At 39.5% G+C, this 144179-nt stretch overlaps 3 protein-coding genes across 7 annotated transcripts; 1 reads left to right on the plus strand and 2 right to left on the minus strand.

Moving 5' to 3' along the window:
* The first annotated feature begins 12602 nt into the window (after positions 1-12602).
* LOC128786870 (uncharacterized) lies at positions 12603-19726 on the plus strand. The gene is made up of 5 exons (XM_053940568.1): positions 12603-12764; positions 12863-12898; positions 14258-14377; positions 15002-15115; positions 19448-19726. Exons 1-5 carry the CDS (start codon positions 12603-12605, stop codon positions 19724-19726), a joined length of 711 nt encoding a protein of 236 aa, XP_053796543.1.
* A 2805-nt stretch (positions 19727-22531) lies between these two features.
* Positions 22532-31347, minus strand: ADAD1 (adenosine deaminase domain containing 1). 4 transcript variants are annotated; one of them, XM_053941923.1, is made up of 12 exons: positions 31190-31347; positions 30261-30458; positions 29215-29388; positions 28637-28804; positions 28043-28105; positions 27409-27528; positions 27162-27285; positions 26851-27021; positions 25859-26085; positions 25129-25366; positions 24599-24731; positions 22532-24445 (listed from the first exon to the last, which is right to left on the minus strand). In XM_053941923.1, exons 2-12 carry the CDS (start codon positions 30445-30447, stop codon positions 24332-24334), a joined length of 1719 nt encoding a protein of 572 aa, XP_053797898.1. In that variant the 5' UTR covers positions 30448-30458; positions 31190-31347; the 3' UTR covers positions 22532-24331. The 4 variants fall into 4 exon arrangements, with proteins under 4 accessions (XP_053797898.1, XP_053797897.1, XP_053797899.1 ...); XM_053941922.1 differs by having other exon boundaries at positions 30791-31347; XM_053941924.1 differs by lacking the exon at positions 29215-29388 and having other exon boundaries at positions 30791-31347.
* Positions 31348-31417: 70 nt separating this feature from the next.
* BLTP1 (bridge-like lipid transfer protein family member 1) lies at positions 31418-118890 on the minus strand. Of its 2 annotated transcripts, XM_053941920.1 has the most exons (87): positions 118819-118890; positions 111127-111256; positions 108269-108385; positions 106794-106872; positions 106097-106161; positions 102826-103012; positions 101649-101730; positions 100753-100946; positions 98109-98188; positions 97566-97716; positions 95831-95987; positions 94972-95050; positions 94599-94690; positions 93615-93732; positions 92691-92846; positions 92186-92283; positions 91087-91265; positions 90820-90926; positions 88568-88776; positions 85996-86223; positions 85276-85413; positions 84855-85031; positions 83070-83198; positions 82776-82895; positions 80906-81183; positions 80543-80793; positions 79842-80100; positions 78601-79444; positions 77730-77800; positions 77070-77243; positions 76665-76785; positions 75623-75769; positions 75250-75377; positions 74935-75137; positions 73358-73555; positions 72517-72728; positions 72127-72278; positions 71183-71333; positions 70214-70366; positions 68738-68978; positions 67956-68104; positions 67306-67525; positions 66498-66656; positions 65318-65493; positions 65051-65226; positions 63723-64429; positions 62010-62237; positions 61550-61643; positions 60511-60561; positions 57489-57695; positions 57139-57377; positions 56272-56516; positions 55655-55760; positions 53588-53685; positions 53311-53496; positions 52447-52615; positions 51741-51952; positions 50909-51107; positions 50220-50279; positions 49162-49388; positions 48512-48712; positions 48176-48306; positions 47190-47313; positions 46925-47034; positions 46168-46258; positions 45583-45645; positions 43764-44008; positions 42988-43203; positions 42661-42841; positions 41594-41786; positions 39541-39702; positions 39299-39438; positions 38927-39128; positions 38550-38753; positions 38256-38435; positions 37685-37822; positions 36949-37209; positions 36391-36541; positions 35954-36111; positions 35641-35833; positions 35227-35444; positions 34785-35036; positions 34047-34250; positions 33637-33831; positions 33074-33208; positions 32461-32626; positions 31418-32112 (listed from the first exon to the last, which is right to left on the minus strand). In XM_053941920.1, exons 2-87 carry the CDS (start codon positions 111221-111223, stop codon positions 31896-31898), a joined length of 15261 nt encoding a protein of 5086 aa, XP_053797895.1. In that variant the 5' UTR covers positions 111224-111256; positions 118819-118890; the 3' UTR covers positions 31418-31895. The 2 variants fall into 2 exon arrangements, with proteins under 2 accessions (XP_053797895.1, XP_053797896.1); XM_053941921.1 differs by lacking the exons at positions 45583-45645; positions 48512-48712 and having other exon boundaries at positions 36949-37206.
* Positions 118891-144179: the final 25289 nt, after the last annotated feature.

Below are 144179 nucleotides of genomic sequence, written 5' to 3' on the forward strand. Positions count from 1 at the left end.
CAGTGAAAGCAGAGGGATGTGACCTCAGAGAGAACACAGACTACACCTTGTACCTGATGCATGGCCACAGGCAGTGGTCAGAGGAGGAGGCACCAGCAGATGGGACCTTACAACAGGTCCTGTGTCACCTCCTGGGGTTTCCTGAGAACCACGCACCAGCCCAGCCCCAGCAGAAATGGCTGCCTCTGTACAGCGCTCTGCATGCTGCTCACAGCACTCAGTGTCCCTGAGAGTCAGGAGCAGATAATTTCAGTTTCCATCATTATCAATTTCCAAAGTACCAATCCACCTAATTAAAAAAAACCTTTTATTAAAAAAAAAAAAAAAATAACAGGGAAAGCTTACAAACAGCAAAGCTCTTTACAAGAAAACCTTCAGAGAATATGACTAATGCACCTGTACTTTTTAAATATAATAAAACATTGAGTCAAGGCCAACTCATACTCTTACTCTGATTTTTTTCTTTTGTTGTTTTGTCCTTAAAACCTTTCAATTATTTTCTGTATGGAAAAAAACATAAACTTAGTTTCTGAACACAAGTAAAAGTCCTTTCACTTCTACTTAGAATTCAGGATTCTCACAAGTGCTGCAGTGCAAGAGGCCCCACACAATCCTTTTATCTACAGTAGCAAAGGAAATGCTTTTCACTTTCAGGGCACTGCACAGTAGGTCTGGAGTTTTCCCAAATACAATGAACTTGCTGTTCGTTGGTTTGGTTTGGTTTTTTCCCGTCTCTGCTTCTACTGATTTGCAGAAAATGTCAAGGCACACACAGATTTAAAATTAATACTTGGATCTTTGTGTCCAAATTCTACATGTGGAAACCTACTGCTAATTGTCCAATTAAAATATATGCAGGAGTTGGGTATTATGACAGAACACAAAGAGTAAGTAAGTCCATACACAGCACAAACTTCAGATAATATCAGTATTGGAGTTGTCAAAGAGTGAACACAACTCCTTTTTTAACATTGGCTAAGCTACATGGCTACAAGACTGGCTGATATTCCTCCTATCAGCTGTTTGGCCAACACACAAAAAACTATTATTATTTCTTTTCACTTACATAATTTCCAGTTCAAATATTAAATTAGGTGGCTTAAATAATTCTAAGTTTCCCATAAATAAATTAATAAACCTTGGGGACAAAATTAGTGAGAAAATGAACACGTGTACATCTGTAGAGTTATTAATGATGCTTCTGCTAATATTTCTGCTGAATATTTGTGCTTCCTGTTTAACATCAGAAATTCCTCTCCCACAGATCTTGGTTTCACTCTCTGTTTTCTCCTTGGGCATTTAAGTGGAACCTTTTGACATTTTTGCTTAGCCATATATAGCTATGAGTTCTGGAGGCAGTAATGAGTACTGTTCTATGAGATAGAACATAAAATACTCAATGTCTCAGAAAATATTCCCCCAGTTTTTCTGAACGTAGAATCTAAATGTACAGATTTTCATAGATACCAGACAAAGAACCACTTGTAAAATTTTATATGGAGTTATAAAATAGGAGTTAATCAGAATAAAGTAATAAAATTACTTTTGGAATGGAGAGATGCTCTGGAGTGTGTTTTTTCAGAACTGCACATCATAATTCCTACTATTATTAAGCCAAAGTGCATTATTCTATCACAAATTCCATTGGGAGGAAAAATGAGCCAAAATCAGGAGACAGACATATAAGGTAAGTGTTCCATAGCTGTATATCAAAATGAAGAAATTCATCAATGCAAATCAGTTCTTGGTTTCTGTGAGATCAGGATTAACAGTGGATTATTCAAAAGGAGGCACCAAGTTCCTGCAAAACACAGCAGTGAATTTTCACTGTCATTTACTCATGAAGATTAAAGCAGAGTCAGCACCTTCCCCAGGCATGGGGGAGGCAGTGTCATAGCCAGAATGACAACATGGGAGCCTCTGAACCACAGCCCTGCTGAAGGTCACACTTTACCACTTACCTTGTAGGTAATCCTACAAAAACCCATCAGGACTGGGCAGAAAGGAAGAAATTAATATACAGTCATCTAGGAGAACAGGAAGAATTAAGATTCTATACCCAGCTAAAAAAACAGGAGAGGGAAAACCCTGAATTACCACAAGCAAGGATCTACTATGTAGCATAGGGGGAAGCCCCTACATTCTACCTATGAATCACATTCATTTAATAATGAAATTATAACCCAAACCACAAGAGGTATTCTGTATCCTAACCGTTTTTTTTGGTTTTTTTTGGGGTTTTTTTTTGTGGTTTTGTTTGTTTGTTTGTTTTGTTTTTGTTTTTTGGGGTTTTTTGTTTGTGTTTTGTTTTGTTTTGTTTTTTTTTTTTGGTTGGTTGGGTTTTTTTTGTTTTTTTTGTTAAAAACATAGGAAATGGGGTCAGAATTGCTATTGTTTCTCATGCTGTAAGAGAAATCTGTCTCAATCACAGAGGCTTTGCACATTAAGATTGTGAGCTACTGGGAGATCCATTTTGGAAGATAACATTTGCAATAATAAGTATTTGAAATTAAGCAAAATTTTAGATAGGTATTTAAGTCAAGGAACATGGAGTCACAGAGTATTTCGGGTTGGAAGGCACCTTAAAGATCATCTAGTTTCAACCCCCTTGCCATGGGTAGGCACACCTTCCACCCGACCAGGTTGCTCAAAGGATAATAAATGTGGAAAAAACCAAACAAAAACCCCCCAAAAATTTCCCTTGTACTAGAGCTACCTTCATTACACACCACCCATATGCATATCCACTTCCTAAAGAGCCTCCTGAAACAATAGACATTGAAGAGCATGAGATAAGCCATGATCTCTTATTTCATAGACAAATGCACTCAATTTTAAGTGCTGAAAGATTCAAGATGAGAAACTCCAGCTGACATCCAAATTTCTACTATGTGCCATTTCTACACTCCTCTACCCTGTGCTTTATCAGCTAGAATTTCTCTTCCATTAATCTAGCAACATAGCCCAAGGCTAGGTTTAAAGAGGGGAAAGGCAGGGAATTCTTCCTAAATTTTTAAGCCTCAATCAGTGTTTTCTAAGAAGTGACATTTTTGGTTTGGGAATAAATGCAAACAAACAAACAATCAATCTACCACAAACTTTGTACTGATATCACAACATGCCTCAGGAAAATCTATCTCTTACTACTCTGTTTTCCACAGCAGCTGAGTCCTTTTCCACATAAATCCAAATCAATCAAAATAAAACTCAGTGGCTCATTTTCACACATCCTAAATAAATAGAAAATGGAGTCTTGGATTTAAAAAGTCAGAAAATCCTCTTGCCATGCTTAGGTGCTGGCATCTAAGAAGTGACATCTTCCCAAAAACTCCTTCCTTATATCCATTAGATATTCTTCTTGCCTCTACTTTGTTCCACGAAACAGTTGGTCAGTTAATTCAGCAGTAAATGTTCTCATTTTCTTAAACCCTTAGTATTTTTAAGAGATTTTGATGTCTAATATTGTCAGTTGATATCATCTTCCCTTTACAAAGGATATTATAATGACTTGCCTCTGTCATCAGGGGAAGTAATTTTCAGCCATGAAGTGTTTTACCGACTAAAAATTCCAAAACAAAAACATCTCACCAGAAAAGGAAAGAAGATCACAAAAAATACATATAACTCTATCAATAAGCTTCAATTTTCAGATGTTCATGCTAACAATGGCTAATTCTTATACTCCATAAGCAATTACTCGATCTTGACAGGATCGGAAAGAACCATCAACATTAAATCACTTTAAAACAGCAAGATTCAAAATTTGATGGTAACTCCATATCAGAATGTGAAAAAAAGAAGTAAAAATCATATTACATCAAAACAATCAGAAAATCCTTTGAATAGGTGGTGTTTCACAGCAATAATATTTAATTTCCTTCTGGAAGTATCAAGAGCTTTGTCTGGAGCACTCAAAAGCTGATCAAAGCCTCCTATTTTGCATGGAAAGCTAATTACCAGAAAAGGCTTCTGGAAAGCAGGGATTAGTGACAAAAGCCTGGCACTTTATTTCAATATCTGGCTCAAATCTTTACACCTCAATTTAGAAACAAATGGCTTCCGTCAGATTGGTCATTAAAGGCCAAAAAAAGAAGTTTTTTGCAATAAGAAGTAACTATATAAACCTAGCACAAATATAAAAGCAGTTTTCTAGAATCAAAATAATAACAAAATTCCTTGTTCACTTCTCTTTCTGTAACATAAATCTGAAAAAAATATACTGCAAAGTCCTTTTATCATTATTGTGATAATGATAAAAGGAAAGTAGCAGTTTCATACATTGAGCATCTAAGGTGTAAGAAATCCTCTATTTCCCTACAGGAAATCCTCAAGCATCCAAGATATTTATTTGTATTTGAGGAGACTGAGGGGATACCTCCTGGAGGTCTTCAGCATCCTCACAAGGTGCTGATCCCTTCCTTCTCATGACAGGACTTGAAGTAATGGCATGAAGTCCACAAGAATTGCCTAACCAGGGAGGGTTAGGTTGGATATCAGGAAAAGTTTCTTCCTGCAGAGGGCATCTGGGCACTGGAACAGACTCCCTAGGGAAGTGGTCACAGTACCAAACCTCAGAGAGCTCAAGTGTTTGGACAATGCTCTCAGGTACACAGCGTGACTCTTGGGAATGTCCTGTGCAGGGCCAGGAGTTAGAATTGATCCTGATGGGTCCCTTTCAACTGAGGATATTCCATGATTCTGTGATATTTATGGGCTACATCCTGCAGCAGATTGAAATCCTTCACTTTTCCATGGTCCACAGGTGGAAGGTACATTTAGTTATCTGTTTTCATATGGGTTTTTTTTTTGGTCCATCCCATCCTCCTCTCCCACCTTTGTCTCTCCCCTTCCAGAAAGCAACACCTTAGCATTTGGATATGAATGTCACTCTGTGGCCAGCACCATAAATAGATGATTACAGTAGAATAAACCACAGTAATTTTCATACTTGGTTCCACAATTAGTGTTTTCTGTGGTTAAAAAGGGAACTTCTCACCCTTCACACATTTGCTGGTTCCCCACTCTACCTCCTGGAAGCCAGCCTTTCTCACATGCTGTACTTCTGATACACCAAATCCAAAAGAAGGTTTTCTTAAAAATTTTGAAATCGAATAGGCACAAAATGATACATTCAGGGACTTCTTGGCTCCTGTTCACTGATATAAAACCCTTTGTATTACTAAAAGTTTTAAAACGGGATCTGGACAGTGTGAGGGGACCAAATGCTTACTCTCTCATGCATTTCATTATGGAATATATGACTGAAGTTGCTGTGATGCACTTGCCACCAATAAATCACTGTCAATCTTTCCTTCAGCAAGATATGGAAAATGAAAAGTACAGTAATTTGAATAGCGGTGGGCAAATTTCTCCATCGCTTTTGCTTCCATTGCCAAATTTGTAATGAAGAAAGTCCAGAGACCAAGTGAGAACCCAGCACCAAAACTTCAACCTCGCTTTCCACAGTCGGTTCTATTGACCTTCAAATCTGGCTATTGAAGCAGAAAATCATCCAGTACACATTGTAATTGTGTCATTTAAATATTTTACTCTGTGGTTTAATAGATTTCTATTCTATTAAGATTGCAGAAACCAAGGAGAAGTATAAACTCTAATCAGATCAGTGTGGTCCCTTATGAAACCTCTAACTACATGATCAAAGTTTCTATTTCCTGCACTTTTTAATACTAGTGAGCAAAAGTAAATGGTAATAGACGTGATGAGGTCACAAACCAAATGTTTTTATGGTATTTGGATACTTCAGCCCACTTTTCTCAGAGTACATTCCATTGCTTCAGAAGAGCAAGTGTGAAAATCAGTCATATTCTTTCTGCTTCTGTGCTGTTCAGTCTTGCCTTGTTGTAAACAGCCTTCAGAGCTGCAGAAATGTAGAAGCATCTTTCCCAAACTCCAGGAAATCTTGATGTGCAAGACTTAACACCTTAATCCTACTGAACACAAGTCTTCTAGGAATTATTATTACCCGTAATTGCTCAGCGGTGTGCTCAATGTAACGTGACAGCAGCTTGCATCCTTCTGTATTTACACAGTGAACAGAGAGGATTTGGATTTCACTGGTCATGGCTGGGCATTATTATCATGTGAATGACAATAACAGGGCATGCATTTAGACAGAAAACATGTTCTAGGTCTGAAGTGTTTCACAACTCTTGCAATTCTGCCACCCAAGAAGTCTCCAACGGTTTGGAACTTAATACTCTGTTTCATAACTGGCTGAGTATTGCAGAAACTTACCCACCCCATTCCAACACAACCTTGAAAAAACTTGCTTCTACCAAGATCCATGGATTTTCCAGAGCCCTTAATGACACTCTTTAGGCACCAAAGGGAAGAACCACACACACTGTCATGTCTGATTTCTCCACTGAGGCTGAGAGCTGGGCGGGAGCTGACAGAGGTGCTACCCCAATCGTCCAGATCAGAGGCAAGGTAGAACACCCAATCTCCTCTGCAGCCCACGCAAGTGCATTTCCTTTCTGAGAAAACCAAGCTGCAGGAGGGAGGGTGACGCACACATGGGGCTCACTCGGCTACAGGGTCATGATGTGGCTGGGGCAGACGTGCAGCTCTAGGGGCAGGCATTTCTAAAATCACCACAGGATTTGAATTATGAAATATACTTGTACCACACTGGATTAATTTCATTATGTCTCACACACATTACTGAGACCTTGGGCAGGGTATAAATTTGGCTCTGATCCCTGTACTGATGTTCCTGTGCCAAATAAACTGAACATAATTTTTCTATACATGAAACACGTGTGTTGAGTGGTTTTGAATGAACTAAAGATAGTGAACTGCTGTGCCTAATAGGAACAGATGTAAACTCCTTAAAACTGTCATTTTTTAGCAGTAACAAGGCATTACAGACATGTAAGAAATTCAGCTTGTCTACTTCAGCATTTGCATTAGGACCCAAGATGGCTCTGCTCCATCTATGTCAATAAAATTATTTTCATCATGAGTAAAAGTTGAAGAATCAGGAACACTCCTTAGCTCTGAATCCCACTGAGGGATTTTCCTAGCGAAATATATTTTTTCTCCAGTTTTACATTCAAATTCACCTCATGCCAGGTCACTAGTATGGAAATTTACCCTTGTAATCATGGATAAATTTGCATTTGTATTCATTATTTCTGCGGGGTACCCCTAAAAAAACTTGCTCAAAAATAAAGCAAATGGCAACTTCTAATTGTTTTTGGTGAAGAAAGGAAAGGGATGCAGTCCCTTCATTTCCAAAGAACAGCAGAGCTTCACAGAGCTCAAGCAAGGGCAACAAACACAATCAAATTTCTGCTGTTTTGTTCAGCAAACAAGTAGGACAGTAAAGAAAGGCTAGAAAAGAGGCAATTCTTGTGGACAAAGTTCGACCTAATTTTAAGTGTCACAGCACAGGCAGACAGGAAGACTCACCACCTCTTCCAGTACCAGGATCAAAAGGTAAAACCAGCAAATAAACCTAGCAGGACCCAGGATCAAAACATGCAGAGCCACAGTAGGCTGATGTGTGGAACCTGCCAAGCATTTGTTCTCTCTCTGGATCCTAAGAGTGGTTCAAGGAAGTACAAGAGTATCATACTGGCCTTGGGCACAGCATTGGGAAAAACAAATCAGTGTGGGCAAGCCCCTGTTGTTCCTCAGTAAATTCCACACAACCAATCTGAAGCAAGTAGGAAAAGCCAGCAAAGGGAAAATAGAATCAAGGAAGGGAACTTTGAGAGAATGGGAACAACATTGTAACAACGCCTGCGCACAGCTGGGAGCCAGCCAGCACTGAGGGGGTACCCGAACACCTTCTGTCTCTACCTAGTGACAAATCTAGGCCATCTGCTTAGCATGTGCACTATCACAGCACTCAGCAAGGCAAGACACGGTTCTTTGTGGGCTGTAAGCATCCTGTATGGTTATAACCTGACACTGGCCTTTTGACCCAGTAGGGCAATTTCAACTTGCATTTTATCATACATTTTTTAAATCCAGACCCTGAGAACAGTTTGGCAACAACCTGCCTTGTCAGCGTATGTACCAGGCTCTTTCCCACTGTAGAACAATAATATTGAGAATCAGAAATCTTTTGCCTTTGGGCTTTTGCTTCACTTCTCATTCCAAAATGAAAACAAGCATTGTTCTAATTTGAGCTACCCAGAGTAACTGATAGACCTCAGTTTCCTTCCAGCCACAACAAAGCACTTTTTCCGATTGACCAAGATGCTCTGATTTGAATTCCTCTTTGCAGGACACCTCCATTTGGCTTTCCCTAACAGATTTGTGCCTCATCAGCAGTGCATTAGTATTGGTTTCTACAACTGTGCACCTAAAGAGAAGTGTGAACCAAAACTAGCAGAGGTTAACACTTCTATTATTTTGTGGGTATACCAACAACACTTTTAGCAGGTTTGGTGCACACTGTACTAAGAGGAAGTTGGTAACTAAAGTTTTGGCAACACTTCACTATGGAGATAACCTTACAAAGTCCATTTGAATGTAAAAGGAAAACATGAGTAAACAGGACTAATCATCCTTGTAAATATATGCTGGACCTCCTGAAGATAGACTATTCCTAGACAAAAAGAAGCTGTTCAAGTTCACCCAGAAATCTTGCAACAATTAAAGTATTTCCTATGTAAACACAGCACACTATCTTAACGTGCAACATCCAGCTTTAATCCTTACCCTTTATTGATCAAGCTTCCCAAATTCGCATTCAGCCATAACTCTCACAGTAATTCATCTTCTCATTCAGACTTGCAATCACACCAAATTTTACCAGAAAACAAGAACACCAACTCCGAAGTTCATAACCTTTGTAAAATTACTTCCTGAAAAGTAGACTACAGTGACAGGAAACACCAAGGGCTCCCCATACCTTAACTAAATCCACACCTATTCAACAATCACTGACAAGATTTTTAGAAAGATTAAACTTGTGTGTCACACAGCTCCTAAGGAGAGATTAAAGTTACTTTGCCTAAGGACAGGCTCTTTTATAACTAGAACATTTTTTATTTTTGAAGTATTCCCTCTTAATGTTGGTCCTTTCAATGGAAGATTACATCAAACGTTGGTTTTGTGAAGAGATTCCCAATTGTCAACTATTTCCAGGTCATTTTAGTCAAGCCTCCAAAACCAAAAGTTAAAAAAAAAAAAAAAAAATCCCCACTGTCATCCTTGAAGGAAAAAAATCACTCTACTCAATTACTCACAATCTACTCAAACAATTACTCACTTTGGGGCTGGGTTTTTTTGGCACTTTCTCCTGAAACAATGTCCCCAATCAAGTACAATATTCAACTAGCTAATTCTGTTATTCACTCATACATTTAAATACTAATACATTAGGGAATCCACTGCATTTATCTGGAAACTATTCTACTTGTAGGATCTAGCAAAAAGATGAGAAAAACAGAGAAAAGGCTGAAGAAGAAAAGTGGTAAATGTCTCCTTTTGATGGCATAAAATCCAATCAAAAACAACTGCCACTCAATCCTTTATTCAAATCTTCAACGTGTTTCCACAAGTCTCCCTTCTGAGCAGAATAAGAATATTAAAGGTTTATTTTCTATAGGTTATTGCAAGCAGAAGTCAACCTCTGTTCCCCTAAAATTCTCTGAAATACAATTAGAAAGTGTTAAATCAACAGACCATGATCAAAAATTGGTTATCACTTTCATCAGACGTATGAACTCTGCTGTGATTCCTGTGACTCTACTGGCAGTAATCTTGTACTATAATAGGAGTCTGAAAAAAACCCACATACAAACTAAAGTACCAACCAAGACATTCACTTCAGCTGAATACTACTTTGTTCTGGGGATGGAGAAAGGAGGCAAGCACCTTGGATCAACAAGATGCCAAATGCCTCACCGAAACCACAACCTACCCTCAAAATTCACAGTCAGCAGGTTTTCAAGGGCAGAAAATGAAAAATGAAAAAAAACAAAACAAAAGAAACAAAGATGGAAGTTTTCAGATTAGAAAGACAAATAAGTCTAAAACAAGAGGAGTCAGACCCTATGTAAAAACTTTTCCAGACTTTGAAGTTGCACAGATTAGGGTTTAGTCAGTGTGTGTCATTTACTAAAAGAGAAAACTAGTCCTTATTCTTTAAATTAGGCACAAGTACTACCAAAAGTATAAACAATCCAATAAAACAAGAATCTTCTCTCTTTCCAATTCTCTGACCCACAAATACAGTTTCCCTTTAAAATATGTGGTTTACTGCTAATTAATCTTCCTTGAAAATTTAGGCAACGCTTTTACAGTGTTTCTTAAAGCTTTTCAGGCAGGGTGCATTTTCTTAGAGCATTGTTTTAGTGTAATTAAATTTGGAGAAAAAAATGAGATATAAATCAACTTACCTTTCATAATAGTGCATTAAAACCAAATAGAAACCCCGCTGTATTATATGGTCACTGGTACCTGGCCCCAACACTTTTTAAAGGCAGGATTTTTCCAGTTCAGCATTTGTAGCACTACTTTATCCTCTGTGATTCCAGGACAATTTAAATTAGTAACTTCATTTCCTGTTAAAATGCTATCAACTCTGGTGAAGCTGGGAGGATTAAATCAATGAATAAAACCCCAAGTAATTTTTTGCCCAGTAATAAATATGAGCACAGACTGAGCATGATAACTGAAATCCGACCAGCACAGCAAAGTTATGTGTTAACATTAACTGAGGGTTTGCTGTTTCTCAGCTCATCAATACATTCCAAGAAATCTCTTCCTCACTTGGTACATCTAATAAAAATGGTCAAAACAAGATCTGTTGTCTTCTTCTGTTGGACCACAAATCCTGCAGCACAATAGTAAGCAGAAATTAATCACCTAAACTCCTGTGCTCAATTTATTAAATGCCGCATATTAGGATTCCATCCTCCTGCCTGAATATGCAAGCCTCTTTGGTCTTTGAAAAAAAATGAACAGATAAAGAGCTGATTCCAATTACATCTAGACTACAACCAGAGTAGTCTATTTTGTACTGACCTGGCTGCAAACTTGCTGAAAAGTTCTGACAGAATGCTCAGGCTTTCTTTTTTTCTAAGATCTCCAAGACCTGAAAAAGAAAACAGTAGGAAGCTGGAGAAAAGTTGACATCCCAGTGCTCAGCAGCTCACCACATTACAAATTGGTTACTATCAAGAATAAATACAAGATACAAATATAAGGTCACAGAAGAAGTTTGAAACTGCACAAATATTACAATATTGCAAGCTTCATTAGCTACTAGGACTTGTTTATGACCATAGACATGAAATGTGCTTATTTCAAAACCAGGAAATTAAGATTTCTCTGGAGCTGGGATTGCACTGCTAATTAGCACTGAGTTAAGGGACAGACACTAATAATAAGAATGATACTAATGGCTGCCAAGCCAAAGTGTATTCTAACCAGCTTCCAGCAGCTCCACATCCCCTCTGACTGCAGTATCAGAACATGTAATGTGGGTTTCCATAATGCAATGGCAGGTGAAATAGTTACCCACCCAGTCCTGCACATCCTAAATGCTACAAAACTTTAAACAGCAGCAGTGTGCAAACGAGAATTTATTCCACACAGCTTCAGCAGCTGAACTCAGTGAGCAAGAACTGTGTTTCACGTAATGTCAGAACCTGCTGGGCAGCAGGGGGAGTATTTGGCTCAGAACTACACTCAAAATTAAGGAAACCATCAATTTTAAACACTTCACATCCCAAAGAAATCAGCCAACAGGCACATGAAGCAGAAAAGGAAAACAATTTAGCAATACTATCTATGCCAGAGTTCAGTGTCAAATGACTGCCTATTATCAGCTTCAATGCTGTAATATGCACCACAAGATGCAGCGGGTTAGGTATCAGCAATAAAATCTGTAAACATTTTACAATGGTGCATTTTCATTCTAAGCTGCAGAAAAGTGAAAGTTGCACACCATGAAATAAGAGTAGTGTTAAGATAAACAGCAATAGAAGGAATAGTTTCTCATCCCCAAACAATGAATTCTGCTGGATTTTTTTCATAAATGTTTCAAATTTGATGCTATAAAGATTGAGTTAGGCACCTAAGCTTACACTGCCTTTGCAAAAGATGACAGGTAAAAAAACCACCTTCAGACAGGAAACCAACTTTCTTCCTGTTGTTTAATCAACAATTACTAAAATGAAAAGGCTTCTTTCTTCTTCACTAAGTAATGATTAAAAGATACACCTTTAGGACAACATTTTGTATGGCAGGAGTATATTCTGTGGCCTATTCTATGGGGGAGTAGGAAAGCACAGGGAAAAAGTGTTTCATGCAGGAAGCACGAAGAGAGGCTGCCAAAAATGAGTGTGGGCTTCTCTTACAGCAGTGAAATGTAGGTAAAATCCCTCCCGCTTGATAAAAACTCCAAAGTGTCATCAGGGGAGGAAAAACAAAAGTAATGATTCTTGCCATACAGGTAGAACATATGAAAAAATGTGTAATAAAACTTCTTCTTTGTGACGCCCCCATCTTTTTCCCCCCCAGAAAGAAGAGTATAAATACACTGAACAGCCTAATGACAACTTATCAGCTCTCACCATCCATCCCAACTCTAATATTGGCATTCAGATAACACTGACATGATGTGCAAAGTCCTCATCTTTGGCTGTATTGCAGCAGTAATTCTCATGACTGCAGCTTATGGAGCACCTCTTAAGAAGACTAAATTATCACCCACTCAAAAAGAGGCACATCTTCAAGCTTCAATAATTGATTTAGCACTCCTGAAAGACATCGACAATGTAAGTGGTGATTTTCTTCTACCTGAAGATTCATTTGTGTTTGGTTTCTTCTATGTAATTTTTTCAGAAAAATTAACTTTCCCCCTCCTTCTCTACAGAATTTTCTTGACTTTTACACACCGAATGACAAACAGGTGAGTTTGAGTTTTCTGTTCAGTTTTAATTCAATTTAGGGAGTGCAATTTATTGAAAAAACTTCTGCTTTTGCTTTTTATTCTCAAGCATTAAAAGGCTGACATGCAACATTATCTCATTGTCTCTGTGCAGTAAGTAACACAAAAAAAAAACCCTTCACGCTCCTCCTGCTTAAAACATGCTTGAATTGTGGTTCATGAACAATTTAAAGATGGTATATGAGTTGCAGGAGGCAATACTGTTAACTTTTAACACAGGAAAAATTCTAAGAATGAAACCACTTAGATATAGATTAAAGCAGTATCCATGTGAAATCACACACATTTTATCTAAAGTGAGGCAGAACCACTGGTTGGTTCTGTTTAAGATGCATCCCATCAATGATGAAACTTGGTTATGCTGTATTTAATTCTCTTCATGAATACAACTTAACCAAACCCTTCTGGATACATAAGCTGTACATCAGGTTGTACGGCATTGAGTTAATACCTGAGGCTTATTCCCACAAGAATACCATCACTGTGGTCACCTCTCTCTGAAGCTCAGCACATCAGCATGCAATGAGTATTCCAAAATACCGCTCTACCGTAGACAGGCTGCTGATCCGTACTACCTTTCATTCAGCATGCAAACAGCCCAATAAACAAGAACATGAATTATTTAGTACTGGGAAGTAGTTGAAACCTTTATACAAGTTATCTGTTAGCTGCTTTGAACCTCTGGTACGTTTCTAATTCAGAAGGCTTCTCACTTAACAACACTTTTGTTTCAGTATAGATTTAAAGTCAGATTCTGCAACCACTTCCTTATCTGTGTCCTTTTTCTCATGTGCTGACAGCATTAAGACCTGGCTATCTCAGAGCTCTAAGTCTTAAATGCAAATGTTTGGGGTTGATCAGTAAGGTATTGTCAGTGAGTGCCTGAAATAGCTTGCAAAAGTGTGTAAAGTTATTTACCTTATTCAAAAGCCAGCTCTGATGCAGACATTAGATAGAACAACCAAAGCGCATCAACTGAAGATGCCTCCAGGAGAGGCCACATGTTTGCTAACCCATGATTCTCAGACAGCAACCAGGAGTAAGGCTCCCTTCAGGAGTAAATATTGCAGCTTTGTGTCCCCAAGAGACTGCAACACTTCAAGTGTCTTGTAAAGGTTATTCACTTTTCAAAACCTACAGAATTAAGGCCTCATATAACATCCCCCACTATAACTTTGAGGGCAAGAAAATGAACTGTAATACACTGCAGAAAACAAACAGTTCCTGAGATGAGGGTAAAAAAACCCAGGGAACTGAGATTTTGAAAATTGGAAAAAGGAAAACAAGTCATACGTATAACAATTTTGCTGACTGTTCTAGGAATGCAACCGCACAACTCTAGCATGCTTCCTGAAAGAACTGAAGGTCTTGAAACAAGATGTGGAAGAGGAGGACAAGCAACTTGTAATAAATATCGAGAAGAATCTTGAGGATTTTATGGTAGGCAATCTTTTACAAGTGCTACCAAAAAAAAAAAAAAAAAAGGAAATAAATAAGTGTTTCACCGTTAATGAAAAACCATGCTAGAATCAGCATGTTCATGCATTAAGATGTGTTATCAACTCATGAAATACAGGGTTTTGTACAAAAATATGCTAAGATTAACTATGTGAAAACATCTATTTGCATGGTAATCTAATACAGTAAAATAGATTTGAGACCTACTGGTCATACAAGCCAACATTTAACAAAATATGACATTTTCCTTGCTGAATCATGGAAAGCATCTTGTGCTGACAAAAGCTTGCTTTTAGGAGCATAACAAATATTTACATATCAATGGCTTTGAAAACTGTGCCAGTTTTCAAAAAGGTTTATGACTGGAGGGCCCAGGGATGAATGTAGTACACCCTGACATACTACTAAAGTCCATAGCCTAGAGATCCTTGTAGCATTTTATGAGTACTCCTCACGCTGCAAATATTAAGTTTCTTTTTTTTAAGTTTCTTTTTCTATTAAGTATCTTTTTTGTTAAAGGAAAATCTTTACACAGGATGATGTATCATTGTTAAACCCAGCTAGCAAGAAAGTTATCACCAATCAATGAAATTCTCTGTATTGCAGGACCCTGATTTCTCAAACCCAACATGCAGGAAGTGTGAAGCCAATGAGAAGAAAAAGTTTCCTGAATTTCACCAAGAAATGACCAGATTCCTGCAATCAATGCAGAAAGAAATTGTATAACCATTTTTATTTTTACTGCTACATTATTTATTGAAATATTTAATTCTGAATAATTTATATATTTTGCCATGTGGCATACTACTAGCTTGTTGTCCATTTTGGGACCACTAAATGTACTTAATGTGAGTGCTAAGAAAATCTGTTCTAAGATCACACTTGATCCTTTCTGTAAGCCCTAGGGGCTCAATGTTGTTTGGAAAACTTATTCATTGTCACTTTGTCAACAATCTGAGACAACTATTTATTGAAAAAGCTATTAGAAGTTATTGTGGATTATATTTAATAAATATCATGGACATAAAAAAATAATGTCTAGAGTCTTCTTTGTTATGATTACTTTCCTTTCTATGCGTGACTTAATACTCAATTTTTTAAAAAACACACAAAAGACGCCAATGAAGCATTCAGCAGTATGCAAGTGTGCAGGTACCAGACTCAAAGCAAGACACCTGCAGAAAACCTTTTTTAAGCAATATACAATGCCAGTGAATATACAATGCCAATGAAGCATTCAGCAGTATGCAAGTGTGCAGGTACCAGACTCAAAGCAAGACACCTGCAGAAAACCTTTTTTAAGCAATATACAATGCCAGTTTATGCTGCCATACAGCATAAGGTATAGAGTACCAAATTTCTTCTCAAAAAAGAAACCTTTGTTTTTCCTTGAGCTGTACTACTTGGCTACACAAGCTTCCTCTGGGACACATTTTTCTCATTGCTGTAATAATAATATATAGTTCTCAAAATTCTTCAGGGAAGCGCTATGAAAATAGTAACACACCAGAAATAACAACTGTGCCGGTAACTGAGGCCCCAGAACAACAAAACTGACATGAAATTGAAGATGAATGTATAAATCCATGTGAACACACTGCATCGTCAGAAATCTTTTTGTGGAACCTCAGAAATGTCCTTACTTGCAATGCAGATGGACTCAGTAATGTGACAAAGAAACAATGTAAGAGCATTTTTTACTACACAAAAGCCCCAAGACAATACTAACAAGGCAGGCTATAATTTATGAAAATGAGCCTACTATCGTTTAGGCTTTGATGTGCTTTCCTGGTGGGTGTGGTATGGAGTACTTAATCTTACACTTAAAACCAGACTAACAATGGAAAAAACAGCAGTTTCCTTGCATGCTGCAAAGAGAAAATGGGTGTTAATGACAGCTTTCTGCCAAAACTGGGAAAATACAGCACTGCCGTCTGTTTCTCTACTCATCATCTCTTCCCACGGTGAAGGAGTGCTCTGTCCCCACCCACAAGGACTCAGGAAAGTAAATACTGTCAGTCACCTCCGCCACAAACAGATAAGCCCCACCCTCTCCTCAAATCAGATGACAGTAATAACAAAAATACTTGAACACAGTAGGACACAGAAGACAAGAAAACAGGCAAGAAACTTCTACATAAGAATTCCTTCTACCTTGGCAATCTTTGCAGAAAAATCCTCTTTACATAGATTCCTTCTTACTCGAAAAATTCTGAAATGCAGCATGTAGAAAGAAACAGCATCATACACAATATATGGCTTTGCAAACAAACCTCTTCCAGTATCAGCTCAGACATTTGTCTGTGGGCAGTGTTGTGGCAGTGCTGCCCCAGCTCTCAGCAACCAGAGAGAGGGCAAAGGAGCAGTTTTCATTAAACTCAATTCTCTTAATAAATAAGGCTTTATTGTTTCCTTAAGCACAAGAGCCCTCAGCTTCAGCAGTTTGGTAAAACCTACCCTGGAGTCAGTCTGTGCAGCTGGACTTCCCACGTGGAATAACCAAAACACTTCCTAAATTCCGAAACAGTAAGCATTAGGTAAGGCACGAACAGTCAAATAGTTCAGAAAGCAGGAAAGTATCGTAAAGAGATACTCACCCATGCATTCATAAGGAAAGGCAGAAGCTGGAGCTCACTAACAATTTCACAAACACAAACAGTGTGAAACTACATACACTTTTTTTGGCTTTTGGTCTGCACAAACTGCTTTGGAGTTGGGGTATTCTGAGAGAGCTGCAGGTTTACAGTCATGGGAAGAGGCGGCTTTGCCTGTCCTGGCTCTAGTTTTGGGGATCACATCACTTTTGCACAGTAGCCACAATCTCCTGTGGATTTTCAAAAAATGTTCAGGCTGCCTTGCTCCCCATGTAGCACCTCCAGCAAGAAGTTCAAGACACTTTTTCAAAGAAATACTTGTATAAAGACTGCTGACACAAAGAGCTAGCTGAGGTGTGGGGAAGGTGCTTGTGCCATATATGGTTATGTCTGTCAAATCTACATCTAATTATAGGTAGGTCCACATTCTTAAACAATATCTACAAGATCAGCTTCTGTATTTGCCTAAGCTTTAAAAGATATCTTTAGAGAACAAGGATGTTGTTAAAAGCATCTGAAAATGCATAACAAGGTGAAATTTACTAGACTTATCTTCCTCCTGTAAGTTGTAAAAAAACCACAGAACCCCTAAAAAGAGTTATCAAAATTGATTTCCTGAGCTGCCTTCTCCTGCTTGATTGCACAGTTCCAGCATCAAATTATGTTTGACATGTGCCACAAAATGCATGTGACACTATAGGGGTGTGTGCATATGTGGCATATGACATTTATGTGACATGCATCTGAATGTATGAAGTCTGAGATGTGGTGTGACACAACACAATGCATGACATTATCAAGCAGAGGCAAAACCATCTGTGGGATTGTTTTTGCCCCAAAGCCCAGGGGCACATAGCAGCTAATACAGAGAGATGGGGAAATACAATTTGTACCTGAAGGGGATTTGATTTCTGGGTGAGGAGAGTCTGTAATGTTGAATTGTCTAATACTGTATGTATTCTGTGTCCATCTAGAATAGACAGAACCCACAGTGATGGACTAAATTAACTCAACCGACATCTTGGAGAGAGAGCCATTCACTATGGAAATGAGACCTGTGTTCATATGTAAGAAGGATGAATAATACTCTGGTTCCAGGCAGGACAGGGTTAAGTTTCTGCAGTATCCAGGAAAGAGCACAGACAAGACACAGAGGTCACTCTGTATCACCTCACCTCATTACTAGGGATGAAGGAAAGGGATCCTTCCTCTGCCAGGGAGGATTTCCTTCTGGTTCAGAAAATGGTGGAGGGAGCTGTCCATAATTGTCTATTATTGGGGCTTTTCCCCCCCCATGTGCACCATCACTGTTTCCAGTAAATTCTTCTTAACTCCACAGCCTTTCCCTTTCTGCCTCCAATTCTCCACTCCAGGTCACTGCAGAAGGCAGGTGAAGGGAGAAACAGGGAAGTAGAGAGAGCAGCATGTGGTTTGGAGAGTCCCAGTGGGGCATGGAATTGAGAAGTACCATTCCTAAAATACACTGTGTGTCACTCCAACTATGTGAGTCAGGTAGAGCTCCAGGAAGTGGAAAGAACACTCCCACACACCACCCCGCCCCATATCCATGTGTATATCCATTCTTCCCCCTGGACCTCAGTTCTTCTCAAGCATGGAGGGGAGAGGCTGAGCTCAGCCACAGGCTGCTGGTGGTGCTCACCTGCCTCCGTCTGCTCTGTGCTACATCTGCATGATGCACACCTGCTCCATGTGCCTGGACCTGTTGGGAATACAGCTCCAGCCTCAGCACTGGAACTGCAGCACTCTTACCTCTCTCAAGTTTGTAGGATCACTCATGCTGTAATTACTGAAGTAGCCAAGGAAAAACCTGGACGCAACGTCTCCACGCTTCCATTTACTAGCTTACTGCATGCTGCATATGCTGCTACTAAATCAAAGAACAATCCAGGTAAAAAACTGGACCTATGCTGCTGCCATCAAGTTATTGCTCAAGGACACAGTGATCATGTCCAGCCAAACACATCCTTTTCACTAACAAACATCTCTCTTCCTAAGGCAGCACCTAAGTTCCAAGGAAATTTCAGTTTGTTGTTCAATTAATGAAATGTCTGAAGTACACAAAAAAAGCTCAGTACTTGTACATATTTAAGGCTTCTGGGTCAACTACAGGAAACACCTTGGTGCTGATATGTGGATATTCTCAGCACAGTCAGAGAGAAAGAGAAAGGTTTTCTAACCAGGCAAGAGCCTGGGAAACAGTTGGGAAAGAATGTAAATAATTCTCTAATCTATCTTGGTATTCACATTGTTTATAGATATGCTCTGCCACTGTGCATCATTCACTGCACACCAATGGTGTGACATGTTTTTACTCTAAGACCAATGAAATTAATCTTCTCGATGTTCTCTATATATAGAGCGGTATATTTGAAATAAATCAGAGCTCATTTTCTTTGCCTTCTGATCTGGAGTTCTCTGTTCCCGTCCTGCTCGACAGCGACATCTGGTGACCCCTCGTGAAATTGCAGCGTCGGCCGAAGCCCCGAACCACAGCGTCTTGCGGAGGGGCTTTGCTGCTCAGCTCCACGCCAGTAGCCTGGAGGCTCTGGCCGGACACCTTTGGCCTCCTGAGAGAGGTAACGCTGAAACCGTGGGCCTTCCGGAGAAGGCTTGGTCCTGTCTGGACCGCGGGTCGGCTCTTAGAAGCCGAGAACTGAGTGGGACGGTTTTCCCTGAACTAGTGGACTGTCTGTCTCTTGAAGTGGACGTCTGCTAAGGGAGGGTTTCCTAACAATGGGGAACCAGCCATCTACGGCTGAACGGGTGGTCTTGGCCGCTTGGCAAGGCTGCGCCCCACAATTGGGTATCCAGGTCTCGGATGATGACTTCATCAGGCTCCTGAGTTGGGCTCGGGACCATGGATTCCCTGCAGACCTTAGTTTCGCCTTTGATCGTAAGGTCTGGAATGAGTTGGGCCGGTGCCTCCTGAAGCAAGTGAGGAAGAGGGACGGCACCGCATCTGCTCTGTTTGCAGTCTGGGGATGCATCTATACGGCCTTGCCTCGTAAGACCCCGAGGAGCAGTGACTCCGAATGGGAGTTGTCGGGAAATGAGGATGCCGCTTCGGTATGCAGCGGTGTCTCGGGAATCAGTGGGCGACAGGCGGGCGGGGCGGTGCCCAGGCCCGCCACGGCGCAGAGTGGGTCTGCGAGAGACGCTGGGACGCCCCGCGGACTTTACATGTCGCCGGGAACTCCTGCTAAGCCCGAGTATTCCCGTCCCTGTGACTATGTTCAGCCGAGATATTCTTTGCCGACAGATCGGCCACTGATTGCGCGGCACACCGTGCCACCACAGTCCGCGGCTCCGCAGCCCCCCCGTTTCCAGAGCGCATTCGCAGGGGGGCCGGCGCCGCCCGCAGTCCACGACGCGGTGGGGGCTGGAGCCCCCCCGACTCCTTCGCTGATGGAGCCTGCGCAGATGTACCGGTCCCACCCTCTAGTACTGCCGGGACCGGCAATGGAGCCTCTGATCCATCCCCTGGCACGCCCCCCGCCGCACGCGGGGGCCTCGGCTTTGCCAGCGGGACAGGAGCAATTGCCTCCCGGTCCGCCTCCCTGCGCACCGAGCGGACCGACAGATTTGATATCCTTTGAGATACCAGCGCCGGCCATGGCGCCACACCTGCCGGCAGCGGGGTTCGACGCCCCGCCTGCCGCTCCACCCACCGCTCCGCCTGGAGCGAGCCCGCCGCGACTGCCAGCGCCACTCTTGAGAGAGCCGACGCCGCGGCCCCCCACCCCGGGACCGACATCGTCGCCGACCCCGGGACCGCCAGCGCCGAAAGACGCTGCCGAAGCCGCGCCGCCCGCTCCGCTTGGACTGCCGGCGTGCCACGCCGCGGGGGAAACTGCATCCCCCGCGCCGCTCGCTGCAGGCGGGGAGCGTCCGCAAGGCACAGCGGCTCCCATCGCCGCGCTGCCTGAAGCCGACTCAGCAGCGACTTCGCTCTGTGATTCACCGCCGCCGGCAGAAGCAGGCAGCCTTGTGCTGGACAACACATCCAGTCTGTTTGTTTCAGAGCCTGCATCCAGCCCACCACTCCCTCCGCTTCCCCCAGACTGCCCCGAGCTCTGTCCCACTGAGGCAGAGGCAGCGGGAGCGAACACCGGCTTGGTCCGCAGCAGCGCCACTGCTGCTGCTACCGTGGCTGGGGATGGGGGTGGAGCCGTGATTCAGTCCATTGTATCCCGCGGCAGGACGGACACACTGAGAGCGAGGAGCAACCCCTTGTACTGGGCAGGCATGAGTGGTGCCAAGATCCCCAAAACCAGGGTGGAATTTTATATTCCCGGGAAAACCTCCCCTGTCCGCGCCCCACGCGTCCTGCTCCTGTTCGCAGAGCGAGCGAAGCGGGGTCCCGAGAAGCTGTGGCTTCGTCCATGGCCAGGTGGGGTGGGGGGAGGGCGAAAAGCCGGAGAAATCGCCGGGATTCTTGCAGCCTGGTGGAGGCGTGCACCGAAATATAAAGTTAGAATAGGTCGTCCATCTGTGGGTGGCCATGGAGTGTCCCAGGGACCCCAGATTCAGGGTCCCCAAGTGATACCTATGAGAAGCGGCGGGGAGGGACCGAGCCGCGTGGATTTTGGCTCGGCAGAGAGCCTGGGCTCTCCGCCCCCCCGGCCAGGTTTGGGACGCTTGGCCCGGCCCCCTGGACCGGGTCCTCCGCCTCGCCGAGCACCGCAGGGTCCTAGAGCCCGCAGGTGCTGCTGGTTTTTCCAAAAAAAAAAAAAAAAAAAAAAAAAAAAACAAAAAACGGAAAGAGCTAATAGCTCAAAGTACTGGAAAGCCACAAAAGCCTCGGCCCAAGTGATTGAATTAAAGGCTGTGGCCATGGCATTTCAGAGATTTCATGGCATTTCATATGTCAGTCAAGTGGTTCATTGAGGACATGACTGCATGGGCCAAAAGCCTTGCATGATTCTTCTATCAAGTGCACATACCTTGCAAAACCAATTTGATGAATGCCAACCAAGGCTTGACCTGCTGCACCTTACTGGCTGGGATAAATCTCAGAGGCCTAAGGGCATTGCAGCTGTGGCAAACAGATGTTACTCATCTTGCCAAATTCCGAATTTGGCTGATTTGGGTATGTGCACATTTGTTAATACCTTCTTTTCTGTCATGTGGGCATCTGCTCACACTGGGAAATGGATTTTGACAAGTTGGACTGCCAGTCCTTTGGCAGACTGACAAAGAGTTGTTACTATCTTAGAGGTGGGTAACTGATTTCTTGAAATTTATACTAAGAGTTTGGAATCTCTTTGACTGTTCTGAGTCAATATCCAAATTGAGGTTTTGATTGATTGGAGTTGATAAGGCTCTTGAGCTGTGTTTGTTCTCTTTCCTGCAAGGGCCCTGCAGGAGAGCACAAACACTGCCTTTTCTTTTTCTTTCTTTAAACAAAAAGGGGGAAATGTGGATATTCTCAGCTCAGTCAGAGAGAAAGAGAAAGGTTTTCTAACCAGGCAAGAGCCTGGGAAACAGTTGGGAAAGAATGTAAATAATTCTCTGATCTATCTTGGTATTCACATTGTTTATAGATATGCTCTGCCACTGTGCATCATTCACTGCACACCAATGGTGTGACATGTTTTTAAGACCAATGAAATTAATCTTCTCGATGTTCTCTATATATAGAGCGGTATATTTGAAATAAATCAGAGCTCATTTTCTTTGCCTTCTGATCTGGAGTTCTCTGTTCCCGTCCTGCTTGACAGCGACACTGATACCTCAGCAGAAGACTAAGTCCATACAAAAAACAATCCAGAAGTGCATAGAATGCAAACACACGTGTGGTATGCTATGTGTACGTCAGATTTGTATGTCACTTCCCAGCACCTGTATGTATGAAGGTATAGCTAATGCACTGTCAAGGACATTTATTGAACTTTTAACACCCCTACAAAAAAGCAACACCGTCCTCTAGCCTGGAATATGACGGCCATTCCCAAGCATTCTTAGGAAACATTACATCAAACAAGTAGTTCCACCATATGCCACAAGTAACAGAAAACAAGAGAGCACATTAGGCAAAAAAGGTCAATGATCAAGTAGTAACAAGTCAGTGAGTTTCAACAACTTGTGGATCAGCATAAGATCATTCCGACAGAAGATTCTATATATGATATTAGCTGGAAGAACAGATTAAGGAAAGAAACAAACACCAGGAGGAGGAACTTCTTTGAGAATCCTCTAACACTAAGAAAGTGAAACATGACTAAAGCACTACGCACACTATTCCTGATGTATGAGAATACTGCGTAATTCCCCACTTGCATGATTTACAGAAATCACAAACATAATTCAAGTGTATTGTCTAGCTTGAACACACCAGTGCTCACAACACCACACCAACTCCAAACATGGCACTTAACAACACCTTCCCAAAGCTACCATGTTCTTACCAGGACTTAAAATGAAGTCAATTCCCTTGTGACAGGCACCATTTTCCAGGTTACTGCGCATGCAGACAATTTCACTAGGACTTGTCAGTGCAGTGATGAAATCATCTTCAGTGCCGGAGTCCAACTCATCCGTAAGCATTAACATAGATGGGGTTTGAGGCAAACCACAAAAGCTGAAAAAACCTTGTTTTTGGAGACTTTTATACTACCTTGCATTATTTTCTTTCTTACAGCTTTGACACCTGCATGATGCTTTAAACCCACTACCAGAACCAGTAATTGTAACAAGACAGTTGAGTAACAGCTGGTCAGTACAGGTTTCATATTTAGAAGTACAAAAATTATTTTAACTCTTCTAGCAGAAACAATATAAGCTATAAACTACTTGGCAGATCCACACTAAACCAAACTCTTAACAAAGGATGAATGCCTACAAATGAAGCACAGACTGTTCATTTTTTTTCCTGAAAGATGCTTACATTAATATGCTTTTTAAAGAAATCCAGCTTTTACTGATTTTTTTCTTTTCTGTGTGCAAAGTTATGAGAAAGGGAGGAAAAAGAAGAAATCAATATAAAGAAATCCTGAAACTATCAGGAAAACAATATGTTAATTCCACAGGGTGGGGATTTGTAGGAGTCAGGGTCAGTGAGCTGAAATGAGGTAGCACTGGGGGGCAAAGCAGAAGAAAGATTTACAAAGCTGTAGGTTACTCCCACCTATGAGAAAACATCGATTTTGGGAAAAGACTGAACTATTACAGATGGTTTAATAACTGCATTTAAACTGACAAGAAGCAGTTCTGGAATTGTTTTCTTCCTGTAACAACAAACTTGAAGTTGAACATTTTACTACTCAGAACTCTATTTACTGAAACAGATCATTCAACAGACTTAACATTTAATCCACCTCCATCAATCACTGAACTGTTCAATATGTGGAGATTTCACAATCCATGATCCATAACTGTGTTGCTCTAAGTAGCTCTGCAGCAAGCTTTTAGCTTCTTGGTACAACTGAGATTTAACCTAAAAGAAGAGAAAAGAACAACCCTGAAAAAATCTCAAGGATTACAGTTACAGAGATCCATGTTCTTTACCACCAACATGTAATAAGCATGTACTAAGCATGTAATAAACACAAACATTGCAAAAATGATACCTCTCCTTGTGTCAGCTCACCTTTGCCTCATGGTATGTTGCAAACTGTAGCAGGTCACCCCGTCCTGCTTCCCTGGCGAGCATCCTGAAGCGGCTGAACATGGCAGCCTTGCACAGGCGGCTGGCCAGGCAGGTGCCACTGCGGAACGGGGAGCTGTGGGCAGAGCGGGGAAACAGGGATAGAACTCAGGAACAAACGCACTACAAGAAGATTCTCTGATCCTTACAGGGTTTTCCCCTCCTAACACTTTGTGAATACCATCACACTGGAATCCATCTCAATTAGAATCTTAATTAGTTTTCTGCATTGTGAAAGCTAAAACATTTTTGCTACTACAGGCAATGGACTACAGATTTCTTCACTGAGAGAACTGCTTTGTTTGGTATCTTGGTATATCACTGTGAACTTAAAAGATCTCTAAAACTTCACCTAATCACAGGATGCTTTCAGCTAACACGGGAGAGAATTTCTCTCATAGCTTAAAAAAATGAATACTCCAATAAACCAGCACAAACCCATTATATCCAACAAAATTAATTTAAATGCTGACCTTTCAGTGGTTTTCCCACTTAATCCATCCACAACCTCCAGAGATGCATCTGACAATGTCCAATTCAAACTAAGTGACCACTGGTTCAAATATGTTTGGATTGGTAGTGCAGCTTTCACCAAGTAAATATGAGATCTATTGACCAGGTAATGCACGGGAAGCTTTGAAATAAGTTCATCATCAAGACGCTGCTTTATGGTTATGTCCAGTCCTTTTGTATCCTTACAAATTCCATTTCCTAGTAAACAGGACAAGATCAGCCACATGCAAGTACATCAAATTAAATCGTTAAAAATGCAGATTTTTCTGCATTCTTAATCTATTACAGTCATTTTTTCCCATAAAATTCATGTTTGTAAAGATCAGTTCCAATATTCAATTCACAGAATAAAAATCATTTCCCAGTTTCTCCTCCAGAGGCACCATTATTTTCATTGGATGCTTTCTTTTTTTTTTGAAGCACTATTTTTCACCAACTCTATGTTCCCTGCTAAAATAGAACTTCAACCATTCAGACTAGAAAATATGTTAAGGAGTTTGCCCACATTACCTCATTCCAACAGCATTTCTGACTGCCCACTAAATAAATACATTTTGGTCCACTGCATCTCAAGGAACAATTCTGTAATTCTTCAAAGAATTTGTGGTTTAGTTCATGCTTTATAAAACACAGTCAAACTGGAATACAAAAACACACAAACCCCCCACCTGCAAGTTGCACTGAACATACCCACAAGAATGTTGCTGATGTACACGGGTTCAATGAAGTGGCTCAGCAAGGCTCCTTGAAGACCAACCACCTCCCACTTGGTCAGTTTGTCACCAGATGACATGCTGCTCACTCTGACAGTCTTGGGGGGACAGCAAACAGCCAGGTAAATCCTGCCTTCTAGAGCAACATGCAGACTCAGTTCTTCACTGGCTTCGTAAGCGGATATAGACTGGGGACCGAGATGCCTAAGGCAGGGCAAGAGAATGCATTTCAGTGAGAAAGCACTCTGATCAGAGATTACAGTAAGTGGTATCTAATGCTGTTTCTCAGAAAAATAAAATCAGTAGATCTAGGCCTTGTATTATCTTTAATGTGTGTGATTCTTAGAAATGCCAGATCGAGTTGCTCAAGTGCCTAGAATACTGAAATCAGTATTTAAATAGGAAACAGCCACCAGCTGTGCATGCATTAAGAAAATCAGCTGCAAACAAGCTGTCACATTTTGTCTACTCACACTCTTAACAGAAGTTACTTGTGAAAAAACAGCTGCAAGGTTCTTGAAATTGCCTTTAAAATGTAACTCACGCTGTGATTCAAAATATTTAAATAAGAAGATACAACACCTGAAGGAGACAAACCAGTGGCTGTTCTGAAGCAAAACAGCTTTTTCCCTTGGTTACAAAGGGGTAAGACATCAAAGCAGAGCCTGTTGTTTCAATTCAACCCTTTTTGTACTCCAGTCTTGTAGTGCATACGATGGCATTAAGTCATTGCATCCACTTGCTCAGTAGTTAAAATCATTATCTAATAGTATTTCAACAGTATCTTAAGAAAGGGGTAAACAGTTCTGTAATAAACAAAAGCTCATCCTATAACCCATGTAGAAGATTTTTGTATCATCATATTGAGCTGTATCGCATATTTATCACTACTACTCTGTACTATAATGTTTCCTAAACAAAATAAAAATTAATCTTCCACTTTATCTCAGGAAATGCCACAGTACTTACACCTCTGATTTTAACTGAGCAGTTCCTTTTGGAAGCTGGTTCATGTAGAGAGAGAGTGTTATATTTTGCTTTAAGGTAAGCAGCTTCGAGCCTGGTGCTGTGCAAAATATGGATCTCTCTGCCTTGGCTGGATTTTTGTTATAGAACAGCAAAAGATGCCTGTACAAATATCTAAAAGAAAAATAAATTACATATTTTACACTATATATGTTTATAGTATTGGGTTTTTTTTAACATAACTACAGAATCCAAGTGCAGAAGTGAAACTGACACAAACTGGCCACAAGGGAAGGATTTGCAGACATTCTCACCTGAGCAGGGAACGCCTGGCAGTGACAACAGCATGGCTGTCATGCAAGAGCCTCCCACAGGACTCGAAGCGCCGGCTGTAGTTGCATTCTCCTGTCCCCAGAGCTACCACCTCATGCTGCCCACCTAAAACCAGAGATGGTGGTGGGTTCACCTGACCTGGCTGCCCACCAAGCTGCTCCCAAGTGCTCAGTGCTCTGTGGGAACAGGTTTCCCACTCCCCAAAGCTCACAATCAAACCAAACTTGCCCTTTTCAATGATGAAGGCAGCCAGGGAACTGCCACAGCTTTGGTACTCGGGGTGTTGGGTAGTAAGGCGGTTAAATACTTCCTCAAGCATTTGTGAGAGTTTTTGATAGATACGTTCTCCTAATTGAAACAACAGAATCCATCAAGACACAAATTTGCAGGTAGCAGAAAAAACAGACATGAGAAACTTGCCAAATTATAACCCCGAACACATGGTATAAGCACGACCACACGTATTTTCAGGATTCTGATGATCCTCGGGATTTAGAAAAGCTCAAGACCATCCAAACACTTGATGCTTTTATCATCCATTATAGTAACAACAGATACAGCCCAAATACGATCACCTACTGCACACTAGCTCAAGTAAGGACAGAGAATACTGTTTCTATTTCTATCACCTGGACTGGTGATAGAAATTCAAGCAAATTTACTCAATTCAAGCAATTTACTCAAGTTGTGTCCTTTTGTAGAACAGTCCTAGTAATATTAGTCCTTACAGCCTTCAAATATGTTTAAAACAATATTATCAACCGAGAGATCACTTACCGTACTAAAAGATGAAGAAATTTTAAAAAGAAACTATCTGCTGAGCAATTTGAATCAACAGAGGAAAACCAAGACTATTCCTTACCAGTCCTTGAAACACAAGCAGAGTTTCCTGGAGGTCGAGGCTCATCAGGAGCACAGGGAAAATCTAAGAATTTAAGAACATTTTCAAGTGGGATGGACATGCCTAATTTCTAAACATGAATCTTGCACTACTTGCAGCAAGTCAAGCTTCCTAATTCTCTATTAACTTCCTCATCTGATTCTGAAGTCCTTGTAAGCTTAGAATGATTCAGACAGCAAAACACAAAAGAAGATAAAATATTATGGCAACTGAACTCTGTTGAAAGCAGTATCTCAGTGGGGAAGTCTTTTAACATAAAAATTCAAACCCACTTAAGATGCACTTCATGTTGCTGCACCTAGTGAGGAGCAAAGCAAGCGCAGCAGCAATGAATTCATTCCTTCAGTATTCCTGGCATCAGTTGATGCAACTCTTAATACATAAATGAGAAAAATAAAGAAGAGTTTCAGAACCAAACTACAGATTTGCCCCAAGGATTCAAAAATCCTGACAGAGGCCAATACTGCAGCATTTAATAAAACCACAGATGTTTTGCATAGGACCCTATTAAGCCAAGCATTTCAAGTTCTAATTAGGTGTTGCTACAATATTTACCTGAATCTTCAAAAGACTTTGCCCCTGTATTCTCCAAGTTAAGTAGCTCAGCAAGAGCCAGTTTAGCTGCATTTAATTTAGATTCCTTCTTGTTCTTTCCCAGCCCAGTCTTGTAGCAAACACCATTTATCACAGCACAAAAGGCAAAATAAGGCCTTATGACATCACCTTTAAGGGAGAAAAGCAGACACGATCAGTGAAATTATTTTAAAGCACTTCATCCATAGCTTTATGTCCTTATACTAACTCCTAGAACAAATACAAGACAAAAAGACAATTTTGGCCAAGGAAAACCCTCATCCCTAACCTCCCCAAAATTTTTGGCAGCTTTCACTTAATGCACTCTTCACAAAGTTCTGTTAACAGCCATAATTAAACACAATTCACCTGATTGATTTCTGTAGCACCTCATAATGAGAAACAGCTGCGGAGGCAACAAAAGGGCAGCCAAAACTCAACATATGTGGGGGTAGTGCAAGCAACAGTAAAAAGGTTCAGCTGTATCAGCACCAGCAAATCAACTCAGATACTCTCAAGGATAAGCCAGTACTACTTTATATGGTAGCAGAAGTGTTTACCTGCCAAGCTTGTTTCTTTCAATTCAAGCTGCAGGTGGTGTATTTTGGCAAACAGATGCAAGGCAGATACTGAGTTTATTACTCCCTGTTTGTATCTTTCAATCAAATCCAGGTCTTTCAGTGAGGGAAGGGCTGAAAATATGGTGGTGTCGGCTCCTTTACAAAGAAAAGGTCCTTAAACAAAATTAAGGAGAGAACTTAACACACTCTCTGAAAATCTGCTTACAGTAAATGCTTTTCAGATGCTTTTTAAAAAAGCAAACCAAAATTTACTGTAGAGCATTACTGCTTTGTATTGAACTCTACATTAGCAACAACAGCAATTCTAAAAGTGTCTACATCCCCTTTTAGAAGCATCAAACCTTTTACTGTAGTAAAAAAAAGTAATCTCTGAATATAGACAGTTATATTACAAAAAAATACAAAATATATTCCCCCTCCCCTCTCTTGTAAATCAACAATCAAATCGAGGTTGCTAATGGCAGATACCAAACAATGCAACCTGTGTGTTTTCCACATAAAGCTGGGCAGCAGTGGGGACTCCTTGTTGTAAGACACTATAAAAGTTTCAGCAACCACTGGATGGATGAAATCATCAGCTTCAGGGGGTGTGATATACCCAAGCACAACCACCTCCCAGCCAAGAAGTAAAAGAAACCTTTTAAGAGTCTTAACAGGTGCCTTTACTGCAACACAACTACTCAAAGTGACACAATTCAAAATACATCCTGGGACATCTCAAACTGCAGTTAAACCCTTCCACAATGTTATTTATGAAAATTCATGCAGCAGAACATATTCTATATTTTGTCACTCTACAGTACTTTTTAACTTGAACTTTATAATTAGGTAATGCTGCAGAATACATAGGCAACCCCAGAACAAATGGCTAAAAAAACTTCCAGCACAAAAAGACTTTAGAAGAGGAGGGACAAGTTTAAGGAGATGGCAAAGAAGTCATGTAAGAAAACACAGCAATAAGAAAAAGGAAAGTTACTTTCAACAGCATTAACAGCCAACCCTGGTGTATAAACTGCAAACTATACCTGGATTTTTCATCACCTCTGTTTCACTGCATGTCATACAAGGTGGAGGATTCAGCCTTGCAGTCACAGGCTCGGAGAGATCCTTTGAAATTGGCTGTCTGAGAACCTCTGGGGACAAAATCTTCTCAGGTGCGGGGTCGAAGGCGAGCATTGCCGCACCCTCAAAGCAGCCATTGCTGCTCGCCATTTCCGACCGACCTAGGGAAACTTAACTCACTAACGCTGCCAGTAGTAAAAACACCCCGCAAAAACCCCAGCAGCCCTCCTGGTCAAGTTATTTCACAGGAACACTAGGAACAACTCGCCCAGGGCTGGGGTAGAACCCAGACCCGGTGTCCTTCCCCATATGGTGGCCACTTCTCCCTTTTCTTAGACCACCTTCCCTCACACCTAATGCGACTCTGCCCCTCGAAGGACACACCAACTCCTCAAGCCATCTCTCCTGAGGGAGTGAGGGGAACTAAAGCAGCAAAGCTGATCCCTCTCAAGTTTCCAGGACGAGCCCTCGCTGGAGCTGAAGGGTTTGGTACCTGCACCTGCTGCCCTCGTCCTGCTGTGGAGGGTTCCGCAGCGCTCACACCCCGCGGGCAGGCAGAGCACCCCTGAGGGCATACGAGGCTGGAGGAGCCGGGGACGTGCAAGTCACCCTGAGGCGACGTCCTCCGACAGCCGAGCAGCCCTCCGGCCCTTCAGAGCCGGGGGCGGCCCCTCACAGCCCTTCCCGCCCTTTCGTGAGGGGCGCGGCCGAGGCGCGATGCCGCAGCTGTGGCTGAGGGAGGAGCTGAGGAAGCAGCTGCAGGAGCGAGGCCGCCGCTAAGTTTTGTCCCTGTGCTGCCGACTCGGCTTCAAGAGCGCTTCCCAGCCACCTGCTAGCCTTCCCGGTCCCCTGCTTGCTTTCTCGGGCCGCTCCCACCGAGCAAGGACGGTACCCGAAGCCGCCACAGCCGTCAGGGACCGGGAGCAGCTCCTTCCTTGATCCCCGCGAAAGCGCCGCGTCCCCGCTTCCCGGGTCGGGGCGGCGCTTCCCGCCTTCCGGCTGCTTCCCGAGCTCCTGGCGGACGGCCTCTGGGCTTTACATCACTTAAATCAAAATCTGCAAAGTTACACTTAAAACATTCTTCTTCTTGTTCAGCTTCCTTCATCAATACAAAAAAAGGTCCTGTACAATAGTTAAATTTTATTACAAGTGTAATAAACTTCATGATTTTTAGCACTAAGGCAATCACAGTTTCATAAGTTATATATATATAATTTACACCAGTCTACATTGACAAATTACTGGTCACATCAACGAGGGGTTTGTGTTATGGCAAGTAAAATTTTAAGAAAATTCACAGTTAATCTGCAAGTATTGTAAAGATGCAGGATCATATTGCACATCATAAAATGGATGCTGAGGAGCAGATTTACAGTGTTCCAGCTGTTCCTTCACAGAATATACATTGGTCATCATCATGCAATAACTTCAAATACAGAATGGTATCAAGTACCACAGTAAACAGTTACTCACAATGTAAGTTTTAAATAGAGTAGCAAAAAGCTGTTAGGTTTCTCTTTAAACCATATTTAAGTTCTTAAAATATAATAAAACACTTTGATTTTATCAAATGGAATTAGGGTTGTCACATTGTAATTTTAATATTCTTCTTTATCTTTTCCTTTCTTTTCCTTTTCATCTTGTAGTGCAGTACCAAGTTTCTTTATAAGGACTGACAAAACTTTGTCCAAAGGATCCATGACGCCACGCTGCAGCCACTTAGGGATAGTAGTCCTTGCATGGTGAAAGCCCAGCTTTTGGAGGATGTAGTCAACACCAACAGGATCAATTTTTCTCCCAGTCCAGGATATTAATCTAAAAAAAGCAATAAACAGAAGACTCAGTTTCAAATACTTAAATATAGCAAACAGGCATTTGTATATACAAAAAAATCAATTTTCCCCAGTGTTACTCGTGACCAACTTAAATCTAACAGGCATTGCTTCGAACTTGCTTTAGACAGATAAGCTCAAGATGATCAATGGAACATCCTCTCAAAGGAAGAGGACGTTTAAGGAGGTGAAAAACCTGACTGAAATAACTGAGTTTAAGTTTACTGTATCCTAATTCAGAAGAGCCTCCAACAATATCTTTAATCTGCATAAATACTAACCCAGAAGTTAATGCACAGCCAAAGAGACTGCAGCTAAAGATGTTTCTTACCTGAGCGTGGGTTCCAAATGCCAAGTATTGCACATAAACTCCCTCCAGTCAACTGTAGTGTAGGTAATGCTTTCCTCTGCCTCTTTGTCAGCGGAGCTGTCCTCAAGGACACCAACAGAGTTCTTCTGCCCTGGACGAGCAGCCAGAATACGAGGAGGAAAAATTGCTGCAAAGGGGAGAGAGGAAAAACACCAGTCAGCCATGAGCAGCTCACTTGGATTCTTTTTGTACACAGTTTAAATAAAACAAAAGCACAAGTCTCAACAAGAAGAGAACCACCTTATGTTTCCAGATTTCCTGCAGAAGGCCACATATTACTTAAGAACGAACATGCCAAAATTGAATGCTGCAACTGAACATTAGAAGGGCAGAAAAGTAAATCATTCTGAAATCAGAAAAATGCATGTCTTGAAAGGATTGCATTGATGAGAGGATTGCAATAATAAGAATAAAGCTTTCTAAAAGTTTTCATCTGCCTAGACCATGTTATGAAGAGAAAGTTAAACACCAGGTGTCAAAATAGGAGCATGATTATGACTTAGAATATTTACTGTCAAATAATCTGACAACTGCAGATTGTCAGACAAGTGTTACTTCATGAACAACAACTCACCTTTTTCTTTTTCTTTTAGATAAGCAGACACCAAGTCATGCAGAAACATGATCAGTTCAGCATCCATGGTCACACAGATGTGGTCTGTAAATTCAGTTACCACACTGCACTCCACCTTTGGTTTAACACTTGTATCTGCAGCCAGATAAAAATAGTATCAATACACTTACAAGTTCATACAGTAAATCTAAAAGTACATAGAATTTGAATGCAAATCATTTGAAAAGAATATTTTACATTGAACCAGCAACTCTTGAGAGGAAGGACCACAGTTAAGATTTTAATAAATATAAGGAAACAAAGCCCATGAAAACAGCCAGTGTAGATGAAATGTTCATATTAATTTCTCTTAGTAAGCTTTTTTCTACAACAACCAGTCTCTGCACTAGACCTTCACTCTCTCAAAATAATTCCCTCTACATTTTACTACAAAATGTTTTTCTTGCAGATCTGCAGCAATTCTCACATTAAGTCCTCTTATCAGCACAATACCTTTGCCTTTAACTCCTAATTTGCGAGAAATAGTTTTTCACCAAGAAAAAACAAATTATGTTTTACTGCACCTTGTAATGAAGGCTCTTGGGGCTCTTGAACATGAATAGATTTAAAATCCAGCTGCATCCTTGGCAATGCAAAGATGGTTTCAGTTTCATGGTTGTAACTTGAGCCACCCCTGAAGCCACTTAACAAGCTTGAGCTTTTCACTGTTGTGCTGCTCTCTGGGTTGTTGGCATCAACATTCCGCAGCAGGTTCAACTCTACAGGAACAATGGGAGATGTTAAATCATGACAGGGCAAAAAAGTTAAGAAAAGTCACTTGTAAAACTGCTGCTGTATGATTATTGAGAAGATTTTATCTTTTATTCTGCTCCCAAAAGCGTGGCTAGAAAAGGTACACTTGAGATGTAGCAGCTTTTCAACAGCTCCACCTGCAAGCAGATCAATCCCCAGTCTGAATGAACCTGACTCTAACCTTCATTCCTCGTGGCTGTGACATAATTGAACCACTCCTTCACACTGGCAACTCCATGGGGGGGGTTTTCGTGGCGGCGCCGCGTTATCTTTGTAATGGTGGCCATGGGGCTTTCCAGGGCCCCACAGGGCTTGGTGACCATGGTGTTATGGCCCAAATGAAAGTCCAGGGTTTGAACAATGTACGTGGAGTGTTCACTGGTACCTGCATTGAAGGTGTGGACAGCATGGGGTGGGAGAGGAAAAAAAAAAAGTAAAAGCAGCTTAGTGAGGGTACTGGAGTTTTCTCTCATTCTTCTACAGGTATTTAATATGAATAATTAGTATGCCAGTGGAATAAAATCTGGTACAAAGCTTGAAAACAGAGAAATTAAATCCTCCATAGCTACAGACAAGAAACCCTCATAATATTAAGACAAATATAAGCAATAAGGTCACCAAAATTCATCATGCAGCTAGGAAGGACTACACAAATACACAATTAAAAAGCCAGGCAATCCACTCAGTAGGCTCATTATCAGGGACATACCCAGTACATTTGAAAATGTATTTTATTCCACACATAAAGCAAATTGTGGTAAAGGTGTGGAGGGAACAGATTATTTTTAGATAAGTGGTATTTGGGAAATATTCTTGATTCAGACAAATCAATTTCTCTTTGATTTATTCTTATATAATAATACATTATTAAAAACTAATTTAAAGAAATTTAGAGGAATGAGCAAACAGTTTAAATTACCATCTTCCAAAACTTTCTGGGCTTCTGTCCAAAATGCAATATTGGGCTCTTCCAGGTGAAATAAGGCCCATGATTTTGAGCGGAAATTAGGTCCATGAAAACAAGCCAGGGTCATATGGTTCCCATGCAGGCTCATGGATCCTCCAAACTGCATCCCATCTTCAGGCAGTGGCATCTGGAACAGGGATATGTGGCACCCAGATACCACCTTCAGAACTCCTGGCCAGTGGCGATGATGGGCTGCATCCAACACTGCAGAGCAAACATGAACAACAAACTTCAGGCAAGATACAAAAAAAACTGCTAGCATATTTATATTTTTAGTAAAACATGGAATTATGAGTGGTATTTTCTTATCTGTTTCACTGACACTGTCTCCTAGGTAATTTTTGCAATTAAAACATTTTAATTTGGAATCATATTATTTTTTGGTAGCACTTACATTGCTCATGTGAGGTTCTCTCTAAGTTGTTTGCTACTGTCTTGGGAGGGAGATAAGGAACAGGTCCCCACGTGGACAGAGCTCGCTTGCTTGTATCAAACTGCTGAGTGAAGAACTCCTGGAGTTTCATTCCTATTTTTATCAGATCTGGTGTAGTTGACCTTGAAATCATCACTTGGAAGATATCCCATTTCAAGTCCCCATGGACAAATATCTCACTAGATAGTAAAAATAGCAAGAAAATTAGCAGTTAATATATTCCCTACCGATAATTAAAAAAAACCTGAACAATCAAAGCCAAACAATGAACCCTTTGCCTTCTAGCAGACACATTTCTGGTTAGCAGTATTGGACAGAAGACATCTGACATGATCAAACATCATACATTTTAACATATTAAGGAAATATTATTACCTTTTATCAGTCATGCTTGAATCCAGATTATTATACAGATTAATTTTCCATTCATCCTGCAGTTTAAGATCAGCATTACTGAAGATTCCCATTAGGATACTGGATCCCATGTAGTCAACACGTGCTTCAGTAGAACCCATAGTAATTTCAATTTTATGATTGGGCTGTTGGTTTGGGTGTTCAGAAATATGAGCTGAAATAGAACCAAAGCAATATAGAAATATATAATTAAAGAGATGAAAGTCAGTTTATCCAGTGATATCACCTTTATTGACTGGAGCACATGCTAACAGCAGGAGGCTTTCCAACTTACCCACCATCTCCAGGGTGTTAACATCTATGGTACCTCCAACAACTCCCCCTCTGGAATCCAGCTGGGATCTTCCCAAGCCCACAGACATGCTGATTTCCCGATCTCTGCTACTGCCCACAGACAGACGGCCCTGACTTTTCAAACCACTGGTGGTCCACCTAGAACAGAGGTGAAAATAGACAACAACTTTCCAGGCTGCCAAAAGAGAAACTGAGTACCATCTACGGGAAAGCAGTAAATAAGGTGGTTTAGGCATATCTGACTTCAGGATTAAGCAATTACAGTATTCATGAGGGGATTCTCAGTTCAAAACTGAAAAGGGTAGGATTTTAAAGCTAAAAGACAACAGACTTAACAGTCTGTGGGGAAAAAATTGGCTTTTTTTCCCCCAAACACCACTACCTGTTAAAACATGCTTGATTGTGTTTTCCACTTACGTAGTATTGCCCATTACATTGCTCATATTCATTTGAACATTTAATTGTTTCAGGTTCATAGCAAACACAACCAGTGTTTCCCACGGTGTTCCTTGCTGGCTTCCAGCTTTATTTGACTTATTAAATGGAGTCGATGTTTTTGAGATAGTATCTAAATAGAAAAAAAAAATAGACAAAAATTTAAATTATTCCACATGCTAGGAAAAACTGGCAGAATATATCCAGGAGTATTGAATATATTTGAATATTACAAAAGGACTGACAAGCACCATATTTATTAAGAACACAAAACTATGAGAGAAGATAAATGAGAACTACAGGATTTGCAATATGCATTGCTTTAGCTGTCACAGAAATTGACTCACAGATAGGGAAATTTTATGGAAAATATGCTAACAACTTTCATTCATCCATTTTAGGCACTTTCCCTTCTCCAAGCCATTGACTCTCCAGTGCCAAGCACTGTGGAAAAGAATATTTTCAAAGTGGTAATGGCATACTTCTTTCATACAGCTGATGGAAATACTTAAAAAAATATACATGTCATTATCTACTCACCTCTCTGAGGCACTGAGGAGTCAGACACACTCCTGGATCTTGTGACAGCTGGAGACTTGAGGCTGTGAGATGCTGTCCCAGGTGACATACTACTGCTGGCACTGTGTTCACTGAAAACATTGGGGGACTGTGCCATGTGAGTGAAGGAAGCAGACTGGCAGGGCTGCTCCCATGTCCTGCAGTATGCTTTCCTTGAGGATTCAGGAGAAAGGTGCTGGCTCACTCCTTCAATTGAATCTGGTGTGCCAGGGCCTGATGCTACTGAAGAAAAAGCAGCACAGGAAATACAGAAAAACTATTTCATTTGTGTCTAACCATACCCTCATGTATACTAGGAAGTATTAAGAAATAAATGTATTTCATTTGACATAACTTAAAGTTTTCTGCTGGTTTTGTTTATATATTATAGAACAGTTTGGGAAGGGACCTTAAATATCATCTGGTTCCAACCCTGCCATGGGCAGGGGTGCCATTTATTAGATTGGGTTGCTCGGGGCCCCATCTAACCTGGCCTTGGAATACGCTCTTAATATTGTTCAGTGACCTATGTTAGCAATTTTTCACTTCCTCTGTCTAGGATTTCCTATCAAACGTCGCTGAGTGACTGCATGTGGAGTAAATCATAATACATTTACACCTATTCAGTGGTATAATATGACACTGGTAATAAACGCTTATAAAATTCCTACTGTAACTCATTGTGTAACAAGTTTTGTGGTTATAAGCAGTCTCCTACCTGGCAGATTTATTGTCTGATCACCAAGGAAAAGCCTTCTAGCAATGCTTCTCCTGTACCACGCCCTGGGAAAGGCCAGGATCTCACTGAGGCGGCGCATGTCGTATTTGAAAGAAGCAGATCCTATGTCACAGACAGCTGAAAAAGCACATGCACACAGTTGTAAATTCCCAGTAATAAAAGGTTTTGGTAACCAAGTCATTTTCTCTTTCACCTAGTAGTACTGTCTCTGCTGTCATGAAAACAGCTTTCCTGAGGTGTTGCCATTTCTCTGAGTCCAAACATTAGACACAAATGCACTTCATAAAGACACGGTGGAACCCAAGAATACAGATTATTTTGAGTTCTGCTTGCATTGGATGTGCCTCAGACGCCTCATGGGAGAATTTTAATGGCAAATTAATCACAACCATCCTGCTGTTTTCCCAGTAAGTCAGGATCTCATGTGCAGGGGCAGAAAATAAGTACATAGATCTTACCAAAAAAAAAAAAAAAAGCTCCCAAGAGTAAAGTCCATCACTGGAACAGCAGTTCTCTAATTAGCTGGGATTAAAATGAAAGAAGCATTTACCAGATATGTTGATCAATGTGGTGTCTATCTTGCTGGTAGCTTTGCTTGCAGACTGACTCTCAAAAAAGGAGGAGCCTCCCGATCGCCTGATCCGTGACAGGCTGACTTTCACAAACTCCAGGTTGATGCTCAGGGAGTCCTTCCGGCCAGTGACCGAAGTTGGCTCCTCATCCACATTCCCTAGAAGCATGAAGGAAACATTGTCATCTTCTGTGATCCTTTCAAATCTGCAGTCCAGAAACGAGTGCCACGCTTGAATCATGTTCATAAAAAAAACAAAACCTTGTTCCGTACCCAAGGCTCCCGATCCAGGGGTTAGCACAGTAACAGCTGATTTTTGTTTTCCAGCTCCATAGGGATGGAATACGTAAAGGGAGAAGTCGGACATGCAGGCAGTAAAGCTCAGGCCTGAAGAGCTGCTGCTGGAAGTTGTCAGATCCGACTGACTACTGCTGTGCCTCGTCCTGCCCAGAGGGCTGCCAAGGCCAGGTGATGAACCTGCATTTTTGGGGGGGGGCAAAAATCAGATTTTGAAAGCATTTTCAAACATGAAATAATACTTAATGTTAACAGCAGTATTAAACAGACCAAATACACTTCAAATTATGCCCTCTAGCAGCAACAGAGCTTAAATATTCTGTGTAGAGAACTGACATCCACACACGTATTACCTGGCGCTCCAGATTTACTAGCTGAATTCTTTGAACCACTCTGTGGAGTACTGCCACCAATGGACACACTTTCTGATGGGTATGTTGTGCCTAAAGTTTCCAGTTCTCCTCGGTTGGAAGAGAAAACAAGATCCAGGGAAGGCAATTTCAGCATACATTCGACTCTGGATACCGGCAAGCAGCTGAACTTGATTTGAGAAGGCTGGCAGGCAAAAAGAAAATAAAGCATTCAGAAGGGACATTTGACTTTTTATTCTTTAAGATTTTTTTCAAGACTTTTTATTCTGTAAAAATCAAACTTAGAAGCATGGCTTGTTTAAAAGACAGTGACTAAAACAAGTTACTACTCTGAATGTTGAATTAAACCCTCACCTGGACTCGTACATAAACCACCACATCTACAGGGAAGGAGGAATATGCTGATGTTGAGGATGACACCAAGGATGTTGTGGACTCTTCCAAAGGATCTTGCATATCAAACTGCCCCATGTCTTCATCCTGGGAACTAACAGCTTTTAACAAGAACAAGAACTCATTAGAAAGTGGAATTTGAAAGGAAAAGCAGCTCAATACCAAAAAAGCACAGAGTGCCAGAATACAACTATGCAACTGACCTGTGTAATTCCTTTCAATGGGTGTGATGGGAATGGTTTCAAGGGCTTTCTCCAGGAAGTCCAGGAGGCAGGGGCTGATCACCATCTCCTCTGGCAGTGACTGGAGCGCAACCCATGCATAGAGTTTAGCAGTTTTCACTCCACCACTTCCTTTCCCTTTGGCTGCAACATTTAGAAGATACATTTGCCTAAGGTAATACCACTGAGCAGTAACTGATAAACATTAGAAGACGCTTCATAACTTATCAAGCTGTGCCCTCTAATTTTCTCTATCATCTGAAGAGATCTAGGTCAGGTCTGCTAGAATAAATGAAGTCATTAAGTTTTCACTTTGCAAAAATAACCATTAGTCTGTAAGGCTTAACTGTAGGAATTCCATTGCTCATGTTCTCAACCCAGCACTCTGTTGTCATTGTCAACACCTCACTTTTTAGCACTGAAAGTAAACATAGATAGTTCTTCTCCAAATACCCAGTGCAAAGAAACTACAGCTGACTGGAAATGAAAGTGGTATTAGGAAAAATAAATCAACAAGTCTGGAAAGTCAGTTTAAATAGAGAAAATACATCCAAAAATTAAAACTGCAAATGGCAAGTCCTACTATATTTACGCAAAGAATGACTAAAGATTCTAAACCATAATTTTTGAAAGCTTGGAACTAGTCAGAGTATAAACTAATAAAAAGGTTACTGTCTTGTAAATTTGTGGAAGAGGAATCTTGAATCCATGCTCATCAAAATATTAACATGCAGAGAAGATATAAGTACCAGCTCACTTACTGTCTCTATGCAATACAGCTATTAGAATGAATATACATCATTGGAGACATAGATTTAAAATTCTCCAAGACAAATATAAAAAATAACTACTAAAACAGAGATTAAAAATCCTTTCATTTGCTAAGAAAAAAAAAGCAGTGACTTTTCATTCTGTGCAAACAATTCTGCCTCATGTCTCTGACTACATTGTCCTATCTTACTTTTACTGGAAACCAAAGACAATACAAGAAGTTGGTCTCCATTCCAGAGGAATGGTTTCCAGAGGAAAAGTATTATTACAAAAAGCAGTATAAACAACAATAGATGTGTTTCAAAACCATTCAGGACTAAGAAATACTTATAAAAATAAAATGCATAAAGAAATAAAGCAATTACAAGCCAATCTCTAGTCTGGGGGGCATATATATTATCATACAAGTGTAATTTCCACACCAAATGCAGAGCTTACAGACATTTAAGCAGCAAGACTCAGTACCTGGACATCATGTGGTAAGAATTCAAAGGCAAAGATTAGAAAGAATATAGAGTAGAGAACAAAAGTGAAGATAAGTAGCATATACCACTACACAACATCTGGAAATCATAAAGAGGATGGCCACCTAAAGAAGTAAGAGCTAATGGTTCCACAGCATGGAGAATTGAGGGAGGTATCCCCATTTCACTGTTCTCTCCCAGCATCTCTGGTGATTTTATAAGGCAAAACCCACAAGCACAATTTCCAGTTATTAATTTTGCTAGGTGATCAAGTTCTGACAAAATTTCACCTTTGTATTTGAAGCAATATTTAAATGCCAAAGAGGAGAAGAGTGAATGTCTCAGAAACTGGAGATGCAATCTACATGCCTCTGGATCTGACATGAGGTAACAACAGCCGCCTGCTTGAAAACAGGAATCATTGGAGACACAACAAAGCTCGTATTATCTTACTCCAAATCATGGCTATTTAAAGACCTTCAATGGGTGAAATATTTACAGATATTTACACTGCTTTCCAACATTCTTTTGTTAAATGAAAACTGGGAGAAAGCAATGACAGTCCAACACTGGGATATGGTGACTATGACAAAAATATTACTGAGACTGGTTTGGCAAACCATGTCTAAAAATGCAGCTTTATGAACTGCATTCTTGCTTCTGGGGTCAGGTTTCTGCAGCCAAAGTCAAGCCTGGATAAACGCAGTGCTCCAGGTAAGGTGCAGCCAAATCTAAAGGCATTAGATTGCACCACAGGAAAATATATCCATGAAAGGTTCAGAAAGTTTATCTATAAGTACCTGATGGAATGGGTGGGGGTTGGGGAGGAAGTAAGGTGTTAGTCTTGCTGTGGATAGTGCTAGAGAGAGGAGATGATGTGGCAGTATCTTTCATACCATACAGCTTGGACTCTTTGGAAAGGGTGCGTGGCAAAGAGGATCCTCGAGAAGTGTTTGGCGATTCAGTCTTTAGAGTCTTGGAGTTGTAGTGCAGCTGGAAAGCAAAGCAAGATCATGTTGCTTCACATGAAGAACTCAATTTCTGTACAGCCATTTGGTGCTACTCCTTCCCTCCAAAATTTATTTCTTCTCATTCTTTAGAGAAATATCATTGTAAGATACATTACATTCCAATTAACATCCTGTACACAAAAAGAACTGAAAACAGTACAAAAAATAGATAAACGAATAAACTATTAAAAATTCAATAAAACACAGAGAAACAGAGGAAATTCATTATTTAGCAAGACTAAAGCTTGTTTCTCCCTCTGTTACATCACATGCATCCTGTGCCATGCATGCACACAGCCTCCCTTCTGTCTTAATGTGTGGTGGAGCTGTTCCACTACTAAACACAGGCATACAGAAATTGGCATAAAAAAATCAAAATACCCCTGAACCCAGGAGTTTACACCTCCTCCATGTGCACAGTAGACTATTACTCAAAACACAGAACATAACAAGAGTTGTAGAGAAGGTTTAGTTATTCCTGAATTTGACTAAAAGCAACAGGCAGAACATGAGGTATAACTGTTTTCCCTGAAGACAGCCTGGAACACTGGACATGGACACACATAGTCCTTTCACACTGGAAGACTAGAAAAGCCAAGCTGTGTCAAGTGAGGAGCATTTGATTTATGGCATTGCCTCAACCGAATTGCATGAAGTTTTCCTTCAAGCAGTGACAGATTTTTCCCTGTTCTTACTCCATTAGGATTTCAAATCACAAAATAAAAGGACATTTCTGTTGAGACCCGTTCATGCTCGGATATAGAAACATTTAAAAAACCAAGGGAGTGTAAAGTTTGACTGTGTTGGAGAGAAGAACATTGTCACTGCCTCCCTGCTGAGTTATCCCTTCATTTTACCTTTACATCCACCCCAGGAATATAAAACACTGTTGTTTCCACATCACTGGATTTTGTCTGTAGAGATGATGGCACTTTCTTGCCAGCAAGTAAGTGAGTAGTAGATGCATAATTAGTTTGAAATTTCTTCTTTTTTGAAGGAGATTCTTGATCCAAGCTCCTGGAACTCCGATCATAGCTCCTGAAATAAATATACTCATGTTATTAAAGTCATTTCCTGTGCCACACTGGGCCAGAACAATTGCAACTTATGGTGCTGTTTAATTTAAGCAGTGCTAATTACTAAAAAAAAAGTGCTGGTAATAAACTAATGCACACATTTCTTACCTTCGCAAACTGATGTCCTCATGCTCTTGCTGGAGCATTGTGGGATGCAGCACACACTTCCCACAATCAATTTCAACCCTAATATCAAGCTCAAAGTCAATGTTTCTCTCCGTGGTGGTGCCAGTGACACTCCTGTTGGTGGGTGTTGTTGGCCAGCGCTCAGTGAACAGCTGGTGCACAGCAGCAAACCCCGTGGCTTTCTTGCGAGAGGTGCTCCTGCACAGGCACAGGTGGGAGGCAGGTATGAGCAGGACATTTACCTCAGCAGGGGCTACAAGGCATTCTCAAACTATGTCCACACTGTAGGATCTTATAAAAGCATTTTGGGAAAAGGCCTTATCTGATATGCAGCAATACAGTGACCCATCTTGCCTTAGCACGTCACATTTCTTAATATAGGGTAGTACAAAAAACTAAGCTTTTCTTAAATTCTCAATCAAAAAATTAACAAATATATATATATATACAATAGATTTCATATTTGTAAGCATCCACATTTTTACATCCAGTTTGTGGACCTACACGCAGTTTTGTGCCTCAAAAACCTCACTTTCCAAGTTCTTTCATGCTGTTCCAAGACCTGAAATTTGTATTAGTTAGCTCCTTTTCTAATGAGGATCCGTCACCTGCCTTCCACACACACACTTGAGTGTATTCAGTACTTCATCAGCAACAGAATTTGTAGCTTTAAATTCAATATTTCAAGTTTGAGAGTACTGAAAGTATATTCAGGTATCTTCTTCATTTCTATGTTGTTCCTCAGGACCGTTACTTACGGTGGTTTCCTATAAAAATACGTCCTCTCCCTTTCATGGTCATCCTCCTTCTCCGAGTCCTCACTGCTGGAGGATAAGCTGTCTTCCCGGCGTCCTTCTTCAGGCTGGAAGGGAATGCCGGGTGAGAAGACAGCTGGAGTTTTGGGTGAACCAAATACCGAGCATGAGCCTTCACTAGTAGATGAGTAATGGGAGGGACCATCAATAGTTACGGACAAAAGGTCCATTTCTGTCTCCTCTGGAAACTGATTGTGAAAAGACAAAAAGATAGTAAATTTCCACAGATTTGATTTCCACAGAGAATGCAGTAGATAGATAAAGAAGCAGGCCTGCTATGAGAAACCCTCACTTCTGAGTTCCACATAACATGGAGAGAGCAGGTAAAGGAATTGCAAGAGGGATTATGAAAAAGAAGGGAATGAAAGCTTGGTGAGGACACCTTTGCCATTGCCTAGTGATTGAGCTCAGCCTGGTAGACAAAGGCTCATCATGCTCTTACCAATTTAGAAAGAAAGGAAACATTTCATTTAAATTTAAGATCTATTTTGAAAGAAAAGGACAGAAAGCAGCCCAAGTGCCCATGACTTGCAGGAAGCGTTAGTGAGGGCACGCAGGGCACTAGACAGAATGTACAGCACTGCCCCAGGCATCCTGGCCCAAGCACAGAACTGAACGTCCTAAAGGAGCCTCCTGCTTCTCCCAGAAATCATGCCACAAGCCATTTTCCAACATTAAATTCTTAAAATGCCTGTGAAAAGCATCTGCAAGTGTTAAACACCAGCACTTCATATGCAGTGTCACTGCAGAGCTACACAGTCTGCAAATTCAAATTAGAGCTTGCAGAACAACTGGCATGATGTCAGGAAAATACATTTAAAAAAAAAAATTCAACATTTGATACCTCTAAGTGATTGATAGTATTTTGCTATGCCAACAAAGCCTAAGCTAATTGGGCTTTTTACATAACAACAATAGGCAGGGTAGCTTTTAAATGTGAACAGATTTAAATGTGCAAAGCACATATTCCCAGGTGTCATTTCCACCATTCTCTCAGAAATAGGAATTTATTTCCGGAGAGCATGAGGAGAGTTAGAAGGGAGAAAAAGTACATTACTGTCTCTTCTGTTTGTTTTTTTTTTTTTTTTTGTTTTGGTTTTTTTTTTTTTTTTTGTTTTTGTTTTTGTTTTTTTTTTGTTCACTAGTTTAGTTTTGCCTTTTCTGATTTGAGTTTTGGGTTTGCTTGATTAGTTTTTTTTTTTTAAAGAAAAATACTATTTTTCCTAAACATGCTTTTGAAAGTAGTTTAAAAAATTCCACTTGTTCTCAGGATATTAAGTTTTGGAACATTCCCTACTTGCTATTATTGGAAGATGTCTTATTCCACATTAAATACAAGAATTTTAACAGAAGTAAGTGTGAGAAGATGTCCTCCCACCTGGTAATTATTTTGTACCAGTGTTGATTGCCCTCACATTGAAACACAATGTAACAGGTGAAGGCACACACTAAAATCAGCCTCTAAAGCACATTTCAAGGCTAGACTTGGGTCACTTTACATCAGCCTTGCTCAGATTTAAGCAAAAAGCCAGTAATTCATTTTAGAAGAAATTTTAAGTCTATGTAAGGGTGTAGAATCACTTTGATTGTTGTTCATCAACAATAAATCACGTTCCTCTACTTAGTTTACATATTTAAGTATTTTCCAGCTCAATATACATTCTGTTTAGCTGAGTGCAAAAGAAATGAAATATTGAAAAGCAGCTCCCTACAAGATAAATTAGTTCTCTGGCAAAGAATACTTGTTTCTGCTCAGAAATACCTGAAAATACCCTTCCCCTGGACAGCTGGATTGTTGTGCAATCCCCAAAGCTGTTTGATTCAACTTAATAGAAATAAAAAAAATATAAATTAAAATAATTACAATAATCTCAGCCATGCAAAAGAAACATTTTAAACATGAGAAAACATTGCAAAAAAAAAAAAGGGAAAAAAAACCCAAACCAATTCAACAATCCATTTCAAACACTGAGAAGGATACACCTGTAGAGCTACAGCAAACTAATACCCATTTCCAAAACTCTAAATATATTCAAACACCGAAAAAAAAACCTAGTTGATTTTTTGCACACCTCTGACAAAACTTCCAAGAAAATTACTACTGTGTGAGCCTATGAAACAAATCAAGCCATTTAAAAATATTTTTCTGTCATGAGTCAATTAATTTCTGTGCCAAGAAACCAAAGTACATCTGTCTTCTGACAAAATAAGTCTATCTTCCAAAAACGCATTTGTAATTTGAGGGAAAGCAGACACAATTCGGGTTTGCCTGGATATAATTATTTCATGAACTGGTGACCAAATGGCAGAGGAAATACAATTATATGGCATATAAAGTAATTCTTACAGAATCTTGTATGTTGAAGGTTACTCTTGGCCCAGGGGATGCAGCATCCACACGGATATCTGGGAGGTCTTCACTGTCTCCCAGTCGAGAGCTGCAAGCAAAACAAAACCACAACAGCTTCTTGAGTTATACGACAGGATTTTAGGGTCATGCAAACAGTTAACTATACAAATACAAGGTCATATTTATCTTTTTTTTAGGGAAGAATATATAAAATCATAATTGAAGCACGTGGGTATGTGAAAAGGAAGGAGGGGGAGAAGAAAAGAGAAGGAAGCTGCACAGGACTTGGCCAGTACTCTATCTCTGCTAATGTGTCTCTGCAAGCTTTTCAATCCTGAGCCAACGTGCAGAAATTACAAAAAAATAAGCTATTTGTAATCTGTCACATGGGAGAATTATTCATACAGAAAAAAAGCATCTCCCTTTCTTCTCATTACAGCAGCCCTTTTAAAAGGCAGATGATCATAAATCAGGTGTAGAAAACAAGATTTTTACACTATGATGTTTTGCCTTATATACATTTCTTCAATATGTTTTTGTTGTTGTAGAAGTGAAATCTTCTCAGAGGTTTCAGAAAAATGAGAAAAAATGCTTTTTAGAACATGCCTGCCCTGCAAAATTACCTCTTTCTATCTAGTTCCACCACAAGCAGCTGCTGCCTGTGGTAAAAGGACTCTTCAGGCCACAGTCCAACTTTTCCCCTGTTTCATGTGCTGTTGTGGCTATCACAGATCCCAAATTCCCAGAGGCTCACCTTGTTCTGTCCATTCTCTTCAGAGGTGGCCTCCCTGATGCCGAAATGCTCTTTGATCGGCTGTAGCTGGGTTTGTAGCTCAGACCCCACTTGTCTTTCAAGGAGGCAGCCTAAACCAGAAATAATATGGAAATGCAACAACTGAGAACACAGAGAAAAACTCTGGCAAGCTAAAATGCTACTGTACATGGGAGTGCCAGCAAAGTAAAAGGGTTTTTAGGACACAATTGCTACAATACTCTCAAAGTAGCCTAATCCTGCTCACCCTCATGCTGGATCTACGGAGCTTTTTGCGGACGTCCCTGCGGATGTCATTCACAGCCACCGACTCCAGCTGCTGATAGCGTTGAATTTCTTGGTTTATAGTCCCTTCACTTGCACCTAATTTCCTGGAGGTAAAGCATGGTTGAGTTACCTTACAGATATTATTTCCACAATTTCAAAAATCTGTGTTTTAAGAATGCTTTCCCTGGGAATTATCCCATTTTCTCTTTTGCCCCAATACTTATGACTAGTGCCAAATACAGCCACAGAAGTACGAAAACAAACATTTAACCTAAATCCCTAATTTCAAATAAAATTTCCCTCTGAATGGTGACAGCAATTTCATTTTAAGTACAAACAGTAAAACATGTATCCTTTTTCACAATTTAACACACAACTGCCAACCTCTGTATTCCCATCACAAACAGATCAATTTATAGTAAGTCTGTTTTGGGGAAAAGGGGGGAAAAGCCCAAACAAGCCCAACAAACCATGTTTGCAAATACTATTAATGAAATACACAGAATGTCAGATGAAATTAGTGAAATCTGAAATAAGTTTTTCTTAAGGGTTATGTCAAGTACAGTATAAGAAAGTTTTCAAGTTTTATCTTGAAAACATCATGTACACGATGCAAAAAAAAGTAAATTTAAGTATTTTTCTTCTTCTTCCTAAGGTTATTACAGTTTCAAAGTAATATATTTTGCTAAAGTAATCAGCATGATAATAAATCAAGATGGAACTATGATTTTGAATCAACAGGAAAAGGATTATAAATCAGTCATTAAAATGCAGAGTCAGAAAAATACAGGCTAATCTGACACTTATAGAACAACCCGAGAGATTTGAGAGAGCACTTGCATATACAGACTTTGCTTTTAGAATCCAAAAGGACAATCTTTTATTTTGAAATAAAGGCAACGATTTGCACTTAACCCTAACAGTGCCACAAGATGTATGATACAAACATAAGCAAACCCCACATACTTTAGGTCATCAATGACTTTTGCTTGCTCATTGAGCTCTCTAATATCAACCAAACGCTTCATAAATTTCCTTCCTCGCTGTTCTCCAGTTTGGATACTGGAAGCTCCCTGCCGCCGGTGATCAACGATCTCCTGTTGAAAATTAACATCTCATTAATGTCCTAATGAAAAATTGGACATCAGTACATTTTGAACAACAGGCAAAGTGAATTTCACACCTTCAAATATGGATTAGTGCATGCAAAAGAATCAGTTCATGTGAATAAGCAGCTGATTGGATTTTTTCCAGTGATCCAAAGCCCATCATTCAGTTAGACACACTGTAACTACTACATACATGTCCCCATGAGCAGGATCTGCCTGCTTTCTTATGTGCTCTGCTAGGATGGAGCAAATCCCGCTTCGCTGAGCCCAAGAGATATTCTACAGGAACAGAGTATCGGTGGGTTGGGGGGCTCAAACCCAGCAGGTGATTTACAATCCGCTGCCCAAATGTGAGCTTGCGTGCATCTCCACCCAAGGAACCTCCACCTGATTTCTGAACAACAAACAGGAGCATTAGTGTGCTGGGAAAATGTTTCCTCTGTCAGCAGGCAAGAGACATTAAGGAACAGCTGTTAAAATGGTTTTGTAGAAAACTAAAAAGCAAGGTCAGTAGCATACTGAGTAGAATTTTTTTTCATGTTAGTAACTTACTCTCCTGTGAAGAAAACCTAGAAGAAAGCCATGGCTTTTACAGTTCAAGTACCTGAGGTTAGGTGCTGTGTCCCCTCCATGTTTTCAAATCCAGATTGTTATTTGAAATATGATCTGTAATTTGTTGCCTTTGAAATATCGAGTTAGAAAACACACACACAATTGTTTCTGATTTGCAACAAGACTTGCATGAGCTATAAAGACTCGCATGCTGGACTCAAGATTAAGATCTTCCCATTTGACAGAAGACTTTTTCCAATTAGTAGCACTTATTTTGGTGGATTCACTTACTGCATGTATAGTGGGAGACATGGTGTCAACTTCATCCTCATCTGAAAGGTCAGCTATGTTCACAGAGTTGAGGTCAGCAATGTCATCAATATCTTCCTCTCCTGTTAATGTTGTGAGGGTGTTGCCCAAAGCATTCAGTCTTTTCCCAATGTTTGGATCCATGTGGACATCAATACCACACATCTTCCACAACACATTCAGTGTCCAGGTTCCAGCACTACTACTTTCTGTGTTCAAAAAAAAAAAAAAATCAGTTTAAGCAGGTTTTCTTCTTTTAAAAAATCCCCCATAGTGAATTATGTACCCATTAGCCAAGAGCCCATTCTGAGAAAAACACATTCCACAACTGAAATGCTTGATGAAAATACTTCACAGTATTTCTTTAACAAGAGATACAACACTGGCAGACCTAATGAAAATACATTTCCTTCAGAGTGAGTAAAGAGCATTTCAAGCTTCAGCTCATACAAATGCAGGAAAGTAAACTATTCCAAAACAGAATTTCTAACAGCAAAAAACATAAAACATGTCTTTCTGCATGTACAAATGCTGACCTAGTTATTCAAGTCTTGAACAATGATGCTGGAAGATGTTATATTATATATGTTGTGTGCCTAGTGAATATCCTGTCTGCCCAGGACTTTTCTGAGTACCACTTTTCAGCATCAAAATACAGACCTTGCTCTAAGCATGACAACACAAGATACTGGTTTTCTTCCTAGATGGATGTATGACTAATACAGAGACTGACAGCTATTTCTGAATGCTCTGGAGAAGGTCCAGACTAGTTAGACTGGGCAGAGAAGGAATTTGGGAAAAAGAGAAGCCTTTTCTGGGAGAGCAAAGAGAGGGATGGCAGTTCAGCATGCAAAGCCTCAGCATGAGGAAGATTTAGCAATCCCTAGGACAGGAAGCAATGGGATGACATGACTGTTATGGCAACTACTGCTGACTCTTCTCCAGCCAATTAAATTAAAACACAGTTAAAGGACTTAAATTTCACATTTTATGAATGCATTTTTAATGTTGGACTTGATTTATTAAAACAAGCACATTACCTGCTGCAGCTTGGCCTGTTGTCCTAGAACACACTTCATAGGTACCATCTGGCACAACACCTACATGAAGCATACAAAGCAAGTACACTGATTAGGCAGCCAGTAAAAGCTGCTTTAGAGCAGCTCTTCCCAATCCCACCCTCAGTCTCCTGCCTGCCATAATTAAAGAATGATAGGAGTTCTAGTTTTATTTCCCACTGAAGGACTTATCTTATTTAGTAAAGTGAACCTACTTAGTAACATACAAAATTCTAAGTATGTATAATGCATAACTATATACATATATATGTATACACACACATATGTATTAAATCAACTTAAAATTTCATACAAAATTTTAGAATTTTCAGCATTATATATATATATATATATATTCCATATTAGACTATTGAAATCTTCTTGGGATCTTATGAAATTGTTTAAGAGCAATGCATCTAACTCTTTCAACATCTCGCAGGTAGAGCTTAAATTATTACAGTGATATATAAAGCAGGAAATTTTATTAATAAAGGAAAACAACAACAAAGAAATATAACCTTTTAGATCCATATTATTTTGCTTTCAAAAGGCCGAAGTCTTTTCTTTAGGTTTTTTTGGGAAAGCTCAGCCGTTTTTCAAGTCAATGGGAAGGGCAAAAGTGGATTTATATCTGAAATACTCTTGTCCAGTACGAAACCACCCACACTTACATGCATTCATGACTAGATCTCCTCTTATTTCTGGTTTCCAGTCATCCCAACTTGTCTCAAAGCCATCAGCAAAGCGGATGCAGAAGTTTTTAAAATGACCTTTGCTAACTAAAGACTCTGAGGAGCAGGCAGTGATGAGTGTGCTTTCAATAGTCAGGACTAAAGCAGAGCCAGTGTCGAGATCTGCAGAGTGGTTAGACTGGAAAATAAAATCACGGGGAGAATTTACTGGTCAGTGCAATGTCAAAGTGATATTGTACATTTACCAAATGCCATTTATCTTTCCCTATTAACTGACTCCCTGCTCATATCTCCTTGTATTTTTCCTTCTCTGCAGAGAGTTTCAAAAGCTTCACCTCTGCTCATACAATGCCTTGCACTGCTGTTTCCTAAATGCAACACCTACATTAAAAATTTATTAGGGCAGAGGGACTCAGGCTCGTCTGGAAAAGGAACAAAAATTCATGTTTGATCAAGGGTTATAATCCATATGGCCCCATGACTACAGCACACAAGCCAAGGATCAATGCTTTTCTCCAAGCAAGATGACTTGATTGAACAATGACAAAAAGTAGCTTTAATTTTTATGTGATTTTTTTTGGTGTTTATTTTGATGGGTACAATTATGTATAAATTTAAGTGTACAGAATGACTGATTAATTTCTAACTCTGCATATGAACATCTATAATTATGTTTCCCTGTAAAAAAGCCCACATATTTCCTTTTATAAACTAGACCTCTTTTGAAGCTTCTATCACCTGGCTTATGTATCTGTACACCACACACAAACTTGTGTTTTAACAGACTTCCAATAGCCATGCTTTTGCTTACCTGTGGTGTGTTTGTGATGGGCAGGCAAATTCCTAAATCATTGACAGTCAGCTGAAGGAACAGGGTCCCAAAAGCCTGTGCAGAGGTTTGCTGGATTCCAGGCAGCATATCCACCACTTCTTTTGTGGCCATATGAATATCTTTATGCAAAGCCATTCTCTGTTCATTCCAGTTGTCGTATGCTGCCTTGTAGTTCAGCCAGAATAGCACAGCTTAGTGAGGAAACCAAAAATGCTTAATTGAAATCAACACCTTAAAAAAAATAATGTACATTCACTATATAAATTCTTTTTGTTCTCCCTTTTTACAGCTCCTCCATTACTTTAAGTCAGAGGATGTATAACAATGGACACACACACGTTCAGGGTACAGCGATCAGGCTCATGCTTCAAAGATGGAAAACCTGATCACTTACTATCAAATTTAATACATTAAAATACAGAAAGTCCTGCTGTTCTCAGCATCATTCATCTGTGAGGATTTACAACAGCAATTTCCTCCAAACCATCTGAAAACTAATTGCCTCAACATGTAGAATTTTTGATGTTTGATGACAGATTCATCAATCTCTTGGCATGGAGGAGATCTCCCAAATTTCTCAGCTACTTAGCATGAAATATATCGAATCTTGAATAATCAAGCCTTTTGAGAAAAAAATCTCTTTCTCAGCATGAACACAAACTTGTAGCAATTGTCTCTACAATACCTCTGTCAAAGGCCACGGGCTGAGCAAAAACAATGGGTCTGTTCAGAGTAATGAGTACAGCTTCCCTGTCTGATGAGCCACTGATTTCTTCTCTGAGAGCATTTCTTAATCCAATTCTTGTCTTGAAATAGGCAACTTGATGGAAGTCTGAGCCAGCTTCTTCATAAACCTTAAAATGTTCCAAAAAATGGGAAGAGGGAGGGGTTTGCAGCAGGGAAGAGTTCAGGGTTGGGGATAGGAAGAAAAAAACCCAAATTACTGCATTTGAGAAAATATAAAATTAAAACAACAAGTTGTGTCCTTTCCTCTTTTTCTGCTCTAGCCAAAATCCCTTTGAGGATCTTCAATATTCTTGCATTAAGTTCTGATCACAGCATTATTTTCTTTATCATAAATTGTTAACTAACATAACTATTTATATATCCAGATCCTCTATTGTGACAGCTGATTTATAGGTCCTAAGATTTCTATTTGTCTGTTTGTTTCTAGGCATCACGAAACACTTTTATATCCTAGAACGAGTGATTCCAGGTAACAGCAGGTTTAAGAGTACAAGAGGTACAACTGTCAAACCAAAACAGACAAACTAGGTCAAAATATAGGTCTAGCAAAGTTTGGATCTCCTTTGATCTTATTATTTCATTCAAATATTCTAAAAAATTATATTTATGTAAATGGAAGTTTTGAGTTTGACTCAGCAGAAAGGCTATTACTGTTCTAAAGGGCTAAGAAACTCTAAGATAATAATTGGGAAAAAAAAAAACCCAAAAAACCAGCACTGTGCAACAATCTCTTGGCTTGATTATGTAATTTTTAAATCACATATTATTAAGAACATTACATACAAAGATTTTCAGCACTAACCTGATGTTTAACAATCTGTCCCAGTGCCAGATTCAAATCCACCTGGCATTTTCCAAACAGTTTGAGGTAGCTGCTACTTCCAGGCATTGCTTTGGTTTGCAGTCTGTTGGAGAGCTCAAGTTCTATCAACCCCGTTTCAAACCTCACAGCACGCATCGAGGGAGTTGTAGCTGTCACCTGAATTCCCTGATGGATAAGGAAGGTATGAGCATCTGGTTCAGAGACACGATGAGAAAGGGAAAAAAAACCCACCACTGTTTTGTCATCATAAGATTACCTTAAACTGAAGGCTCAATGAGTAAAGAAGAATTTTTGGTTTATCTCCATCTGTTGTGCCATCATGTTCATTCCAAAGGGGTATTGGCTGCTCTCCTCCTATACACATTAAATATGCACAGTCACAGTTTTATCAAAGAAAATATTTTAAAACCAATACATATAAAAAGGTGACCATGAATTAAGTCTCATTTTAAACAGTGACCAGCTGAAGATTTATAAAAACAAGTGAGGACTGGAGACATCAATGCAGATTCATCTTCTGACATATAATTAATACCTCTCCACTAAGAATGAAGGAACAGAGGCATCTTCCTCCCTTCTGGGAAATTTTCCATAGGAAGTCTCAAAGCCTGAAAGGAGTAACACCCGCTTTTCAAAACAGATGTTTTTTGTCCCCTGCACCAATGTATCTCCTACTTATCTGATGATACAAATTTAACACTTGACCAAATACTATGTAAATTCCATAAAAATGAGGAATTGAAATTATATCAGTATTTCTCCATGAGAGGAGGAAAGAGTATTCTGCAATTATTTTATCTTTGGGTTTACTTCCTCATCCTGGCACATGTCATTCCAAGTTATGTACCCTTGAAGAAGCAATCCTTCAAGCAATTAAATTTTCCTTGATATTTATCTACATTCCAACTTAGTTTATAGGAAGGGTTTGCTGGTGGAAAAGGCCAAGCCATTAATTCTCTCCAAATATGCTAAGTGATCTCATTAACGTTATTTGGTGGTAAGGATAAGCAGTTGAATCACTGATTCAAAAAAACCCCAAACAGCAATAAATTTTTATCATTCCATTTTGTATCTGGATAATTTTCTTTTAATCAACACTGCCTTCAATTTCCAGATGCAATTATTAGGGACTGCTCTGTTCATTAACTAGCTCTCAATCTGTTCAATTTCACCTTCAGTAATTGGTGCTTACACAGTTTTTATATAAGGATAATATACAAACAATACTTTAGTGCAATACAAACAGTAATTAGAAAAAATACTGCAGCACATCACACTAATTGATATTTTCAAGCCATTTAAAATATTACTCTGCTCCAAGCCAGAGGGACCAAGCCAATTTCTGCCCCTATTGTTCTGCACTGAGCATTCATACACATGGATTGCTGACCTGACCACATCCCTGCTGAACTACCCCAATACAGAAGGCAACAGTCACATTTCAAAAATCATCAAGCTGCTATGTGCAATACAAATTTGCAGTCTGGAAAAGCAAAGAATCAGCACTGGTAATAAATTCCTCACATAAAAATGCAGGAAATTGAAAGGCAGAGTCTAAGAAATGCTGTAAAAGCTAATACAGGTTTCCTGGTTCAGCACTCTATGCTCCTCCACAAAAAAAATGTTCTAATAGAATATAATGACAGCTGTCAGAAGATTTATTCTTTCCCTAAGCATTTCCTTACTACCCAATACTAATATATTTTGGCTGGAACAAATATCAGGGTGTTTCTTGTTAGCCTTCAGGGAATTTGGCATTTTCCATTTTCTCCACTGCATTTTCTAACTGCCTCAAGGGCACGTCATGTGGACCTGCACCATTCTTTTATTGCATTTGTATACCTGAATATATATACACACACACACAGAGGGACATGAAAGGAGGTAGATGTACACACAGACACTCTTTTTACTTAGTTACCACTTTTTATTCTTTTTTTCCTCATGATGTTTCCAGCTATTGATGAATCTCACTAAACTAAAAATTAGCCTTTTAGGATAACTCAAAAAATGTTCAAATCAAACAAAGTGAATACACAAAGTAACCCAGCCAAGGCCACACCATGGAGAGACACAGAGGCTGATGACCAGAATGCCAAACAATCCTGCTTCCCAATAAAAGTCCTGCTTATGATAGACATAATTTCCAGAGCCTCTGTTATAATTTCAAAGTCCAGTACTGCTTCCTGCTGGTGTTTGCAGTGCTAGAGGTGAAATGAGGGTCTCTGTGAAATTAATGAGCTGATCCTGAGAGCTACATAATGTTGCCATCAAACCAGGTTTGAGGATCTTAGTTAAAACAACTTTTAAGTGTTCCACTTACCTGAAACCTTCTGTATGACCTCATTTACTTCCTTCATGAACACTTTTTGCACAAATACTAAATGGTTTAAAAGGTCAGTTGTGAGATTATGTTCGAAGGAGCCAACCTATGGAAATAGAACATTTGAGAACAAACCTTAGTTTTAAAAACAGTAGATTGTTAACTTGTATTTTTTAGCTGCAAACATCACAATTCTCAATTACAAACATGCCAGACTATTTTGCTAAGGAATTAGTTAGTAGGAATGCCCTGCTTTTCCCCAGCAAGTGTTTCTTTCAAGCAGCACCCCTTTTCTCTCTGGGAAAATTAACTATGGAAATTGGCACACAAGTAGAACTTATGAATAGAACACTCTGCGTTGAGCAGAAAATTTTATATCATTAAGGTTCTATGTCATGTCATTATTCCACTTATGGAGCTGTCTAGTTACAAAAAAAACCTAAGTAACCGCTATAAAACAATAAAACACTCTTCCAGTTTTTCAGTATTTGGATTCAACCTGTAAACCTGAGAGTTCTGGAGGAGGCAGATGGATTAAAAAATGTGAAGATGCACAGACAGAACTGTAACAGCAAGGAAATAAGTTATCAAAGATGCCTGCAGCCTTCAAGACCTACCTCAGCCACACAGCGCAGGTAGTTGCCCTGCAGGTAGTAGCCTTGCTTGGCAGGGAGCTCATCGATGCTCCAGATCTGATCAGAGTAAGTGTCATGCTCTTCCATGACATATTTCCCTGACATGGTGACAGGAGGCAGGTTGAGACTGGCCGAAGGAGGAATGGTTGACATGTCAGTGGCAGAAACTTTTGAAGTGAAGCGCAGTCTGTGGTTTGGAAGCTCAAAATTAAATCTGGTTTGGGCACCTGTAAAATGAAGGCAGGGAAAGAAAAGGTATGAACTGGCAAAAGAATCTCTTATTTATCCTTAAATTTAAGAACAGTTTTGGAACAATAGAAAAAAATTTAAAATGTTTTTTAAAAAAATTAAAAGTTAAAATGTTTAAAACGTTACTGAAGTTCACAAACCCAAAGAACTATAAATATCCACCCACATGATTCAGGGTTGTCTCAATTTCTAAAGAAAATGAGGACTCCACAGTAATAAGACTAAGGGGGAAGTCATACAAACCACCTCATAGTACTGAGGCCCTACAAGACTATTTTCAAGTAGCATTACAAATTAGAATTTAATTAAACAAAGATCACATAAACTTATTTTAGCAGTCAGAGGGAAACTTCTTGGGAGGATGCTATATATGAATGTATACACATCTTCATGTGCTCTTGCATTCTGACTCTGGGAATTGTGAAACAACCACAGTGAAAATTCCCTATATGGGCCCATACATGGCTGAAGCCCATGTTAAAAAAACAAAGCTGATGGCAATAGATTCATAACTCAATAGAAACACCGAGTGCTTTTGGATGCTTATAGGAAGGCCAAACTAAAAGCAGTAATGTTTTTAAAGCTCCAGAGAACTGTTACCTGTCATTCCATGACTCCTCATTCTTCCCATCTTGTATTCCGCCTTCAGGGAGGGAAGGAGCGCTGCTCCAATAGCAATCCCATCTATCATGGCACTGAACTTCAGCACTATGGGCTTCTTTTCCAAGCCTTCTGGCAGCTGTGGGAACTCATTTGTTTCAACCGGCGTTTGATTGATGCTTGTTGGAGTCTTCTCGGAGGGCAGAGGAGTGGCCACATCTTCTTTGGCTGGCTGGGGCCTGCGGACCAAGACAAAGAGCAGGAAACTCTTCCTGTTAATCTGCCTGGCTGTCCCACAGACACCTGAGGTGACAAAATCCTGGCAAGAGGAGGGATTTGGGAGCACTCACGCGGTGGAGGGCTGCCGGATAAGGTCAGAGATCTGCTTGGAGAGCTGGTGGGAGCTGCGCACCATCATGCTGTGCAGCGTGGCCGGGTGCTGCGGGATGTTGATGCTGATGGCTCCCACCTTCACCACGGCCGCGTTGTTGGTTTTCAGCCCCCTCTGGGCGCTGTACAGGGCCTGGGATTTGGCAATGCTGCACTTCACCACAGTTCTGACAGCAAAAGGGAACAGCAGTCATTTGCACACCCTTCTAGTTGTATCTTACACTGAGCTTTTAAGTGTTAGCTGAATTTTGAAGTAATACTGTTTGTCAACTATGCCCACATTCCTTTTTCTTTCACTTTACACACGAATGCACTACATGCCACAAACAACTATGCTACACTTAAGGGAGCTACACATCATGCATAGCAAAAATATCTGTTCAAAACTGCTATTCTTGCCTAAAGTAAGGTCATTTCAGTGCATACACACCAGGCTGCACAGAGACAGACAAATTTGCACACACAGAAACAAAAAAAGAGCCTTCCATTTCAACTCCTGTTCAGGAATAATCTTGAGTCATCCTTTTTGTAAAAAGTCAAATCTGAGTTTTGCATCCAAATAGGTTGTTGGAGGAAATACTTAACAGTAAATATACAGCATGTGATAGACAAATTTGTGAATTAATACTGATGTTTAATTCAAACATATTATTCCAAAATACATCATCCAAACTTTATTTTAATGTTGAGGAGGATATGGTTCACACTGGTTACCCAAGATAAAAATATAACTGCACGAAGCTGACAGTTTTTGATGTCGTAACAGAATTTTGGCATAGCAGAATTCACTAAACTCCTATTAAAATATACTGGGGTAACACATTAATGTTTCTATGGTCAATTCCTGGAGGGTTACCCAATGGAAGTATATTATGCAGCTAACACAGAATTACAGCCTCAAAGAGGACATGTAGTTGTCAAGATGCAATACATCAGCTAAAATGGCTGAAAAATAAGACTATAAAATTGCAACATTCAATGCAAGTTTCTCAAATACTGTATTTCAAGGGGCATAGCTAAAACACTTTTTATATCATATTTAAATTTTTTATAGGCAGTTTGGTCTTATGGTGGAAGATACAACATTCTATGAACTCCACTCTATTAAGCAATGTTTCTTCTTAATCTTATGTTACAATATCAGCAAGCCCAAAGGAACCCAGATGTGGAAATACAAACTAAAAAAAAGACATCACCCTTCTGCTTATAACCAAGAAATACACAGTACTGTAAAGCATCCACTGGCCTATCGACAGAAAATTAATTGACTGAAGTTCAAAGAACAGTCTCAGATTTTCACAGCTATGCAAGTGACGCAAATGATCTAAAGCAGTGCAGAATTAATATTTTAGGGCAGACTGTCAAGTAGAAATGATTTCTAAATACGTGATGAAGGAGGAAACAATTCACAACAGTTTTCAGAAAAACATTATACAAATAACATTACTTAAGAAAAAGCCAGAATTGTTTTAATCCACCTCTTTAAAAGAAAAACATAATTATTTCTCTCAAAGTTTGGTAATTTCCTGCTTTCTTCCTTCTGACTCAACTGCTGTGAAGCCAATCAAGAACACATTTCCATCTCCATCTAGAACTCAAAATACTACTGCATTCAAACCATTATAAACATTTCCTTAATTAAAAATGTATTACACCAGTATAGCTGTTGCAGGAGGAAAAAACCTCAGCAAAATTAACTGTGCTTTTCTCCATATTTCATGCAACAAATGAATTTCACTGCTGCTTGCCTACAAAAAACCTACTTCCATGACAAGAATGAAATGTGGAACAACTGTCTGGCTGTCCATTTTTTATTAAAGATCTGCAGCTGGCTTACCTACAGTGATATGCCTGTAACACATCTGGTTGTATCATTAATATCATTATTCATTATTTATTTACCAGTAATACTTCCAGAAAGAATTCTATATTCTTCTCACATCAATGCAATAAATGATCACTCTCCAGAGAAATTTGTGACCAAAAGTCTTTGTCCTACTGCAGAACTGACTACAAGGCCAGTACTTAACAGATTTTTGGGCATGCTGTAACAAGCATTTTGGGGGAAAAAAAGTCAGCAGGAGGCCCGTAACACACAGGAACTACTGCACTGAGTCAGCTGAAAACTCAGGCAGCAGCAGATACCTGAGGTGTAAGTAAAGGGATCCTTCCCTTAATTCCAGCCATAAGGAATTTACTTTCTAAGCCAGAGCCTGTACCATGTTCATAACTCACCACCAGTCCTATCCAACATGGATTTATCCAATCCTTTTAATCATTTATATTTTTGTTGACCACATTATATGGCAGCCAATTCAACAACTCGGTGATGCACTGGTTTAATGCTGCTACCAGACAAAAAGGAACACAAATCCCAGTATTTTCCCTACATCACTTGCAGTTTTTCAGTCCATCACCTCTCCTTCCAGAGCTATAAGGACATTTTAAAGTTAATCCTGTATTATTACAACACTGAATAAACAGACACAGAGAGGAGACCTGCACCCACACACACAGATCTTCAGCATGCCTGGGAGTTAAACCAGCAGGGAAATGAAGACAAAAAGAAATGGCCCTGTTCATGATGATACCACAACTATCACTCCAAGCACAGCATCTCCAAAGCAAATCTCACCTCTGTGTTCCCTTACATTTATCAACAGTATTTCAGCTCATTAAAGTAAGTACAGAAGCAGATCTAAAGAACTTAAGGGCCAGTGAAACCATTCTAACATTACATTAGTGAGTGCAGTGTAATAGCAGTTCCTAAAACTATATTGCTAAGATTGACAAGGGCTTTTTTTAGGCAGATATTTAGAAGGCTTCATTAAAAAAAAAAGTTTATCTAGGTAATACTAGATGGTGAACCAAGATGTATTCAAGAAACATCTGCCTCCACAATCACACACAGTAGGAAAGCAGCCGTTATCTACACAACACAGAGTTAATTGCAAGATTATTAAACATAATAATATGACATACAGAAACTCTTGTTTGGCTGTGCTTGTAGGAGATGTAGGAAAATCCTCCAGTCTACAGATGAAGATTGAAGAGAAAGCAAGAAAAACAAAAACAAAGCAAATAAAGAGTAAACAGTCATGCAAAATTAGTCAGTTAACTACTTGTAACCCACAATATGACATTTATTGTCAAAATTACTAAGGTGAAGGTTTTGGTTTTGCTCATGTTTGTTCTTTGATATTGTTGTTTTTAAGATTTATCATAATTTCCACCCTTTCCTTTTGTACCCTCCCTATATGTAAAACAAACAATGAAGAGCTTTGGTCACCTTCAGAAACCCTTCATGACTGTCAGATTGGAACTTTTATTTATACTTCTGAAAGAAACAAAGCAATTTAGCTGAGGAAATTATAAAATTCTGCATGTTTTCATTTCTGTGTAGCATCCTCCAAACTACCCAGGAATTAAAAGGAGAGAGAAACTCAAGTGACATTGTTTAGCCCCTTTCTACAAGAGTCCTGTTCTAAGACCAGTACACATACTGAGGGTTACCCACCTAACATCCAAATTGTGTGAGAGTGATCTGTGCTACAAAGAATTGTGGTTCAGCTCATTCTGCAACTCAAACAGAAGGAGATGCAGCTAGGAACAAATTAAAATAATGCATGGCCTTTTTGAGTCTATGAACCTGGCAGAAATAAAAAAGCCAAACAATGTGAATGCTGAGCAAGTGATTCATGATGTTCATGCACATGAAGTGGTTGTCTTCCCCTCCCCTGCCAGGTTGTGCAATTATATAAAAGCTGGAGAAGGGATATTAGAACTGTAAAACTAACATGAGAGAACAAAGAATGATGCAGCATGACAGTTGGAAAATATATCTAATAAAGAAACACTGTAGCTCTTAAACAGGAATAATTAGGAATAACTACTCCCTACAAATCTCATATGGTTTGAACATACAGGTTTCAAAAAGCAATTAGAAGCGTAAGAGAAAGAATACAACTCATACCACTTCTGTGAACTTGAACAATTTTAAATTGTGAGACTTTCTACTTACTGGATATTTGGGGTAATTCCTTCCAGCAGGACAATATTGACACCTCCTATGTGAGCAGTGGCACACGTCTCAGTCATCTTTTGGTGTAGCACATCTTTAAGAAAAAAAAATGTAATTAACAGCATTTCAGTCAGTACAATACTTCAGGTGTGCTTACTGCTTTCAAAAATATTGCAGCAGGAAAATAACTGAAATATTACAGCTTTAGCAGTCACAGTGATGCCAACTATTAAATGTGACAAGAAGAAAGCTTTTGAAAATGAGTAACTGTCTTCTAAGAGAATTTCCTCCATGGCACTTTCTGAAAAGCTTGCATCCTTTTATAATCCTCCAGCATCTTAGCAATAATTCTTTAGAAGCACTTGTTGAATATTATAATATTACACACACACATACTGCACACATACATGTAAAGCAGCCAGGGAATTGAATTACAGAGAGTGCTTTTAGCTCGTCCCACCTTTCATTTTCTCTTTCAGGGTGAAGCTGCCATGGATTCTCTTCAGCTCAGATTCCATGGTGAGGCCGCCAATGTCAGCCTCCAGGTGGGTCCTGTTCACCATCCCTATCCCAAAGACTATGAGGGTCACGTGCTGCGGTTCCGAGGTCACCAGGCTGCGCTTCCGCCCGTTGTCCTGCTCATTCTCAAACACCACCCTGCAGGCAGGTTCAGTGGGGCTTCGAACACCTACAGAAACACCAGCAGTTATTCAAGGATTTATTTGTAATAAATCCTTGGCATATCCCATTTATATTTGGATTCCAAAGTGACGATCACGTATCTTTCATGTCAAGAAAACTCCTCAGGAAAATTATCTGTGCCTCACTCACTCCACCCCAATACCATTGCAACTGAACCAAATCCAAGACACAATGAAGACAATAATGAGTGATGTGGTTTCATTATTATTCATAGATATGTGTGGATATTCTCAGCTCAGTCAGAGAGAAAAGAAAAAGGTTTTCTAACCAGGCAAGAGCCTGGGAAGCAGTTGGAAAGAATGTAAATAATTCTCTAATCTATCTTGTTATTCACATTGTTTATAGATATGTTCTGCCACTGTGCGTCATTCACTGCCCACCAATGGTGTGGGATGTTTTTACTCTAAGACCAATGAAATTAGTCTTCTCGATGTTCTCTATATATAGAGCGGTACATTTGAAATAAATCAGAGCTCATTTTCTTAGCCTTCTGATCTGGAGTTCTTTGTTCCCATCCTGCTCAACAGCATCAGATATGCTCTTATGAACCTTATATAAATATTTGTAATGATCTGATTTTATTGTTATACCAGAAAAATGCCCTGACAGTTTTCAATTGTCCTGTTTATTTTTTGATCATTCCACAGGCAAAGGTTCTTATAATTCTGTTTTGGATGAGCAAGTTCTCCTTTTCAACATTCAGGAAGCTAAAAAAAGTGTAAGAAAATTTACATTTTATGCAGATATTTTAACTGTGGATATGATATTCTGTGCACGAAAGACAGTGGTATCTGTTTAATACAAGTTCTCATATGACACTTTCTCAGTTTTTTATTCTTTAGTTAAAAGAAGTCCAAGGAAAATATGGCAATCAAGCAACTATACCATCCCCTGCATATTCACAGCAACCTAAGTTCAGCAACAAAGAGAATGATGCTAGATCAACTCAGATCTACTCTGCTGTGCTGAAATACATTGGAAATAGCAATAATCACACCAGATCTCAAGTTTTTAGGTGAAAATATGGCCCAAACACTTGTAATCTTTGTGGGATTTGACCAAAATCACTATTTTACCTTTCCTTCTCTCACAGCAAGATTCACAGATTTTTTTTTTACTGTCATTCTCAAGGCAGAAATTAATTCCCACAGGATGGCTTACGTACATGCTTGCATATTTTCACAGAATGATAATATTCAGCATTTCCAGTACCCCCTTGAACACAAAACAGCACCTCAGGAGGAACAAACTCAATCCACACTATGCAATTAGCAATAAAAGTTAAGCTTTCCTTTTGTACATCGTCTTGGTGAACTAATCAAAAGCTCACCTCAGTCCTCACCATGTGCCCCTCTGATCCAAGTTAGATGGGGTGGGCAACTCACAAAAACCACCTCATGAGCAAGCTTTAGAAACACCGGTTAAGCAAAAACACACACACTCGGTTATTTAGGTTCATGAACCACTTTACCTGTTGGCCCAAAAGTTTCAGAAGACTTTTCTAAGATGCCAGTTGGATCAGAAATGAGTGAATAGAAGTTCAGTAGCTTATACATATTTTGCCAGCACTCCGCAGAGGGCTCGCTCTGTTCTGACACGGTAATGGAGTCGGAGTCATCCATATGGATCGTCACGTGGTCAACCACATCTTTGGAGCCTTTCCTGGACACTTTGGAAGTCCTTCGCTCTGACCTCCCCAGGGAATTCTTGTTGCGAGACTCCTTCTTGTTGCTGTCATTGTTTGTTCTCTTGTTCTTAGTGTTGTTCACCCTGGTGCCCCCGTTGAGGCTGCCCCGGGAGCTGCGGCTGAAATCTGAGGAGCGGAAGTCCCTGTGCTTGCGGGTTTTGAAGGTGGGGGTTGGGGAGGCCGAGCCAGCCGTGTACCTGTTCAGTTTGATGTCTGTCTGCGTGGCCTTGATGTCGTCGATCATGGTGCTGAACTGGTGGATGAGCCGCACCAGGGCCATGTCCACGTGCTGGCTGATGGACTGGCAGGAAATGGTGAAGTTGCAGTGGAAGGTATTGTAATAGCGCTTGTTCAAGTCGTGGAAGGAAAGGGCGTTGGTGGAGTTGTGAGGGGTGCACATGGATTTCTCCATCACCACAGCACTAATGCTGAAAGTCTCCAACATCAAAGCTGGTTTGAATTCCAGAGGAGGAAGATTGACTGCTCCTTGCCTAAGGAAAGGAAAGGTACAAGTTACTACTGTGCTGCTTTTTATGAGTGTGAGAGTCAAACACGTTTTTCACACAGCTTAAATCTAATTTACTGAACCCAGCCTTTTATTTCCCTTAGGATATCACCTTTTTACCACAGTTCTAAATATAATAAAATGAACTTTTACAGTTTCATACTGTGTGCTACTAACAAAGAAATCATCCATGTTCTACGAAACCTAGCTTGGCATGCAATCATTCCATTACATCCTAAAGCTTTGCCAAAAATTGGTCTGGGGGAAGATTCAGCATTTTCACAAAAAGTCACATTATTATTTACAGGATTAATTACTAAACACCATTTCAGAGCCACTCAAATTCCCCCCCACTATTATTTCCACCTGCTCTTCCCCTTCCCCAGTCTCCAATTTTCAAAAGCAGCTGAGATTCAAACCATTAGAATTCCCAAACCATTGCATAGGAAGATTAAAAAAATATTTTAACAGGAAGACAAAATTAAAGACTAGAAGAATAAAGGGCTGCTCCTTATCCTATGAAAGTGCTTTGGAAATCTGTCACCACACGAAAAGCCTAATTTCTGTTCTTTAGCCAATACGCATATTTTTAAGCCTCTCATCATACCTTCGGGCTCGCTTGCTTTTCCTCTCCTTTGCTGTGTCTGAATCAACAATATCTGCTCTGAGGCAGTCCAGAGTTCCTGAGAAAGAGAGGTACTCTCCGAAGTACATCCTGTAGCACAGGGGCATCGCATCCTGCGACTGAATTCCCGTGTAACTTAGCAAAGGTTTGAAAACAACCTACAAAACAAACGCCACCCATTTAGTTATTGAAGGCTTTGATCATTTCTACTCTCTTGCTCATCATTTGGTGATGCGCAACCCCAGTTACCTGTGCATCTGCCAGCTGGACAGCAGGAAAGCCCTGGTTGCCCTCTTCCACTCCTGCAATGTCATCCTGGCTGGTGCTGTGCTGCGAGTGGGTGCCATCCAGGGTGTTCTGGTCGCTGGACAGAACTGTGTTGAAGTCTGAAGCAGAGGGGATAGTAGGAAGATTGGGTGCCACACCTGGAAAATAAATACCCATGGAACACTAACACCACAGCAAATCTTACCACCACTGACTAGACTAATTCAGCAAGATTATGTATACAGACAAACAAGCCACAGTGGGGTCCGTAACCTCACAAAGGCGGCATTCAGGATAAAGAAACAGCCTGATAATGCTGGAACTGGTAGAGATTGTCCAATCCAAATTTGGAAGGAGTCTTACTGCAGAGAAACACATTCCAGTTTACAAAGGAGCCACAACAGTTCAGCAATATATACAACACGATGATGTTTGTAGGATCAGAATATTGGTTCAATATTAAAAACAAACTAAAACAACTTCTTATTGCCTAAGATTAATATAGCACAGTTGAAGGAGTGTTAACAGAATAAAGATTCCACTATAGTGTTAGAGAAAAAGAAAATTAAGACACACATTTAAAAGTCTGAATGATGACAGGCAAGCAAAAAAAATAAATGAGCTGCAACAAATTGTTACACATCTGGTTCTTTAATACACTTAAGATTTTCAGAAATATATTTTCTTCTTCATTCCCTTACACCAGTTAACACATTCCTAAGTCACTTTCAAAATGCATGATCATGTTTAGTCTCAAAATTGAACTGAGAAAGAACAAGGATTCCAATGCACAAATCACAAAATAAGCATATGCAAATAAGATAAAAAATAGCCAACAAAACCAAGGAACTTCGCAACAGAAGATGATTTCACGGCTTAACTTTTGGCAGCTACACATGGCTTTGGCAGCTACATTGACAGCTCGAAATGCAAGAAAAAGCTAAATTTTTGGAGGCAGGGTGAGGCAAAAGAAAACAACAGTTTTGCTTAAATCTCATCTTTTAATTTTCCAGGTTGCTGGGAAGTCCCACAAGTAATACTTTGAACCAATTAAGTCCTGTTGACCATAAATCACTCTCTCAATTACTTTCAGTCAGAAAGTGGCAAACACAGGCATAGCCAATCCAGAACCACCAGGAACTCAGCTACAAATTAGCAATACCTGTTGGAAGGCTGTTGTGCCCAGACTTGATGGCCGGGCTTTCCTGCACGACACTTCCCCTGTTGCCCACAGCATTGGACATCCAGTTATAGAAACTCACAGAGGAGGGCTCAGAGAGCAAAGGGTGCTCAGACAACATGTCTGTGGCCACAGTATTTCCTGTGCAGGTAAAGCAGAGATTTCAGCATTTCTTGCATCCAAGTCAGCAAAAACAAGGAACACGGAACAATTTCACTGCCAACACCTATAAGCTATAAAAATAAGCCTAATTCTCAAGGTTAATTTCACTAAATTATGTGTCAAACACCACTATGGGTGCTACCACAGAAGTTACATGTGGCACTGATGGATGTTGCACTACATATGGCTTTCCATTTGCTCATCTATACCATTAATTAGAGGAAAGGAGTCATTAAGAAACCAAAATACCTTTTTTTCTGAATAATATTTCAGTCCCTGACAGCAAAGGAGAGAGGTTTTAGAGAAAATACAGTATAAAATACAGTATGCAATTGACATATAAAGAAAAACTGATAATACACTCTGAAAAATAATACAGAGCATAAACACTTAAATGTTTCAAGCTTCTAAAATATTTGTTGAAAAGGCCATTACTAAAAACCTGTAATTTATCATATGCCAACTATGTTAGTGAAATATTAGTTTCAGCTCTCTTTTTGAGCTACTCATAAGGTCAAGAAAAAACAAATGCAAAATGGTAATTTCCTTATTCATTCAAAAAGACTAGGAAATTAGGCTACATCATACCTGTTTGTGCTACATCATATTTTTTTATGCTACATCATACCTGTTCTTGTTAAAGAACTACTTTTAACTGCAGTTGAACTTCTTTGAGGAGTCCCTTCCAAAAGATTGTGCAGGCTAGGAAAGCTCCCAGTGAGATAGCTGAGCAGACTTTCTTTCCTTGGGCTTTCCCTGACTCCCATTGCGGAGCGGCCAACATGCACTGGTGAATCCGTAGCTGTATCTCCACTGGTATAACTCAAGGAATGATATGGATGGATGCCCTGTGAGCAGAAAACAAAGAAATTAATAAAGTACTGGGGACAGTGCAAAAATAAAGCAACATTTGGTGTCAATATAAACCTGGAACACAATCATTTTAGTACAAGTTACTGGAGAGTTTTGCCAGTCTTCATTTTGTATCAGGATAGTTAAATCCTTGTTTCTGCTGCCATAAATAAAAGATCAAAGGCTGTAAAGGTTAGGGCACATCCTTAAATGATGCACATGAAGTTAATTGGCAAGAAAAACAACAAAGAACAGATGAAGAATATAGATCAACTGCTGGAGCATTGCTTTTCTAAGGTCAGGAGCACACCCTCCATGTACTATAGTTACTTTTTGCATGCATTTATTCATCTGCAGCTACAGGACTGCTCCTGAACAGGCCAGCTACAACCCCCTTTGCCCTGGTGCCCAGCCCTGTACACTCACCTTGATTTTCAGCACAGAATCACTGTGAGTGTGAGTCTTGGACAACTTCCTCATGATCTCAGCACCAGTGACAGGCCCGGAGGAGGCACTGGCAGGCGGAGGGCGATTGGCTGTTCCTTCCAGGAGCATCGTGTGCTCACTCACAGTAGCTGCACCCAAGCAAACAGTTGCCCTCATTTAGATATATTTGGAGAACCAAGATTATCTATTTTCAGGCACATTTATCTACAAGCAATCATGAACTTCCAAGTGTTGGCACACACCTACACAGTGCTGCTATCTGTTTACAGACAAATAAGAACACCTCAGACAGGGGTGTGCTAGGTTTTGTTTAATAATCCAAGTGTTTCTGCTTAATCAAAACAGATATTGGAAAGAAGGGGACAAAAATTTCCATTATACTGTATGATTATTACATACAAGTTTCTCTCACAAACATCTTGGCTCTCTTAAATCTGCTAACTGCTGCCTGGCTTTTAATTGAAAGGTAGCAAATAACTGAACTGATTTATTTTGTGCAGGAAAAAAACAAGACAAAAGATGTGAAGAAAGAGGTCTCCTGTTTTGTTTTTCCCTGAACAAGCACTAATTATTGTAATACTATAATTATCATTGCTAGCAGCAGCTTCAGAATGAAAGTGATTAAAAAAAGAAGCTTGCTGATTCTAAAAAGAAGACTATAATCTATAATGTGTCAAGCATTAAAAGTAAAAAAGATACAAATGTCTGATAGGAGCTGTTTGTCCCTATGAATTGTTAAGGGGATGGTAACACGAAAATACCTGCATCAAATTCAAACTCTGCTCCATCAGCACTCGTGTCACTCTGAAGGCCCCCTCCATTGTCCAATCCAAGGCCATCCTCATGCTCGTGGCAGGCATTTGGCTGCAGTTTTATTGGCTGGGTTGGTCTGTGCAAGCTGACTCCTTTAAAGGCTGGGGTGACCACAATGAACTTCATCCACTGCCTTGCTAAGGCAACCAGACCTTTCTTTAAGGTCACTAAGGCAGGAAGGCCATCACTCTTTAAATAAAAAAAAAAATTAAAAATTCATATCACAGCATTTTGAAGTAAACTGGTGGGGAAAAAAAGTCAAAGGTCTCTTAAATGTCTATATTTAAGAGGCTTATGACAAACATGCTGGCACCACAACACATCAAGCAAGAAGCCAAGGAGCTAAGAGATAACACAGTAATCATTGAACACAGTAAATGCATTTATCTACATGACCTGAGGATCTAGCCCAAGGGGGCCAAAAGTAAATAATGGGAAGCAGGTTTGCTAAATATGAAGCTAAAAGCACTTGAGTAATTATCAGAGTCTGAACTATGGGCTAAGATTCATAGCAACTCTGCACAAACAGAACTGAAATTAAAAAGATTGGTTTCACCATTGTTCATAAGCAGAATTTTAGGAATATAAATTTGAGGCCAAATACAGGGATTGTTCTGATTACATCACTGAATTGTCCTGAAGAAAACAAAAGCTTGGTATTTTGACCACACATCAAACTGTGCCATTTGTGCCACAAACTGTGCTATTCCTGATCACTGGCTCTCAGCAGAATATGCTGAAAACCAAAGTGTTTAAATCTGATAGCTGTGGAATTGGATTATGAAAATGACACAAAATCAGGAATAAACACTCCTCCCTTATCCCTGATGTTTGTTCAAATAACTATTTCCCGCTACAGTCTAGGCATTTACATTCTAAAGCCATCAAGAAAAATACTTGATTCTTAAACCCTAAAGTTTGTACAATTCTAGTTCCTTCCTTAAACTGTCTGCACTACCCTTGTGTTTCTAGAAGACATGAAGACTAGTTCCAAGGAGAGAATTTGGAATAAACTAACCAGTTCATGCACTTGCCTCAATAATTGAGACTTATTCAATTTTAAAACCATGAGAAATGAAATCTTATAAAAAGGTCATTGAAATATGATAGAGAGGAAATGAAATCTGATAAAAGACATTTACAGTTTTAAAGGCATCCCTTTTTGGTTTATGATCTCATGTATTTACCAATAGTTCAGTAAACATTATGCATATATATAGGTTGTAACAAAAATAGCAGATGTCAAGGAAAATGAAATAATGGAAACAGTATCTACTCATCGCTTTAAAGATGCATGTGAGTTTGTGTTATATTTTCTTGTTTGTTAACCTTCCTCGAACTGTTGCCAAATTTAAGACATTAGAATTGGCATATTTGAAACTAAAGCTTTTTAGTTGTAAAAACTTTTTTCTTGGGTAACTCACCATAGTGGCATCCTCAATAATGGAGTAATTTGCTTGATGAAGGTAATGGTGCAATATATTACAGAGTAAACAAGAGGGATTTTCTTGCAAGAAACGAGCCACTTTGGTAAGCCTGTTGTACTTGCTTCTCAGAGGGAAGTGCACACTTTTATTCTAGATTAAAATAAAAACATTTTCAACATATGAATATACTTGCAAATAGAGCATCAATGACAAGATTTCATCTCTGAGACAAACTTCTAATCTCATTTTGAACTTCTGCAACAAGGATTTGACTCATGGGTACCCATCTGATTTTAAATACTGTGTGTGAAAAATAATTCTGGATGCATATTTATATCTATGAAGCAATAACAGAAAAACCTGGATTCAAATTGCAGGCCTTATAGACATACATCTGGACTTATAGACATATATGCAAAGCCAGCTACAATTTTCAAAGAAGCAGTTTATTCCTCGTTAAAGTCAAAACAGGCACTTTCTAAAATTTGGTTTAATGCTTGAAAGAGGGTAAGAAGAAGAAACAGGAAAGGCGGTAGGAATAAGAGACTGCTGCAAAGGATAATTTTTGAGCAGAGCAGAAAACCAGCATCACACTTAGGTCATCCATCTCACTATGCAAGACAGGATCTCAGCACGGGTATCACGTCCAAATCTTCCCACTAGATGGTGCCAATCAAACCAACAGCAAACAAAAATACTTCATAAAATATACCAGGCACTACAGCCATACTTCCTACTCTTATTTTACCTGGAGATGCATTCCTGTAAGAAGCATGAGACTTGGCTCTGAAATTCAGACTGTGTACAAAAAGCACAGCTTTTTGTGAACTCTTGTGACCAATTCCAAAGGCTCACTAGAGATGCTCCAAGTTTGCCAGTGAAAACATCCAGAATTCCAAAAACTATATATTACCTATCATGATGTCCTATTCTGATATACTCATTGATTTTATAAAGGTCATTTACCTCTAGAGCTTCTGTCATAATGCACCCCATAACAGCACAGATTCGCAGGGTTCCTTCAGTTTCCAGCTTATTTAATGATGACTTCACTTGATCAATGGGAACAAGCCAAGCACCAACTGCAGGCGTTGCAGTGCTCAGGAGGTTCAGCTGCCTGGGGAGACAAATAAAGAAAAAGCTGTGTTCACAGGCAGCAGCAGCAATGAGCAGCATTTTCTCATGCTGTTATGAATGACAATCAAATAGGTGGGAAATTGATGCAAAGTAACACAGACTTGCTGCCCAGAAAACAGGAACTGGCAAAAAGTACTCACTCACACTCTCATTCTTCCCACTTTTGCTACTGTTATTCCTTTCTTTTCCCATTTGTACTCCAGAGTTTGAAACTGTCATCACTGACTGAATCCCACATGAAGTGTTACATGTCATGAAGGACTTTTGCTAAAGGGCTGAGGCAAGAGTACCAGCAGAGTATTTTCTAACTATTTGGCTTATTCAATATACACAGTGTGAAAAACTATCTTAGAAAGACACATCTTGAAATTTATAGTGCAATGGCAGTCAGATCACGCATGTTATCATGTTGAATACCAAAAGCACTGAGCTGTGCATCTCACCTACTCAAAACACACACCTTCCCCTGCCTTTCTCCCTCATACATTTCCATCTCACCAGAAGCTGTTAGTGAGGGCTTTTTATTTCATTTGGCTTTTTTTACTCATCCTTTTTTCTTATTTTAATCACATCTAACTAAGAATTTTCTAGCAGCACTTCCATAGAAATGAAAACAGAAAAAAAAATTGAAGCAAGTCTTACTGTGATATATACAAACTCAAAATTATAATTTCCAAAGAAGTTTCAAATTCCATTCAGAACCTACCAAATACAAATGCAATTTAACCAAGCAGAATGCCATTTTCTTTCTTTTATATGAGGTAAAATTATACCTTGAATATATATGGGCTGGGGAGCGCACATTGGTGGGAGCTGCAAAACTAAACCAAATTTCTTTGATTGTCAACTTCATGCTGCAGGAGTCAGGGGGAGGAGGCATCAAGGGGATATCTTTTTTCAGATCATCTGATTCAACACCTTCATCCTTCAAAACAATGAATCATGAAGTTAGAAGGGAAATTGTCTTCCAAAATTATTACATTGAAAGGCACTAACATACCATACATGCTCATAAATTATTCTTTTTTCACAGGCATTTAGGCAAAGCAAAATAAACTAATGCTGTTCACTAATCATCCCAAGGGACCCTGCAGAAAGCTGGAAGTTTAGTGTCTAAGCAAACAGGATGAGTGATCAATCATTTCTACCCAGCTTGGACATACCTGCTCATCTGAAACTGAATTTCCATTAATATCTGAAGAGGGACTTATTCTGTCACAAGGGAGGTTATCTTCAGACACATCAGTGTTGTAGCCACTACCAGTGGGGGAATCTGAAGAGTTGTTTGATGCAAGCAATCCACCTCTCTCTGTGTCTCTTGATTTACCCATGACTCCAAATGTGTTATACAGCACTGCCCCAGACTGTCTTCCCCCTGTAGAAATACCCAGACTGTAAAAGTTGGCAGCACATAAACAGCTGTAAGTTCTGGACCATAGAAAAGATCTGCACTTAAGCAGAGAAAAACACATTATTTTGATTAAACAAAATGCATTACCATTTTATTCAACAACTTATCACTACAATTTCGAGCTTCTGATGGTTTACCACAAGTAGCTGAGGAGTGCTCACATAAAGACTTTTAAAATATTATTCTCTTAAAAAAAAGTAACTCAGATGATAGAAAACACACGTATACTGTGGGTTTTTTTTAAACTTTCTGTAACTAGCTTTCCCATCCCAGAGCAAAACTCTGGCTCTATAATGCACTTCCTGTGGATAAGGTGAGGATTTGAGTGATTAATGAAAGCATCAATTTCAACCTTAAGTTCAGAAACTGAGGAAACCATGAAATTATTTCATATACTATTATTAGTGGCACTTACAACTAAAAATGTCTTCATTGTATAACCTATGAAATTTATTTACTACAGACATGTACTGTTCAGCATCACCCAGATTCAACAATTTCTAATCAACTAATTGCTAAGCCAGAAGACCTAAAAAACAGAATTGTCAGTAATCTCATAAAACAAAATAATACACAGCCTTGAAAAGCTTTACCTTTTATAGTTAAATTTTCAATTCCACACTCAAACATTATCCAACCCCACTTCTCTTGACTAGGACCAATTCGAGCTACATCTGGAACAACTTGTTGATCTGTTTCATCCACAAAAGTGAACTCATCCAACTCTTCCAAAGTAAAAAGAACTTTTGATTTCCCAAAAGGAATCGCTGTTATTGCACAAGTTCCAATATCTGTGAAAATAAATAGATAAATGTTTACTACTTTGCTCCAAAATGGAAAGAAATTTACATCTTCCAGAAAGCTCTTTGAAGTTCAGAGTGTTTTGGGGGAGTTATCCCTTTAGAATTTCTCAAATGGGAGGGGTAAAAAAAAAAAGAAAAAGTTTAAACTTGAAACATGAGCAAGAAAAAGATGCACAAAAAGAGGGCAAAAAAGCCTTGCTCCTGGTCTGTTAATATGGGCAGGGTAATTTTTAAATTTGAAAAAAAACCAAGGACTGAGCAACATTTTAAATCATTTTATACCTAAAGGTCAAATACCTCAGGAAAAGAACTATGTTGAGTCAATTACACCCCTTCTAATCCTTACTCTCTGCCTCCAATTTGTAACTGCACTCACTTTTAAAGTAAACATGAGATGCTAAGATCCTTAGAAAGGCTATTCTCATCACCTTTCAAAAGATGATGACTTTCCTGGATAGTACTCCAAAACTGGCCCTCTTGAATGTCTGTAGCATACCTCACACAGGGCACTACTGCTAAGATTCTATCCATAACCAAGTAAAAAGGGAGGTAACCATTTCAGTGTTCTCTGTTTTAGTTTTCCTCCAACTTCATTTGCTCACTCATCTTTGCACAGCAGTGGAATTTTCTGTTGTTTATTTATTTATTGTGTATTTTTTAATCATCCTGTACTTCCTCATGTCTGATGACTCCTGTTCCTTATGGAATGGAGTGAAAACTGGTGTAGATTCCATCAAAATTGAAGCAGTTTAACAAAAAGTGCCTCTACTTTTGGTCATCTTTTCCTGGTTAATGTTTCCAGGATCAGGAGTTATAGCAAAATTTAAATCATAGCTTCTTGAAGGCATTTCTTTAACACAAACAACAAGGAATCAATTGAGTTGATATAATTTTCAGCTTTAGAGTTGTTATAGTTAAAAACCTACACGTTGTCATGCTGAAATTTCTGGCAGAGCAGGCACATTACTGAAACTGTTAGAATGCAGTAAGAAAGCAAATAAGTGTAATACATTCCCTGCAAAAGGTGATAAAAATGGTAGCTGAAAAGAGATTAGCTGGGAGGAAGGGAGCTCAGGCCTCAAATTCCAGCAGTGCAGGTCAATATTTACAGGGCAACACATCTGCCACACAAACTGCTTACAAGTTTGTCTTGACAGCTTTTAGTTTGCCTAAGTTTAAATCTATCACTTAGTGGAATAATAATTCATCCCCAACTTCTTTTTCAAGTATCTGCAAAAGCTCTGGGTGCAAGTAGCTTTTTATCCATGTTGATAAAAAACCTACAACCAAACTACAAGATCAAGACCAACTGTAACTACTTCCTTCTATTAAAATGGACATTTCCACATTTTAATATTGTTCAATACCTGTTGTATCAAGACCTCTAAGCTGTCCATGAACACGATGAATGTTCAATTTAGCAGCAATTTCTTTTCCTTTTTCTGCTCCGGAATTGGATCTCAGTGAGCCAGAAGACTGGGGCTGCATTTTGCTGGTTTGGATGTAACGATCAAACGTGACAGAATTCCTCCCAGTGTCTGCATTGCTCGAAGTCTCCTCAACTATACCCCTTTACAATATCAGGGAGGAAAAAGCAATTAACCAAACTTCAAGATAAACAAAAATAATCAAATGAAACATGTCTGAAGTTTATGACAAATAGTGACATGTAGTGTTATTACCTGTTCATACGAACTTGAGTAGCAATTCTATCAAAACACAAAGCTACTAGGGAAACGTGAGTCACGGTTTTGCTGGAAGAAACTCCTGGGGATTCATCCACAGATGCTTGTAGCAAACACAGGTTCACCTGTACATAGAATTCCATCAAAGAGTAAAGACATTTAGAATAGCATGTTACATTAATCATTGATTTCTGATAGAACCTTGTCTTATACTTTCAGTAAAAAGAAAAATAAAACCATGACACCCAGAACATAATTTAAAGACACGGCAGCCAGTTACCCCTATGGTGATTGATACAAACAGGGATCCAAAATAAGGGTCATTTTGTGAGGTACTTTTCCACTGATAAGCTTAAAAAAAAGTTGTTACCTTTGGAACTGTAACATTGGCCTGAAGACCTTTAACTGTCACATTATCTTGCTTAAGTGAGAGACTGGTCTGTGCTGGTCCCTGGTTTGTTGTTCCTGTTGTGGTGGTGTCTATTTTTGTTCCTCTGATGTCTTGCTTCGAAGACAACTTGAAGAGGGGAAAAAAATAATTTATCAGCACAAATTCAAGAGTTGCTGAGCTCAGGAGTAATAGGATATTTTATTAGCACTGAACCAGAAAGAGATTCTGACTTTATTTTAGGCAATTTACCATGATTTCCAGAACAAGGGCTGCAGCACTTAAAGGTACAATAGGTCTAAAACCATATGGGCAGCAGTGCCATTCTGCAGTAAACTTTAACAGCCAGACTTCAGCTGGAAGTTTGAATTCTACACATGTAAGTTATATAAAATAACTTACTATGAAGCATGTTATTAGTGTCCACCGCACTGTGAAGTCTAAGAAACCATAAAATATAAATATTGTCATTACATTGGACAGAAAGAACACCTCATTCTGTAGAACTACCATACAACTCTATTTAAGTTAAATTAATTTTTTAAGGTCTCAGGTGAACTGCAAAAAAACAAACAAACAACAAAAAAAAAAAAAAAAAAAAAAAAAAAACCAAAAAAAAACCAAAAAAAACCAAAAAAAAAAAAACAAAAAAAAACCCCACAGGCACTTTCAAAGCTCTCTCTAACTACTATAAAATAGTAAGTAACATCCCAGTGAGATGAATGTAATACTTAAGAATACCAGCTATAGTAATTTCAAAGAACAGAATGTGTGATTTGATCTGATGGAAATTACTCTAGACCATCCAAAACAGAAAAACTTCAATCCTGTAAAAGACTTTTGGACAGTGAAAGACAATATGTAAGAGCTGATTATGAAAATCCATATAAGTATGTATTCCAAATTTATATAGCATTTAACTATTATATCTCAAAACACTAAATTCAGTTAAAACACTTTCTATGTAAGATAAAGAAAAGAGCATTCTCTCAAATCAATGTGGATTTCCTTGTTCCTTCCTCACATTTTCTGAGAAGCTGGTCTTGCTGTTCTGCACAGCATCCCTCAGGACTTTGCAGTGCAGGTCATCCACAATTGCTGCCGGGTGCCGGGAGCTGGCACAGTGCACCATGGCCTCGATGTACCTGCAAGGGGAAAACAGCCACAAGAGACCATTGAGACTCCCAATTTCACATGGCACACCACCAGCCACATGTAATTAACACTACAGAGGAAAAGCAAGCACTGACAGACACAAAAGGCACTTCCCATTCTTCCAGCCACCTCATAGGAAATGCAGAATTACATCCGGTGGGCACCAGGCCCCGCTGTTCCATCAGCCATGCTATTCAATCGTTTTAGCCAAGCCTTTGCTGAACAGAACAGCTGTGATTTTAGACAATTTTTAGTACTATCAAAATGAAATTACCTATCCAGTGCCTCTGCTACAAGAGGAGTCATTACTACATCTACAGTTCCTTTTACTTCCACGATTGCTGTTGTCCGTGTCTGGAAGACCGGGTGATCCAACGTCCATTCCTCTGTTATTGTTTCATCATCTGTATTCTCTGCAGACTTTTTATCCAAGGGAGTGTAAGGTGTGCTAAACAAGTCAAACACACATCAATAATCAGGCTTTGTAAAAACAAATACAAAAGTGTTCTAGTATCATTTTAACTCTTAATAAAATCCACATAATGGCAGGTTTCTTCTACTGTACATCTTCAAAAGTACAAAAACACAATCCCGGGGTAAGGCCCTCCCTAAATTCAAGTTAAGCTTCTGGCAATGAAATGGACGCTTGTCATTAGCACCTCCAAATTCATCTAAATGAAATCACCATTCATAACCTTGAAAACGTACAGGTGAAATAATTTAATGCTTGCACTGTGTACTTTCTGTTTGACCAAACCCAAATATTTCATAATAGAATGACCTGTTCTGAAGTAGATCTGGTACTGAAAACTACTGCTGTAAATCAAATTTTGAAAGGGCTAGTGGGAGCCAAAATATTTCAGAAGAGTATCAGGAAAATCCTACTCTTGAAAAATATGCTAATAATGTAGCATACATTATGCGTTCAACTTACTTAGATGTTGATCCTGTAAGCTGCATGCCTCTGTCCAGTAATGAATTAGCTGTGAGACCCTGTTTAACAATCTAAGATAAAAATGCAAAGAAGTTTATTACATTCCTTCCATAAATGATAAAAACCCCAACCAAGGGATCTTTTAAAATTCCCCTTAAAGCTGTTTTTCTTAAAAGAACTCTTAGAATCAGATTCTCCAATACAGGATACAGGAACTCCTAGGTTTGCTTTTTAAATTCCTTGAAAAATCAGATTACACTGCTTTTACATAAACATTGATTTATTGCTTTTAAAAAACCCCTTCAAGTACTAATCTACATAAGGTTTGCATCAACACAAACCTTTTCTGCAAAATGATAACAAATTCAATTCCAGAGCTCAAACAGCTGTTTTATATCAAGTTATTTCAATTTTTTTTCCATATATTTCAGTTCAGCTCCTTCCTTAAGCATGTATGCTCAGGTCACTTAAAAAAAAATAATTTCCTAAATCTAAGTTGCAATTTAATTTTGAAACAAAGCACTGAGAGCCTGAATTATACTTTAACAGTATTAAATGTACTGCTATTGCAGTTCTGTATAATGTATTTTAAACAAAACTCACAAATGTCCTCCAGCTGCATATCATTCAGACAGCATTTTTAAGTGCAACAACGATAATTCAGAACACACAATCACGATGTTCTAACTCCATCTTCTTCTGCCCACAACTTTACAGCCACTCAGACCCATGATCTGAAGTCAGAAACTCAAGGTTTAACTAAAAGCAAGGAAATTTCAAGTTTCTTGTAGCTTATTCACACAACTGGTACTAAGCCATTTTAAGTTATTTTGAATTCTTACTCCTTTCTCTACTCCTCCATCTTCCATACCTTAAAAGTTGGGACAAAGAGTTGCTCAAAAGATGAGGAACTTTCCTCACTCGTTGGTGTGTCAAGGTCTAAAGGGCGATGCAATGAGGATTTGGAAGTTCTTTTGTTAGTTGGATGCTTTACTGACCAGTTGGTCACCTGGAACTGTGTCAGGTAATTTTGGTAACATGCCATTACAGGCTGCTGGGAAGTGATTTGCTCACGTTCCACAGTCTTCTCAGAGTCCAGGATGTACACGTTGTCAACGTGCTCATCATCTCCTCCCAGAGCTGAAACAAATGAAGCCTGGGAAGGATGAGTCTTGATTGGCAATGTTTTCATATCTTGACTGATTTCTCTATGGATTGTGCTTGTTAAAGGTCCTTCCACACTGTGATAAATAGACCCCCTACTGTATTCAGCTTTCTGAGCTTGCTTTTTCCTCTTCTTCCTCCCTGGATAGGTTCCTGGACCTTCATCACTGCTTATTGGCTCAAACTCTTCTGCAGCTGAAAAATAAGCTTCACTATCTGCCATGGACATACTGGAATCCATGGAACGGTACTGGTGGAATGAGTTTGAATCTGCTGATGGCGTGTAGGGGAAAGAGCCAAAGCTCCTCCTCTGCTTTGGGGAGTCCAGGACGTTCTCGTCGCTGCGGGACACATCGCTGCTGAACTGCACTCCCACGGGGACGGGCTGCTTGTCCCCGTAGAATGCTGCCGTCAGGCTCTTGGTGCTGCCCAGCCGCGTGGAGCACACGGACGCTTGTCTCTTCAGGGGGGACCTCATGGGCGACTGGCCCACGGGCCTCTCCTGGGGGCCAGGGGATGCAGGCCGGCCCTCTGCACCCTCCACCGTGACACTGGGAACAGAAATAAACACTTCACTTGCTTATTTCATTACTAATGCTTCTCTTCCTACACTGTAGCACCTGTCAAATGCACCAGTGATTCTGTGACTCTCTATTAGCATAGCTATTATTTTCATAATGCTGGTTATATACTGAACTCTGCCACTTGTCTACATACAGAGGATGTAAAACCAAACATTCAACAGCAAGTGCAGGTATCTTTACATGCTGGATTTTCTACCTTGCTCAGGTAACCATCCCTTATTAGAGGTCTAAATCAGCATTCCAACTAGGAAACACATCTCAGCAGCATCATTAACACTTGAAAAATAGCTAAATCAAAGGCTTTTCTTACATCTTAAAGCATTCAAGAGTTGAATTATATGCCTACCTGGACAAGACTACTGACCTTCCATGAGCATCTTCCCTTTTTGCACCGGGCAGGAACTCCTTCTGTCCCAGGTGATCCTCAGCAGTGGATGAGGGGCTGTCCTTCTCCCCTGCAAGCAAGGGCAGGGCAGCACTGGAGCTGCTTGTTTCCTCTGAAGAGGAAGAGGAGCTGTGGGAGCGCAGCGGCACTTGGAGGCTCAGGTGTTGCGCTTTCCTTTCCACTTCTATCCCCACAGATCTGCAGTCCCAATCTTTTCTTTTGACACCATTTGCTTTACCTAGGATCAGGGAAAGAAAAGAAAAACTGAATATCTGATAACAACACAACTGCAGTGGACTCTTCCCTGCCTACTGAAATAAAAAACATTATTAAATAAAAGCCCTAGTTTTGAAATGCATGCACATACTAGCATGTTGTCCTGACAAAAATTAATAAAATCACATCAGCAAAACATCAGATTGCCTCAGTTGGCTACTTTCTATATAAGTAAACAAGTAAAAAAATCTCATTTTTATTCAGCAAGGAGGTGCATGTTAATATAAAAATCCAGCACATGAAAGCTTGCTCAAGCTCTGTCTGCTCTTAGAAGGGGTCAAACCACTAGAGCACAAGCAGTTGTACTTTATTAATCAGATTCATAAACACTACAAATAGCAAAACGTTAAGAATTTATACTTTTGGGCAAAATAGAGTAAAAATACAGTACAGTACATTCTCACCCTCTAAAATTTTAGGAATCTCCTTTGTAATTATCCATTCTCCTGGCTGCAGTAAGGACTGCCCATAAAACATATCAGATTCTGCACTTGTGCTTGAGAAAGCAGAGCTGCTTGAAGGTGTCAGTTCTTCAAGTTTGAAAAAATCCAGTCCTGTTAAGGTGCCACCGAAGAATCGACAACCACCGAGACAGCCACACTTGTTCTTGCTTCTCTTATTTCTCAAATTATCATCAGGCCACAAAAACCACAACCTACAGAAGGAAGAAGAACAGAAAACAAAACAACACCATGACCACACTGAAGCTCAGTGAAAGCAAGATAAATATTCCTCTCAAATGCACCTCCCTCGACCGCATCGCTCACCTCTTGGTTCGGTTATCGTGCGTTTCCAAGAAATGCCTCTGCACCTCGTGTTTAGAAGGATGATCTGCAGCTAAAGCAATGTCAGCAGTGATGAGGCCCAGGTTGACAGAGCCAGCTTCCAGCCAGTATGCCCTCCTCAGTATTGGCTGGAGGCCAGTTCTGCAGTTGTTCACCTGCTCAACGTATTGCCTGAGCTGCAGGTCCTGAATGGCAGCGCTGATGCCTTCCCCAACAGACTGGTTGTGGAGGTTGCAGTTTGCAATGCGTATGGCACCCATCTGGAAACAGGATTTAAACAGGAACTCTGACTATTTGTCAGTGAAGCAAAGAAGAGTGGCCTTAAACCAGTTAACACATCCCAAACTACAGCTCAAAAAAATCTCAGTAAAATTCCCTCTGGGGAAGCAGTACTATTTGCAAGTCAGCACACACACAAAAGAAGGCAAGCTTAGAAATTAATCTCAGCCACTTTTTACGTAATAAAAAAAAAAATTACTTATAAGTATCCTTTTGTAAACAGATCAAAACAGAAAACAACTGTCAACAGACACTGTGATGAAGCTTTAAAAAATTTAAATAATTAACTTCTTCACTGTCATCTAAAAGCCAAAAAATCTGAAACTTTCAAACTTGTTTAGTGTTCAAACTTCATATAATCTGAAGACATTGGATCATGTTTCCTGCACAGCTTGAGTTCTCTCCAAAATGTCACCATGAAACACCTGAAATTTCAGATGGAGTTTCCCATCTCTAAACCAAGAAAAACTGAAAGACAAACCAGCCATGGAAAAGCTACCCACAGGGTTAATATTAAATTATTGCTTCTCATCTCTGTCACAGATTATAAAGGAATCTTCTTTATTTTTTTTTTTTTAATTTGAATGAAACATATTCAGGATATAATCTTCTAGAGTGGTTCAGGCTATTAAGCTGCCATTAAAAATACTGCCATTCATATTTATGCCTGCAGACACTGTTAATATTTATGACAGCACTTTTTAATATTGGATTCAAAAGAATTTGGAGGTTCAAACATTTTTTACTGCCACAGGGCAGCAAGCCATTCAAATGATGAGATATCACGTCATTAAAAAAATGTTTAAAATAATTACCAGTGCCCTTTAGTTAGATTCTTGCTTGTAATGTGAAGCTGTGTCCAAAACTTTTAATTTTAAGTCTACCATTTAAAACTGCATTTATTAACTAACAGCACAATTACTACTCAGTTATGTCAGCATGGTGGTTTTCTTCTTTGCTTTTGTTACCATAACTCATCCGTATCTAAACTTATGTTTTGTTACACTGAGTAAATTATTCCTTTTTTTCCTGTGCGGTAAGATAATGGAGAGAATATCAGCTCTTCTCTGCACAGCCTTTTTTGAACAGAGGATTCAGTCAGGCAATAGCACAAACACATCTCCCTTCTCTACCAAAGATACATGTAAATACACAGAAGAGGATTGTGAGTTATTCAGCACTGACTTGTACATGATCCATATCAATCATTTCCATTTGCTGAATTACTAACTCACAGCACAAGTTCTTATCAACTCTCAGGTACAAACACTGAGATTTATATTGCCCAGGGTGTTCAAAATTAATTTACACCAAGTCTGCAGCTTCCACTTTTATTTTGGGAAACATATACACCCTCCTTACCATTTGCCAACAAAATTAATGGAATTATTAAATAGAAGCCAAATGGATCTACTCCTGGCCCAGTCCATGATGACTTTTTATCACTCAAAGTTTTAGAAATTCTGCTTAAACCATTGCATGCAAGCCACCCATCAAATCAGGTAGATATTCTATCAAAAAAAAATCTCAGTTGACAAAGTATTTTAATTGCTGTTAAGAGAAATATTTTTACCTTGATATTGGTGGCACAGCCATGTTCTACCACATAGAGATCTGCTCCATCCATGGCTAAGCGTGTCATCGTGTACTTTAAGTCATCCGACGTTGGGCATGGCCCAGGCACAGAGTTTGTCTGAAGGAAAAGGGAAAAGAAAGAATAAAGGAAGAAAACATATGAACATCTATTAGGAGCTTAATTTGGGCTGATCCTTTTATTTATGTTCTGGTAACATTAAGGGTGGATTTCTGAAGTGTTCCAGAGAACCTGTGCATGTCCAGTGAGCAGCAGGGATGGATGAAAAGGTACCTTTGGGTCACAAAAGCGGCGATCGATGCCATGCTGGCACAGGATTACAGATTTGGGCCTCTCCAGCTCAAACTCCCGGCACACCACATGGAACACAAAGGTCTGCCCCCATTCCAGAAGACAGGCGAGCTGTAAGCAAACAACAGCACATTGTCCATTACCACCCACACAAGATGGACTTGTGGTGTTCCATGGAGAACAGAGAAAAACCCCAAGAGCTGGGATGTGACCAGAAGGCTTCAGCACAACCTCTGCTTGCAGCACCTTCTTGCTACTCAAGGCTGATTTTTATTCTTGCGTGCAAGACATGAAAGTCTGTACTTTTTCATGGAAAAGCATGGTGACATTAAACAATTTCCTAAATTATTTCTTAATAAAAGGCAGCAGCTTTTGCTCTTGCAGTCAGCTGAGAACTTCATTGTAAAGGCAAAGCTCCCCCAACTTCATCACAAAGAATAGCTTAAGGTACTTCATTACCATTCATAATTTAAATGTCAGATTTGCTTCTATAAAAGCAACAAAGTTACATTTAGATAGCACAGGAGGAAACTGGCTCAACAAAACACTGCTGATTCTTTCTAGACCTAGTAATTAGCCTACTGTTGATTTAAGTCTTTTACAGAGTTAGCTCGCTCATAAAGGAAATGATTCATGACCGTCTGTCTCTGTTATAAGAGGGAAATGGGTTTTCTTTGCCTTGCCAAAGGAAAGGGCACTTAAAATCAGCAGTAATTTGAATGGAATTTAATCCAGCTATGACTGTCTTGCACAAAATCTCTCCTCCTCCATTCAGTATAGGCCCTTCACACATTCTTGCAATACATCACACTATGGAAGGAAAAAAGCCAATTGAACCTGAAACAGCAAAATCAAGTGTTGACAGCTAAAAAAATACAATTGCATACAATTGAGAATGGCTTTATAAGGAAAGAAAATCCTTCAGTTGCATTAAGCCTTAAGAAATGTTCGTTAACCTTGGAGTACTCTGAATCAACAAAGTTTAATTTTGAACCACAGAGCAGTGGAGCAAATCCTACAGATCATCTAAATCAGTGGAAGCATTTTGGGAAGTACCACCACAAATGTCTCTATATGCAGCAAGAACACAGCTATTCTTTAGATTTACTGAACTTGTTTGTATCCATTTTATTTGCTGCTGAAGTTTCCCAATTAAATATGTGGTTAATCCTAGAAAATAATACCAATATTTAGAGGAACAAGAAGATGTAGGAGTGTCTTAAAAAATTAAAATAATTAAAACAAATACTAACTACTAAATAGAATGTATGTACTTTTCTGTGCCTCAGAATACACTGGCAAAGCAACCCTTTAAAGACCTGGCAGACCAAAGTAGAAATAAATCAAAATTATCTGCCTGTTGTATACTTGGAGTCACTCATCTAGATGGAAAGACAAATGTAACATAAATGGCAAAATTAAAAGGGGTTAGTGCTAAGACTGACCTAACAAAGTGCAATACTGGGAAAGCAAACTATGTTCCAGTAGGAACAATGAGCAAAATTTATGCAGTGAGCAGCTACTCCTGAGACCTGTTCATACTACACTCCCACAAATGATCTCATTTGCCTCTTACTTTAAAATATCACTCTGACAATGGCTCATTTGGCATCTCCTGTCCCTTTACAGAAATTATTCGATTTTAAAGCTATAAAGTAAAGGTTACTTAAGGCACAGATCATGCATTTTCCAGAAATCCATGCTGCACCAGTTTTAGAAGGAAGAAGAGTAATACTTTAGTACATCAGATTGGTTTCTAGATGGTACCTGTGGTGCTGTCACTTTGGCTGTGAGGCTTCCAGCCTGCACATCTATCAGCCACGCGTATTCCAAAGTGTCACTTCCCAGGGGCAGCCCTTCTGCAGAAAACATGGCATGGGCACGGAGCTGCAGGCCTGACAGGCTGATGTGACCCTCCCGGAGCACCTCGTCCACTGCAGGGCGCTGCCAAGGACAAGGAAGTGAGAGGCAATTCTTGGACAAGATGCAACACTAGCCTAATTTAATCCTATTTATTTTACTGACAAAAAATTTGGACAACAATAAAAGATTTTTACAAAATACGCATCAGATTTTTCTTATGATTCACAAGCCCTTTGCACAACAGGGAAATTTCTACCAAAATAGAATTCAGTTTTAAAATCAACACAACTTCCACAATCCAGCCACACAAACACTGATTGACTACCTGATAATTGTCATTCAGAAACAGATTCACTGGAGACAATACAAGCTGAAGCATTGTTTCTCTAAACCCTTTCTTCATCTCGAAACACAGCCTCTCCAAGAAAGCTGTAGGGCAGTCTGGACCATCTGGACTGCAATGCTGAAATAAAAGATAAACACATCTGTTTCAGAACCTGAAAGTATATAACATGGCTGAAACTTTACTATCAGCTGCAAACCTGTGAGCAGGAAGTATGCCAATTTTCCTCTCTGCGGATACTCAAGAAGAAGCCTGTGCAGCTTCGAAAACCTTTTGACAGCAATAAACAACAACTCAAAAAGATTCGGGTGACCCCAATGTTCTATCTGATTTTTTTATTCTGGGAATCCCTCAGAACTCAGGAGCATAGAGCAGACCGTACCATTATAAGACAAATTTGCTAATCAGCAGAGAAATCGTAATGCTCAATCAAAAATATCACACAAATCAAGTTCTAGGAATAACAAACATTAAAAATTATCCAGTTCTGCCTCACAGATAAGCAAAATAAATCCTGTCTCAAAGTTGTTTATATAGGCACAGTTTCAGCAGAGGGTATCTACACATTTTGGTATGTACACTTCCATTTTGGTAAGCACCACAGCAACTAAATGTTCCAGGCAGTTAAATGATGGTTCCAGATTATGAAACTAAAAAATAAATTGCATGAAGCAAATTTTTTTATTATTATAAAGTACTTACCACTGGCAATCTCCCATGCACTTTGTACAAATTAACAAGCACAGTGATATCCCATGGGCGCAAAGTAAGAGGGTGAACGGGCTTGACTGAAATTTCATTTTCTTTTCTGTCATTTTCCACTCCTACAGCTGTCCAGCCAGAGCTTGAGGATGTTGACAGGGACAAAACAGGGCTTGAAATAACCTCTTCAAAATCAGTGTACATGTCGTCTTCCCCAAAATAATTTTCCTAGAATAAGTAATTGTTATGATTATATGGAAAACAAATGAAAAACATGCAGGCAATGAATTGAAATACAAATTTTCTGGTTTTAATCCTCCCTAAAATAAGTGGCATAGTTATAACCTACAGCTAAAGGAATATAGATACTTTTATTTTATGAAAACTGGATAGTTTAAATGTGCAAATTTAGGCATTGTGCTTTGCAGAAAATGAAGGCAGCTCAGTAGTTCTCACAGTACTGGTATTGAGACACATGCAACAGAACTATCTGAAATATTATTACTGACACTTTTAAACAGATTTTGTGCTTTTAAAGATACATAACAGAGTAAGAACACAAAACACATCCTGCAGGAAGTCTGAACCTTTTTTTCAGTAGGTTTAAAAATCTTAAACATACTTCTAAAATACTAGGTCATAAACATTTCTTGCTCGGGTAAAAGCTAAAAGCCACCTTGTGTCTAAGCAAATCCTCTTCAATTATCTAAGGCCAAAGTAACAATGCCAGATTCTACTGGGAAACAGAAAATCCATCAGGTTTCTGGCAATCTATCACATCTTCTCCCTTAAAAGAAAAGCTAAACTCTCAAGAATTTTCTTCCAGTGATTTTTAATAAGGCAGACCCAGCAGAGGGTGGTAGGTGCTCCAGTAACTCACTCCTGCCAACTCCTGCTGTGAATACCAGGACCTATAAACCATTCATTTCCAGACAGTAAACCCTTAGCAGGGTGTGCTACACCAAAAACTACCTCCCAATATTAGCAGGCTTAACAAAGCTGCATGGACAATGCGTGTCCAGGGATCTCTATACCATGTATTAAAAAAAGATCAATGAAAACAAACTGTAAACAACCACAAGTCAGGAAAACAAACATAAAAAAAAAAAACCTCCTAGAAATATTTCAAGAGATGATCCCAGCACAGCTGGACTAAAAGTTCTAAACAAAGTCACAAAAATGCTAAAAAGAGCAATAAATGCACATTTTCATAAACAAACTATTAACCAAAAAATTCTCTTGAGAATTAGAATAGAAAAGCTAAATTTCACGTGAGAAATCTGCACCTAAATATGAAATCATTACAGAATCAGGGATCTAACATAGCACTCTTTGCATTTATCTCCAGAGGCAAAAAGTACTGAAATGGTGCTGCTTTGCTTAAAAAGCCACAACTCCCTCATGAATTTATGGGATTCAAAAAGAGGGTTCAATAAACAATTCAAACATGGCTTCATTTGCTCTATACCAGGAGAAATCAAGTCTTCAAGACGTAGTACTGGCCTAATTTTAATGCTATTTATTTTATCGACAACATGAAAAAATAATGAGCGTATTTGCAAGTCCTATACTCTACAAGACAGTATTTTCTGCTACTCCTTGCTTACATGCTACACTTGATGGGAATTCATGAAAATTACTGTTTCAGTGAGTCCTTATATTGATCACCTGTCTCAGAAAATTCCTCAACCTCTGCTCCAAAATGCCAGCCTCCAGAAGCATTACCTTAGCCTAGATCTGCACAGGTTGAAACAGATGTTCAGAGAAAAACAAACCAGCAAAAACCCACCAAAAAAAGACAAACCCAAAACCACACACTCACACACACACACAAAAAAAGAAATCAACCACAAAAATCAACCAAACCCCAAGCATTTTGCTGTTAGTCAAACAGAATTGACACATTCAACTACCTTGGCTTTTGTCACCACAAGGGAGGGTGAGAGAGATGGGAAGGAATTAAACTTAGACACCCTAAAAAAAACTCAGTCATGGAAGAGAAGACAGCAAAAAAACCAAACACACATTCTAAAGCATAATGGATTAATGCCAAGAAAAGGATGCATAATCCTTCTCCAATATTTACTGAAGAAACCTTTTAAATTAAGCTTATTCTCATGTCCTTCCCCAGTCCCCTTCATGATCCTAACTCCAGAAATGTCATGGAATCTAGCTAAGAAAAACAACACACTGCAGAACTTAAAATGCACCAAAAAGATGGGTTCTGGTATAACTTGGCATAAAAATTGGAGTTTAGATAAGCTCTAGTCATAATCATGGAATACTTTTCTATTTTACTAGTGGAAAACTGAAGAAAGAAATTTTCTGCACATGTCCAGAACATGCAGTATTTCTTGAAAGAAAAAGTCTTCTCACAAACCTGTGACAATAAAATTCATCCCAGGTATACCAGATCACCAGAGCAATTCTCAACTAGAACTAGTGCCTACCAAAAGTTTTCATCCAAATTCACATATCCTTCAGAATTTGAATTTTCCATTTCAAAACTAATTCTTTCCCTTTCCTACAAGTGGCCACCCATAAATTTTACAAGTTGTGCTCCTCTGCCTACCTTTACGGAGAGAAAGGCTTTGAGCAAGGGTCCATACAGGGTTATCTGGGAATCTGGGGAGAGTTCCAGCTCCACGTGGAGCTTATCCGGGGGCAGCTCCGAGGGGTCGAGGGGAAGGCGGGTGGAAGCTGTGGGAGATGAAATCACACTGTCGCTGGTTTTCTGCGACGGCCTTAGCACAGACAACATGGTTTCTTCCATTTCTGACACTTGGCAGCAAAAGAAGAGTAGAAAACAGATTTTGATTACAACTTAGGCTTCTGTTGGACAAAGTCCAGCCAAGGGGAATGTGTATTAAATATACAACTTTTGGCACCTAACTTGTACGATTACATTAGTGTGTCTATGCTACAGAACGGGTTTTTCATCTTGAGTAACATAAACATATGAACATGTATGGGAAGACAAGAAAATATCGAATATTTTAGTCAATGTTAATTATGCAAGAGGAAAACAATCCCTGAAGTTCCGAAAAAGTGTATTTATCTTGCTTTTGAAGTTAAGCAGAGACATGCTTTCATTTCAGCACAGCAGATTTCCCACAACCACACAGCTACTGCAGGATAAACAAGAGAGAATAAACATGCAAAGTGCAAAGCTGTATTAAACATCTATTCTTGAACTAGCAGCTCTGTAGGCCAAAATTTTGTCTCCAACAACTCAATTACTCTAGTCACAAAATAGTTTGGAAATTCCAATCCTATTTCCTACCCGTTCTTTCTAGTTGGAGTTAAAAACAAGAGAGCCTAAAAACTATCTTTCTTAAGTGAGGAAAGGCAATGAGAATATAATGAGTAACTGGAAGTACTTTGGGGAAATGAATTGATTGCTGGAGAGTAGAGAACTCCATGGGAAAACCATCAAAAATTGATGCTCCAGCTGGAGGAAGATTTCATGTGCCAATTTAACGGGAAGAACTGGCAAGTACAGAACTATAGATACCTGCAGCCAGAAACCTCCAAGGCTTGAACTCCCCATTATTGTCTACAGTCCTTGCTCAGTGCTTGCACCATCTTATGAGTTATGCATCAGCCAAATGCTGCAGTGAGATGACCACTTTTTATAGAAACTACAGCTTTTGTAATGCAACATATTTCTCAGAGTCTGATGGACTGACTCAAAATAAAATACAGATGTTGCTACTGCAACAAATATATTCCATCAGCACCAGGGAGTAGAGTGAAGTGGACTGCTGAATTAATCACTAGAGGAAGCTGCAGATTAATTACCTGTGTATATATAAACTTGCAAATGCAGGTTTCAATTGCTCCAAATATGAGGAAATGTTCTCAGAATGTGAGGAATGTACATTTGACACAAGCTGACAGACTCACAAGAGCACTTAATGAGCATCTGCAAAATCAATCTCACCTTTTCTGCTTCATCCTCACAAATTAGAGTTCTTTTAGATGTGAATTGTTGGAACTCAAACCCTAAAAATGCCATCCAGCATGTCTTCTAACACCTGCTGATTGTGGCCCTTTCAAATTAGCCCTCATTATTCTTCTAACATCTCTCCTCCAGGTCTGCTTCTAGAATCTCAGCCTGAAAGAGTTTTATGTAACCCCATAACTTCCAGCATACCTCTTAACTTACTTTAATCTCTGTGTTTATAAATTTTTTTTTGGAAGCACATACTTGTAGGATGTTAGTTACCTAGAAATATTTAGACAGTTAAAATAAATTCTTAGACACTAGAATTTGACTGCTCAGTCCAACACTCATTTCTGATGGTTCACTTTAACAGTGAACAATAAAATCACAGTTTGATATCCATAAAGGGAAGAAAGTATTATTATATCTCATATATAATGTATTTAAACATTTAAATCATAAGATGAGATCACAACATCCAGAAGTCGAAAAAACTTAGAAAACCTAAGGAACATGATATGGTCAAAATTATTGTACTTCCTATTTAATATACTGATGTTTAATATACGAAGTGATATTTTATCTTGTGCAACAACCCATTTAAGAGATCCACTTTGATAAGGACAAGGAGAAGCGAACCTCAGACAGCATCCTCTTTTTTACACAAGGAACTGGGACACATCCTGAAATGTAGCAGCATGGAATCCTGTCAGGTTTTAAATCAATGTCAGTGCATTCTAATGATCAACACATTCCCCTGAGACATAAAACAGCAATTCAGTTCCAAGTTCATCTCTGCAGATGGAAGCAGTGTGATCCAAAGTCCCAGCAGCTTCCCAAATGAACCATGCTAACAAGAAAAAGGTAGTGACACTTACAGGATTGCTTTAACTGCTCATCTGCCTTCTGAGGATAAATTGGGTGCCAGGAGTAGTCAATTGTAAACACAACACTTGGGACTGTCCAGCATTCAACCCATCCAGCCCTTTCAAAAGGAAATAGCACCCTTTTATTTCAAGCATAATACTTTTTTTAAGTATCTTTAAAGCAGCCTCAAAAGTTCATGAATCACAAACAAAATAAAAAAATAAGAAAAGTCAACATAAAGATATAAACATATATCTAAATATCTCAGTAAAACTCACTCTTCTTGAGTAATGTTCCTCCACTTGGGTTTGCCCGTTTTCTGACCACTTTGACATTCTGCAGAAATACAAGACTCAGGACTTATTTTATTGGGCTGACAATCCTTTACTAGCATAAAAAGGGAGTATTTACTAGGATGGCAATCAGGCAGATACAAATGAAGATCAACATCTTCTCCCTAAAAATCAAACATCAGCAACAGGAAAGTTAATTTACATTCACTTTCTGCACAATGCTCGTGCTATTTTCATGTTTGTATGTGCCATCATCTTTATTTTACAAGCATAATTAGACAAGAAATCTGTTTCCCAGCAAGTTGCAATGCAATCCCAAGAGCTCTACAGTTCTGAAGGCTTACAAATAACTTGTACATAACCAGAGCAGTCTATAAAACACTGGACAGCTTTTAGTGATCACTTCTACTGCAGAAATTAAATAACTAAAACAAGCTTACTCCACACCTCAACTAAATCACATTTTAAAAAGAAAGAAACCTATAAAACATTGATTTCTTTGCTATCAAATTATACCAAATTAGCTACATCACCATCAACTAGTTTTTTTATTTTTAGCAGCAGTAGACAGATTCTATTTTAAAGAAAACAAAAAGTACAATAATTCAAAGAATTATCTGCATCTGTTGAAACACTTTGTGATCATTATTTATGCTACAGAACCTCTTAAAAATATGGAACATGGCTTTCCAAAATGGTTTGGGGGTAGCCAGTACAGTACTTGATTCTATCTTTGAACACACATTAGATTTTCCCATTACATAAATAAAGGGGAACAAAATTCCAAGTGATAAAACACACACACAGACAAACAATTTAAGTATATATAATAAATATACATATTAAATGTGTATCTATATGTTCGTGTGAAGCATATGCATGTTTGTATTTCTCAGAAATATTTTCATTTTTGTGTATATATGTATATATAAATTAAAACAGCCTATAACTAAATGTTTCACACAAGGAAACTGAAACCATTTACCTCTGGGTTACTTAAAGAAAAATTCTATGAGCTGACAGTGTAAAAGACTATTTTTCTTTCAGGAAAGAGTCTCACATTTACAAGACAAAAAGATCTTACCCTTAAGGAGAATCTAGTATTGCATGTGGTCGGAACAAAGTCAGTGAAAGGCAGAGAAAAAACAATGTTCAGGGTTTCTCCACAAGCTGCTAGATAAACTGGGAGGGAAAAGGAAAACCAAACAAATTTGTCAAAATTACTCCCTCTTTTGCTCTTACACAAAGTATCAAACATACAGGTAGAAGTCATTAAAAGATATTGAACAAATCATGACACAGAATATTACCATTTAACTACACTGTACTTGGAGTAATAAATTACTGTAATTATTCTGAAAGTATTTACTACCTACAGCTTGCTCTTTCTAGAAAGACACTGTACTTAGTACAAGGAAATTGCAGGCAAACAATCAAAATAACTCTAATATCTTGGTGCTTTTCTTTACCCAGCAAGGTTTTGGGTGTAATTCTAGTACTTTCTCTCTATATACATTTGTATACACTGTATTTTGTTGATGATTTTTGTTGTATATGCTACTTCTTCCAAATAAAAAAAGTGATCTCACCATTCTCCTGTTGTTTGGTGGAACAGTCAATCCAGTTGTGCTGATTTGCTGCCCAGATCATTTCAAACTGATGGAACATGACTTTGAAGTTCCACATATATGGAACAAACGAAAAAATATCAGGTGCACTGTCACTGGACCAGTCTTGGATCAAATCTGGACCCACACCAAGTAATAAAAAGTGAGTTAGTAGCTAGCAGGTGAGTGATTCCTTAGGATTTTTGTGTTGGAGAAGTTGATTTTTGCTCTGACCACGGCAGCAGGTTACACTGGGCACTGTGGCACTACCCAGACAATGGCTCTGGCCTCACTCAGGGGACAACTTTATTAGCATGGCACCCTGCCTGCACTAATTAAACCTTCCTCCCAGCAGGGCTAATTAGCCCAGGCCGCACCGCAGTGATGGGGCTGTATTCTTTCCATTACTGCAGTTGGAGCTTCCAGCAACAGTTGGGTGGTGGTGTACCACCTTGCATTGCCTTCTTCCTCACAGCCAGATTCCTGAGGAGCAAATTACTTTTCCTCATCATCTGTCAGCCACAGGGATACAATCCAAAGCCCAAGTAGTTGAAAATGAGCCAAGCAAAGAGACAAACCAGGAGAAATCAACATCATTGGTGACAAATATTAAGCAAACCAGCAGCCGTGATAAGAGTTCTAGTAAGAAATAAATTTCGGATCACTTAACTGCAAATCAAATTTATTTAGATATTAGAAAATTAAATTATTTGTACTTCTACTCAAATGTAAGACTATTATGTAGTTGGACATTCTATAGGCATCAGGAACTCTGTCCTCAGAAAACTATTTGTTGCCTTAAATACATGAAAACAGAAAACTTGACCTTGCACAACTCAGCAAAATTTGAAAAGAAATCTCAAAGAAAGAATAATTGACATGTAACTTATTTAGCAAATAGGTTACCTGCAAAGAAGCTCTTCTGAGCAAAGATGAAATGATAGGTTGCTTTATAAACCTCCAGCTCACACTGCCATGTCTGTGGCATGTTCCATATCCGGGGATAGCTGGCATTGATATGGAACTGTGAACAAGAAATTAAAGCATCAGGATTACCTGAAAAGGTAACAATGCCTGACCCTGTCTCTCAGCAGTTTTCACATAGGTACCCTGCTGAATAATTAAAACTGTTTTCCTGCTGGGATGAACAGAAGGTACTTCCAGCTTCTTAATAATTTAATCCCTTTCTCTCCTTCTGTGTTTGAAGGGCAAGTGTTACTGTATTCATTTATTTGGAAAGGTAGAGTATGAGTTTCAGATACATCTGCTGGTGTAGATGTACAAAGCAATTTAAAATGCAGAAGTTTTCATCAAAAGCATCACTTTTCACAATACACCAAAAGAAAAACCCCCAAAAGAGGTTATTTTTCAACCATTGATATATTGCTCAAATTGAAACATTAAAAATATCACTCAAATAAGATAATTTAAAAACCCATAAGAAGGGTAATCTACACAATTGCAGTACTGCAGAAGTGAAATATTAGGCAAACAAAATAATAATGCAGTATTAAATCTGTCTCAAGTAGTTCAAGCACAGTCGAGTGCTTTTGAGTACTTGTGCACACATATCCTTTAGCAGAGCTAGTGAGTGTAATCATTAATTAAGGCAAAGCCTGTATGGACACATGGTTACATAGTAAATAAGGTAATATTTGGAAATACATAATTTATACACCAAGTTAGTGCTTTTTAAGTCACTAAAGGTTACACACATGCACAATTATGTCGGTATATATAAATTCCTTATATATTAAGGTCTTGCAAAACACATTAAAAAGGTATCTTCCTGCATTAAGAAACTAAAGACTGCTCCACAGAAAAATAACTATGTTCTTTATTTAAAATCTTCTAGAGACTGAAGCTTTGGACTTATTAATGCACACTTACAGCCAGCATTTCTGCTTCCAAGAGAGTCCTGTACTGCATGCTGCTGGTGGCATCCACGTGGAGAAGCTGCCCTTTAATTGTAGGTGAATAGCCTGGCAAACAGAAGTTATCAAATGATCATTCCGACACAAGAGTTATACAAATATTTAAACAATTTTTACCAGTGACTTCAGCAGTCCACTACCAAGAAGTACCCTGATGGATATTTGCCTTAATATCTTGCAGTGAATGAAGTATTTTTGTTCCTTTCCTGAGGAATATACATCTTAAGATTACGAAGGAAAAACACTAAAAGACATTGACACACACAGGAATTAAGATAACTGTTCAGGAAAAACAGTAGGGAAACAAATCAGGCTTAGCCTTAACTCACCATTTTCACCCACTGTCATGGGAATATTTATTTCCAAATAGGATCCCGCACCAACATTTACATGCACAGCATTCGTTTCCTGCATTGCAAGAAAGCAAAAGAGTCCAAACATGATTTCTAGGTTTATTTATGCCTCTGGCTGTCACTATCCACACCTACCTGGACTAAAGCACCTGATGAATAAAGTCTGTCTTCCCTTCAGAAAAATCACTTATAAACTATCAATTCATATTGATACAAAATAACACCTTTTTAAGGTTTAACAAATGCTGACTGAAATCCAGTTAGAGAAAAAGCATAAAATACTCTGATCCAAGGCCTGGGAGGACAGACTAATGTACATATCTAACACTACAAATCTAACCCTTTCAGCCCCCTCCCTCCCCCAAAAGAACAAAACAGGGGTACAATGAAGTGATGCTGTATCCCATTTAGAAGAGTAGCAACAAGGAGAAGAAAAATCCCAATTCCTACACGTACAAGTTTTGTTCTCCCCAGTGTCATCTCTTCCTTCAGTATCAGAAGAAATTGTTTTTTTATCTATCATCATGGTGAGCCTCATCAGAATTTAAGATTGCACAAGACATGCCCAGATCATGAAGCCCCAAGACTGCAGGAGCTGGCATGGCTTAAGATGTACATTTAAAGCTTAAAAGAAACTTAAAGTAATGCCTCTAAGAATACATTTCGCTTTGAAAGGTTTACTCATAATTATAAAAAACTACGATAAAAATTACCCAGCTTTTAAAACCATAATTCTGTAGTAAAGACCTGAGACAAGTAAAACTCTGCATAAGCAAAAAGCACAGTGCAACCACAGCAGACAAGTTAATTTCTTGATACAAGTTTCATTACTTACCCTGTTCTTGGTAAAAAGCAAATCAATGGTGGCATCTGCAATGATATTCATTCGCAGCTCAAAAGCAAGGATCTGTCTTGGTTTCCCAGGCTGAGCAATTTCTGAGACTTTCATAACTTGGTAGTCTGGTGGGAAGAAAAACTTCCACAAGCAATCCCTAGTGGAGAAGAAGTTAAAAAAAAAAAAAAAAGTTGTTTTTTGTTCTCAGAAAAAATACGTAAGTATATTTGTGCATCTACTTGGTTCATTTAACTATCTTCCTCTTAGCTGAGTCTTTAGACAACCAGTGGATGTGGTAAGGAAGAATGTTTGTTGAGTATCTTCATCATTCCAACTTCGTCATTCCATCTTCCAACTCAGTAGTGAAATCCCCAAAAGTGTCAATGGCAAGAAGTTAAAATGTATGGCTTTTGTCTACAAGTTAATTCAGAAGGCAAACTAACCACATTTTTCTTTTTATTCCTAATCCTTGGTTTATAAAATCTGTTACAAAAGCATAGTAGCAAGTCATTTATTTATTCTTCAGTTTGTGCATAAATAATTGATGCAAGCCCAGAAATAAAGAAAATACAAAACTTCAGGACCTCAGAATGGAAACCACATTTCTAGATTTATAACTGAACGTGCCATGAAATACTGGACAGGAAAGGCAGAGTGATGAAGCACAGACAGCAGAGATTACATATGTCTCAAGGAGGTGGAATTCCTTCCTGCACCCAGCACCTGGCTTTTGTAGCAGCTTAAAAATTTCCAAACTTCCATGATCCATCCACAGGAGGATGCAAAAGTGTTCCTACTATGTAACTAGGAACTCTATGCACTAAAATGCTCTCTGCACTAAACTGCTTTCTACTGAGCCAGTTAAGATTATAAAAAGCATTCCATTACAGGGCAAGCTTTCTTTGGAGTATTAAAAGTATCATTAATGATTCACTGACCTCGTATTTCTAGCAAAGGGTTATAGAAAGCGACATTTTCTCTTAAATGCACTATCATATCTAATGACTACTCTTTGGGCTGCCATCCTCACACTCCTGAGAGACAGGAAATCATAACAGTTTCACAGGAGAATTAGTGAAGGCCAAGTACCAGCCTGTAATTAACAGGGGAAAAGAGGGAAAGCACTGATTATGTCACTTGTGCTTAATAGTCCTTCACTCTCTAAACAATCCTATTGTCCTCACCAGAAATGCGCATGTGCAAAACATCCAGGACCAAGTGAAGAACAATACAACTCTAGCCTAATATTTTGTATTAAAATAGCTAGATAATAAATACTTTGGAGATAACATCAAGCAACTGATTATGCTAAGCAAGGATAAATTATTCCTCCCTCATTATTTTCATAGCCAGATTTCTGCTTCCCTAAAATTTCCTCATCAATATGCAGTTTATTCCTGTATTAGCTAACAGGAGCTTGATAAATCTAAAGATCACCAGTTAACAAGTTAAACCTTTTACTTGATAAATAGTAAAAATACTTTGCAAAAAATTCTACAAAAAGGGAACATAATCTACTGATTTAATAATGAGAGTAATCCTAACTTTGGAAGGCCAACAAGATAAACAACAGTGAATTTACTAATCTTAAACCATTGTGGCAGGACTCTTCTTCAGGTTTGGTCTGCCCTAAAACATACAAATTAGAAGTCTGAGCAATCACACAATGGAAACTTGAGAAAGCTTTCTCAGTAATACTGGATATTAAGATGAAAACTGTAAATCATGGTCATACCTCTGCCTATCAGCCCAAGGCCCATAGTTGAAGTCTGTCCCTTTCCCACACACAATGTCCAAACCCCAGCATGGTGGCAGGTCCTGTAATTTGCTGTCTTCGTTGCTGGCTTCTCCATCATTACTTTCCTCTGTCTCCTCTGGTACAAGACCTGTATTACATAAAATAAACACATTATTAAAGGAAGCTGCTTCAAATTAGCATGAGAAATATTTGCTTAAGCACAAGACAAAGTGTCCTCATGTCAGTTTTATTTGAGAGCACTACGGTATGTAAATATCAAGACAATTCAACGTAAATTTCCAGTGAAAGGCCAAGAAATATGACCAAAAATAATCCAAAACTGCCATCTATCCTACAGCTGTACACACCAAATGTGTTGTCTTTGTTCAAGATTCAGGAAATACTTCAAGGGCAGTCAGAGCAAAAGCATATTTATGATACCTCTACTGGCTTCAAAACATTCCATTAGCTCTCTTAGCATATAGATTTTTCACCTTTAAAAAAAAAAAAAAAACTATCTTTGTTTTGAACAGATTGTACCTGGTTCATCCATATAGTAATAGATATCAACATCATTGGACTGCATTACAACAAAACCTTCACCCATCAGCCTCGGTGGTCTGCAGGGAAAGAGTGAAGAGATGAAGATTGATCTCTATGAATTCAAGTACACCAAGATTGATCTCTATGAATTCAAGTAATTTTAAATGCAGCATATTAAGCATAATGGATTTGCATAATGATTTCAGAAAAAAACCAAACCCTTGACCATAATGTTGCTATTATTATTATAACTATTACATTAAATAACTTACAAGTCTAGTTAACTCAAGCATGAAGATACCAGGTTCTTCTCCACAAAGGTATTTCTCAGGTATTTGAAACCACAAGTAACAACTGAAGTTCTACTTTCAGTGTTTCTTTCAGTCAAGAGTTCCTTTCTCCTTGTCCTATATTGTTCTTTCACCTGCTAATTGTTTTCTTACTAAAATAGCCCTCTACACCAAAGGGACAAGATTTTCAGTAATTAGACCATTAGTTAATTAAAAAAAGAAGAAAAAAGCTGTTCTGCCTCAATAACACTTCCCTCAATATTACAGAATCTAAGTCATAAAATTACAAGATTAAACATTTCTCCTAACACTATTAGATTGGTATATTGCAACCCCTTTCCCACATTAATTTACATATTAATAATTTTACTGCAGAAGACACTATTGAAGCTTCTCAGTCCCTTTCATAAACTGTCATTTCTTGACAAAAAAGAGACGATTCCTACAACTGTTTAGGAGTGTGACCCCTTAGAGCACATAGCCCGTTTTACCACAGCTCATTTTCAAAGGCAGGAAACCTTGGAAAACATGGAAGACAGCAGATGTAGAAATCATGTACTGTCAGAAACTCTTCAAAAGCAACAGAGCAGGAACCTTAAAATTAAGTTTACCTTGCGAGTAACAATAGCAGCAAAAGACCAAATACTTTAACACAAACTAGATAGTGGCAATAAATGGAGATTTTCATTATCATTTTAAAGTATTCCCTAATATCTATCCTGAACTACCACCTTAAGCCTGCAGCCTCTAAACTTCTGCTTTAACCTGCTTTTCCTAGCACCATTTTTTTTCTTTTCTTGAATTTCAGAGGACTTATTTGCAAAGAGCGATAAAAGTGTTGAGATGGATGTTTGTAAAACAAAATGTCAGTTTCCAAGGTGAAATGTTGATGTTTGTATTGATTTGTCAGTCTATTACAAATCTCAAGTCAATTGGCTGTTTTTTATATATTCACTGCCTGTAGGAATTTCTCTAAGTTAAAACACCCAGCTTGAATTTTAAGCCAAAGCCAAAGCCAACTCTTTAAGGTTCTAAAGAGTCAAACATTCTCCATTTCCAGTGAATTGGGCAATTTTTTTGAATTTGCCCAGTAAATTAGAGCACATTTTGTACACAGATGCCATCCTTCAGCCATCAAGAGTTGCAGGAATGGTAAGAGCATAAAAAGCAAATACTTAGAGGAAGCAGGAGGAAAACCTAATAGTTTGATCCTATTTTGTTTTAATCTTGTTTGTTTTCCATATTAGTTGCAGAAATTTCCTTTGTCGTCATGTTGGAAGATTCTGTGCACAGCCACAGAATGTTCTTTGAAAAACATAAAGCCATGTCACAAACAGCAGTATTTGGCTGATAAAAAGCCAATTGAGGTACAAATGATATACAGTTTATTTTATTACTTCATGCAAGCACTCAGGCTTGTGTTTGACTTCCTTCAGTTTGTTCAAGCTGCCTAGCCCTGCTTATGCAGAATACACAGAGGTAAAAAGATCAAAAATCTGTCTCTAAAAGGTAACTCTAAAAGGTAACTCTAAAAGGTAACTCTAAAAGGTAACTCTAAAAGGTAACTCTAAAAGGTAACTCTAAAAGGTAACTCTAAAAGGTAACTCTAAAAGGTAACTCTAAAAGGTAACTCTAAAAGGTAACTCTAAAAGGTAACTCTAAAAGGTAACTCTAAAAGGTAACTCTAAAAGGTAACTCTAAAAGGTAACTCTAAAAGGTAACTCTAAAAGGTAACTCTAAAAGGTAACTCTAAAAGGTAACTCTAAAAGGTAACTCTACCAAGTATTATACAGCTTTTGCCCAATTTGGGGTTTTTATTAGTATTTCCTAAACCATGAATCACCTTTACAAAAGTCAACACCTTAAACTTTGCATTTCAGCTAGAAATTCAGTGGTGGCAAAGCCTGGGTACAGCCCTTGTATCTGAGAGAAGGAAAAAGATCTTGGATACAGGATGCCACATCCCTGGAAACATCCAAGGCCAGGCTGGATAGGGCTCTGAGCAATCTTACCTGGTTGAAGATGTCCCTGCTCATTACAGAGGGGTTGAACTAGATAGCCTTCAAAGAAACCTTTCCAACCCAAACTATTCTATGATTCTATGTTTAATAATAGAGCAGAATACACACAAAAACCACGTGCCTAGAATAACACAGAAAACCAGTGCTTTTCTCCATAAATGAAATTCATTCAAAGATCCAAAATCAAAAACCTTCAGAGTGGTAACAAATGGCAACTGTCTAAACACACTGAGTAAAATAAAGACATTGAAGTGCAACAACCCTTCTCTTCTTTGTGTTTCCTAAAACAAATAATAAAACAATATGGATACAAGAATACCCCAAACTTACTCATCATTTTGAAGACCAACATATCTTGGACTTGGAACCAGCATGACTCGAACATTTTCCAATTTTCCCTTCACAATGTGCATGAACTGATCAAGGTGGCTTGAAGGTGGTTTCGTGGTGTATGTCAAAAAGGCATCGTCAAAGTTAATGCAAAGTGTTTGTGGCTGATAATGATTCCCAAATGCCAAGCGACCCTAAATCAAAATGCAAACCTAGTAACTCACTGGTAATCACTGATCTCTTATATTCACATATCTATTTACACTGATCTCTTACATTTAAGTGTTTATTTACCTATAAAAATGCAGCTGAATCAGCCCTAGGCAAATTAAGAACATGAACACAAGTCCTGGCCATAACCTGCACATATCTACAAATATTACCTTGTAGTTTAATCTCTGAATTTTTTCTTCTATTAACTCAGTAACAGTTGACCTGATTCTTTTTTGCTGTTGTTGATTTGGTTTTGTTTGCTTTTTTTTTTTTTTTTGGGGGGGGGGGGGTGGGATGTAACATCAACTTTTAAACAACGTGTCCAAACATCCCTATTAAAACATGCCGGGGGGGAAAAAAAAAAAAACAACCCCAAACACCTGCCAAAAAACCAACACACCCCATACTGTACAACACCCACAATTTAATTACTTGGTGATATTCTGGAAATCATTACTAAGCCTAAGGCATGAGTATTTCCCAGAAGCTAGAACATAACTGTGTTTCCACCACACCAGCAGGATTTGTGACTGTGTCAGGGGAGTGCTGGTGATGCAATTTTAACTTCTTCCAAGCATGAAGGCAAAGAAAAACTTTAAATAAAATGTGTAAGAAAAATGAATGGCAAGTGTCATTTTTTAAGCAAATTCTGATAGTTTCCTAATAAGGATCTTTTCACTCACCGTGCTCACATTGACTTTAATGACTGGAATAAGTGACCTCCATGAAGAAGAGGGGTCTTGAGATTCTGTTTTTACTTTTACACTAAATTAAAAAAATATATAAAAAAAAGGGGGTTATTATTTTGTGTTTTCTTCAGAAGAATCAACCAAATTTTTCTTCTAGAGGTCTTCAGAACACAGATCTTGGGGAATATTCCTTCCCCAGAAGGGTGCCTTCTGCAAAGGACCTGCTAGCAGACAACTTGCCAGGCTTCCCAAGCCTGGGAGAACAGCAGGAAGCACATGGAGCTACACCTTGGTGCTGACACAGGTAGGAAACAAGCACGCCTTGTTTAATTCAGAGCAATAGTTAAATAAATCTTCCTCAGAGGATCTAGGCCTGTTCTAAATACTCCTGTTGAGGCATGGGATTTTTCATTTCCCAAGACACATCCTCCTCAAAGGCAGAAATCCTTCCTGCACCTGTAAATAAGGGCTTGAGATAAAAACACAACAAGACTGGCTGGGAGGCAGAGCCCTTCCTCAAACTCACGACTGCCACAGCATCCTGCAGCTGCCCACTCTGAAATTTAGTAACTGGCCAAAAGCAGTGGCAGGACTCAAGTCTCGTTAGATCCTCTCTGCTCCTGACAGTAAATCAGTCTGGTGAGGTCCTGCCCAAAGAGAGGCTAATTATTGAACATCTGACTGCACTGCACGTAAGCCATGTAAAACTCCTTAGGTTTCTACACCATGTTTTCTGGGGTACCCCAAAAAGAGGAATTAACAGAAGACAGTTTGTGTAGCTGTACACAAGACCACAGAGATCCTCACATATTGCCTATTCAATGTCTTGAGCAGCTGTTACTTCTACTGAGCAAAACCATTATTATTCTGCCAGCATAATCCTTTTCAACACATGCTTCCTCTCCACACTGTATTTCATATAGATTTTTCAGCCTGTCTCTGAGCATTAAACAAGAGTGCTTGGTTTGTTTGGATGTGTTTTTTAATTGTTACTGGTAGGAAATCTGAGGAAAGGGAAAAGATTCAGACTGTCAGGCTTGTCAGTGCAATTTCTCACTGTTGTGCTTCCCTCATTTGGCCTCCAGAGAACACGTTAACAAAACATTCCCCAGTTAGTTCATCACTTTGCAGAACAAAGCATAACGAAATAGTAAAATTAATAATTATTTACCTTTCAAGATTGGCGTGTGTTCTCTGCCTCCCATTCACTTCTGCTCTCTCATCATCTTTCTTTGCTGGAATTATTGTGGGATCCAAGCCAAACAGTTCTTGAAGTTGTCCATAAAGCTCAGAGCGGTTATACACATGAAATTCAAAGTCATTCACCATAATATACAGCCGAGTTTCTGCCTTTGGATCTAACCAAATAGCAGGAAAAGAGGTTCTAATTCTATTTCAACACTCCCTTGGAATATTTACAGTTTCTCAAATATGCACATTTTGCAAAACCAATCCACACAGTACTGAACAGCTGCTGAAGTACATATTAAAAAGCAGTAAAAAACGCCACAAAATAATTACAGCATTCTAAGCAAATCAGTAAAACTTGGCAAATAAGACAGCTGCATACAAAATATTAAATCTGAAAGACATTTCACCCCTAGGTTACAGTCCAAAAACAAATCCAGACAGAAACTGCACAAAATGGTAAATGAAGTTTTTCAGTCTCGTGTATGAAAACAAATAAACAAATATCCATCTTGATTCATAGAACAGAAGCCTCGGCAAAAAATTCTGCTTTTTAGCACATATATCACTGAGACCAATTCCATCTCAAAACCCAAATGGTTTTCTAGCCAAGCTCGCTGGTACAGCATGCCTGAAGTGGGAAAAAGCTTTCTTTTATAGAGAAACAGAAAACACTAATATGCAGAACTAACTGGATCACACTCATTTTGCACAATCAGTCAACATTCTCCCAGATTTAAGATTTCAACTGTTATATCAGCTTGGTTCTCTGATCCTTAAAACCTGTTTTAACATCTGCTGATCATATAGAGAGCTCATTGTGACATACTTTTGCCTCAGAAAGTGTGACCTAATTATGCAGTAATGTGAGGGAAAAGCTTGCACCACTTCCCCCTAATTACCCAGTTGAAAGAGTGCCCATTACACATTGACTCAAGAGACCTGAGCTGCTCTAAAAACCTCATCTGGTCTTTAAGTCAAACAGACTTCAGGCAGCTGAAGAATCAATGGTTATTACAGCAGTCCCCAAGCTGTAATTCAGAGGGTACAAACTGAAGGCAACATTTCCCAAAGACATGAGAAATTAAAACTCAGAGCAAACATTTGTGGTCAGGGTCAAAAGAAGAAATGCAGATGCCCAAGAGCCAAGGTTGAGAGATATCTGCTTGATTAAATGCACCCAATTTGATAAAAAACTCCTCTGTCCCTCAAAATCACACATCTCTGCAACACTGTCCCAACAACAACCCACTCTTTCCCCATCACACCTAAAGCACCAGAAATTTCCATATAATTATAGAAATACATACATATAGAAAGTAAGTTTCCAGAACACATTGACATCACAGGTTTCTTGAACAAGAGACAGAGAAAAGTTAACGAGCCGGCTTCAGATCCTTCCTGTTCCCATAAAAGTACCATCAAATCCATTTGTTGCCAACCTTAACTTGCATCAGTAAGAATGACATGGACAAAGATTGGGACACACAATTGCTCACCCAGGAGATCTCAGCAGCATCAAGAACACAAATGTAATTTTTCAATTTCTGGATTTAAGTATTAGACTTGATTTACTAAATGAAATCATATGTACTAATTCATTTATTTAAAGGGAATTTAAAGAGACAAGTATCTCTTTTTCCTAACAACAAAAATAAGGTTTGACCTCCACACATCAATTTGGTTGGCTAGAACACGGAAAAAGAGACAAGCAAGTCTGAATGTTATGATACTAAATGATTCAAAGAAGCATTTATGTAGGTTATGTACAAGTAACTACCAGATTGTTTCACAATGTGAAAATTGATAATGGGCTGTGGCACCTAAGCCAAGTCATGGGGGTGTGCCCTATCCACAACATGATCCTCCAGCTTTTCTTCCTAAACCACTTCCATTTCCCAAGTATATACAAAACCTCAAGTCCCAGCATGACTTAACACTTAAAGAGCATTTTAGTCATGTTACCTTTTTTGTCAGACCTGGATACCTCTAACTTCTGTGGTTACTTGGATTATTTGTCCACTGATCACATGGCCTTAAATGCCAGCAGGAAGCGTTAAAGCCTCGCAATATTGCCAAGCAAAAATACCACCATAGAGAACAGGCAACCATGTTCACTGCATTAAATTCAATTCATTTTTTCATTCTCTGAGCCACTAGAGAAATATGTTTTAACTAGCAGATGAAGACAATCCTATGAAAACCCGTTGGACAGTAACCCATGGTTGGTAAAATCTAATTAACTCTTAAGACTAGGTTCCACTTCTTGACTTTATCATATAATAAATTTGACTTGTGCCCTACAGCCTCAGAGGGTGAGCAGTGCCTCAGTAAATAGAAATGAGCAGCTCTTCCAAACTCATATCACTGCCCAAAGTGGTGTCTCACATTCACCTGACTGGTTTTGCATGCAGTACTGCTGAGTTGGTACTGACACAGCAACAGCTCCATGAGCTTGCTGACAAGTCTAAGAGGCTTCACACCAGCAGAAGCCACTTCCAAAGGCAAGCTGGGGAAAAAAAAACCCTCCAAAGTTCAATGACCCTCTCAATTACCATACTCAGCTGTAGATAGCTGACATTTCTGGACCTCCTTGAATGAGCAATGGAGCTGTGATGGCTCCAAAAGTCAAGAGAAGCAGGACCCAGGTTTCATTCAACAAGATTCTAATCCTATAAATGATTAGGCACACAGCCTCAGGCTACTTATGCTTTCTCTCTGTGTGTTCTGCAGGTAGAATTAATCTCTTGCATCTGTATTAATCATCCATCTTCAGCCAGAGATAAGGAAGAAAAATGAATTTTTTTATACTTTCCCACTTCTGTAACCACAGATGTCATCAAGACAGAGGCTTGTCAAATACTAAAGGACATCCCTTACCAAAACACTTCAGCTAAAATACTGAAAGCACAACACTCACTGAAACTCAGAAACAAAATCACTTGCAGAACATAAGACATCTCTTCATCATAGTTATCAACTTCAATACAGAGACAATTATGCTTGGACTCCAGCTAATGAAGACTACTATTAAGATTAATGGTTTGTGTCAGGAAGGGTCATGTACCCAATAATGAATCCTGTATTTATTTCATCTCCTCTGCAACCAGTGAACAAATCCATACCTTCTGAGGATACAGAGAAATTCAGGTACATATTAACAAAGCAATTGCATGCCTGTGACTGTGCAAAGGAAGTGTGTTTCTGTAGGCTACCTGTAAATTTAAACTTTGAAACCTTTCTGGGAAACGTACCATGCTGCTTCTGCTTAGGGTTGTACATCTTCCACCAGCGAAAAATGATAAATCCATCTTGAATTCTAAATAAAATAAATTGGAATAAAACAGAAGTTGACAGAGCTACAATCCAACATCCTACAGGCAGTTTGTGCAGAGATCTGCAGTTAAGGCAGTCTACAAGCAACATGAAAGCACAAAGCATTACACCACACTGTGTATTACACAATTCCTGCTTTAGCTGAAACTCATATAAAACCCCATATCCATTGCCTCCTCAAGACTTTCCAAACCTGACAGCAAGAATCAAAACTACAAACTATTTGCTGGTGTTCCGTTCACAAAACAAATTATTCTGAATCTCAGTAAGTAATGCCAGCTACTTGGCCAACATGAATCTTCCAGATTTAAGAGCAAGAGCATGAAGGAGTCAAAGACATAAATGTAAATACAGTTCTCCTTCACACTCCAAAGTGGTTTATTTGACAAATATGAAGGACAACTACCATCTTATCCAGCATTCACTTCCAAATGATAAGGCTAAAGCAGCAAATGAACTGCCAAGTATGTAGGATTGTTAAATACTAGCACCAAAAGAGACAGTCTAACACTTACAAATAGATTGCTCATTTGGAAAACTACATTTTGATTTGTGCTATTTAGACCTGTATTTAAAATACTTATTTAGAAGGGGGATTTCCTTAGAAATCTGTACCTGATGGACATGTCCTCTGTGATGAAATAGATTTCACGCACCATGACTTTTCCAGACAGCACAGAAAATGAAAAGGAACCTAATTATAGGGAAAAAAAAATGGTCATTACCCTAAAGCTGTTGATTTTGTGAACAGAGAGAATACAGCACTCAGTTATCTGAACTGGGTTAACTGGATATCTTGAGTTTCCCTTTTTGAAGGGAAGTCACAGATTCAGAACACAGAAGACAAAGTACATAACTAAGGGATGCTGGATTTGGCACCACCCAACAATACAACCAAGCCCCTGACTTATTCAGGGGTCACTCAGAAACATCCAGGTGCCTTGCAAATCTCAAGAGTTAGAAAAGCTGTTTACAACATTTAGAGTCTCAAGACATTGTGTGCAAGACCATAATCAGAGGAACAAAGATTCCTGATGGACTGTTTTTAAAAATTTTAAATGGCTGTAAGGATTTTGGTCCAATTGTTATGACAAATTATGTTTACAGCAAGAAGTATTAATAAGTATGAAAAGACCAGCAGGTAATACAGTAGCCCAGATTTTTCCTAGGGCTTTTCACCTCACTCACAGAAAGTACACCATAATTTAAAGGAAAAGAAAAAAAAAACCAACAAAAAAACCAAAATCAACATTAAACAACTGAAACCAAGCAGTAAATCATGGGATTTAATTAATGTTATGTTCTACTCTCTGAAGAGGTTCATAAAGAATACCACATATTTGGCCAGCCATATCAGCTGTCCTTACTTAATGGCAATTTCACAGAGAAATTTTAATAAAAGCCTGTAGATCAAATGTAGCAGCCAGTAAGTATTTCATCTATTTTGCTCTTCAAAAAAGCTGGATTTAAACATGGTTTGGAATACAGTTCTTAGGTTCTTGAACATATAAGCAACTGAATTGCAAGGGTGTCTGTGGCAGGTCAAGCATAAGTGGGATTTTTTGGTTTTAAGTTTTCACTACATTTATGATGTATAGTTGCAGAAAAAGTCCAGAACAGAAGTAATTGCTATTCTGTGAAGCATACAGAGGAAGGCAGAGGAGCAAGTGAAAGAAAATTAGAAGTGTGATCAGTGAGGTTGTGGGCTACAGCCCTCTGTGACTCAGCACCAGGTATTTTTGTAAGTGGGTGAGTGCCCAAGTGATTTGTACTGACCTGTTTTATTGAAAAAAGTTTAAAATATTTTAATAAAAAGTTAATGGATTTGGATGCAAAACGTTCTAGCAATCAATTCTACATATCATGGTCCCAGTATGGATCAACCTGTAATTAGTTGTTCTGACAGCTTATTTAGAAAGCAAGGGCAGTGCAGGAACAGCGATTCAAGGCTTGAGTCTCTGCTTTGAATCCACTGAATGTTTTCAAATCACTCCAATGAAGGAACACTGAGTTTATTTCAAGTTTTTAGCAAACTGAGGTATGATAAACAGCAGTAGACAAAGAGTGGCATTACATTAATCATAACTTACCAATATGGATGTAGCCATGTTTATATAATCTGTTAAGAACCAACGTTAAAATGAGTCCAATGTTCCGGGAATTATAATAAGTTAGGTAGATAATCCATCCACAGGACAATATTGTTGCTGTTGAAAGATTACAATGAATTAAAGCATTTTTTAAAGTACACTGACCCAGATAAAAACCTTACCTATTAGGACTATGAGGCATAGCAGTGTTCTTCCCGCTCTCCAAAAAATTTGAAACTGATGGGATATATTAATGGGTGTTTTCAGAGAGATGGTGTGAGAAGGATGTGAAGAGATAGGGGGCAAAAGGGGAAATGGGAAGTCCAGAAAAATATATATTCTTCACTGCTCTTCCATTCCCCAATATAAAAAAATGCCTGTCCTCCCAGAGGACCTGCAGAAGGCACCACATTATTTCATTACATCACTTATCATCTAAGAATTAGATTTTATAGATTGAATTGTAACATGCATTGTCCCACATGGACATTTATTTCAGAACACCCTAAAAAGCCCCAATACCAAAGTCATACTACATACCTTCCCTACTCTTCTCCAAATTGCAAATTGTAACTTAAATTTCTAGTCTTTCATACCTTATCACAGGAAACAATATCATGTGTAAAACCATTTCCTATGATGCTGCCTCCTGAGAGAAATGTACCAGCCCTTGGGCTAGCAGAAATACCTCAACAGTTCAAGCATGGAATTTGATAGGGAAAAAAGTAAATAGCAATCCAATGAGGAACATTTTTTTTTTTTAAATAGGTCTGTTAATCCCCAAAGTAATTTTTACTTTGTTTGATTAAGAGCTAGTAACCTATTTCTAATTACAAGGGTTCTCTAAGCTTCCAGAAGGACAAACCCAAAAGGAATGGCACTGCCAAGGAATGGACTAGTTCTAATTCACCTTACTGATAATTACCATTCTGTTTCACCCAAAGCAGAGTAGGGAAAAAACCTGAACTTTGTAACAGAATTTTTTATTTATGCTAAAAATGGGAAACTTTCATGGAAAATCTAAAGTGCAGAAACGCATAGCAGCATGGCGCCTTAACTCTGAAGAGAGTTCAGATAATTACTCAAAAAAACATTAGAAAAAATTTACAAAAACTATTTATTCTTCCACTGTTTATTTTTTTCAGTAGGATACTCCACTGCTTCATAACAATACTTTGTTGAAAGAGAAAGAGAAGGTGAAAATTACTTCCATGATTTTTGTCATTTCCTTACTAGAAAATGGATCCAGTGTGACCAAAATTCAAACAGCTCATACCCTCGGGCAATAAGCTGCTTGACACGTCAAGCAAACCAAATCTGTGCAGGCGATCACACAGGAAAGAGCAGGGAGGGTGGAATCTACATCCCAGGAAACAAACTCCAGCTGGCATTGAGGGCAGGCACACTCCAAGGACAGTGCTCACCTCCCCCACTTTCAGGTGAGTAAGCTCCTCCCTGCTGGTCCTCTGTGGGGAGGGAGAAAGGTGGGACTCACACTCTGAAGTTCCATGGAGTTTAATTTGAGGTTAAAGTTCAACTTGGCACTGCTAGATGGCTGCAGTCGAGAAGGTGGCCTCTCAAGGTGAAACATACTAAGAAAAATTGGGAAACCAGTGCACTTTCCAGTCCTGATCCATTGCCTTCAGCACTAGACTCACCTATGCCAAAAACTGTAGCCTTTTCCTTCACTAAATCCCATAAACTTCATTAATTCATTATTATATTCTTGATTTTTAAAGCCTCTTCACTGAAACCAAGTTTTGAAAATTGCATTTCCAAAGTTTTACTGCATGTGATTTTTAGAAATTATTCCAGAAGTGAGCAACGGCTCTTTGAGGAGCATGCACATTTCTGGAATTCATCACCTTTTACTGAGACCAGTAGTTAGCTGTTTCAGCATTCAGGAGAGGAAAACACTGGTATCTTTTTATGTTCCCTTATAACAGGATGCCACAGGTCAGCACATAAAACCAAAGGAGGAAAGGCTGGCTCAAACTGGGTCAGTTAATAAACACCACTCCAATGTGTTTCTATGTAAACCTCATAACAGGAAGCAAGTCAAAGCTTTTGAAGACAAAATTTTCAGATCTATTTGCATCTGTTCCATGTTTTACCACAAGCTACTACGAGTGACTTCTCCTGTTTTCATCTTGACTACACTGAGAACTCTATGTTGAGCAGAAACTTTCCATTTCAACACATTAAAGTGAAATAGATAACAAACAGTAAGCACCCTCAAATAATTTACCTACGTCCTTTCTATTTAATTTTGCCTACTGAAAAATAATTCCAGTATGTCAATAGAAAACAGACTGCTTTAACTTGTCGGAAGAGAAAGTGAAAAAATAAAGTTGCTCTTCCTGTGTTGCCCGTCACTCTAAGTCCAAGATTCAAGGCTGGAAAGCAGGCATTATCTAATTATCTACCTTTGGAAAAGTCTGAATTCACTGCACACTTTCAGTATTGTTACATGGACCTGAGTACAACTTCATATTTATTTTATTGTCCTTGATCCACTTGTCTAGATTAAGAAAATAAAAATACCTACACCGATATAAGCAATAGCACTAGTGCTAAAGAAAAAAAAAATCAGCATACTTAAATCAGGTATGTTTACAAATCCAGCTCATAACTGATTAAATGACAGCTTGGCTTAAAGGCTCACTGTGGAACACAATTTAGTCTGGAAGCTGTGTCATTAAACACAATAGTCCTTAGATCACTTTCCAAACTACAGCAGATTAAATGGCAGGTAGGCACATATTGGCAAAAGGAAGATATTGTAGCTGACTGTGAGGATAATCCTTTGTTATGGTATCATAAAAGAAATTTAACCAAAACAGAAGAGTTTACCTTACCTACTAACAGCCAAACCACATTGGAGTCGTGTTCTGTCAGGAAATCTTCCAGCTGTGTGATACTTGGGACAAAACTATCATTTTTCCTTTGATCCATTGCTACACTGTTTTTGCACCAGCACCTATAGAACTGAAGGAAAAAGAAAACCATCCCAAAACCGAAATGAGTAACAAGCATGGTACAGTTTGGAAAAATGGACTATATACCATCTTAAATAATCTCCAGCAGTCTGTTTCACACAAATACAAATGTACTTGTTTTATTCCTTCAATAACAACTTCATGACTCTCAGCTACCTCTTCTTCTACTCCAGAGCTCCAGAAACACTTTTACTCATCTCTGCTGGAACAGTTTCCAGGCACAAGACTGCCTCAAATAAATTACATATCAATAAAATACCAAAATATGCTTTCCAAATTTAGTACCCTCAATGCCCTGTACAGCATACAAAAGCAAAGAAATGTCTAAACCTGTTGTGCCACAGCAGTAAGTCAAAAGGCAACTGAACATTCAAGTAAAAATGAGGCTGTATTAAACTTACTAACATGTAAAAATATAACATGAGACTAAACCCCTGCCCTTGCAGAAGGAAAGGCAAAAGGAGACACTTCCAGGGGTTACAGAAAATTCTCAAAACCCCCTGATCTGCTGTGTCCATAATTCTGCTTAAGCATGGATTTGTATCATTCTGTTAAAACTATCTGGTTCATCTGTTATAGAGAATAGAAAACCAGTCCTTCTGATCTTACACACGCCTTCAATCACCCAAAAATCACCTTGCAACTGGGTTTATGTTAATTAAATGTGATTAGCAGGGAGTTGCTCAACTCAGCAACATCTATAATTACACAGCAGTATTTTTGTTGCATTGGTTTCATGTGAAGTGTTCTCCCTTGAATGTTATCTGTCAAATCTTCTTACAAAAAAAGATGCATTAATTCTGCTTTTTTTTCTAACACCTTCCAGCTGCTCCTGGCAGCCTGTCTTCCTGACAGTGTTCACCCCTCAAAAAATATGAGTTGACTTTATTCCCCTTTGTTATGAAGACTCTGTTGGTTTTTCCATTAAGGGCTATAGAACATAAAACTAATATTGATGAGTCCTTAGTTTTTCAGCAGCATAACAGCTTTGGAGTAGTCAGTATTTGCAAATGTTAGCAGTAAATGTAGCAATCCATCTGTTTCTTCCTTTTAATACTCAAACTACTCTCATTATTTTAACTGGAAAAAAGTTGGGAAAAAACTGCCTTTAATGCACTTCTTTCTCCTGTTGTACCCTGAACCAACAGCCTGTGTTTAGAACAACAACAGGAGTACAGTCCCAAGAATAAAGGTTAATAATTTGTTCATTACCCCTTCTGCAAGAAGGAATAGAATGGGGAGGAAATAGCATGAAAGCAGCAAATAGAAAAAAGAAACAACAAAGAAACATGATGAACCAACACCAGTTTCCAGCAGGGATGGTAAAAAAACTACCAACTTACTCCCCTACAAAGAGGAGGAATAAGAGGAATAAACATCACAGACATGCACACAGGCTAAGAAAGGAGCTGTTGTTTCAGAAGGGACTTTAGAGCAAATTAAATCACATAATGGCCCTGTGATTTGCTTTAAGACATGCACAGTACCTTAATAAAAAAGCCACATGTCAGTTTGTATGATGGAGCAGATGATGCCTCTGCAGGCAACCTCCAGAAGCCTTTAACCCCTGAATCACAGGGTGAAGAGAGAAAGTCAAATCAACATTTCCAGCATAAAAGGATGGAAGAACCTGTCCTCTCCCGTTCTCACTAAGGGACAACAGGGTCACTCTGTTGTGACCAAGACCACCATGGAAATGTTGTCAATAGGTGAGGACTGCCTATCTATTGCCTCAACCACCAATATTTAATCTCATCAAGGAAGCAAACCATGGCTTTTTCCTAAGAAATTATCACCCAAAATCACATGATACTGAAACATTATTAAAAATCATTAAATAAGATCATGGCAAGACAACTTGGAGACTGAAAACATTGAATTTTGATACTTAGCTACTTAAATAAAGACAGTGATTTTTTTTGGGTTGTGGTTTTTTTTGTTTGTTTGGTTTTTTTTTGGTTTTTTTTTTTTTGGGTTTTTTTTGTTTGTTTGTTTGTTTTTTTTGTCATCACTATCCGTAACAATAAATTGGACATACTTTCAATTTTTTTCTGGGATACATTTGCTACCTGCATGCAAATAAATTCAGGAATCCCCCATCACTCATCATGTGTCATCACAACATATTTGAGCTTGAAAGATGATCCTTTAATACCCTTGCCCACTGATTTTTTTTTTCCTTCTTTTGTTGGGGTATTCTTTGCCCTTGGTCAAGTTCCTTGAGGGAGGATGCTGGCAATAAAAGTGCAAGCACTCAAAACCAGGCACTAGCAACTCCTGCACTGGATATGAGTTCTCAACTTTCAGAGGAATCAGGTGCTTAATCCATTTAGATTATTAATTACTGCAATAAAAAGGGGATAGAGGCAGAGATTTAAGGAGTACACACTGTTGATAATGTCCCTGCGCATTTATAAGGCCCAGAGGATGAAGGGGCAGGATCTGAACTGCCAGGATTGCTTAGAGGAAGAGATGCAATCTTTTCAGAACAGATACTTACTACTTTCAGTAACTAGCACTTCTTTCTGTCCACAGTCCTGCACCTTCTAGCTCCTATACACAGGAACCACTGGTTTCAATCCTGGGCCTTGCAGCCTTCCTCTCCCATGCCCTATACACTGTAGCCATAGCTATGAATCCTGCAGGCCTCTCACTGCTCACACTCTGCTACATTTACCCCTGTGTGCAAACTTAACTTTGCCACCAGAGCAAACTGCTGCACTCTCCAGGAATTCCACAGGCTGCTGAAGCTGGAATGTTTTTGTACTGCCTACTGTCTTCTCTGAAGTAAACTCTACAAGGAACTACTCTTGCAAAGACAAGACCCAAGGGTGTGAAGCTAGCACTTGCCAACCATGCAAATACACACACACAAAAAAAAAAAACCACAAAAACCCAAAAAAACCCAAAAACCTCAAAGAGGAACAGAAACCCAGAACTTCACATTTGTATCTCTGCATTTATTTATAATCTTTTCTCAAGATCTCTCCTGTTCTGTGATGAACAGCTCATTTCAGCATGCTGAAATGTAGTCCAAAACCATGATACGTGTTTGGATTTATTTGCCTTCCCTCTTGCCTTATATTTTAAACATGTTTTTACTATTCATTATGTCACTTGTGACTCTCATTTACCACATACCATGTTAATAAATAGAAAATGTATTAGATTTCTCCTGGGAAGAAGACAGGAGAAAAGAAATATTCTGTGGCACTGAGGTGACAGAATACTGATACTCATATTTTATCCTCACAGCAGTCCTCTAGAGTGTCATGTAGTTGTCTTTCTCCAAATAAATATCTGAAGCAAGGAGAGATAAAGGCCAAATCCCTCATTTATGATGCCCTAACTGAAATACTAGGGGCCTGCTTTTCAGGTTGTGCATGTTTGGAGCACTTAGCAGGCTCAAGGCAGACACTGGACTGCCTTAAAGATATGAGATTGATTTTACTGTGAAGTTGCACCTCGTGGTCAGCCAGGCTGTCTTTATAGCAAAAACATACACTTAACAGACTTTAAAAAGTGAATTTTAATTACTTGTGTCACACATAATCCATTCTTCAGTACTAAAAAAATGCAAGGGAAGTTATAACCCTTGGGGGATGCACTTCATTTTCAGCCTGCTTCCAGTGTTACAAGCCCGATCCAATTTTCACCGCAAATATTCCATCCCTAAAATGCCAAATACTCAAAAGCAGCTGCTCCTAATCTTTACAAACTCATTTCAATCACATCAGATAGGCAAACTCATTTTAACCTCAGCCTGGCAAATTAACTCAACACCAAGAACAAACCTCTGCTTGAGCTAAGTCATTAAAAATTTACAGGAGGCATGCATATATGCAAGAGCTGGCAGGAGAGAAACCAGAAACTCGGTGACCAGAGTGCAGCCACTTGGCAGGAACAGCTGCACCCACCTGGAAAAGGTCTGTCCTGCACCTACAGCTGAGCACAAAAGCAACAAATGTTTTAGTCAGTACCTGGGAGCATTAGGGTGATGTGGGTCTTGAGCTGGGCAAGAACAGGAGAAAGAAAAAGAAATATCTGTTTACCACATCCTTTGTAAAGTAATTTTCCTGGCACGCCCTTGTAGAGACAGCTGAATAAAAGGGGTGTCCAAAGGTGGGGAAAAACTGTAATTTTATATTGAGAATAAACACTTTTATATGGTCATGAAGTGGGTAGGGAAATAATAGACATGGCCAATTCTCTTATTACTGCTGGAATTCTCAAGGGGAATAAACCAGGAGTTTAAATTTGCCAGACATATCCTTCAGATCTTCACAGAAATCCAGTGCTTATCGAACATACGTTAATTGGAGTTATTAGAGGTCAACTGCCATTCCAAGGATATTCCAAAATTCTACAGCAATTACTAATCAGTGGAGTTACAATTATACCCAAAGTGACACATTAAATGACAGGAGGCAAATCCCCCTGGTCTCAATAAATGCATGTAGATAACACGTCTGGATGTCTCATCTCAAAAAAGAAGCCATACCTAAGGCAGTTCTTTAAAGGAAAGAAAAGGTATTTTTTGCATTGCCCATTCTATCACTGCCTTTCAAAGGGTCTCCAGCACTTCTGCTATGAAATCAGAGGTTTAGATAAGTAAATGATATTATAAAGGAGGCTCACAAACACGGACACAATTTTCCTCTCAGGATATTTTTACGCTGTCAGCACCCAGAGGCACATTAAATGCATCTCACAAAACAAAAAGCTGTCAACCTTGGCGCCTGTCCCAAAACCCTCCAGCTAGGTCAAACACTTCAAACCCATCCCAGCACAGCTTAGGAAACTCAGCTACTCTTCAGTCAACAAGCAAAGGAAAGAGGAAGGAAGAGAAGGAAAGTTGTTCTAAAAAAAACCCACAAAAACAAACAGACAAAAAAACAAGGGAAGTGACAGCACCCACAGAGCAATTCTGCCACATGGCAAATTGCATCGCCTTCATACCTGGTACCCAATTAAAATTAGTTCTGAGTTTTTTAAAGAAAACAGCAAAGAATCAGGTCTATTTCCCTCCCTGTCTGCCCCTGCTGAAGTCCCACTAGCGGTAAACTGTAAACAAAATAAACTAGAGCTTTAATTATACTAATGAAATCCTGCTACAACCCCCAGCAGAAGCAGCTGCACTGAAGGCAGAGCCCAGCAGAGCCACACCTGGTTGAGCCGGTGTGTGGACAGCCTTAGTCAAACAAAATTTGCACTACAGTAGCTTAGTAAATAACAGGTCTAGTTCAAAATTAATTAAATCAAATTAAAGCATACTCAAAGGAACAGTAAGATACAAGATAAAAATAATTCTCACAAGAGCCTACCCAATGAGGTAGAGTTTCACAGCACAAGTGGTACCTTTTATTTATCTGTTTTTAATAGTACATGACATCAGTTTTCCTAGGAAAGAGATCAAAACAAGCTCCTGCTATGGCAACCAACATAGAGTACTTCCACTGCTAGCCTAGGAATCCCTGGTTGAATTGGGATGATTTTTCATTTAACTGTTTAAAAGTAAAAATATACTTCTTAACCCTGCCTCGCAGACTTCTTCAGGGGAGCTGGTTCTTTTCTTGCTTACATTGCCAGGTTTTGATGCTGCAGAGGAAAAAAAGGACAAAAGCAAAAAAAAAAGAAAAAAAAAAAAAAAAAAAAAAAAAAAAAAAAAAAACAAAAAAAAAGAAAACCTAGAACCTAAAGGCTTACAATGTAGAAATAATTAAGAATTTCCCTCATGCACACTCCTCAACTTAGAGAGAAAAATAAAAATATTGTCTTTGGGGCCTTTGTTGTTGGTCTTAACAAGAAGGCAATAACTTTTTTTTTCCTCCCCTTTTTTTAATTTGAGTACAGCACTGTACCTTTGAAGTACTCTATGAAACTAAGTAATCTACTCCATACCTATGAATTTTCCCAGAAGTATACTTGCTCTAAATTTCCCTTTTGACACATGACCACAATTTGGGGAAAGAGGAAGTCTTGTAGCTACATACACCATCACCCTTAAGGGAACTACCTGTAGGTTCACCCCAGCCTGGAGTCACCATAAAGATTTTGGTACAGCAACAAGTGCTAGAATAAGTTATGTGAGGAGATAAAAAGTGACTAGGAGAAGTTATTACAGTAAACACAGGATAACTCTGCGTTCTGCTAACCGAACACATTAACTAACCTCTTGCCTATTTCCCACAGGATAAAATGGTGCAAAAGAGCAATTACCAAACAGCAGCTGATGCACATTTCACATGCCAAAGTTCTCTAACAGCATTCCCAAAAGGGTGAGTGACTTCAGCACACCACGAAAAGGATAAGAGCTCTCCCTAAATACCTTCACACAATGAGCCCATATGATCCACCAAGAGCTAGACCTACTTATGATCACTCTCAGACTGTGCAAATTCAGGCCATGACCCTAAACAAACATCCCTGAACATTCATTCAGAGCCAACTGCCTAAGTGGACACTCAATACTGTTTTTATCAATGGCTGTTTGAATAACCTACTAGCATACTTTAACAAACAAGAGGAATACTCCCTCCTCGACTCCAGTTTGTCTTCTCAGCTGTCAAAATTTCTGGTCCCAGTGTTTAGCTGCTCACTACACATAAAAAGGGGGGAGGGGAAACCCCTGCACAGCCGCAATAAAAAGAACAAGCCAGAAGAGCAGAATTACTGAATTAAGTGACACAACAGAAGAACTCATATGGCAACTACTGTGGCCTTTTCTTATTAAACCTGATAAAGTTACACATTGCGGCAAACTGCCGACTTGGGAAGTTTTGACAAAGTTGAGTGAAGGCTGCTGTGGAGATGTGTCTTAGGATGGGAAACTAGTCCAGACAGAGTTTGTGATTGAGATAGGTGCTACCTCCAAAAAACACCTCCACCGTGTCAGTGTTGTTCCATACTGTATCTGTTATGTACATATTACACTGGTAACTACATCGGGGTTTTTATTGACAATGTAAAGTGCAAGCACGTTAGCATAAAATCATTACGTATCATTACCACTACAGCTTCAGACACACCAAAAAGCAGGTGCATGTAATGTTAAACCACTGCGTGTGTGTTAAACCCTCTCAGGACCAGAGGCACTGGCAGACATCACCTTTCACCGCCCAGGGACCAGCACAGGGAAACTTCCCTCGCAGGCCAAGCACAACCGGAGACGCCTGAGCTTCCGCCCCCCGGCATCACAGCCTTTCTGCACGGCGTTAACTCACGCCACAGGGAAAACACTGAATCCTCGACACCGGAGGGGCTTCTCCTGGCACCGCTTCCCCGCGGAGCGGCCGGGACCACGGGAAGCACGGCGAGACCGGCACCCGGGGGGTCACCACACCGCCCTGCGGGGTAGAAAGATAGGCACCAGGCCTCCTCCCCGTCCCGGCCCGGCAGAGCCCCGCATCGAACCGCGGCTCCTCCCGGCGCGGGGGCGGCTGCGTGCTCCCGGCAGGCCCAGGGCAAGCGGCGGGGCCGACCCCTGCGCGCCGGGCTCATCCCGGCGGGGAGCGGAGCGCAGCCCCGTCCCGGCTCCCCCCCCGCACTTACGCCATCGCCCTCCGCGGCTTCTCCCCCGCGGTCCCGGAACCGGCGGCGGCGGCAGCCGGGGCCCTTCCGCACCTCACGGTGAAGTGCGGCCCCGCCCACGGCGACGCCGCAGCCAACAGAGAGGCGCCGCCGGCCCGCGCGGCCAATGGCGGAGCCGTCCGCCCCCCGCGGGGCGGGACCGAGGCGCCGCTCCGCCAATGGCGAGGGGTGGCGCCTGCCCCGTGTGTGTGTGCGGGGAGCCGCGCCCGCCCCTCCGCGGCGCGCGCAGGCGCGGGCACAGCTGGAGTCGCCAGATGTGCGCGGCGCGTTGGGGGCCGCGGGCGTGGCCGCAGCCGGTAACTTGCGGGGCTGGCGGGCACACGGCCCCGAAATTGGACTCTCGCTAATGGATCCCGCCCCCGGCACGGTTGGCTGCCCGTTACATCGGGAGAAGAGGTGCTGCCCGCTCGGCAGCGGCTGGCGGAGGGAGCGCCTGCGCGCCCGCGGCACCTGCCGCTCGCCCTTGTCCTCGCAGCGCTTAACTGCGAGGCACCGGAGGGGTTTGTTGGCCGAGCCGCCCGGTAACGGGCTGTTCGTTTTCCCACCCGTTTTTTGTGCCCTCCGAAGCAGGTGAAGAAAGCTGCCCCCCCGAAACCAGATAAAAAGTGAATTTCAGACATTTTTGAGCACATATGACCGTGATTTGACTGCCAGGTGTAGCCAACTATGATAAGTAGACACATTTCTTTAGAATTGCCCAGACATGATAAAACACATAGATTTCTTTAAAATCACCCGCGCCTGCATCCTCCAGCCTTCCATAGCACACTAGAGGAGACCAAAACAGTGACTCTGTGTGTGTGTGTACATGTACCTTCTTCCATGAGGTCCTTGCACACTGTCAACATTGGTGCAGAGCTCCACGTTCCCTCAATGCCCCCGAGGTTTCCAGAAGCTGCACCACTGCGTGTCTCCTGAGGGATACCCATCCTTGGGCACCTGGATCAGAAGGCTGGTTGTACCCCCCAGTACCTGCAAAATAAATCCTGTGGGTGAGAAACACATATTCCCTAAGCCATGGTGTTGCTCTCACTGGCCTGACAGTGAGACCTGTCTATGGTCTGCCTCGATTTGCTTGGGCCAAAGTGAAACTGAACCCAGCAGAGCAGAGGGCTCGTGGCTCCTCTCTGTGAGCCACATGTTCCTGCCTCCTGGCTCATGTCTGCTCAAGCATTCCGCATGGTTTCCCCTGCAGAGCCAACTTTCAGCTGTATCGGCAAACAGCGAGCGTGAACCCACTCGCTGCACAAGTGCATGGATGCTCCTAGGGGCCTGGCAAGAGCTCTTAACCTGGCACAGAAAGGCACTGGCAGGATTATCCCTTGAGCAGTGCCACAAACCACAGGTGAACCCTGACCCCAGCTGCCTCCAGCACCCTGCTGGACAGAGCCGTGCTCAGAGCAGCTCCAGGCATCCTCCACCCAGCAGATGAACCAGAATCAAAGCCAGCATTACCTAACAAGGTTTATCCTCATTGTTGTCATTACATTCCCATCATACTAAGCATAGTAAGAAAAATATTGTTTAAGTATTCCTGGTTTTCATATTGAAGCCCCTCCTTCCACCTCCCTCCTCCTCCTTCCCTGCTGGTGTACTCCAGCACTCTTCCCTGATCTGCTGTGCTGAAGGGACGGAGTCTTGGGAGGCTCTTCCAAATGTTTTGATCCACATGGTGCCTAAAGGCTTTAATGAGGTGCATGCAGATAAGTTACACAAAGAAATTTTAGCTCAAAGCTATCATTAGAACTTGGGGAAGGTGGGCCTGTGCCTGCTGTAAGAGATGGAGGTTAAAGCTTTAATGCTGATACAGGACTGGCTGGAAAACTGAAGTATGGAATTAACATGAGAAAAAATATTTACCCCTCTACACCTTTGAACTTATTTGTTTTCCAAAGGACACTAATATTCACATTCTCTGTAAAATAAGCGTGCACTTTCTTCTCACAAAAATATTTTTATGTTTGACTAGACTTATTTTTAAACTCTTATCAATACAGGGCAGAATGTGTCCCAGAACAACCAAAATAAGGCAGAGGGAGAAATTATTTCTATTCTTAGTGTAATACCACAACTTAAAGTTACCAGCTTTGAAATAGAAAAGCCAGGCTAGCCAAAACTCTGGGTCTTACTCCAATTCCATTGGTGGGCATGAAATGGAGGGGTTTTAAATCTACTTGTGCAACAGATAAAATCAAGTGCAGAAGTTATTCTACACAGTATTTTTAAGCAAAAAGTCAGCTTAAGTCCAAAAAGTCAGCTTACCTAAAAAATGAGCCCATGTGTGTATTTGTAATCTGTGATTTAACAACTTCACTTTGCCTTAGGACAGCCAGCAGCACTGTAGTTTTCTATGTCTTTGATCCTTCCTTTGTTAATGCAGCAAGAATAAGAACTATTTCCAAAACTGGTAACAAAGAGCAATTTTAACAATTACTGCCAACAATTCATATAATTTTTAGATTTAGATTTGTTCTGTTTTCTGATCCATCTATTTTTATGCTTGAGAACTATTTTTTCAGCATCATTTTACTCGGTTCAAGAAAATTGGTTCATCTCAGGCTCTCACCGTGCCTTGCACATGGACAATGCAGTGAGTCACTGCATCCCAGCCTGGGACCATGGAAAATGGGTGCCAGGGTTTTCTCTTTTCTTGTGGGCTCTTGGTGTTATGTGCAAATTTCTTACCCCTGAGTGCAGCTCCCTGAAGCAGGGGTGTTGCCTGGGTGTGACAGGGACTGGACCTGGTGGCTGCTGTAGGTTAGTGCTGACGTGAGCTTTGTGGATTCTCACAGCACCCCTGCCTGATTGCCTGCTGCTTTCTTGAAGATTGCATTTTTGGGATGTTTGCCTCTGATGCTGATTTCCATCAACAGTTTCATTCCTTCCATTGCCTCCCATGACCTTTTGGGGGAGTGTCTACAAATTAGCTCCTGATATTTTCCCCCTGCTTTCTTTTCATTCTCTCTCTTCTTGAAGGAGTTTTTCCTTCATTTTCTTTCCAATAAGGAATGATGTCGAATCACTTTTCTCAGCCCTTCCTTTTCTATGCTGATTCCAGACAATAAAATATATTTGACATTTGAAATTTATTTGTAGAAATTACTTTTGAAAGAGTAAACTAATAATCAAAGCTTCAAGATATCTTAGCCACACAAACATAAAAGCTCATGTCATAGCAGAAATGAATTGATTAATTATCTTTGTCTTTTGTAACCCAGTTGATGACTCAGATCTGAAGCACCAGGAAAGCCTCTCCTGACACACTGAGCCATTCTCAAGGCAGCTTGAGATTAACAGATGAAATGTAATGCACTACAACACAATTCAATACCTTTAAAGCAGAGTAACAAATTACTGTAATATCTAGATCCATATTTTGCAGGCTAGGGCTAAATCAGGGGGTTCGTACACTCCTGTCTGCTCTGTAACATACCAGAGGTTCATTTCCTTTTTGGGGTAAAGCTGGCAGCTTCTGATTGTGTTATGTATATGCACACAGCAAGAATGGCCCAGGCTTGAATGTTGTCTCTAGGGTATAACTTTTCAATCTTGCCCAAATTTTTCTCATGGTCTAGAAAACAGAGAATATTTTTTCCTTAATTCTTCCCAGAATATGATGTTGCATCTCTAGTTATCAGCATGGCAACTGAAAAGAAATTTTGTAAATGTTGTCTCATTTTATAACTATCAAGTTAAGGAAAGTTACATCCTCTATGCTTTAACTTGGTTTACATTGGGTGGCATTACCATTCACCTCAGCATGTTTATTTTCATGCCTGAAATTTCAGGACTTTCTTTGTAAGCAAAGAGGAGTAGTTGAGTAAAAGCGCTGTCTTTAAATTATTTATGCCTTTTCTGCTTTGCAGTGGAAGACGCTTCTCTGAACACTGTTCTAAAAGCTCCCAAGTCATTTAGCCCATTGCTTTATCTTTGGGTGATGTCATCCAAGGGTCAAAGACAAGCTGATGTTGAGGCTGCCAGAATTTATTCAGACAAAACCAGAGGCTGCTGGGTACTTGACACTATTTAACAAAGGCAAAAATATGACCATGAATATCCATAGTCTTTTCTGGGACTTAAGCCATTTACCTTGTTAGGGCAGCCTTGGCATTTTCCAGGGGAATGAAGGAGTCACTGCCCAACTGGCATTATATGACACAGGTATGACCATTCTAAAAATCCTGCAACAGCCCAGTAAGCAGAATCAGGCATTCACCATCGTGGAGCGGGAAGCTGATTCAGTGGCATCAGTTACTTGAGGAGACAATTCATTTAATCAGGAGGCTGTAAAGAGCCCTTCCATAGCCTTATCAGATTGAAAAGCCCTTGTCAGGCAATCCTCTTGCAGGGAGTTCTCAAAGAATACCAGGGAATTGTTTTCCTGATCCTGTGTTTGGTATCAAAGGAGGCTGCAGTGTGCAGACATGGGTATCTCACACCTTCGGTGGACCAAGAGCAGCATGGTAATCAACTCAGAATTCCACATATTTCCCTCTTCCTCCCAGCTGAGACAACAATTGCAAATATATAGGAAAGAGAAAAGCACATTACTACCACTCTGTATATTATGAAACTTTATTCTGTCTTCAGTTCTGCTTTAGTGAGGGGTTTGAAGTTGCTGGAGCTGTGAGGATATCAATGGTTGATTTATGCTTCCTCTAAATAACATCAGCATTTACTATAAGAGTTCATTCTAGATTACATTAAAAACAAACAAACACTAAGCTTAGAGATAAAGAAATATAAATACTCCTTATGCAAAATATTCACAACACTGCGAAAACTCACTTCAACAAACCAGAAGCTGCTGGGTCAAAACACCCACATCCTTTAACTTCAGGGCAAAATCTTAAATTCCTTGGTTCTTTTCATCTGAGGATAAAATCACAGACACTTAGTTCAGAAAACAAACAAATATTAATAATTTGTTTTAAGTGCATCATTTGCCAGAGCTGGAAGTTGCTTGTTATCAATTACAGAATTAATTTATTCCATAGTTGACCTTTCAGTACTCAGTGTCTTCCAAAGCATATTTATTCAATGAGTTTCACTGAACATTGCCTGTCTTCCAAAGGACTTCCTCATTCTGTGGTGCACCCAAAAGCTGATTCTCAGACAGGTTCCTTAACTGAGGAAATCATCCTTGCTCCATGAATAATTTACTGGTCTCTGGATCTGTGCACCCAGATCTTATGTGAATATAAGAAAAATGTAGAAAGATCAAGATATTCTTAATTCAATCCCTAAACAAAATGCGAAGGAAAATATAACTTACCTTACATAAAGGATATGCTGTCATATTCCTCTAAACTAAGCAATATAATTTTCACTTTGATCAGCAGTCAGAGTAGACTATGAGAATACTAACAAAACATGTTCAGTTTTATTAGTTTCTTCAAACTATCACTTTCAGAAACTCTTTCCTTCTGGTGTAATTAATGAGTGTGACTGTAAACCAACACTGACAATAAAATCTGCATTTCAGATATGCGTATTATTTAGCCAGTTTCTCAGCACTGTTCTTGTGCCTCTCATTCAGACCTATTGGACACAGATTATCCTGTGAGGAAAGAGGCATCAAGCACACAAAATTAACAGTAATTTCAGCAAGCCCTGGGTATCACTTGTAGAAACCAAAAATTTGCTAAAATTCATGGATCAAAAGTGTTTTCAGACAACACTAAACATCCTATTTCTGTGAAAAATTGGTACTTTTAAGTTCAGAAAATGACAGATGAAAACAAGCAAACAGGTAGGGATTCCATGAGATCTCATTGCTGTATTTTGGCAGTCCCTAAAACACACTTGAGTGCCCTTGTGTTACACCTGCAACATTGCACACATTTTTGCACCAAATCCTTCTTTTAGTATTTTAAAATCCCACCTTTCTACCCCACATCACTTGCTGGATGGGCACACGTGAAGTTCAGTTGTGCTACTGCTTCCTTTTTTCAGTATGGACTTTTTGGTATGGATTATAACTTCCTTACCCTTAATAAAATGGTTGCTGTTGTGTTTTGCTATGATCAGTTCACTGAACCCACTAAAATCCTGTGCCTGGCTTCAGGGCAGTATTTGGATGTCCCTAAAGATCCTGGACATCCTTCCAGCTCCCTGACATGGCCCAGTGCCACCATATGCACCACAGGAGACAGCAATATCTAGCGGTGTAGAGCTCTTCCCATCTTGTTTCTGGGCAGTTGCGTTCTTGATTTATACTGGAATTTATTGTGTCTCCAGCCCTATAAATAGTTATCTACAGGGTAACTAGAAGCAGCTGTGTCCATTCCTCCAGTGTTCATATCTTACATTTCACACACTGCATTTTATGCTGTTCTGCTGGTAATGAATGGCATCAGATGGTAGGTTAGCTTTAGGCTTTAAAATTTCTCTTATTTTTAGTTATTCCAGCTCTCAAGTGCATTATACTGAAACACACTATTATTAGACTTTTTGTGCTAGATGTATAGGCATATAGTATAAGCCTTTTGTCTAGGCAATCTAAAACCCATTTTGAGCATATAATGAGAAGTATTTACCAAGTAAAGTTTCTTTTTTAAACTGGAGACCCCATTCCTGGCACTATTAATTATCTAGAAGAATGAACTGCCACACAGCAAGTGGGTGTTCACTCTGTTGCCAGAGAAAGAGGTGCAAGCACTTTCTTTTTGGTGGTTCATGACTATTTTTAACTTTCATTTCCTTTGTAATTATTTCCTTTCCTGGATTCATAAATCTGCAGTAGCCTGTTATATAAATCTCAGCTATCCCATGTTTACAAATGATTCTGGCTTATACTCCATGTTCTTTGCACTTTGAAAATTCCCACAGACTTGAAGTTTGGGTGTACAAAGACAGACGCAGGGATATCACCCCATGTTTAATACCAGCTCTGTACAATAAGCCTTTTTTAATAGCAAATATCCACCTACATTTCTTTTAAACCTCCTCCAGCGTTTTTGTTGGAGAAGCCACTTTTCACTTGGTGTCTCAATGACTGCTGTGTGGCAGGACCATACTGAGACTTTGTGGGAGTTTATTCCTTTCATTACTTGTTCATTTTTTGGTTTAAAAGTGAAAAGGATGGAGGAATCCAACAGTGAATTCTTCATGCACAAATATAACAGGGGTTTTAAGGGGTGATATAATTGTGCCACTGAGGGAATAATGATGCTTAAGTGCAGATTTTAGGAAAATTATTTAGCGGTGAAAGAAGAGATGTGAAGGTAATAATTGTGGCACAAAAAACCAGACCGAAGGCTGTCAAAATTGTGCTCATGGAGAGCCATTAAACACAGGAAACAGTGATGGTTTATTATTGTAAATTACTGTGCAATGCAACTTACCTGTGTTCAGTGCTTGAAATCCTTGTGTCCTAAGTGACCAAGGGCTTTGGAAGTTGCCTAGGAGATCCTCTGGCACTTTATACGCCTCTAATGTCATCTTTTCCCAATCTTTTGTGGATAGCTGCTTGGCAGCTTTGAGGCACAGAGGTGACCACACTCAGCTAGAGCAGTGCCTGCTCCAGTGAATGGATAAAGTGATTTCTTTACATGTATTTTCCAGGTCTCCTGTGTTTTCCAGGGTTAATGGGAAAAATAAAAGCTGTAAGGACAGTGTCTTAATTCACTGTGGATACCTCCACTTCCAAATGCTACAGTGTCAAATTGCAAAGATCCTGCATCTTACCTTCCAGGCTCATAACACTTGAGCGTGAGCAAGGTGACTTTAAAAATGTCACTAAAATAACAAGCAGCAGTAGAAATAGAAGAGGAAAGGCTTCAAGACATACTGCATCCAGGGAATAAATTAATGAAGTGTCAGCTGACCATGGAGCTCTGGCCCACGGAGACCTCCCAAGCCCTCAGCTTGGAGAATGGGATCATGCCAGGAGAGACCAGAGCAGCACATGTGAGGCTTGCTCCTGTTCTCAGTGAAATCACTGGAAGTTGTGACCATGGTATCCATGGAGGCAGGGTGCATGCCATTAATATTCCCCAGAGACCCAGAGGAAGTGTTGCTGACACTTTCACAGTGTAATCACTGCAGATCACTGCAGATATTTATTTGCACCTGGGTAGTGCTAATAAATATAATGTTACTAGTAATAAACTATGATGATGAAAACTGGCTGATGGTAACACTTAGCATTGCTAATACACAGCTCACAAGCTTGGAGACATACGATTTTGGGGATTTTAACTAATAAATACTTCACTAATTATATTTACAAGGAGTAAGTAATTTATAAACAAGCAATTTATCACATTTGCATTCATTAAACTAAGCAGCTTCCCTGATTATATTCTGACTATTCTGCCATTTGCCACCCTGCAAGAGTGAGGTGGTTTTTTCCTTCAAATAAAATCAGCTCTTCATTTTTTCCATCTCATGGGTAGCTGGCAAATGACAGCTCAACATTTTCTGTTTGCACAGTGTGTCCTCTCCATCTACCTGAGCCATCCTTGAAAAAGGACAACACCAGCAGGTGCCCTGGAGCCACAGGTCAAAGTTACTGGAACTGTTGTTGTTGAAAAGAGAACACTGCTCACCATTTCTGTGCTGCCTCAAAAGCTGTTATCTGGAATCCTGGATGCTTCCTATGGCAGTGGCCAGAATGGAGAGATAGGGAAGCATTATCTTTTGGCAGAAGGAGCTGCACAGTTTCCCTTTCAGCCTGCAGTTATCCCACTTCCCTGGCTCAACATGTGCACAGGAAAGGGTTTATTGATAGACTTTGAAATATGTTTATGGAGTTTACACTTTTAATTTTATTCAATTTATATTTGCAAGAGGAAGGGAAGGAAACCAAAAATCAAACTTACTATGGAAAGTGTTTTCAGTATTAACTGTGCAATATAAGAAACCCTGCTCCTACCAGATTTTACAAGAGAGACTTCAAAATCTTTAGAAACGGGGCTTCTGCTAAACTGGCAGTATTCCTTTGATTTTGACCATATTAGTCATTGCTTTTGCAGACTTAGCAAAAAGGAAAACTGCTGGCTTTAGCACCAGCACTCCCACAAAAAAAGCAAGCCTACTCTTTTTTGGCCTAGTTCAATGTAGATGCCAGCTTAGTATTTCAATCTAAGAACAAGCATCTTCATCAGTCCAGAGTCAGCCCTTCCTGGCAGGGAGCAGCCCTGGATCAAATGGTGTCCCCTAAGTGTATTTCTCTTTGTCACTGTCACCCAGACACATCCTCTGAAAGTAAAGGGCCCAAGAGTGATGCAGCTGACTGCTGAGCAGGGGGAATCATTCAAGCACCAAAATGGCTTTTGACCAGCCAAACTCCTGGAGTTGTTCCTTAATCAACTCTTTTAATACTTTGTATTGATTACAGATCTAATCTGAAGCCCATTAAAACCAGTGAGGACAGGCTGTGTCACAGGGCTCTGATGATGATGACAGAAGTGATGGATGTAGTGTAACTATCTGCAACACAAAATCCTCCTGAATACTCATTTATTTTTTTACCATTTGCTCTCAATTTTCTACGTGTTTCCTTCTTTGGGAAACTTGCTGCTGCATCTCCCACCTGCTCCTCCAGAGCCCTGGATGTATCTTATGCAAAAGGATGGAGGAGGTTGGTGCTGAAAAATTGGAAAGAGACAGGGAGAGCAGAGACAAGGAGAAACTGCAGACCACCAGAGCAGTGAGCTTCTGACAGGGTGACTTGGCAGCTCCTGCTCCCCTCTCCAAGGTGGATACAACTTCTGCAGAAGCAAGAGAGTAGAGGAGTTATGAGGGCAGGGAGTTCAGAAAGGGCTTGGAAACTGTACCTGGATGCTTTCCAGCTGTGTTGTTGATCTGTCTTCTGAACAAACAACCCCAGACTGAGACTTTGACATGGCCTTTTGGTGGTATTAGCAATTTTCCAGCTCCCAGGACACACAGGCCTCACTGTGGGTCTGACAGGGACTCAGAGGTGATGCCTGCTCTGCCTAGCAGGGGCATGTGCTGAAAACTTACAACTCTAATCTACCAGTCCCAGCTGAGGGTATCAGGAGTGCTGGTCTGAAAATACCCCAGTTTCTCTCCCAGCAAAGCTGTGGCTGGTACACAACTGGGATGAGGTGTGAGCACACACAGCACAGCCCTTGATCTCATAGTTGAGACATAATCACCTTGAGAAAATGAGCATTGAGCTTCTTTCCTACTTCCTCAGTCACCTCTGATGGTCACCTCTGCCTCAGCCCCGCCACAACAACCACAAAATGGAAAATCACTTTAAAACAGAGCTCTTGTGTTTTACAGCAATATTGAGTTCTTTGGGTGTTTCTCTCTGGGAAAGGTGTTTTCTTTCAGCCAGAGAAAGACAGTGACCTGAGAGTTGAAATTGAGCATGATTTTACCCTTAGTGAGAGAAGGGGATAACAAAAGCTGATAACACCTGTAGGTAACAGCAGAATTCAGTATATTCAGAAGGGCTGCTGTTTGGTGTTGGGATTTATGGTGGTTATTTGTTTGAGGGTGTGTGCTCTGTTTACATTTTAGACTCAGGCAAGGGAGTCCACTCTTGTGTATACTGTTTTGTTTTTCTTGCCTGAACTGCAGTGCTGTGTATTTTAAATTCAAAAAGTGGAAACTCCAGCACACACTTCAAAAGATTATCATGTATTGTTTTACATTCCGTGCTGGACCTACAAGAAAGTATCAGAAAGTATCAAATTCTCTGAGCTGTGGAAGTCCTTCCTCAGCTCCCCTGGCCCAGCTCCAGTAACAAAGTGCCTACCAGAACCTTCTGTTCAGCTAAGAACTTCCTAAAGTTCCCGACTGAACTTTATCAATGCCTTACTATTACCCACGTCCTCCTGTAAAAGACAAAGACATGCCATATTGAATTAAACACATTTCCTTTGCATATGCAATGTTAAGGGACAACTGCTCAGGCAATTTCATTTACTGTTTCAGTAAAAGCTTTCATTAAAAAATTCTGGTATTGGTGGACCTACATTGTCTCAAACATCAGCTTTATGCTTTTATGCTTTTCAAGCTTTTAAGATGTTGCTTCTGTAGAGTCTCTGGCTTTACCCAGACTGATAAGGAGCTTCTAAAGCAACTGTTATTGATTCCACCCTGACAAAGGTAGCACTGGCAGCAGCATTAGGTGTCCTTCAGATGATCTATGCAGAAAGGATATCTCTCCTATTTGTCAACAGCAGCTGCTTGAGGGCAGTTCCATCCCCACAGCTCAGCCAGGGAACAGATTACATGAGCTCTCCTCAGCCATTCCAGTGTTAAATCAGCCAAGTTACTTCAGGCAGCCACAGCAGCAGCACAGATTAGAATGGGCTGATTGCTGCAACGGTGTTGATGAAGCGCACTCCAGTGATTCATTCCCCTGGCTGAACTGCTGGGGTGAGTTCTGGCACGGCAGTAACAGGCAGCTCTGTGTATCTAAAGCTGCCACCACCTTCCCAGCAATGATTGTCAGAATACAGACATAGTATAGGAAATGCTAAAATTGCTGTTGGGATTTAAACCCAGGTATCACCTTCTCAGGAGTACATGATGTCACCAAAGTTCTCCAGAGCCTTTTTTACATGCATGTCCCTAACAGTGGGTCCTTTAAAGGGCAAAAGGTTTCTGCAAATCCTCTGAGTAGTAGAGGATTCATTGCCACTAGCACCACTAACAGGACTTACTTTAGACTCAGATGCAAAATCATAATTAAACTGAAGAACAGCCCTGCAGTCCTCTGTGCGTATTCTCTGGCTCCGTAATTTCTTCTGCAAAACGGACTCTTTTCTCATTTGATGCAAACAGAACTGGCCCAAGTTCATTTTTTGCATAGTAACTGAAAACTTGTGATAAACTCCCAATATATTTGGCAGTATCAGTAGGTAAGCAAGTCTGCTGGCACTTTTGTGCTCCCAGGCGGTATGTCCCAGGCAGATAGTCCTCAGATAGGACTATGTGGAAATGAGCTTTCCCACCACAGTACCTACATACCACATTCCAGGCTGGCAGTATTTGCTTTCCCTTCTAGTTTCCTGGTTTGTAAATTCTTCTCACAGCTCCTGACTCTTGCAGGATAATACACACCACCAGGTAGTTTTGTTTTGTTTTTTTTTTTCATCTGTAGCTATACTTTTATCTTTCTCACCTGATTTTGACTGCATCTTGTAGGTTCATCCCGTTCTCTTTGCAGCTTATGAAAGAGAAAAGCAAATGCAGAGTCCCTCATTCACAGTACCCCAGAAGTCCTGAATTTGCTGGTCTTTCATTAAATTCATCTGTTTGCAAGTTCAGAAGAAATAAAAACTAAACTGTCAAAAGAAGAAAAACGGTTTTTTCCACCTTTTTAGACTTCTCATAAGTTAATTACCACTGTCAATCTATAATCAGAAAGGGTAAATTGTCTTTTGTTCTTATTGAACCTCATACAAAGACTGAATTTTATTATGATTCAAAAGGAAAGAATTTATCATCATTAACTGTAATGTTTTCGGGAAGGAGGTCAGATAGGAGACTTAGCATCATTAAAGGTTTTTATCTAAAGATTTCCTGCCTCAAGTAATTGTTCTGAAGAAGTAAACACACAGATTATGTCATTAATTCTCGTTAATGAAGTTCTGTGGTCAGTGCTGTTTTGTAGGCTCATTTGAAGATTTTTTGAAAAAAATCTCTGGGATTTTGTTTATTTACTTACTTTGCAGATGCTCTGTAAAACTGTGACTAAATAATATATTCTGTGTTCGCTTTATTGCTACTAGCTTAGTTCTTTGAAATCAAATGGTGTGGCTGGTTATGGGGGTCCTTTCCATAATTACCAGTGGAGCCTCAGGAAGCTAACATGGATACGGCAAATTTGGTTAAAAAGATTATTTTTAAATTATCTTTTATAATATTCATTTCTAAGCATAAGCATCTGGTTAAGCGGCTGCACATGTCTGTGCAGTGCTGTAAAACTGTGTGGTTTATATAAAATGCCTGTGAAGGATCACCTACTCAAACATTATCAGGTATTCCATGTTGAATTATTCTGAATATTCCTCCCATTCACTGGACAGTTCCTAACATTGCAGTGTCTGCATTTCTTTTTCTGAGAATTAATCCACATATTACACATAACCCTGATTGAGGCAATTTATTCCTTCTGGGTTCCCATAGCTTGAAATACTGAAGCAGATTAACAGAGACCAGTTCCTCAACATTTGAAATATGTATATTTTCAACTATTATGGGAGACTACAAAGAAATTTCAGTAGGTACTCTTCCTATCAGCATATCTGCAGCACTTTTAACTTTGTCTTTTTATCTGGTAGTACAACATTATAATTTTAAAAGCTATTTTAAAGAGTTTTCCCAAAGAGATTTCTCCTCCAGTCCCTCAATAAGATGTTTCTCTGAAGGAATCTCATGAGAACTTGTTGCCTGTTCTTGTACAGCAGGCATGGTCAATTAGAACTTAACTTAAAACATTTTCCAGAATGGAGCTGCATTCTAGCAGTTATTGGTGGTGCAAGCAATGCTCCATTGTGTCACCAATGAACTCTCTGATTATACAATTATTTTTCCATAGGTGTAAGGACCTGACCCTCTAACAAAGTTTTAACCCTTCTTAATTTGTGGAGCAGTGTAAAGCTTGTCTTTACTGCCTTCACTATGATATTACTTCTCACCTGTAACTCTTCTGGAAGCATGAAAAGTGAGAGGAAATAATCTGCCATTTACTTTCTCATTGCACTCTTCAGTGGAATTGCTGGTAAGAAATCTGTAATGCCAATGATTTTTCAAGTGCTCACATCTTTTTCAAGATTTCCATGGAATGTGGTTTCTTTTTCATCACATACATATGCTGAAAACTGGGTAAAATCTTGTGAAGGAAATAAAATTGTGATGAAAAGAATTTTATCACTTTGGAAAATACCTGTTTACCAGAGTGAGATTCATATGAAAATAACACCTTGCTAACCATGATGACAAACCCTAAAGAATGCGTTCTCTTTCCATACACCAGCATAAAGAATATTATTCCCCGCCTAAAACTTATACATGGGGAATGAATAAAAGCAGAGGATTGTTTTATTAACACCTTCTGCTCCCAAGTACCTCTGCAGGACCTGCACCATTAGTGAGGACATCATGGAAGAGGCTTGAGTGAAGGAGGTCAAAAGAACTGTGTAGCAAAGGCTACATTATTCCTCCCTTACAGAAGCTGTAAGACTCTCTGCTCCAATTTCAGTTTTCCAATTTTCCTGCTTCTTTGTTCCCAAAGGCACATTAAAGAAGAGGGAGCATTTGTTCTCTGCCTGTTTCTTTCTGAATAATGAGCGATAATTTCTGTTATCTGATTAGGGCTTGCTACATTCCAAATTAATTAAAAATTAAAGGGAAAAAAAAAGGAGGAAAAAAATTATTTTAGCATCTACAGGGTTGGATACCTTGGACAACACAGCTGCTTGGCTCTGTGGTTTGGGACGACTGCTCTTGGCTCTTGCTGCTGTGGGCAGTTGAAGGATGCCTCAGCCATGGTGGTTTGGAGTAAGCAAATTCTCAGGATAAAGCCTAAGAATTTTACCCTCCTCAGGACAAAGTTTGTGCAGTTTCTTGGGAAGCTGAGCTAAGGTACTGCAGGTCCCTGTTCTCTGAGGTAAGGCTCCTTTGGAACAGTACAATGTGCTCTTTAAGGTGTTTTGTTAATAGCATCCAAGCACGCAGGTAGGATGTAGCTCTCTTCCCACAAAGCAAAATTACAGGAACAATTAATAAAAGGTCTCCAATTCAGGGGATTATTCTGCCTGTGATTTAAGCCTGAGGAGGATCATTATTGCCAGCCAGCAGAGGATCTATAAATAACCCACAGAGCTGAGTTTAGCCTGTCAGGGGGGAATTCAGAGCATTGTCTAAGTGTGGTTTGAGGCAAATATTATCATAAAGCAACTTATTGTTTTACTTCACAGTAGCAAGGAAATCAGCGTTTCTTATTATCAGGACAGCTGACATTATTCCAGCCTGTCACCAAGACTTGTAGCAGAACAGGGAGAAAGAATGAGGCAAAACTGCAACTCCCCAGCAAGCACCTTTTCTCACGAAAAGGGAGGAGAGGATACCCTAATTCTGAAAATGCTGACTGATAGTTGTGGAAATAGACCACCCTTTCAGGGGCAAGTAGAGCAGGAGCAGCAGGCAGGCTTCTCTTCCACACCAGGTTCTGCAGAAATGCTGTTTTCATAAAAATTTCTTTCATGTGTTCCTATAAAGGCTGTGCACACATTCTGTCTGGCCAAGTATTTTCCATCTCCCTCAGCTGGATGGTCAGGAGATGAGGACTTGCAGGCTTTATCAGATGGTGAAGTTAGCCTATTAATTTAGTTTGTACATTCAAATCCATGCCTGGTGATGTGGTCCTTGCTTTAGTGAAAAAATGTTGCACGCCTGCCAGTGAAAACATACAGTATTTTTCTTGCTAAAACAGTGATATTACCTCCAGAAATGTTGATAAATCCATATACAAAAGCAAAGCAGTCCAATACCATGCTGCTAGAACTATGATCCCTTAAAAATAATGCTTGAGTAGGCTAGTCCGTCTATTTTTATCAATTCAACATTATTTACTTATTATTAATGGCTACAAAAATTGTTTTATTATTCTTAAGAACAAGCACAACGTCTTTGTTTTATCTGTCTAAAGATACTGAAGCAGCCTGATACTTCCCTGACTTATGAGTTGCAGCCAAGGGGGAACTGAGGAGAAAAAAAGGAAGCTTATAAATGGATGTCCTATCCCTGGAAGGGTTCAAGGCCAGGTTGGACAGGGCTTGGAGCAATCTGGTCTACTGGAAGCTGTTCCTGCCTATGGCAGGGGGCTAGAATGAGGTGATTTTAAGGTCCCTTCCAAACCAAACTATTCCATGATTGTCTGCAAAATACCTTTTTCTACATGTCGAAGCTGTACCACTCTACTTGGAAAATAGATACATAATAGTCCATCCAGTGTGAAAATAATTATTTATATACCAGTCTATGGAAATAAGTGGATAAAGCACTCCCATTGTGAGGTCTCTGTAGGGAAACTGTCCTTGAAGCTAATGATTCCAAAAGACTGCAATAATAAGGTGCCATGGTTGCACTCAGAATAGGTCAAATTAAGTTAGAATGGTTTCAGTCAAAAAATCCATTTTTGATCTACACATTGCACAATGAAATTAAAAATTAAAATAATAAGAGGAAGAGTAGGGAACTAAGTTAGCAAGAGCTTACTTAGCATTTTCAGGCCCCTGAGTGCACCAAGAGAACAAATTACAGAGTTTTCATTTTGTAAATTAAATCTACTTTTTCATGGCAAGGGAAAAATAATTTTAAAAATTCTAACTTTCTGACTACATTTTAGCAACACGGAGGTAATTTACAGAATTTGTGGAAGCAACACAGAGGTAATTTACAGAATTTGTGGAATCTGCATTGCTGGGCATGCATAAAAACAGGCTATACAAATATCTGTGTGAGTTACTACACTTGATCCCAGAGAACAGAATTTATAGCTGGGATTATACAGGGTCCTCCTACATATCTGTGGTTTCATAGACTTCTATTGTAGGAAAGTAGACTTTCATTTAAACATGGTAGCCCCTAATCAACCCCTGCGATATTATATTATTTACCTTAATGGTTTTGTAGGTAAGAAAGCTTGATGCATAATTTATAAGTTGTTCTGAACACTAGTAATGGGTGTATATGAATATACATTTTCCACAGCCTGAGTAAGAAACTCTCATCACATTTGGCCGACCTATTGACCTTGCTGTCTCAAAAGGCAGGAGAGGAAATGCATTCAAAAAGCAGTCAGACTAAGTGGAGTGACCTGTACATATTCAGTATTTCATAATCTGAAAGACCAGTTGTATTTACTGCAATCACAACACAAAAGTGTATTCCCAGAAGCATTCTCCGGAGTAGAGCACAGTGACTGCTAATACAGCAGCAAGATGGCCAATCCAAATTCAGAGCAAAGGAGCTGGGCAATGACCCAAATATACTTGCCTGAGCTGTGACTTAGTGAATGAGAAATGAACATTTTGGATGGTTAACAGCAGCTCTCACACAGAATATGTTATTTGTCTTATCCCCAGCCTGGCCTGATTTTAGATGTATGTCAAAGTCCTTTTTTATCCCTGAAAATTCATTACAATTATTTAATTTCTCATGCACAGATAAAGAGGTATGCATCTTTTATATCAGCTACTATTTTTTGCTTTTTGCCAATGCTTTACTTAAAGGCTCATAAAACTAATGGGTTTGTACTAATAAAAAGGAAAGCCCTTGAGACCTCATATTACCTGGCTGCACAGAGCTGCACAGATGAGGGCAAACTTCTCATAAATCCCTTCAAGCCGAAAGATGTAGTAAAACTTAGGTTTTACTGTGTTTTGGAAGCCAGGAGGCATTTGCAGGCATCTGCAGCATCAAGGGACATACCTGTTTACTTCCATGCTCCAAAGAAACACGTCCAGAAAGCAGCAGGAATCATCAGCCCTGGAAACTTGAAAAGAAACCTCTTCATGTAACTACCTTGGCTTATTATCCACTATCTCCTTTGCTACCTCTATTTTCAGGGTTCTCAGAGATGACTTTAATTTGTGCCCAAGCTGTCATTAGTGTGAAAAACTACTACTTGGCTCATCATTTTCCAAGTCTCACAAAATTCTGCCTGTCCTGTGACAGGGAAGTGGTTATTTGTGACAGCTTATGCCTTTTCAGTGTCTTCTTTGGCTGCTGTAAAGGGAAGAAATTATCATCATCTCTACAACTGCCAGCTATGACTGCTTTTGAAAGCACTTTCAAACCTTTTCTAAGGTACAGGCAGATCATCTGGCCCTAAAATTGCTATGAACTTAACATTTTGAGTAGTGGCTACACCACAGCAATTATTTATGTTCTTTAAGCTCTTTGAAAAAAAAAAATGAAGCACTCTGTAAGCATTATACATCTGTTCATATGGCAACACAAGTGTTCCCAGGCGAGTGCTTGCACAATGCTGAAAGGTCTAAAATGAAAACACTTTTAAGAAGCACAAAATTCAGGTGGACTCAGGTCTCTTTTCTGCAGTTTGCCCACAGGCCTTGCTTAGCAGTGCCCACTTGTCATGTTCACGTCACTCTGGCAAGTGAAGCTCCCTGGATGACTTGGGATTATCAGGAAGGAGGAAGCTGAACACTGCAAACTTAGAATAGAAATCCAAGGTGGCTTTTGTACTTGGGACCTTTTCACCTTCTCCCTGATGTCCTCTACCTGTGTTTTCCCCAAGGAAGTGTCCAAGTCTGATAGGGATCAGAGGAAATTTTGCAGTTACCCTTTTGGCATTTAAACCTCCACTTCCAGCAGTGGATTCTGGTAGAGCTGCTGTTTCAAAGTTCTTACCATGCCTCTAATGTGCCTGTGATAATACAGGAAAACTTGGATAAAGGTGGTAAAGCAATCCCTTTCAGAGCTTCCCCTTTCTGACCATAATGTATCACCTGACTTCAGGGACCAAATGTAGGTGGCTAAACTGGAAAGCCAGTTAGATTCCCTGTTGCATTCCCTAATACAGGCATTTAGAATGACTGTTTGGAAGAGCTGCTCCTTTTCTCCACTGATACATAAGGGAGGTAGGAAGTCTCTTAATTCATTACTTAATTTAGAAATTATACAGTGTGATAGTCTTCTCTGGTCCTGCTATGGCTCACTGCAGGATGTTCACCTGAGCTCTGAACTAATTTAATAATTATGATGTAAATTGGAGGGAGATGGATTTTAAAGGCTCTTTGCCTTTAATTCTGCAATAGTTATCTAGCTTGAAAAAAATGACATGCACAAATCCACTGTGTTGCTGCATGCAGTCGCTAGACAACAATGGTGTTCAACCATGGAAAATTATTTACTTGGACAAAGATGAAAGATTCTAGAGTAGCTTTCTAACAAAGGACAAGACAGAAGTAGGTAAAACACCTAATTACTTTCAAGACAAATCCATTTAGATTTAGGGAGAGCATTTTGTAGCGCTAATGGGTGCCCAGACAGCAGATGCCCTGCCTTGCCCTTTTTCTAAGGGTGTGGACCTGCCACAAAGAGGACAGAGTGGAAGATTATGTCATTCTGAGATACTTATCCATTCCAGCCCTGCCTTTGCCTGTAAAAAGGTTTAAATGGGATTTTTTTTTTATTTCTTAATTCTGGCTTAATTCTGATAAAAGGTTTTATGGCTGTGGGCTCAGTAGGTTTGTTGCTTTACACTGGCTGAAAGGTTATAAAGACAGCCATCACTGAATTGTACCTCTGGTTTCCCAAGACTATTCCCTTCATTTTACCTAGAAGTACTTCTGTCACAAGACCACCACATGTCCCAGCCACACAAATTTTAACATTTAACATTATTAAAATACAGTAATAAAATTAATAATAATATTAAATCATATGTCTCATAAATAAATCTGTAAATCAGAGTGATGCATCAAAAAATCAAGCTACATAAAATAATGAGTTTTAACAAAAATCATGCAGCTTGTAATTTTTTTATATAGGCAAGGCTCAGAAGAATACATACATTTACTTTCAATCCCAAATTTGTGTCTGGAACAATGCCCTCTGCCAGTCAGTTTTAATAGAAACATAGGATCTGCCATGCTCCATTAAGCCCATGATCCATCAAGTCCAATACTGTCCCCTCTGCCTGGCAAATGCAAGATGCTTCAAAGGAAAGCAAATTGTCCGTCATGCACTTGGCCAATTTTTCAATTTGGATAGTCCATTGTGCAAAAGCCACTCCATCCTTCGAGTCCTTGTCCCATGTGGTTGCAAATGTTAAAGTAATCAAATGGCATAAATGACCCAATGTACTGGTTTAATATTTTAATAACATTTAAGGTTGTGTTTATGCTCTGGTTGGGCCTGTTTCTCTTGAACTGTCAATTGTTTTTATGCACAATGCTGCTCACATTACCTCTCCATTTCTATTTCAATTCAGCAGCTGAATAAATCAATAATGTTCACAAATCTCCATAATTTTGTGCCACTATTAAAAATCACTTCTGATTTTAAATAGACTTTAGAGGATATTTCTATTAAACAGCTACAAACAGGATGCACTGATCAGAGCCTTGCAGGAGCGCTCCATAGAATTTCCTTCATTTGAATCATATTCTGTTGCTGCTGAACTGGGTCCAGATGCCTCAGTAAGAACTACTGATAATTATTGCTGCATTGAGTGGGGATGGCAGCAGAGGGAAAAGAGGAAAGATGGGCAAAGTAAAGGAACATAAGCAGGGAACTTCCATGGGAAAAAGCAAGCTTTGTGTGTCTTGGAACACAAAATTTCCTGCTTATTTTTCTTCATGGGATGTACAGTCAGGTTTAACATCTCAGTAAATGACAGGGATTTTTCAGTTCCTGCAAGTCAAGGGCATCCTTGTGCCTTGTATCTGGATTTTATTTGTGGTTTCCACAAAACTGGATGCTGATTATTTAATTGGCTTTGCATACCTAATCTAATAGGGCTGCAGGGAGACACTGCTCAGGACAGTGCCTAGCAGTCCTTTCAGGATCTAATGAGCTGAGTTGTGTTAATTGTGGGAATGTCACAGGGAGAAAAGGGCAAAAATGCTGATATACTCATGATTCCTGCCCTCTCAGTATCTACCTCCTTTCTGTGGTGATGTCACCTCTGAAGATGGCTGAAACAAGCTCTTACCTCCTCCTCAAAATATTTCAGTAATTTCCTATGTATCTCACTGGTTTGGGACAAGTCAGTGTATCATTCTTGGCCTTTTTTAGAACTTTGCTCATGTTCACAATAATTTTCACACTCCCCTTTTAATAATGCAAATGTAAATGTTAGAAAGTTTAAGTGCGTGAGGCTCTTGAAGTTTTCTTTTTTTAATGCAATACTGCAGGTTAGTTATTTTTTGTTGATTACATGTGTAAAAGGGATTTTATTAATTTGAGAACCCAATTTTGGCCATAATGCAAATTTTTAAAATGCTTCTTTAAGTCTTTCAACATACTGGGTTTACACACAGGATGAATACTTAATATATATTTACTCATCTGATTTTAACAAGCCCTTGAATAACCTTTGTATCTCTTCAAATGAATTCTATGCCCACATCAAAGTCCACAATGTGCAGGTTCTCAGTTTTTCAAAATCTCTGACTTGCCAGGCACATATTTTTGTCAACAGCCGTTCCATCTGATAAGGAAACTGTTTGTATCACCTTTCCCTTATGGACTAATTTTGATGCTTAGAATTTCAATTTTTCAGGGCTTACTCTACATTTGGTTATTCAGATGAATTTCCTTTGAGCTCTCTATTGGTAAGAAATCCCTGTTAGCTGAACCTGGAAGCTGAGGGGGTGGGATTCCTAGACAAAGCCCTCATTGTTGCAGGCAGTTTCCACACAGCAGCTGTGGTAATATAATGAAAAATACTGAGGGAGATGGAAATACCTCTATTATAGGCATATAAATGCTTTCTGCATGAAAGACACTTCCTTGTGTCTGTCTGTTATGTTATCACAAAATACTTGGCCTTCTACTGAAGCTCTTCTGCTGAATAAGCACCTCAGCTCTCATCCTCTGAGTTTTAATGGGAGCTGCAGTTGCAGTTTACTCCTAAAAACCAGGACATGGATGTTTTAAAAATTAATGCAACATGTGAGGGGCTCCTAAGTTTTACCTTTTCTCCTTAATTTGTCTGAGGTACCAGTCCAGTTGGACTTGGCTCTGCTCTGAAACCCTAGAAAAATTTCTCCCAGCCTTTCATGGGTTACTGTTTCTACTGAAAGCCAAATATGAATCTCAGACTTCACTGAATGTGATTGCAATGGGATTGATGGAATTGACCTGAACTCACAAAAAAAAACCAACAAAAAAAAACAAAAAAAAAACAAAAAAAAACCACAAAAAACAGACAAGAAAACAAAACAAAACAAAACCAAACAAACAAACAAAAAAAAAAAAAAAAAAAAAAAAAACACAGACAAGATCCTTAAAGGGATTTTTTGCTTTCCTTAAGGTGGAAAGTGAAATGGGAAATGTGATGTCCATACTTCTCTGTCAGCACCTGGTCACACATGCTGGGGTACCACAGGGACCACTGAAAGATAGAAGTGCTGAGGTTCTTTTTCCTTATTTTTCCCTCTACAAACCTCTTCCTTCCCAAAACACATATTAATTCAATGGGACATTACCTGCTATTGACAACAGAAGGGTTATTCTAATTTTCATGGCAAAAGATTTTGTATCTTCAATATATTCTAAATTGCCTGCAGGGAATAATTAATAATAACATCATATCTCCCTTTTTCCACACTTTCTCATCTTCTCTGTCAGTTGCTTCAAAGATTGTTACCAGCAGTGTAACAGGAATAGTCTTTTCCCAACTCTCCTGTTTGCTTGGGGTTTTCTTCTTTTTGTTATTGAGCACCTCTCAATTGCTAGAAATGTTGGCATTGCCTTACTCCTTTTTATGAACAGTGCCTTTTCTTACATACAAGGCAGGACAACTGCAACAGAAGTATATATCGGATTTTTGTTTTCATTTCATAACACAGTATATGGGATCCCCAAGCTTATAGAACACCTTGACTTGCCATGAGTTAAACATGTTCTATGCTATGGAAAAGCAGGGTGTTGGCACCCATGGCTGCTTTAAACAGACTTCAGGCTTCAACATGCCTCTGATATAAATTCTGATTAATTCCTAATGAATGTCTCTGCTTCTTAGTTCAGAGGTGAGATGTGGCCTCTTTCTAAGAAGTTTATTACCAGGAGGCTTAAGACTAACCCACCAGTTGCCAATATCATCTCCTGCTCCCCTGGGAATGATGCATCTCAGAGTGCTCAGCCCTCACTCGGCACTGACCAGGGTAGGAATTATTTGGTAGAGCTGGAAACATGATTTTTGCTGTACCAGACAATGAGGCTTTTTTTCTCTTGGCCCCAAATGACTCTGGAACTGCATAGGAGGATGTGCTCCCACTCACAGCATAGCTACAGTGTTTGATCTCCTCCCCCTCGTAGCTGTCCACCCCTCTGACACAGGATGGAAAGCAGGGTTTTGGGATGACCCCCTGAGTTGCTGTCACTCAAACAGAGAGCATCTCTGTTGGAGTGTTATCACCTATTCCACAGCAGCCCATGGAAGGAGAGATTACATTTTCAATCAACACTGTGCACTGTGGTATTTTCTCCTCTTCCAACCAGAGGAGCTTAATACTCTGAGGTACAGCAAGTAGTTAGGACCAGATGGTATTTATCCAATTATGAGATTTAAGGAAAGTAGGCTCTGAACTATGACAGAATGAGGCAATCTTTCAGTCAAAACTCCCAGACACCCTGGACAAGGGAGCTTAGAATGGTGCAAACCTGGATGAAAGGTTTTCTCCTCCTCAGGGAGCCATGCTTCTCACTCAGATTCATCTTTCATACCAGTGAGACACTGTTTAAAGTTCTTTCTGCTAAGGAGTCAGAAAGTGAGAATGTGTCTACAGATTAAAACACATTACAATACAAAACAGCATGAAAAAGCCACTTGTTTCTGGGTTTAAAAATCACTGTGAACTGTTTGCATTCAGCACTTGACCTTTTTGCCTCTTGCTATTATTTTTATGTCCTGTTTCCCCTGTTCTGATCCCCACAGTGACTCAAATCCCCCAGTCAGAGAAAGATCAAATAATGTCCAAAAACATTCATACTTAATTACTTGCACAGGATGGAAATCATTGATAAGAGCTACTCTGCACTCCACACATCCACTGCAACCCTCAGCCTCATTAGTTGAAACACTGGAGATATCCATGCAGTAATTTCTGCTATCAACCAGCAAGGGGACAGGAGGGCACATTGCACTCACCCACCCATATTTGCATCACTGTCAAAAAGAAAAATAATTTGTTAAAGATGTTGATTTGTGACAATAAATCTACTTATCATATGGTTCCCAGCACTCAGCTGTAGGCTAAGGTTCATGCTTACATTTTCAAGGAGTATTGGCTGACACAGGGACAGGGAAACCAATTGAGGGAAAAAAATCCAACCTTTATATATAAACGATAAGCAAATCTTAAGAAAGTAAACCTTATAGAGGTTATAAGCTAATACATTCCCCAGGGCAATGCAGAGATAAGGGAAATTGATTCTGCAGTCCCTTTCCAAGTGGCAAGTCTGCTAACTTCTAATTTCTACGAGTAGGACTGAAAAGAGAAGAATAAAACTTAATTGGCACAAGCTCAGGATCCTGTGGATTTATTCAAAAGTGGATTGGATTTGTCTAAAGACATCCTGGCTTGCCTTAGGAAAAAAGGAACTAATAGGTGCAAATATGCAAATGTACATATAGTTGCCACTTAATGCCAAAAAAAGAAAGAGCATTTGTCCATTTTCTCTTTGAAAATGTAGCCAGTGTCTATATCATGGTACCACTGACACTTCAGTAGCTTTCTATTATTATAAAGTAGACGACATAATACCATTGCAATGCACAGCTCTGAGGGCCTGGTTTGCAGTAGGTGATTTGACAGCATTTTTTACCCACGCACTTCACATGGGCCTGAATGGCTGCACAGGGTGCCTGAAATTACAGGCTCAATTCTCAGGAATGTGTCTTTTCATCTCATGTAAAAAGCCTTAAACCATAATATTAGTTCTGAGGCTGAGATCTGCTTACAGATCAGTGACATCACATCACTCCTTTTTCCTTCATGCTGATTTAACCTGTTTAGACTTTCATAGAAGTCCTTGATGTAGGAGCTAAATGTCCTTGAAAACATTGGGTTCTTGGCAAGTAGGCAAATTCCCAGTAAGAGGTAAAGAAGGTCAATTTTGCTTTCATTACACTGTTGCTATTCCCACCAACTTCCCAATTTTTGTAAAAGTAGTACACACACATTAGAGAAGGGTTCAATGTACTGCACGACCTGGATTCTATTTCTAGCATTACCATGAATGTCTTTTTGCTTCTTTTCACCTGTCACTTCAAGCAAATAAAAACCAGTTTTTTCTCTTGAGGGAAGATACTCTTCCTTTTTTTTTTTTTAATAAAGCAGAAAAATAATAATTTGACGTGTATCATACAAGCTGTTCCACAAGGGAAGTTGTTACTAGAAGTTTCTTGCATGTTGCTGGTTCTTAACTCTAAATCACTTGGTTTCAACAAGGAGGTCTTTGCATCTACAACACAACTTTGAACAAACAGGTTAGATTTATTTTCAAATTAACAGTGTCAATGTATCTGTCAGAGAAGTTCTGGTAAGGGATAACCCCAGGGCATAATTCCCTAAATGATCTTTTTTCCCATCACTTTTCCCAATCTTACTTAAGTGCATATCTGCTCATTTAGG

Source organism: Vidua chalybeata, chromosome 4 (genome assembly GCF_026979565.1).
Source record: "Vidua chalybeata isolate OUT-0048 chromosome 4, bVidCha1 merged haplotype, whole genome shotgun sequence".
NCBI classification, from domain to species: domain Eukaryota; kingdom Metazoa; phylum Chordata; class Aves; order Passeriformes; family Viduidae; genus Vidua; species Vidua chalybeata.

What these genes read in the sequence shown, in the direction of transcription:
- LOC128786870 (XM_053940568.1), top strand. Translation starts at nt 12,603, where the DNA reads ATGATGTGCAAAGTCCTCATCTTTGGCTGTATTGCAGCAGTAATTCTC. An exon ending in ACACACCGAATGACAAACAG is followed by an intron (nt 12,899 to 14,257) that starts GTGAGTTTGAGT and finishes TGACTGTTCTAG; the next exon opens with GAATGCAACCGCACAACTCT. An exon ending in AATCAATGCAGAAAGAAATT is followed by an intron (nt 15,116 to 19,447) that starts GTATAACCATTT and finishes CCTGCTCGACAG; the next exon opens with CGACATCTGGTGACCCCTCG.
- ADAD1 (XM_053941922.1), bottom strand. Translation starts at nt 30,872, where the DNA reads ATGCCCTCAGGGGTGCTCTGCCTGCCCGCGGGGTGTGAGCGCTGCGGA. An exon ending in GCTCAGTTAAAATCAGAGGT is followed by an intron (nt 26,086 to 26,850) that starts GTAAGTACTGTG and finishes GCCCTGCCTTAG; the next exon opens with GCATCTCGGTCCCCAGTCTA. An exon ending in CAACATACCATGAGGCAAAG is followed by an intron (nt 24,446 to 24,598) that starts GTGAGCTGACAC and finishes CTCTTCTTTTAG; the next exon opens with GTTAAATCTCAGTTGTACCA.
- BLTP1 (XM_053941920.1), bottom strand. Translation starts at nt 111,223, where the DNA reads ATGGATCAAAGGAAAAATGATAGTTTTGTCCCAAGTATCACACAGCTG. An exon ending in CACCAAACAACAGGAGAATG is followed by an intron (nt 92,284 to 92,690) that starts GTGAGATCACTT and finishes TTTCCCTCCCAG; the next exon opens with TTTATCTAGCAGCTTGTGGA. An exon ending in TTCCTGGGGTGGATGTAAAG is followed by an intron (nt 41,787 to 42,660) that starts GTAAAATGAAGG and finishes TTTGCTTTCCAG; the next exon opens with CTGCACTACAACTCCAAGAC.